Source organism: Triturus cristatus, chromosome 7, assembly GCF_964204655.1.
Source record: "Triturus cristatus chromosome 7, aTriCri1.1, whole genome shotgun sequence".
Classification (NCBI taxonomy): Eukaryota; Metazoa; Chordata; class Amphibia; order Caudata; family Salamandridae; genus Triturus; species Triturus cristatus.
In genome coordinates, this window is record NC_140590.1 from 1017137116 (window position 1) to 1017281294 (window position 144179).

Genomic DNA, 144179 nt, shown 5'->3' on the forward strand with positions numbered 1-144179 from the left:
GTACGTTCCAGTCGTACCCCCACCCCTGGACGTGTCGTACCACCGTGAACCTACACCCCAGTACGTTCCAGTCGTACCCCCACCCCAGTACGTGTCGTACCACCGTCAATGTACACCCCCCACCCCAGTACGTGTCGTACCACCGTCAATGTACACCCCCCCACCCCAGTACGTGTCGTACCACCGTCAATGTACACCCCCCACCCCTGGACGTGTCGTACCCCCCGTGTACCTACACCCCAGTACGTTCCAGTCGTACCCCCACCCCAGTACGTGTCGTACCACCGTCAATGTACACCCCCCACCCCTGGACGTGTCGTACCACCGTGAACCTACACCCCAGTACGTTCGAGTCGTACCCCCACCCCAGGACGTGTCATAGCCCCGTCTACCCACACCCCAGTACGTTCCAGTCGTACCCCCACCCCAGTACGTTCCTGGCGCACCCCCAACACAACCTCCTAAGTACGGAGCGCACCCCATGCCCCAACATCACAACCGCATGTACGAGTCTTACAAAGCCACACACAAGGACAAAATCGTACAACCAAATGGCCCATGTACACACCGTACACACGCTCAAAACGCACGTACACAACCAGGACAAAATAAAACAACACAAGAATACACCATTCGAAAGGCACACAGCCACTAAACATGGCCAACAACCACTTAAATAACACAATCACTGACCTGCAACTGCCAAAAACAAACAGAGGCCCAATACACCACCACTCCTTATAACACACCCACCCAAAATTCAAAAACTGCCACACCCACCCATGGACCAATAAAAAGGGCCCACACACACAAACCATGAGCCTTTGCAACAGACTCACTGCTGCCAGACACCACAGAACCAGACTACAAGCTACACCACACCTTACACTTGCACACCTTCACACGACCACCCTCACAAACACCCTCTCATCACATTCACACACACACACAACCATCCACACCCCCCCCAACATCCACACCCCCCCCCCACACCCACACCATCCCCACCCACACCCCTCACCATGCCCACTACCAAGAATCCAAAGTTCAGTCACCGAGAGTTGGAGGTCCTTGTTGATCAAATCCTCAGAGTCGAGCCACAGATCTTTGGAACATTGGTCAGAAGCACCAGCCAGGCAGCCAAAACAGCCATGTGGCAGACCATCGTCGATGCTGTGAATGCTGTTGCGGACACCAGGAGGACCAAGCAGGATTGCCAGAACAGGTGGTACGATCTGCGGAGGAGGGTCAGAGCCAAGAGGCAGGAGGAACACGACCAGGCCAACGCCACCGGAGGAGGGCCCTCCCGCAGAGCCGTACAGTACCATCCCTGGGAGGAGAGGGTGATGGCCATACTGCCGGTGGAGGCAGTTGAAGGAGTAGAAGGACTCCGAGACCCGGGTGAGTACACAAACAACGCACCTCACATGGGGGGAACTGCAACCACAACCAAAATTAATAACAGGCACGCAACCACCACAAGCCATCGCATTACTCAACCACACTCCATGAGCAGGCACATGCCACTGCTGCCACCATGCCCCATGCACCCAGCTGGACAATGTCAAGTCACAGGCCACAGAAGACAACAACACATGACACGGTAACCCGGATGGCGGGAGGCTGGGCACCAAGAATCACATAGTGCGACTCCAAAGCAGACAACAATGCCCTCTGCCCATATGGCCTAGGTCACAGCCAGACAAACACTGTGTCCCAACACAGGAATGACTTGCCAGCAAATGGCGGACGCCTTGCATCAACACATGGGGGTGAAGGCACTGTTTTGCACATGCCAGCAGCCAATGAACAGCCAACAGTGTGAAAGAGTGGCAGCACACACCACCACAGCAGCAGCGCACAGACACACAGCAGACAAAATGGGTGCCTGGAGATCAGAAACAAACTCACATCAACAGGCCAAGGGCCACTCAAAGATCTAACAGTGTGTGCCCAGGAAGCTGGGCCAAGGTGACAGAGGGTGACACACGGAGGGAGGGAGAGGGGGACACAGAGGGAGGGAGAGGGGGACAGAGAGGGAGGGAGAGGGGGACAGAGAGAGAGGGAGACACAGGAAGATGGACACAGGGAGGAGGCTGACACACAGAGGGAGGGAGAGGGGGACAGAGAGGGAGGGAGAGGGGGACAGAGAAGGAGGGAGACACAGGGAGAGCAAATCAGTCCTTTGGTGTGTGGGAATGTCTGCTCGTCAGCAGGTGGACTGCGTGCATGTAGACAAGGGTGGCCAGTGCCAGAACCCCCCCTCTTCATCATGGCAAAACGCAGGGCCATGTTACAACCTGTACACGAGCACAAGGACAGCCACCTGCATCATATGAGTGTGTGGATCCACTCCATGTGCACATGTACAGTGCTACAAGGAAGGCGCAAATGCATAGCTCGGCACACATGCACACTCCACTGCTGACTGCAGTCACACTTGACGCAGCAAGTAAGACTGTGCCACACATAGTTAAAGGGGCCAAATTGGTGCCCAAGGGACACACACATGCACAAGTGCACTGTGAGTGGAATGCAAGACAGATCCTAATTCCAAGAGGAAATGTGCCAACTTTGTAACGGATGAAACATGGATGTTGCATGGATCAAAATTAACATTGTCTCTCTCACACACAGGTCAACGTCGTGCTGCACCCCCCAACACTGGGGGGGAACACTCACAGGACCCGGATCTGCAGGAGACCGATCCCACCGGCAGCGACCACTCTCACCACTCTGCGGACGACCCCGACCGACCTGGCCCCTCTGGTGTCCAACCACCTGCAGCACCTGCGTCAGGTACAACCGTGCCAACCACCACCCCCACTCCTGCCACATCCCAGGAGACACCCAGGATCCCTGCCCCAACACCACAATGCAGCCAGGCTCGCCAGGAGGGACACGGTGTCCCGGGCACCCAGGAGGAGGCAGGCGACAACGCCAATGCCACCCCTCAGGGGTCCCGGAGACCCCATGTGCCCACAAGTGCAGGCCAGACGCAAGTGGGCAGGGGTGGTGGGAGTGGAGGACGGCGGAGGCGCGAGCCTGACCAGTTGGCTGGGGATCCGGTATTTTCCCATGTCCGTAACATCCTGGACTCATACCGGCAGGACACCACGGGCATGGCCCAGGTTGTGTCCGTCCTCGAGGGGATCAAGGTCCAGCAGGCCCAGCAACATGCGGAGCTAATAGCCTGTCTACAGCTACACCAACGGAGGATGGAGGACAGACAGGCTCAGCAAGTGACGGCGTCCCAGGGGATTCACGCTGAACTCCGTCGGATGGCCGACACCATGGCCGACCCTCCCTGTGCCAGAAGGCGGAGAACATCACCACCCACAGGGAGGGATCATGAGGAGGAGGAGGAAACATCCGACGGAGCATCCCAGACGTCGTCACGGCCTGCTGCTGAGGTTCCCCGCAGGAAGCCGGGTCGTCCACGGAAAGGACCGTGAGGGTGGCTGCTACATCACCATCTCCCAGGACACCTGGCCTGGCACCTGGCCCACTGGAGCAACAGCATCACAGCATCAAGAGACATTCTCTGCCACATGGCCCTGCTGGTCACTGGCTGACCAATGTTGACAAAGACTGTGGCATGGACTCTGAGGATTTCCAATGGCAAGGACACCAACTCCCCTACTGAACTTTGGATTCCAAACTCCCGGAAAGCCCCTCACTTCATCCCCCCCCCCCCCCCCCAAAATAAAAATTCACACCATGAAGAGAAGATGCCTGCTGGTTGCATTATTACCTAACATGTGTCTTGTACAGTCTAAACATGCCTGAGTCATCTGTTCACTTCAACCATCCACACCCTGGGGCCTGAGTCTGGCACAGGACACATGGGTCACAGTTTTCTAGGCAAGACAGACATGGAGCACCATACACACCCGTGATGGTCAGAACCAGCTGAGGGGGTTGCCGAACAACCGTGCTGACAGACACATTGAGTACAGCAACAGTCATGCGCAGAGGTCAGGGATCCTGGCCCGTGTCCTGGGGGGCACCCAGGTACGTGTAGACAGGTGGCAGAACCATGTCCTGCAAGCCTGAGTCCGGTGGATGGCGAGAATGGGGTCATGGACAACGTTGGATGCATGGGGATGGCACATGTCACAATACCCACACAGTCATGGACATCATGCCCATTACACAGTCTCAGCACACACACACAGCTTGCATCTTGCCACTCGACACATTGACACATAGCCACAATCAGGGAATACCATGCCAGACATGCAGGATGCACCGTGCCAACACACCAGCATTGACTGAGAAGAGGCACCTTGGAGGCATAGGGACACCTTTAATAGTCATGTGTTTGGGATTGCAGAGGCAACTTGAAGTACACATGAACACATCATGTGGAGTAACATGTGGCTCCAACACTGGCACCCCCCTTCTGCAGCACAAATGCGTGATAGCCATGGAACTGGCACACAAGTGTCGGATAACAGCTAAATACCCACAGCTGCTCACGGAGAGACTGCCATACACCATACATCCGCTGATGTGGAAGTCCCACGCCATGTCAAGACAATGTTAACCGTATGTGTCCGAGGGCAGTGTCACACACATTGATGCCTTCATCACAATCCACTATCCCATCACTGATGACTGACAACCAGGCAGCCCATCTATTCAGGTGTACCCAGCTGCATGTCGTGTCCCATGGGGATGCCACATGTCTGCAGAGGACCAAAACCCCGACCGGGGCAGTGTGCACACATCGTGAACAACTGCCACACCCAATACACCCCAGATGCATCCCTTACCCCATGGAGACTTCCAAACGTGTCCGTGCCTGTAACGCTGAGTCAGCCCACGATGCCATGTCCATGATGAATAGCAGTGCCACAACAATGCAACCAGAAGACGGCATGCGCAGGTACCTGGGGAAGAGAGACACACAAGAAGTCAGCCACAAAAAGCACAGCCACTTGCATGTGCATTTACTCGACACATGTATGTATGACAACATGCTAGGTCACAATTATGCCTGGGGAAATACTACCATCACTGCCACCATCACTCCAGTGACACACCCACACACACCTCTGACCCACGTGCCATACATGCAGGTGGAGACACACATCACAACGCATGCCACACGGGGACCAATGCGTGCACACTCAGACCCTGGTACTCACCACTAAGCAAAGAAGTCGCGTATGAGCCGAGTCCGGATGTCCTCTTGCGGCTCCACATCCTCCACATCACTAGCCCCATTGCCAAGCCCTTCGTCCTCCACGGGTGGATGGTCCTCGTCATCTTGATCCAGGATGAGGGGCACAGCTCTTTCAACTGCCATGTTGTGCAGCATGCAGCAGACCATGAAGATCTTGCAGACCTTCGCCGGGGCATATGGGAGTGCGCCTCCGGTCTTGTGGAGGCACCTGAATCGGCTCTTCAGCATGCCAAACGTCCTCTCTATCACTCGCCTTGTCCGGCCATGGGCGGTGTTGTAGCGGAGCTGGGCCGGCGTGATGGGGTTGCGGAGAGGTGTCAGCAGCCAAGGCATGTTGGGATAGCCAGCGTCCCCTAAATGGAAAGCACATGGATATCGTTAGAACTGGCGAAGCGGTAGTGCTGCTCGGCCAAACAGAATACAGGACAGACAGACTGTACCCACCAACAACACATGCCCGTTCGTTGCGCAGCTGCATCATCATATCAGGCATCCCGCTACGCCTCATGATGTAGGCATCGTGTGCTGATCCTGGAAAACGAGCACAGACATGTGAAATCACCATGTTGGACAGACACACCACAAGGGCATTGATGGAGTGGTAGTGCTTCCGATTGCGGTACGCCACCTCCCGTGCGTGTGGTGGTACCAAACCTACATGTGTCCCATCTATGGACCCAATGACATGGGGCATCCCTCCCAGGGCATAGAAACCACGCTTGACCTCAGTCATCTGTTCAGGGGTTGGGAACTTGATGAAGTCATCCAGGTGAATCAACATGGCCTCCAAGAAATCATGCAGCACACCGCTGAACATGCTCTGGGACATGCCACCAACATGAGCTATGGTATATTGGAAGGTACCCGTGGCAAGGAAATGTAGGGCAGCCATTACCTTCAGCTGGGGTGTCAGTGCCGTAGGATACCTGTGCTGCGGTTGCAGGTGTGGTGCCAGTCTCGCCGTCAGCTCCAGAATCAACGGTTGGGTGAAGCGGTAGAGCCGGATCGTGTCATTCTCCTGCATGGTGGCCAAGTCTGGAATTCTTCGGGCAACAGGAGGCGCTCTGCAGTAATTTGGAAGTGACAAGGAAGAGTGAGTGCACTACGAGAACAACTCATGTCTACTGAGCACATGTAAATCTGGCAATACACACATGCCACATAGGGAGTCAGGCATGTGCTACATGCCCAGGACACGTATGGATGCAAGGTGACACTCCTTCCAAGACCCAGCTACACACGGTGATTGAGAACCTCCCCATGCCACGCCATGAAAATAGCTGTGTCCCAGTGCAAGTGCACTGCCCGACGCAAGACAGGAGTGACATACACCCACACATCAGCAGAAGTGTGATGCTGATTGCAGAGACTGGCAGCGGAACACTTGAGCCACAGGTCACATGACATTACACTAGTCCAGCCCACACACCTTGCCATGAAGGTGCACATGTCATGACTCCCCACACATTCCTTGTGAGTTTGCTGACATGGCCTTGTCACGCTACTCCGTGTCCCTTGCATACATGTGCACCTCACATCCGGTAACACATGTGGCATGGTGTTGGGAACAGTGTGCAATGACAATCTACACACAGCCACATGTTGGTTGCTGCAACGGCTGCAGCTTTTGAGGGTGCTACAACATCAACCCGATGTAAATCCCGGACACATATATGGCATAGTCACATTGTGCACTGTGGGTAGTGATGAGTCATGTGTCATGACCCCTGTACCGGGCATCATGGGACACTTCCGTGTGTTGGTGTCCGTGCCATGCCAGTGACGCTCACCCCAAGTGCGCAGTCCCACATGCACACATGTCAAAGGAGTCAAGGGCATGCCTGGCACACATTGCACCCTCACACAGTACACATGTACACATCTCATCATACATCTGGTGCCTTCTCCACTCAGGAGGCATGTTCCACATCACAGCCTGTGACACCTGTGCCCCACACATGTGGTAATGCACAGACGATGCCTTGGTGTCCATTCCTGGACAAGTATGTCCATCCATGGACAAGTATGTCCGCCCTATTCCGACATGTGTGTCGCCTATCACCACAGTGATGTGTAAAATCCGCCGTACTGCTGCTGAGAGGGCCTGTGCATGTTCCCAAATCACTGTGGGAGTGCTGCCGTATGTGTACCCATCGTGATGGCGAGCGTAGATGCGAGTGTACGGTCCGTACCACTACGAGTACGCATACGCGTGCAGACCCATAGTGATAGAGAGCGTAGATGCGAGTGTACGGCCCTATCACTATGGGTCTGCACGCGTATGCGTACCCGTAGTGGTACGGACCGTACACTCGCATCTACGCTCACTATCACTATGGGTCTGCACGCGTATGCGTACCCGTAGTGGTACGGACCGTACACTCGCATCTACGCTCACTATCACTATGGGTCTGCACGCGTATGCGTACCCGTAGTGGTACGGACCGTACACTCGCATCTACGCTCACTATCACTATGGGTCTGCACGCGTATGCGTACCCGTAGTGATAGTGAGCGTAGATGCGAGTGTTCGGTCCGTACCACTACGGGTACGCATACGCGTGCAGAGCCATGGTGATAGTGAGCGTAGATGCGAGTGTTCGGTCCGTACCACTACGGGTACGCATACGCGTGCAGAGCCATAGTGATAGTGAGCGTAGATGCGAGTGTACGGTCCGTACCACTACGGGTACGCATACGCGTGCAGAGCCATAGTGATAGTGAGCGTAGATGCGAGTGTACGGTCCGTACCACTACGGGTACGCATACGCGTGCAGACCCATAGTGATAGTGAGCGTAGATGCGAGTGTACGGTCCGTACCACTACGGGTACGCATACGCGTGCAGACCCATAGTGATAGGGCCGTACACTCGCATCTACGCTCTCTATCACTATGGGTCTGCACGCGTATGCGTACTCGTAGTGGTACGGACCGTACACTCGCATCTACGCTCACTATCACTACGGGTACGCATACGCGTGCAGACCCGTAGTGATAGTGAGCGTAGATGCGAGTGTTCGGTCCGTACCACTACGGGTACGCATACGCGTGCAGACCAAAAGTGATGGAGAGCGTAGGCATGCATGTACGGGCCGTTGCCATGCATTTGGGGTGCCCTAGGGCCCCCACACGCACCGTACCTGTGTGTGATGCTCCAAATTACATAGGGGACAAGTATTAAGGCCTACATGCATGCTGGTTGTCATGGAGACCAAGTTCAAAATTCGAAATTGTTCTGGAAGGTGCACAGCAGAAGTCAGTTGGGATTTGTCTACTTTGTTGCAATGTGTTTGTGGGGCTGACATCATGCAGGAGAATGAAACCGATAGAGAACCCACAGACTGCTAGGTTTGAAGGGATTGGTGGAAACATAGGATGCAAATGTGAGTGACCAATCTCTCTGTACTCCTGTGCATGAGACTGGGCAGAAGGGCACATATAAGGCAGCCAGGTCCCATGAGGGAGCACTTGCCTGCACATCTTTGCATTCGTCGACCCAGCTGCTGCTACTGATTCCCTGGAACCATGTCAAGGGCTGTGGAGAGGACACAGCCATTCACCCTGGAGGAGAACATGGCTCTGCTGGATGTGATCCTCCCACAGTACTCCATGCTGTATGGGCGACCAGGTTATCAGGTGAGTGCATAGGCCACTGCCACAGACTGTCCCTATGTGGTGACTGTGACTTCTGCCATTGCGTCCAGGTGTAACACACATGCCATGTACTGTCGGGGGGGTCCCAGGGGGGGGGTGCCTGATGTCTCCCAGCAGTGCCCTGAGACAGGAGGGGTGGGTGCAGAGTCCTCCCAGCAGTGCCCTGAGACAGGAGGGGTGTGTGCAGAGTCCTCCCAGCATTGCCCTGAGACAGGAGGGGTGGGTGTGGAGTCCTCACAGCAGTGCCCTGAGCCAGGAGGGGTGGGTGTGGAGTCCTCACAGCAGTGCCCTGAGACAGGTGGGGTGGGTGCCCATCACTCCCAGCAGTGCCCTGAGACAGGAGGGGTGGGTGCAGAGTCCTCCCAGCAGTGCCCTGAGACAGGAGGGGTGTGTGCAGAGTCCTCCCAGCATTGCCCTGAGACAGGAGGGGTGGGTGTGGAGTCCTCACAGCAGTGCCCTGAGCCAGGAGGGGTGGGTGTGATGCACAGTGTGAGCCTAGATCATTGATTGTGACATTGCCATCATTCCACCTGTGTACCCACTGTGGCACGTAGTGCTTTTCCCCTCACCAGGGGATGATGTCCCTATGACAAAGGTGCAATGCGTTGGCTGCATGACATGCCTTGTTGTTACCAGCTAATTTGTACCCATATGTCTCTCTGTGACATGTGGCTGGTGTATTGATGTGGTGTCACTTGTTCCTCCTCACAGGTAGGCGCCACTGCCAAGGAGCAGATCTGGCTGACCGCCGTCAGTGCCGTGAGGGGTGTGGATGGTCGGAGGCGGCGCCTGGCCCAGGTGAGGAAACGCTGGCAGGATATCCGGTGCTGGACGCGGAGGATTGCACGGCTCCTGCTGGGGGACTCACCTGAGAGCCACAAGAACCGCGGCCGCCGCCGTCTGAGCCACCTCCACAGGCGTGTGCTGCCGGTGGTCTTTCCAGACCTTGAGAGGCGCTTACAGGCGATGCAGCAGCCGGAAGGGGGTAGGTACATGTGTGTTTGTTGTGTGTCACCGGCATTTGTAAGGGCACAGTAGCATGAATCCACTGGCAGGGTTTAAAGGTGCTGTGCAGATCCTGTTTGCCCCAGTATAGCGCTGTGCCCCTGCCACCCTTCCCCTCCTTGCAATGTGTTCCCTGGTCTGTGTGTAGTCACTCCTTCACAGGGTAATGTAGGCTGGCGCTTTGTCCACGGGAACAATGTCTGTAGCATCATGTGTGGGGGTGGTGTGTAACAGGTTGTGGGACCTTGCCTGTGCACTGTCAAGTTCACTGCATGTGGGTTCCATGTCAGTTGGCACTGATGCTGACTCCAGACATGGGAGTTGGTCTCTCATGTGTCATGCCTTACAGCGCGCATGTCCTATGTAGTGGCCTGTGACATGATGTGCATGACTGTGCGATACACATAGTGCAGGGATGGTGACGTGTGTTGCTGTCATTACCATTCAGTAGCATGTAGTTGCGTGCCCACTACTGTCCCCTGGGGCACCTTTTCCTCAGTGGTGTATGTGTCATCATGAACGTGGCCACTGTCAGTGTCTACAGCGTAAGTTGTGCTCTGTGCCATTGTCCCCTGTCACCATGTATATAGACGTGCTAATTTGTACAGGTGTCCACTGTGCAGCCTGACCTGATTGTCCTTCTTCATACTCACAGTTGCCAGTGCCTGTGTGTCTTGTTATACTCATCTGAGGATGGGCACTGGTACCTCATTATTTGTACAGGCGCACCTTGGCTGTTTGGCGTCCAATCTTGCTTTTTGCCTGCCCCTGTGTGTATCACCCAGACCATGAGATGTTGGTGCCACCTGTGTCTCCACAATTTGCCTCGTGTAGGGTCTTGTTGGGGCGGCCAATGCCTATGTGTTAAATCCTGATTACCACTTGCTGGGTCTGGGCAGTGTGTGATGTGCCTGGACACACACGCAATGTGCAGTGACCGAGTCATGTTGTGCATGTTTTCAGCATTACCTATGCAGCATGTGTCTCAAGTTCATGGATATGGTCCCTGGTCATCGGTATTTTCGCCAACGCTGTGTGGTGCAGATGCAGTGCTGGATTGTCCCCAGGACCTGGGTGCTATGTCAGACTCCTGTTCCTGTGTTTAGCTATTGTCTCATGCTCTCCATGGTATTTCAGTGGCATGGTGGCTCAACCAACTGTGTGTTTCATGCCCTACATCGGTACCCTGTTCAGTAGATGTTAGGGATCTTCCTTTTCAGGCCATGCAATGTTACCTATGTAGATTGGACTCATGTGACAGATGTGTACAGGTGTCTGAATAATTTCTGTCTCTCCACCCTGCCCACAGCATCGTCGGGGGACACAGAGGGAGACATGGACACAGACCAGGCGGAGGGACCGAGCACCAGTGCCAGCCGTGACATCGGGTCTGGCACATCGAGTGGGACAGAGGCGGAGGAGAGTGTGGCCGAGGACCTGTCGACTGGCACATCAGACTACGAAGCTGACAGGTCCGGGGACGATGTCGCCGAGTGGGCGGAGGCTGCACCAGCAGCTGACAGCGGAACAACACCTCGCACCGCCCCCTCAGTTTCCACCAGCCGCCTCCCACTTGCTCGTGTCCCTTCCCAGCGTGCCCGGTCACAGCATGTCTCCTTCCTGCCAGGCACCGCGCCCCCTGCCCCTGTCTCCACTGCTGCCGCCAATGCAGAGTCTGTGGACATCCAGCGGCAACTGCAGGTTGGTCAGGCTGCGATCCTTAATGTCCTCCATGCCCACGGCAAAACCCTCACCAACATCGAGGCTTTCTTGGAGGGCATTCATTCATCGCAGGCTGACCAACGCAACTTGCTGAGGTCCATCGACTCCACACTGACTGCAGCAGTGGGTCTCCTGCAGCGCGACCTCCCCCCACCTACCCCTGCCCCATCCACACTTCCCACTCCCATGCCTGTCACACGTACACCCAGACGTCGGCATGCACCCACATCAACGGACACGGGCACCACACCAGCAGGGAAGGTCCACCGCACTCCTCCTGACACGCACACACAGGGTGAGGTAGGCACACCCACTGGGTCGGGGGGCAAACGTGTGACACGCAGCCATAGTGGGAGTCCGCATTCCACCCAGTCCACTCCCTCCAAATCCCCTCCCCTCAGCTCTCCTGGCCACATCTCCCCCAAGGACTCCTTCATGGCCGCTCTGTCCCTGAGCCCCACAGTTACACCACCACGCAAGCGGTCACGGAGGTCCCCGGTCAGGGTGGTTGAGTCTCCCCCCCTGTCTCCACCCTCCCCCGGTGGCGCTGCGACCCATCCCTCTGACCCCCCCCCCTCCTTGGGGCCTGAGGTCCCTTCGGGTGCAGGGGACTCCCTGGAGGACCTTGCAAAGGTGTGTAGTGCCATCCTGGCCTCCGCCTTTGGCACTGACCCACCCCCTGTGGTGGACTCCTCCATCCCTGCACCCACAACGCCGCCCCTTTGCCCTGATGTCCCTGCGGTGCCTGTTGCTCCCCCCCCCCTGATGCCCTCACCAGTGTGGAAGACGATGCCATTTGACTGTGCAGGCAAGGTAGGGGACACGCATCCCACTGTGTCCCCCATCCAGCTGAGAATCATTGACTGCCCTATGGGCTTTGTGAAGATTGAACTGCCTGCGATCCACGGACATTGTGCTCCTGCTGAATAAAGCTTAATTTTGTTTTCATTATCACACTACTGCTATGCTGGTATTGGTGTTGGTGGGGCTGCTACATGGTTTTGGGTGGTGTGTAAGGGTTTGGGTGTGTGGGATATGTAGTAGTGTACTGCTCATTGGTGGGACCCTGTGATCTGTGTGCCATCACAAGGTGTTGGCTAACTTTCTTTGTTCATGTAGGCAGTTACTGCATGGTGCACTTGTCCAAGGGTGTATTCCTTCCTCTGTGTACCCAGCTTTCTTCCCTGCAGGGTGTTCCCAATGTTTAGCGCAGAGCTGTGTCTACATGAGCTGTGTGTGTGACGGAGCCCTTCTACTTTGGCCATGCATGCAGGGCCATGTCTCCACCTGCGACAATCGTGGCATCCTTGGTGATCACTGTACTTGTGTGTGGAGTCTGTTGACATGAGTTCATGGGGACATGTTCCCTTGTAGCCAGTATGCATGTGGATAATTCTGGCCTCACACACATGTGTTACACCCCTCCAGTCTCAGGGCACTGCTGGGAGGACTCCACACCCACCCCTCCTGTGTCTGGGCACTGCTGGGAGGACTCTGCACCCACCCCTCCTGTGTCTGGGCACTGCTGGGAGGACTCTGCACCCACCCCTCCTGTGTCAGGGCACTGCTGGGAGGACTCCACACCCACCCCTCCTGTCTCAGGGCACTGCTGGGAGGACTCCACACCCACCCCTCCTGTGTCTGGGCACTGCTGGGAGGACTCTGCACCCACCCCTCCTGTGTCTGGGCACTGCTGGGAGGACTCTGCACCCACCCCTCCTGTGTCAGGGCACTGCTGGGAGGACTCCACACCCACCCCTCCTGTCTCAGGGCACTGCTGGGAGGACTCCGCACACACCCCTCCTGTGTCTGGGCACTGCTGGGAGGACTCTGCACCCACCCCTCCTGTGTCTGGGCACTGCTGGGAGGACTCTGCACCCACCCCTCCTGTGTCAGGGCACTGCTGGGAGGACTCCACACCCACCCCTCCTGTCTCAGGGCACTGCTGGGAGGACTCCACACCCACCCCTCCTGTGTCTGGGCACTGCTGGGAGGACTCTGCACCCACCCCTCCTGTGTCTGGGCACTGCTGGGAGGACTCTGCACCCACCCCTCCTGTGTCAGGGCACTGCTGGGAGGACTCCACACCCACCCCTCCTGTCTCAGGGCACTGCTGGGAGGACTCCGCACACACCCCTCCTGTGTCTGGGCACTGCTGGGAGGACTCTGCACCCACCCCTCCTGTGTCTGGCCACTGCTGGGAGGACTCTGCACCCACCCCTCCTGTGTCAGGGCACTGCTGGGAGGACTCCACACCCACCCCTCCTGTCTCAGGGCACTGCTGGGAGGACTCCACACCCACCCCTCCTGTGTCTGGGCACTGCTGGGAGGACTCTGCACCCACCCCTCCTGTGTCTGGGCACTGCTGGGAGGACTCTGCACCCACCCCTCCTGTGTCTGGGCACTGCTGGGAGGACTCTGCACCCACCCCTCCTGTGTCTGGGCACTGCTGGGAGGACTCTGCACCCACCCCTCCTGTGTCAGGGCACTGCTGGGAGGACTCCACACCCACCCCTCCTGTCTCAGGGCACTGCTGGGAGGACTCTGCACACACCCCTCCTGTCTCTGGGCACTGCTGGGAGTGATAGGCACCCACCCCTCCTGTCTCAGGGCACTGCTGGGAGGACTCTGCACCCACCCCTCCTGTCTTAGGGCACTGCTGGGAGGACTCCACACCCACCACTCCTGTCTCAGGGCACTGCTGGGTGGACTCTGCACACACACCTCCGATTTCTGGATGTGTGCGCTTGGCACATACACGGTGGGGGTACGCACAATGCATTCGAGGTGAGGGTACGAGTCTACTGACACTGGTGTGGTGGGGGTACGCTCCGTACGTCCGCGGGTGTGGGTACGGGTCGTACTTACACTGTTGGGCAGGGGGGTACGCTCCTTGCATTCGCGGGTGGGGGTACGGGTCGTACTTACACTGTTGGGCTGGGGGTACGCTCCGTACGTCCACGGGTGGGGGTACGGGTCGTTCTTACACTGTTGGCATGGGGGGTACGCTCCTTGCATTCGCGGGTGGGGGTACGGGTCGTACTTACACTGTTGGGCAGGGGGGTACGCTCCTTGCATTCGCGGGTGGGGGTACGGGTCGTACTTACACTGTTGGGCAGGGGGGTACGCTCCTTGCATTCGCGGGTGGGGGTACGGGTCGTACTTACACTGTTGGGCTGGGGGGTACGCTCCTTGCATTCGTGGGTGGGGGTTCGAGTCGTACTTACACTGTCTGCATGGGGGGTACGCTCCGTACGTCCGCGGGTGGGGGTACGGGTCGTTCTTACACTGTTGGCATGGGGGGTACGCTCCATGCATACGCGTGTGGGGGTACGGGTCGTACTTACACTGTTGGGCTGGGGGGTACGCTCCTTGCATTCGTGGGTGGGGGTTCGAGTCGTACTTACACTGTTGGCATGGGGGGTACGCTCCGTACGTCCGCGGGTGGGGGTACGGGTCGTTCTTACACTGTTGGCATGGGGGGTACGCTCCTTGCATTCGCGGGTGGGGGTACGGGTCGTACTTACACTGTTGGGCTGGGGGGTACGCTCCTTGCATTAGTGGGTGGGGGTTCGAGTCGTACTTACACTGTTGGCATGGGGGGTACGCTCCGTACGTCCGCGGGTGGGGGTACGGGTCGTTCTTACACTGTTGGCATGGGGGGTACGCTCCTTGCATTCGCGGGTGGGGGTACGGGTCGTACTTACACTGTTGGGCTGGGGGGTACGCTCCTTGCATTCGTGGGTGGGGGTTCGAGTCGTACTTACACTGTTGGCATGGGGGGTACGCTCCATGCATACGCGGGTGGGGGTACGGGTCGTACTTACACTGTTGGGCTGGGGGGTACGCTCCTTGCATTCGTGGGTGGGGGTTCGAGTCGTACTTACACTGTTGGCATGGGGGGTACGCTCCGTACGTCCGCGGGTGGGGGTACGGGTCGTTCTTACACTGTTGGCATGGGGGGTACGCTCCTTGCATACGCGGGTGGGGGTACGGGTCGTACTTGCACTGTTGGGGTGGGGGGTACGCTCCTTGCATACGGGGTGGGGGTAGGGTCCGTACATATCCGTCCCCACGCTATGTGATGTTTGTGCGGCCCGTACCCAGGCCTTTGCCACGTGGGTGCGATCCGTCCCGCCATTGTTGGGGTGACGTGTGTGGGCGTGGTCCGACTCGTACCCACGCTCTTCAGGCGTGGGTACGGGACGTACCTGTCTGGTTGTGTTGCCGGTTCGCGTGGTGACGGACTTCCGTTGTGGCGGTCGCTGGCTTATCAGGACACGCCCCCACCCCCTCGTGGTGACCAGGGCATGGGAGTCAGGTATGTCCAGGCCATGTGTAGTGTGTCACTCATGTGGTTGTTTTGTGGCCTGCCCTGGTCGTGCCACCCCCACCCCACCCCACTTTCCCCCCTCCCTTAGTTATTCTGACCTTCTGCGGCGTCTGCGTCGTAACCTGTAGAGGAGGTGGACTGCTATGAGGGCAGGGATGACTCGTAGGTTCGGGTCCATGTCTGTCCGTCACGTACTGGTCCTCCTTGTTCGCGGCGTCGTCTGTCCGTCGCGTACTGGTGGTCCTTGTTCGCGTCGTCCTGATTTCCCGGCAGTTTTTGGCTGCCGCAAAATATTGACCGTGCGGGGTGACGTCGGTGCGAATCGTGATTCCTGGGTCGTGAATGGCTGGCTGCGTGCGTCCCGACGTCAGGTCGGCGCTTTCCCGGATCGCATTGGTAGGTGTTTTTTGTTCGGTCGGGCTTTTTTACGATTCGTACGGTAATGGTGTACCCGTGCGAATCGTAATTCCTTGTTTGTAAAATTTGACGACCGGGTACGCGTCGGGCGGAGATTATGCTCCGTCCGACGGTTCGTACCCGGTTTTTGCCGGATCGTGATCGGCACCTATGTCATGATTTCAAACATTTTTTCAAAATTTGCATTTGTCACCAACGTTGTCAAAGTGTTTATTTTTTTATTTTTTTTTATTTTCATTTTCCCAGACAATTGTTTGCAACTTTGAGGAAAAAATCTTTTAAACACATAACTCAAAACTCCAGCCAGCAGGCCAATACCACAGCAGAAGCCTCACCAAGGAAAAAAACCCAAAAACAAAAGGTATTTTAAATCAACACTGTTATAAATCCATCAATATATTAATCAAAGCTTTTATTTATTAATTTAAATAAGATCACAAAAAGCATAAAATATGGGTTGTAGTTGGAATAACTATTACTATTTTAACTCCAGGAAGGTGCAGCAGTAGGGAAAGTCTTGGATGGTGTAGGGGTATAATTTACTATTCTAACTCCAGGAAGGTGCAGCAGTAGGGAAAGTGTTGGATGGTGTATTGGTATAATTTACTATTCTAACTCCAGGAAGGTGCAGCAGTAGGGAAAGTGTTGGATGGTGTAGGGGTACAATTTACTATTCTAACTCCAGGAAGGTGCAGCAGTAGGGAAAGTGTTGGATGTTGTAGGGGATAAAATTTACTATTCTAACTCCAGGAAGGTGCAGCAGTAGGGAAAGTGTTGGATGGTGTAGGGGTACAATTTACTATTCTAACTCCAGGAAGGTGCAGCAGTAGGGAAAGTGTTGGATGGTGTAGAGGATAAAATTTACTATTCTAACTCCAGGAAGGTGCAGCAGTAGGGAAAGTGTTGGATGGTGTAGGGGTACAATTTACTATTCTAACTCCAGGAAGGTGCAGCAGTAGGGAAAGTTTTGGATGTTGTAGGGGATAAAATTTACTATTCTAACTCCAGGAAGGTGCAGCAGTAGGGAAAGTGTTGGATGGTGCAGGGGTACAATTTACTATTCTAACTCCAGGAAGGTGCAGCAGTAGGGAAAGTGTTGGATGGTGTAGGGGATAAAATTTACTATTCTAACTCCAGGAAGGTGCAGCAGTAGGGAAAGTGTTGGATGGTGTAGGGGATAAAATTTACAATTCTAACTCCAGGAAGGTGCAGCAGTAGGGAAAGTGTTGGATGGTGTAGGGGATAAAATTTACTATTCTAACTCCAGGAAAGTGCAGCAGTAGGGAAAGTGTTGGATGGTGTAGGGGTATAATTTACTATTCTAACTCCAGGAAGGTGCAGCAGTAGGGAAAGCGTTGGATGGTGTAGGGGTACAATTTACTATTCTAACTCCAGGTTGGTGCAGCAGTAGGGAAAGTGTTGGATGGTGTAGGGGTAAAATTTACTATTCTAACTCCAGGAAGGTGCAGCAGTAGGGAAAGTGTTGGATGGTGTAGGGGTACAATTTACTATTCTAACTCCAGGTTGGTGCAGCAGTAGGGAAAGTGTTGGATGGTGTTTGGGTATAATTTACTATTCTAACTCCAGGAAGGTGCAGCAGTAGGGAAAGTGTAGGATGGTGTAGGGGTACAATTTACTATTCTAACTCCAGGTTGGTGCAGCAGTAGGGAAAGTGTTGGATGGTGTAGGGGTATAAATTTACTATTCTAACTCCAGGAAGGAGCAGCAGTAGGGAAAGTGTTGGATGTTGTAGGGGTAACATTATAGCTAGTGTATTTATTTTTACATCCTAATTTGTTTTTCTTCTCTTCTCTTCACAGATAATGTCTACTCTTGAAGCAGCTAAATACATAAAATCGAGGAAAGGGAAAAATTTATTAAACCATGCAGGATACATATATAGTAAGGAAAGAATAAGTTTTCCTAGAAATCATTGGAGGTGTGTGCAATACTACACTACCCATTGCAGTGGCAGAGCGGTTACACTTGATAATTTAGTTGTAAAAACAACAGAACATAACCACTCTGCCTCTGCTATGGAGGTAGAAATAAGAGAAACTGTTAATGAAATGAAAGCTATTGCAAGCACCTCCAATGATTCTACAGGATCCATTTTACGAGAGGTTGCACAGCATGTCCCCAGTCATGTTGCTAGTAACATGCCTATAATTCCTAATTTGAGACGAATTATTCAAAGACAAAAGCAGGCAAGTAACATCCAATTATCTACACCACATACTTTTTCTGATTTTAGAATTCCACATGATCTTTCTATTTCTTTTTCTGATGATCCTTTCCTTCTGCATGATAACCAAAACCCTCAGAAACGAATTCTTATTTTTAGTACCCCACGTAACCTAGCAAAGTTAGAAAATAGTGAAATTTGGATGATGGATGGGACGTTTAAAAGTACACCCCATCCTTTCACTCAAATTTACAGTATACATGCAAAAATTAACAATAATGTAATCCCCTTAGTATATAGTTTGCTACCTGATAAGACTTCTGCAACATACTCTGAACTTTTATCAGTTATTAAAAGTAAAACTTCTCAAAGTCCTAGGAAAATAATAATAGATTTTGAATTGAGCATGATCAATGTGATCAATAAAACGTACACGGATACCCAAATTCAGGGATGTTTTTTCCATTTTTCCCAGGCTTTTTGGCGTAAATTACAAAAAACATCCCTAGTTGCAGAATATTCTCGTGATAGCAAACTACAGTTTGAAATAAAAAAATTAACAGCACTTTGTTTTGTTCCTCCCGATAGTGTGGACGAGTACTACACTGCTATTATAGAATCTGTTTTTTATACAAGTAATGAAGAGAAATTGGCACCCATCCTAAATTATTTCGAGGACACATGGATTGGGCACCTAAGCAGATCGGGTCGCAGGAGGAAGCCACGATTCCATGTGGAGTGGTGGAACTGCTACACGAGCTGTTTAGAGGGAGAAGCAAAAACAAATAATGCCATTGAGGGATGGCATAACTCCTTCAACCATACTATTGGCAAACCTCATCCCAATTTCTACTCTTTCTTGGAAACTTTGAAGAAGGAGCAAAGTTTTCAAGAAATGAGACTTGCCCAAACACTTGCAGGTAGTCTAAACCCACGAGTAACTGTCAAAACTAAGGAAATGTCTGAGAGACTATTGGCTATATTACAACAATTTAGGTTGTGTGTGGCTCTAGACTACCTGGAAAATCTTGCTAACATTCTTTCTTTCTAAAAATAGTTATGTACTTACTTTCCTGCTTTACTTCAAATTTAAATATCCTTTAATTACAATTGGCATACAATTATTTTTATAACATTTTTTCAAAATTACAAGTCGGGTCTCCTAATTTTTGTATTTTCTTTCCCAATCTTCATTTTTTCCCAAACAACCAATGTATCCAAAGCAACTTTTCCATAATATTCGACCAACTTTCCAAAACTCTATTGCAAGTAAATAATTGTTCGTAAACTTCCTAAGTTACTACCACCCATAAAATCCAAAAAAACTCTACCTATTTAAATTTTCAAAAGTCAATCCATTATCAGAAATGCACATTGCTGCATAAACACCAAATTAATAACAATCTTTTTTTTCACAAATTATGAATACGCAAACTTTTTTTTAATAAAAATGAAGATATAAATCATTTGTAATCGTTCCGAAGTTTTGATATAAACATTTTTAATAGTAACTTTAATTACAGTTATAGTTACTTACATTTTTTTATGAACAAATACATTTTCGCGACCCGACATAGGCATACACTAATGACATGAACGTGGACATACTTTTTTTACATTTTAAACATCAATTAGTTATTCCGCAACCTCTCCTTATTCCTTTTTTACTATATATGTATCTTGTTTTAACGTTATATCTATAAATAAATGTGAAAAAGTTTCCTACCTGGACGCAGATCAGCTTCCTGCTGCTTCCTCCTCCGATGCTCTTCAAAATGGCGCCTTACGTTTACGTTCACGTTATGACGTCATCGCGTGCATCAATGTTAAAAAAGGACTATTTTATTTACTATTTCAATAAATAAATGTTTAAAAATAGTAATAAATGATGTATATGTTTTCTAAAATATGTACATTATTTTATTAAAAACAATAAATCAAAAATGTTTTTTCTATTTTTTTTCAAATGAAATATTTAATAAACCTTATTTGTTTACTGTTATTTATTATTTAATTTGTTATTTAAACATGTTAAATTTAAATTATAATTTGTAAATTAACTAAATGTGTTCCTTACCTCGACTCTATTTTCTTTTTCCTTTCAAACTTGCTTTTTCTTCTCTTTTCGCTCCTTCTTTTCTTGTTCCGCGGGTTGTATCTTCTTAAGCTGCCAAAATAAATGAAGGACAATTTAGCACATAGACTTCAATGCAAAAGCGTGGGAATTTTTTTAAAGTAAGCTCTATTTTCTTAGTTCTATTTACTTTTTGTATAATTTCATGTTTAATTTAATTTTTAATAACTCTATTAATATAATATTTATTTATTATTTTTTTTAAACATTTTTCATATTTCATATTTTAATACTCCAAAAGTACTCTTTCTTTTTTGTAATATTTTTTTTCATAAATTACATTTCAAATTTGAAGGTTAAAAATACTCAAGTATTAATCATTCATAATACTACTCTTTTTTTTTTTTTTTTTTTATTCTATAAATACTCTTTCATAGTTAAAAAATACTCATGTATTAATCTTTTATAATACTACTCATATATTTTAATTTTTCTAAATTAATTAAATAATTTATACACAATAATTACTCTTTCATATTTTTAAAATATAGTATTTAAAATAAATAATTAAATAATAATTAATTAATTTTTAAATACTCTAAAAGTACTCTTTCTTTTTAAAATATTTTTTTTATTAATTACATTTTTAATAAGAAAGATAAAAATACTCAAGTATTAATCTCTCCTAATACTACTCATTTATTATACTTTTTTAATTTATTTAATTATACTTCAAAAATACTCTTTCATATTTTATAAATACTCAAGTATTAATCTTTTATTATACTACTCATATTTTTTAATTTTTCTTAATTATTAAAATACTCTTTCTTTTTTTTAAATATAGTATTTTATATGTATAATAAAATATTAATTAATTATTTTTTAAATACTCCAAACGTACTCTTTCTTTTTTAAAATATTTTATATTAATTACATTTTTAATAAGAAATTTAAAAATACTCAAGTATTAATCTCTCATACTACTCATTTATTATACTTTTTTAATTTATTTAATTATACTTAAAAAATACTCTTTCATATTTTATAAATTTTTCTTAAATATTAAATAATTTATACTCAATAATTACTCTTTCATATTTTTCAAATATAGTATTTAATATAAATATTAAAATATTAATTAATTAATTTTCAAACATCATTTTTCTAAAAAATAAAAAAAATTAAAAAATGCGTTGTAATGGTATATGCGTTGTAAATGTACTTACCATATAAAAGCATGCGTTGTAAATGCATGCGTTGTAAAAGCTTTTGCGTTGTAAAAAATGCGTTGTAATAGCATTGCGTTGTAAAAGTTGCGTTGTAAAGGTTGTTTCCCGTGACTACTCCACCCTTTGCGTTCCATGGGCACTGCTGGGAGGACTCTGCACACACCCCTCCTGTGTCTGGGCACTGCTGGGAGGACTCTGCACACACCCCTCCTGCCTCTGGGCACTGCTGCGAGGACTCTGCACACACCCCTCCTGTGTCTGGGCACTGCTGGGAGGACTCTGCACACACCCCTCCTGTGTCTGGGCACTGCTGGGAGGACTCTGCACACACCCCTCCTGTGTCTGGGCACTGCTGGGAGGACTCTGCACACACCCCTCCTGCCTCTGGGCACTGCTGCGAGGACTCTGCACACACCCCTCCTGCCTCTGGGCACTGCTGGGAGGACTCTGCACACACCCCTCCTGTGTCTGGGCACTGCTGGGAGGACTCTGCACCCACCCCTCCTGTCTCAGGGCACTGCTGGGAGTGATAGGCCCCCACCCCTCCTGTCTCAGGGCACTGCTGGGAGTGATAGGCCCCCACCCCTCCTGTCTCAGGGCACTGCTGGGAGGATTCTGCACCCACCCCTCCTGTCTCAGGGCACTGCTGGGAGTGATAGGCCCCCACCCCTACTGTCTCAGGGCACTGCTGGGAGTGATAGGCACCCACCCCTACTGTCTCAGGGCACTGCTGGGAGTGATATGCCCCCACCCCTACTGTCTCAGGGCACTGCTGGGAGTGATAGGCCCCCACCCCTCCTGTCTCAGGGCACTGCTGGGAGGACTCTGCACCCACCCCTCCTGCCTCTGGGCACTGCTGCGAGGACTCTGCACACACCCCTCCTGTGTCTGGGCACTGCTGGGAGGACTCTGCACACACCCCTCCTGTGTCTGGGCACTGCTGGGAGGACTCTGCACACACCCCTCCTGCCTCTGGGCACTGCTGCGAGGACTCTGCACCCACCCCTCCTGCCTCTGGGCACTGCTGGGAGGACTCTGCACACACCCCTCCTGTGTCTGGGCACTGCTGGGAGGACTCTGCACCCACCTCTCCAATTTCACAATATGTACGCTCATGACATACACGGATGTGGGTACACTCCATGCATTCGAGGTGGGGGTACGTGTCGTACTTACACTGTTGGGGTGGGGCTACGCTCCATGCATTCGAGGTGAGGGTACGTGTCTTACTTACACTGTTGGGGTGGGGGTACGCTCCATACGTACGCGGGTGGGGGTACATGTCGTACTTACACTGTTGGGGTGGTGGTACACTCCATACGTACGCGGGTGGGGGTATGGGTCGTACTTACACTGTTGGGGTGGGGGTACGCTCCATACGTACGCGGGTGGGGGTACGGGTCGTACTTACACTCTTGGGGTGGTGGTACGCTCCATACGTACGCGGGTGGGGGTACGTGTCGTACTTACACTGTTGGGGTGGGGGTACGCTCCATACGTACGCGGGTGGGGGTACGTGTCGTACTTACACTGTTGGGGTGGGGGTATGCTCCATACATACGTGGGTGTGGGTACGGGTCGTACTTACACTGTTGGGGTGGGGGTACGCTCCATACGTACACGGGTGGGGGTACGGGTCGTACTTACACTGTTGGCAGGGGGGGTATGCTCCATACGTACGCGGGTGTGGGTACGGGTCGTACTTACACTGTTGGGGTGGGGGTACGCTCCATACGTACGCGGGTGGGGGTACGTGTCGTACTTACACTGTTGGGGTGGGGGTACGCTCCATACGTACGCGGGTGTGGGTACGGGTCGTACTTACACTGTTGGGGTGGGGGTACGCTCCATACGTATGCGGGTGGGGGTACGTGTCGTACTTACACTGTTGGGGTGGAGGTACGCTCCATACGTACGCGGGTGGGGGTACGGGTCGTACTTACACTGTTGGGGTGGGGGTACGCTCCATACGTACGCGGGTGTGGGTACGGGTCGTACTTACACTGTTGGAGTGGGGGTACGCTCCATACGTACGCGGGTGGGGGTACGGGTCGTACTTACACTGTTGGGGTGGGGGTACGCTCCATACGTACGCGGGTGTGGGTACGGGTCGTACTTACACTGTTGGGGTGGGGGTACGCTCCATACGTACGCGGGTGGGGGTACGGGTCGTACTTACACTGTTGGGGTGGGGGTACGCTCCATGCATAAGGGGTGGGGGTAGGGTCCGTACATATCCGTCCCCACGCTATGTGATGCTTGTGCGGGCCGTACCCAGGCTTTTGCCACGTGGGTACGAGCCGTCCCGCCATTGTTGGGGTGACGTGGGTGTGGGCGTGGTACGACTCGTACCCACGCTCTTCAGGCGTGGGTACGGGACGTACCTGTCTGGTTGTGTTGCCGGTTCGCGTCGTGACGGACTTCCGTTGTGGCGGTCGCTGGCTTAGCTGGACACGCCCCCACCCCCTCGTAGTGACCAGGGCATGGGAGTCAGGTATGTCCAGGGCATGTGTGCTGTGTGACTTTGTTGGGGGGTTTGTGGCCTGCCCTGGTCCTGCCACCCCCACCCCACCCCACTTTCCCCCCTCCCTTAGTTGTTCTGACCTTCTGCGGCGTCTGCGTCGGAACCTGTAGAGGAGGTCGACTGCTATGAGGGCCGGGATGACACGTAGGTTCGGGTCCATGTCTGTCCGTCGCGTACGGGTCCTCCTTGTTCGCGTCGTCCTGTCTGTCCGTCGCGTACTGGTCCTCCTTGATCGCGTCGTCCTGTCTGTCCGTCGCGTACTGGTACTCCTTGATCGCGTCGTCCTGTCTGTCCGTCGCGTACTGGTACTCCTTGTTCGCGTCGTCCTGTCTGTCCGTCGCGTACTGGTACTCCTTGTTCGCGTCGTCCTGCTTTCCCGGCAGTTTTTGGCAGCCGGAAAATATTCACCGTGCGGGATGACGTCGGTGCGAATCGTAATTCCTGGTTCGTGAATGGCAGGCTGCGAGCGTCCCGACGTCAGGTCGGCGCTTTCCCGGATCGCATTTGTAGGTTTATTTTGTTCGGTCGGGGTTTTTTACGATTCGTACGGAAATGGTGTTCCCGTGCGAATCGTAATTCCATGTTTGTATATTTTGACGACCGGGTACGCGTCGGACGGAGAATATGCTCCGTCCGACGGTTCGTACCCGGTTTTTACAGGATCGTAATTGGCACCCTTGTGTTTCCAGCGTTGGTAAAAAACAGAGTCCTCTGACCTTGAAAGCAACCCTTCAAACACCTTAGAATGAAGAAATGTCAGCAACGGTGATTAATGTGAACCAGCTGGAACACTCTTCAGAGAAAGCCCGGGCCTCGGAAAGCAATTGCCTTGCTTGACAAAAAGAGTTTCATGTGAACCAACTGGAAAACTCCTCATATAAAGCCTGGGCCTCGGAAAGCAATTGCCTTGCTTGTCAAAAGAACTTCAGCAGGAAACAACAAATCCAAACCAGAAATCCAGTGGGGAATACCATCCACTTACTCGAACTCAAAAACAGGTGAGATTGTCAAGCCCCGACCCCAGGAAGGGGAGGAGCTTTATAGGTGCAGAAATCCAGGAGTCTCCTTATCCATCTACCAGCATTCCATCGCAAGGGATTCTGGGACATGTAGTCCGCTGTGCGCCATTTGCCAATAGACCTGGTAACATGCATACAAGGGAAAAGAGCCTTAACTGTAGGTGCAGGGAAACCCATCTTTCCTGATATACGCTGAAGAATCGCGTCAGAATGTACATGGGCCCAAATGAGCGTTGTGTGTATGAATGTGTAGAGCTGGTAAACTCCACTGCATCAGTTTTACTTGGTAGCAGAGGCATGGTTAGTATAGTTAGTTAGGTGAGGATTGTATTTGAAATTTTGAATTATTGATTTATGTTTTAACCAAAACCCGTTATGTATTGTTTTATGTTGTCTTGTACATTAGTGAGAATAATTGGTAGCGAGGAGTTCGTTGGTGAAAGTTTGGTATTATATCACCTAGAAAGGGTAATAATGAAGGAGTAGCAGGTTCTCTGATGCTTGTGTGAAGAGTAAGCGGAAAAGTTTTACTCATAGTGTGTGAAGAGTAAGCGGAAGGGTTTTACTCGCAGTGAAAGAAATCTTGCTATTTTTGGAATTAGTGGGTCAGACACAATAGTGAATGTTTATACGTTGTTTAATTAATGAAATATGTGTGAAATTTGTGAGAAAATAAGTTTTCGCATTACCTTGTAAAGGAGGGGTCAGTTGAGGGTGCTGCACTGACGTCACTGAGAGCTGCACTGGGATTGGTTGAAATAACGGGCGTGTAGTTGATGCGAAATTGTAAAGGAGGGGTCAGTAGTAAGGAGTGATACTGACGTCACAGAAAAGCAGTGCAAGCACTGGCTGAGCGAGCAAGCATCGTAGAAGTTGATTGGTCCTCAGACTAAACGCGCTAGTTTTGGAGAAATTTAGAACGGAAGTTTTAATGGAAGAATATTGTACAATTTAAGAACACGAATGAATGAATTAGAACCCATACCTAGATTGACACAGTATGAGGCTTTAGAAGAATGGGAATTGGAAGCCTTTGAATGTGATAGACCATGAAGTAACAGGATCTTAACTAAATATTACCCGAAATTTTCCCGAGAGATAGTCAAATGAAACAATGGAGATAGTCCATGGTGGCAAAAGGTTTATATCCTGTGTTAACATCGGAAGAGCAGACAGGAGGTAAATGAGAAAACAAAGCACTTAACCATGTTAAGTAGCGGAGAAGCAGAAGAGGGATACTTAGAAGACATATTGATGAAAAGTCCTCCACCTTATAATGATGGATTCAATAGAATGACCCCCAGTGCCCCGATGATAGGAACACCTTTGATTCCCCAGATAGTACATGACACGGCAGACAGGGTACTTCAAGAAAAGGAAAATGAAGCAATAAATAAAAATAGAGATGAATTGATTCAGAGAATAGCTCAGATAAACACACATCCGAAAGCATTGACCATACCAGTGACAATAGGTCGGGTAGTTCCGTTGTATGGAGAAAAATCAAACTGTCCCAAAGTTCCTGTAATGCCTACCCCAAGCATAGAACCTAGAAAAGAAAAAATAATAATAGATGATCAAGCAAGTGAATGTGAATCAGTAATATAATTGATGGATTTGCCTATAAGAGAGCCGATGATGGAAACCCCGAAGAGAAATTTGCCCAGTTGTTCAAAGAAAGTTAGACTAGAAACATCATCAGGAACTAGAAGTGCTGCAATAGTAACCCCAGAAGATATAGAGAGACGGTCTCAAGAAATAGAGAAGCCAAAGTCACAGCCAAAATTATTGGAAATTTTCAAATTGAGAGTAGAATTGGAAGAAATGGTTGCTGGAAATGTGGGTCTAGACAGATTAAACACATAGGGTGAGGAAGAATTGCTGTTTATTTGTAGAAGCATTACACGAAATACAAAGGTATTCCATGAAAAACTGACAAATTTGGCATCGGAAGTGGGAATCGACATAGGGAAATCAAAAGTGTTGCAGAAACCATATAGAGCAGAATTTTCTGATAAGGATTTGGAAAACATGAATGTGTCTGGAAGAAAGTTGCAGATCAGGGAATTGTTATTTAGGTTGCAAAAGTGGGGAGATCTTGAAAGATGGAAAGTTAAATGGACAAAGAAAAAGGAAGAAGCACAGGTAAATCGAACTACATCTGAATATGCCATGTGAGAAACAGAAAAAGCTGAGAGGTTGTATCCAATGAGAGAAGTACCCGGAGGGGGGTACGTACATGTGCCATGGAATAGACAGGATATTTTGTCATTTACAAATGATTTCCCAAAATTAAGAGAGAAACCAGTGGAGTGGTATAGACAAGTTGAGAGGTTTGTGAAAGTTTCAAAGGTTTTATTAAAGGATCCGGATGGTCTGTTTGACATAGTGGTGCCTGCAGATTTGTGGACAGAATGTAAAATTACTGTAGATTGGTCTAGTGAGGAGTATCCAAGAGATTCAAAGACAGGAGCCCCATCAGAAGATGTAATGAAAAAATATCACCAGGTGATCACTTTTCTGAAGAGTAAAATTCCCCCGAAGGAAACTGATTGGGTAAAAATAGATAGGACAACCCAAGAGAAAAATGAGTCTGTGCATGCCTACTATGAACGTCTTTTACAGGTGTTCAAACAGTATAATGGGTTTGACATTTTAGAAAACAAGGACATGACTCATTTTGTGTATTAATTTGTGTCTGGGCTGAGATTGGACATATCTCAAATGATTAACCAGCACATGTTGTGTTGGCAATCATAGCCCATTGACAAGATTTTAAAATATGCTAAATATTGTGGGGATGAAATTGATAACAAACGAAAAGCCTTAGAAGAAAAAGTAATGTGGGCTCAAGGAAAATTAGCTGAACAGCAAGAGCTCCAATTAAATAAACAGTCAGAAAATCGAGGAAGAGCACAAGTTCAAGGTGACAATAATGGGGGAAAGCTTCGGGGAAAATTGAATCGGCGTAGAGGCAAAGAAAACATTTCCCTGTCACGGGTGCGGGAAGTTGGGGCATTGGAAGAACGAGTGTAAAGCTATACAAGTTAATAATAGCCCGAATCAAAATTTAAATCCACAGACGCAGAATGAGGTGTTAATGAGTCATCAGCAACAGGGTGTAGATCTTCAGAGTCAATTGCCACCTGCCCCTAAGTCAAATTTTGTGACTCAAGCCAAGTACAGTGTGGACGCCGGATTTCCAGAAGGAAGTGGTAAGAACATTTTTGTAACATCAGTTTCTTTTGCAAGATCCACTAATTGATTATGATCAGGAATGACGGTGCCTGAGGGAGGAGGAACGGGAGTGCGTACTTGGCTCATCCCTACCGGTAGATCAGTCAGGTCCATACGTGGAAGGTAAAGTGGAAGGAAATGATATCACTTTCTTGTTGGATACTGGTGCTACCAGGTCTACTGTAAGAACAGCAGACATTCCTAACCTGCCCCTCTCGGGTGAAGACATCCAAGTTGTAGGTGTTTCAAATAAACGGATTAGAACCCCCGATCACAGAACCAATGGAGGTGCGAATTGGAAATTTTAAAGAAATGCATACATTTGTAGTTTGTGACTCAAGCCCTGTAAATTTGCTTGGAAGGAACTTACTGTGCAAAATGAATTGTACCATATTTTGCACACCGGATGGTGTTGCAATACAAACCCCAGATGAAAATGGAGTTTACAAGTTCATGTTAGCTAAACAGAAATAAATGAATTATATTCGATGATAACACAGAATGAATTACCTGCCGAAGTCAAACTGACTGTAAATGCAGAAATATGGGATTTTACTGGAAAAGAAATAGGATTAATGGCAAATGTAGATCCCGTAAAAGTGACCGTGAAAGAAGGTGCTGTTTATCCGAATACCCGACAATACAAAATGAGTCCAGAAGTAAAAGCAGGTGTTGCAGAAAAGATTGAGCGATTGTTCGAACAAGGCATCTTGAAAGAAATAATGAGTAGCCCTTGTAACTCACCTATAATTGGCATTAAGAAACCTAACGGAAAATATAGGATGGTTCAAGATCTTAGGAAAATTAATAAGATTGTTGTACCATGCTGCCCAGTAGTGCCTAATCCAGCTGTGATTCTTTATCAGATACCATGGAAAACAGGATGGTTCACAGTAATCGATTTATGTCATGCATTCTTTTCCATTCCATTGCATCCAGATAGCAAGTTTTTATTCTCGTTCAAATTTGAAGAGCATGTTTACGTCTGGAATCGTGTGCCTCAAGTGTACACTGAAAGTCCTTCAATCTTTAATCAAATTCTTAAAAGAAGCCTTGAATCTCTTGTATTGCTCAGAGAGTCAGTCCTGGTGCAGTATATTGACGACCTATTGGTGGCGTCAAACACACGAAATGACTGTGTTACCGATTCAATTGCATTGTTAAATCATTTGGCAAAAGATGGACATAAAGTGTCCCCCGAGAAACTTCAGTTTTGTAAGAACTCAGTCAAATATTTAGGACATCAAATAGAAAGAGGAATTAGAAGAGTGACCTCTGAAAGAAACAGAATAATAAGACAAATGCAGTTACCACAAACCCAAAAACAAATAAGAATGTTCCTTGGAGTTGTAGGGTATTGTAGGCAGTGGATTGTAGGGTTTGCTTTACTAGCCAAACCCATGATACAAATGATCGGAAAGAGAGCGAAAGATCCTATAGAATGGGATAAGGAAAGTATTGGATCTTTTAGAAAGTTGCTGGAGTGTTTGTGTGAAGCACCTGCTTTAGGTATGTCAGACTATTCAAAAGAATTTGCATTATTTTGCTATGAGCGGAGTAATTGTGCACTTTCAGTTCTGACACAGAGACATGGATTAACGAGAAGGCTAGTGGCATATTTTTCTGCTACCTTGGATCCTGTGGCCGGTGCATTAACAGGTTGCCTGAAAGCTGTTGCTGCAACTTGTGTAAGCATAGAACAGAGTGAGTCAATTGTGATGGGACACCCTGTCAAGGTATACGTTCCTCATGTAGTGGTGATTTTACTGACCGGAACCCGAACGCAGTACCTTACTCCCAGTAGGCTGACAAAATATGAAAGAATAATACTGGGGGCTGAAAATGTGACAATAGTGAGGTGTACTGTTCCTAATCCAGCCACCTTACTACCTGATCCCTACGAAGAAGAGGAAGATGAGGTTGAGCATGAATGTCTTGATGTGACTGAACTTAGCACCAAACCATGTCCTGACATACAAAAGGAACCCTTGAAAAACGCAGAGCATGAGCTGTTTGTAGACGGCTCATGCATGCTACATGAGGAGGGAGAATTGAGTGCTGCTTACGCTGTATGTACATTAACTGGAATAGTCGAAGCATCCTATTTACCAGAGGTCAGATCTGCACAAGTAGCTGAATTAATTGCTTTAATTAAAGCATGCAAAATTGGGAAAAATTGGAGAGTAACCGTATTCACTGACAGTCAATATGGTAATGGGGTTGTGCATGATTTTGGCCAACTGTGGCTGCAGAGGGATTTCCTGACTTCCTCAGGGACCCCCATTAAAAATGGAATTTTTGTGAAAGAATTACTTGAGGCAATTCAATTACCAAAAGAGGTGGCCGTGGTTAAGTGTGCTGCTCACCAATCAGGAGATGACTATATGACAGCCGGTAACCAATATACTGACCAGGTGGCCCAACACTGTGCAAGGCATAAAATTGCCTTAAACAAGCAAATCAAAACTTGTGGAATCAGCTGCCAACGTATGCTACTTGCAGGAGTGGGAACCTGGGAGGAGGTGAAAGACCTATAGGATGCAGTAGACATGAGAGAAAAGGAAGAGTGGGTGAAAATAGGATGTCAGAGAAGGGCAGAAGATGGTGTCTGGGTGTGTTATGATGGCAGACCAGTCATGCCAGACAGCATGCTTGCACCGATGGCTAGAATGTACCATGGAGACACATGTGGGCAGAGATGGAATGATTCGACTTTTCAGACAAGATTGGTTTAACGCAAAGTTTAGGAATGTAGCAGAGAGCCTTTGCCAAAGATGTTTAATATGTCAACAAATGAACCCTGGCAGGAAAACTGTGGTCTGTATGCGAAAGATCGGAAAGGCACAGGGTCCTTTTGTAAGACTTCAATTAGATTTCATTCAACTGCCTGCTTGTCGAGGGCTGAAATATGTACTTGTAATAGTTTGTTTGTTTTCAAAGTGGGTGGAAGCATACCCGACCCGAAGAAATGACAGCTTGACAGTGCCAAACTTTTATTAAGAGAACTCATCCCTAGATTTTGTTTTCCAGTAACGATTGAATCAGATAAAGGGTCTCATTTTAATAATGAAATAATTCGACTAATTTGTGAAGCATTCAAAGTCGGAAAAAAATTGCACTACGCTTACCATCCTGATGCTTCTGGGGTGGTAGAACAATTAAATCGCACGATCAAGTCAAGACTCGGAAAGGTGTGTGCATCCACCCCACCGGAATGGCCTGATGCTTTGCCTCTTGTTCTGATGGGACTCAGAAGTATTCCAGACACAAATACTGGATTGAGTCTCCATGAAATATTCATGGGAAGAGCAATGAGACAAGCATGTGTACCAGGACACAAGCTGTTGAATATAACTAATGACCTGATTTTGGAATATTGCAAAGAGTTGGCTGACAGAGTGCGTTCTATCTCTCACCAGGTTGGGGAAGACGCTTTCAACAGACAGCTGAGCCACTCGCATGATCTGAATCCCGGTGACTGGGTAGTTGTGAAGAATCACACTAGAGAATCGTGCCTAGCACCAAGGTGGGACAAACCACATCTAGTTATATTGACTACTTCAACAGCTGTAAAGTGCGCAGGATTGCCTAATTGGATCCATGCGAGTCATACCAAAAGGGTACCAGCTCCTGAAGAAGAAGAATTTCAATTGAAACAAGAAATTGATGGTGCTGAAGGTTGTGCAGCTGAAGAACTTCCTGTAGAAGATCCTGAGGTAGCTTCCCAAGAACAACCGAGCACTTATCAGGACGACTGGATCCCAGTGGTGGACATACCTGAAGTACTTATAACAACTAGGAGTCAAACACAGTTAGATAGACAGGAAAAACGTGAGGACCAGACAGGAATAGAAGAACTCGCTCAGGAAAGTAGGGAAACGACTGTTAGGGAGCCTGAGCAGGAACAGTTAAGGAGGGAACAATATACTCAGACAGAATAAACCCAAAGCCCCATTCCTGAGTCTGAGGAGGGACAGCTAGGTTTTAGAGAAAACGTTCAGGCAGAAGAAGGTAAAGAAGTAAAAAGACCTGAACAGGACCAGCTAGGCATAGAAACGCAAGTTCAGGATACAGAAGAAAAACCAGACATCACTAATCCTGAACAGGGTCAGATTGAGGTAGATGAACCCATCCAGGCAGAACAGGCAAAAACAATAAGCCCTGGACAAGATCAGATAGAGAAGAAATCTGAAGACGAAGCTGATCAAATTGTGCCAAAATCTAAAGAAAATAAAAGGAGTCTTGAAGAACCTGGCAGTGCAGTGAAATTTAAGAAAAGTCGAAAAGGTGATAATTGGCCAAGAATTATCAAGACACTGAAATATCATCTTAAAACAATCAGAGAAGAACCTGATCAAGTAAATGAAGTAACTAGTCAATCTGGACCTTCCACAGCAACGCCAAAAAGAAGGAGTCAAAGATTGAAGACATTGAATAACCAGTTCAAGGGTCCTGAGTGGACATATGTTATTCTTGAAGACTTTGAAAATCTCGACTTAAATGAAGAAAGTGATGAAGAGCTGAATGTTGAACAAATCGAGAAAGAAGTGAGACCGACTTGAAAGAGAGAAGACGCTTAAGGTGTTATCTCATACCAGGTTCTGAAATAAAGAAGAGGAAAATCTTCTTGTTTAAAAAAAAGTCTGATAATAAAGTTGCTGGAAAACCAAAACAAAGCTCTATAAAGAAGTGTTGTAGGATCTGTATATGTAGTTTAATAATAGTCCTCATAGTATGGGTGATAGTAGCAATAGCTATTCCCTACCTGATGGTTACTGAGAAACAGAATAGTACTAATGCACATACAGAAGTTGCAAACATTAAGGACGATAGAGTAGACTTAGAAACACCAGATGAGCTAGATTTACACCACACTGTAGGTAAGAATGAAACTGATTTAAATGTATTTGCAAATCTCTTAGTACATTATGTAGAAACTATGAAAGTTAATGATTGTTATGTTTGCATGAAATTGCCAAATTCCGTAGCTGAAGGGGTAACTTATCATCATTTACCCTTGACATATGGTATTTCATGTAGTGTATTAGCTAGTTTATTCTATAGAACTGGCAAACTACAGTATTATTATTCAAATGTAGATGTAATATTTTCAGAAGTTCCCATGCGAAAGAGCATGAACCCTGTCCTCAGTACTAGAGACTCACAATTCATGGGTGAATATTTCCTCACAATGAAGACAATAGATAAAACTTACGCACATACGTGCAACCTAACATGTAATTTACATGAAAAAGAAAAGATATTTTTGAATTTAGTAGAAAACAGGAGACTGGATTTCCAAAGAAGGGCCTCTGTACCAAAACCTCAGATACCTAAATGGGCTGAAAGGGAAGACCTTTTAGTAATTGGCAAGACTCATGCTGCTATGTGTCTGGACTTTTAAAAGAAAGGGAAAATCTGTCTCCATAGACTTAAAACAGAATATAAAAACGTATTTATTGGTTCCAGTGAATATAAAGATAATTTCTTAGTAATTGGGGGTTAGGATCTAAAAGGAGGAACTGATCCAGTATTTCCTGGAATTTATTATATTTGTGGAAACAAAGCCTATTTTCGGTTGCCTGATCACTGGTATGGGAGTTGCTATTTTGGAATAGTATTCCCTAAAGTATATCATGTTAAAAGAATCACTGGAAGCAATAATGACAGTAGTGGACTAACCAGATATAAGAGAGCTAGTTTTTCAGAAATAGTAGGTGATATAGTTGGTGCATTGATACCTTCAGTGGGAGTTCTGCTGAATTGTCGCAAAATCTGTCAATTGTCAACAGTAGTTGATCGGTTATCTACTGACACTGCTGGAGGATTTTTACTGATCAACAGAGTTAGTTGCTGTTAGATCTATGGTTTTGCAAAATCGACTTGCCCTTGATATCTTAATGGCAAAAGAGGGTGGAGTCTGTAAAATGTTGAAAGCGCAACATTGTTGCACGTATATACCTGACAAAAGTGTAGAGATTGGAAAGTATATAAAAAATATTACACATTTGGAAGAAGAAATGAAACCACTGGAGGTTGACAGTGTATGGAAGAAAATAGCGAACAGCTTTTCCACTATCAATAGTTGGTTTTCTAATATAGGTAAGAGTATCTTAGGTCAAATATTATTGCCAATTATGGGCATAACCTTATTAGTTTTGATGATAATGTGTTGTCACAAATGTAGTGGGAAAAGAAAGTGGTACGAAGTGAATGAGAAGGGTAAGAAAAGAAAATTAGAAGAAATACGACTTGAAGAGTTGAAGGGAAATATCTACAAAAGAATGAAAGGATCACAAATTAAGAAAGATACAGGAAGGAATAAAAGATTTGAAGACATCGAAATGGTAGAATGCTAAAGTTGGCATCTGATTTAATAGAAGTTAGTGATGGCATAAAATGCCATCAGAGAGGGGATTGATGGAGCAAGGTTTCGTATAAAAGAAACTTGCTCGTATGCAAACCTCTCGAATAACCTTTAACGTTGTAACCAATCTGTTTGTGAATACTAATTCTGCACCACATTTTACACATTGTATCTAGGGGAAGCTTTTCTATGTGCTTCACTAATGAATAACTCAAGTGTCCTAAAATGGCCACCAAAAACGCGGGAACTCTTCTGCGCATGCGTCTACTACATCTACATAGTATGATGCTTTCTGTCGCGTGGGGGGAAAACTTTGCAGCTGCGCAATAGCTTTTAATATGGCTGCTCGAAACCACCGCAATAATGCACATGCTGTGCTGAAACTAGCCTATGCAAGTTTTACTAAACTATTAATGCAAAAGATTTATTAAGTAAATGTGGTCAGCGTAGAAATAAGTGGTATACAGTGAATTCATTTAAGTCTGTATTCTAACGTGTTCTTCTTTGACTTTATTAATAGTTCATATTTGGGCCTTGGAGGGTGACCGCGTCTCTGTTTCCTTGGGGCTTATACACATGCGCAACGTCTGCTTGTCCTGAAGCAAATGAGGTTATTAACTGGCTGCCAAACCCTAAGCCCAGCAAGGACATGGGAAGAACAACTCTTGACCCTACGAGAGGAAGAAGACGCAACATTGTATTACAGACTTATCGATCCACATATGAAATGCTTGTGGGAATAAAGCTTGTGGGTATTAAAATTAAGGGGCGGGGTCTAGACAATAAAACGAAAGAAATTATTGCACTTAGTATGGTGTGATGTCCTCATTCCACTGATTGGCCCAATCAAATTGTGGGTGAACATGGAATTGAAACATTTGGGGGTGGATCATACATTTGAATTGGTATAACAGAGGTAAGTTCTAGATAGTTAGACACACTTGACCTACGAGATGCTGATGCTATGCTGAGATGCTGCCCGAGTTTGACGCAATCTGACTGAAGAATCCAACACTAGGGAAATTTGCGGAACAACCGAGGAGGCACAGCTTGGAAGGGGTCCGGACGAGCCCGAGCCAGAGAGTGTAGCACCAGAGAGGGGTGTAACGCTGGCGTTACACTAGAAGAGGTCACCTTCCCAGACCTGAACCAGTCTTGAATCCTTGACACTCTGATGTCGGGGTCCTCACATCATTCTAGGTAAATATAACGGTGGGGTTAAATGCTCGGTATTTGCTCTCTATTCTTTCTCTCCTCAGGTGCTGTCATTGCAAGAATTTAAGAAATGCAAAATTGATTATAAACTAACTGTCCTCTTTTTCCTGATGGAGAATTCTGGTATATCTATGTGTATTCTGATTTGACTCACAAAATTATTAATTCAGATAAACATTTAAAACTCCTTCTGAGTCTGTGATTCTTTAATAAAGGTTAAAATGTATTATTGTATTTCCTCCCTATTCTAATCTACTATTAGATCTTTCAAATGTTCATTTACTCAGGAGACAGGAATGGTAAGAATACCGGGGTAAAGGTTTCCTAGGGTAAAATAAAATTGATGACCAGCGGATATTTGCTAGCTCATTGAGTGTATGAATGTATATGGGCCCAAATGAGTGTTGTGTGTATGAATGTGTAGAGCTGGTAAACTCCGCTGCATCAGGAGCGAGCAGTGGCGCACAGGGCGGCAGCTGCAGTGCCTCCTTGTCTCCGTGTGCCCGCCACCGCCACTCCTCTTTTTTCTTGTCTTTTATGGCACTCCTTTGTGCTCAAGCATTTTTCATGCATGTTATGTGTGCAGCTCTCCCTTTTACCTACTCCTCCTCCTAGTTTAAGTCCTTCTCCCCACACTGCATACCAGTGCATGTGCTTTTATAGCGCTAACTCGACCGAAGTATTGAGGCGCTTTATATGAGCACAAGTTGCACGGCAGCCTCCCACCGAGACTCAAAGTCTTCAAAATCGGTGCTCTAGTTTCATTTAATTTCCACCACAACTAAAGCCTGGGAAATAAATATTACTTTCATTTTGGTTAAAGACAGCGAGGCATTTGTTTCTGTGAATCAAGCAGTCCACATAGTACAAAACAGAGAGCCCTGCTAGCTCCCTGAAGCCCAGAGTTAATTGTAATGTGAGGTCTTTGCGGCCCTTTTAAGGTCTCGCTCTCTTATGTTTACTGCTAGTTGTTTGGTCCTTCTTTTAAAAGCATTTTTTCACAAGAGAAAGAGAGTTCGGTGAACTTGTTATGAAGAAAAACCCATGATCAGCTTCGGTTATCATAAGGCTCTATTTTAGGTCCTCACATGCCCCACTCCCGTGCTCAGTCGTCCCCAGTATCTACCACAAAACCGCATTTGTCAGGCAAGTGAGGAAATAACTCCAGCTGGTCACATCTGTTGCGAGCTGTTCAAAGCCTCCGTGGAGATCAGAGGTGGATTTGCCCAGCCTGCCAATGTCTCTAGAAGATATATTGTTTTTAAACTGTGACGTAGTTGAGTAGTTTGCTCTTTAACCCCTTGGCTGTGGCAGGCATTCCGCCGCAGCGCTGGGGGGGGTTTGGGGGCAGCGCGGTGGCGCTGTGCTCATGACGGAGCCACTCCGTCATGAGTCACGGTTGAGCTGTGCTCATGACGGAGTGGTTCCGTCACAACTCCGCCCACTGCGCTAATCGCCCGCACAGGCGGGGAATTAGCGCCGCGTGGACGGAGCAGAACCACTCCGTCATGAGCACACGGCACCCGTGGCTCATGACGGAGTGGTTCCGGCATGAGCGGGGAAGGGGTTAAGACACGGTTTGCTGGAGGTTGGTGTTTTACTGCCCCGAGCTCAAGTGACGCCTCTTTGTTGACATAAACCCACTGTAAATTATGAGTGTACTAACACACTGAATGTAAGTGCCGAGTGAGGAGTGACTCCAGGTGCTAGCGAGGCGAGTGCTCATATAAAAGAATTGTTTGTGTCACGGTGATACCTTTACCTGCTCTTTTCTGCTGCTTTAATTTCATTCATGGCTTCAGTTTGTTTCCCACCATGACTGCTGCGCTGACCTGTCTAGATTTTTGTCGCTGCTATATTTAAACCCTGGCCTTGCTGTGTGTGAGTCCCAGCCCAAGATTACATCTGTACTCTCGATTTCATCCCTTGCAAGGAGGGCTCGGCCTGGGGGCCTTCAATGCTGCTAAATGCAGATTTATTTCCACTTGACCCCTTAATTTGAACCCGGGCAGCCGATGCCATCGAAGCCCTTCCTGCTGTGTGTGATGCCCACTGCCCAGTGACCCATGCACCCTCCATGGATGGTGCTGCGCACATAAGTCGAAATGTAGGTACAAAGCATTCGACGATGACAGGAGGACTGGGGTGAAAGTTTTGGAAAGACGAGTACCCGTCTCCATGGCTTCTCTTTGCTCAGCTTCTCTGGGTGTTTTTCTGCAGACAGCCGTCACAGGAGGGATGGTCACCTTTAGTTATACATGTTCATCTCCTGCAGCGCCCCACATAGTATCGCCATTGGCACCCCTCAGTCCCCCCGGCCGGAGTCCCTGCCCCCCGGGAGGGGGGGGGCGGGGAGGGGTGACCGGTGCCCAGGCGACACTAGGGCGCCGACCGCTCTAGTGGCCCCCTGCGGGGGCCGCGGTCAGCGGCATAGTATCGCCATTGGCACCCCTCAGTCCCCCCTCCAACAAATTACGTTACCCAATAATAACACACACTCAGACTGTTTGATTGGGAACAAAATGCTGCAGGTTTATTACATACACGTTATGTAATAAGTGGGTTATCTTACGGGCGATCCAAGGGCAGGCACCCAACTGGGCCGCCTGCCCGCCTGATGAGCCGGGCAGCACTGGGGCGAACCCCGTCTTGCCGCCGTCCTAGTGATTCTCTTCCAGGATCACGTGACCGTTGCTACCTTCTACTCACGCCCCTTCCTGGGGCGGAGCGTAGCATAGCAAACCCCCGGTTGTTCAGGACCACAACCGCCCGAAGGACTAGCGGGGCGCCGACACGGCTTCCGGGACCCTCCCCTGAGGCTCCTCGGATTTGGCTCTGGCACCCCCTATGGTGCCGCGCAGAGGTACCCTTGGTACCGGCCTGCTTCCAGATCGCCCTGTAACTCCGCCTGCAACGAAAAAAGGAAATATTAGAATCTTCTCACCCCCACCTGCCAACCACGCCGGGTAAGCGGTAGGGAGGGATGAGGCGTGCGAGGCGACAAGAGGACGCCAGCATGGTGGTGGAGGGCTATATAGCCTCCCCCCACGCCCAGAGGAGCCCCGGAAGTGACGCCCCTCGCATCCCTTCCGGGCAGGAAAGAGGAGGGGGACACCGGCCGGAGTCCCTGCCCCCCGGGAGGGGGGGGTGGGGAGGGGTGACCGGTGCCCAGGTGACACTAGGGCGCCGACCGCTCTAGTGGCCCCCTGCGGGGGCTGCGGTCAGCGGCATAGTATTGCCATTGGCACCCCTCAGTCCCCCCTCCAACAAATTACGTTACCCAATAATAACACACACTCAGACTGTTTGGTTGGGTACAAAATGCTGCAAGTTTATTACATACACGTTATGTAATAGGTGGGTTATCTTACGGGCGATCCAAGGGCAGGCAACCAACTGGGCCGTTTGCCCGCCTGATGAGCCGGGCAGCACTGGGGCGAACCCCGCCTTGCTGCCGTCCAAGTGATTCTCTTCCAGGATCACGTGACCGTTGGTACCTTCTACTCACGCCCCTTCCTGGGGTGGAGCGTAGCATAGCAAACCCCCGGTTGTTCAGGCCCACAACCGCCCGAAGGACTAGCGGGGCGCCGACACGGCTTCCAGGACCCTCCCCTGAGGCTCCTCGGATTTGGCTCTGGCACCCCCTATGGTGCCGCGCAGAGGTACCCTTGGTACCGGCCTGCTTCCAGATCGCCCTGTAACTCCGCCACAGCTCTGGAGGCGGCCACCGTCGCCGCCAGAGCCCCCACCAAAGCAGCTATAGTCTTACCTGCCTCTCTCCTGTCTGGAGCTTCCTGCAATCTAGATGAAAAAGAACCATCCCTCTGGTTATAGATGGCCCCATCTATATCCCAAAGCCCTTGACGCTAGCCTGGGTCAGATAGTGTCTGATGAAACAAAAGACCAGTTAGGCCTGGGAAGTTGTGCCAAGAACTATCCACCCCCATGAGGGAAAGTTCCACTGCTTGAGTTGCCTCAGCCCCGAGCCAAGTCTGGGCGGGGGCGATGCCGACCCTAGGCTCACAAAGCCCCATCTATTTGCTGCTCTCACCTAGCTGACGTCCTACTAGCGCAGAGTGTGTCTGAACACCAGCGTGCCCATCTAAGGGACAGCACCCACTCGCTAGGTGACTACTCCCGGACCCGCCTGCCTACTCTGGCTATTCAGGCAAGGAGGATTATACTTAACTTTGAACGGTCCCTGTGCATGCCCAATGAAGGCGCACAGGAATGACAATGACTAGGCGTCCTGCGACAATGAGCCAGGCTGCCCCCAGCACTTGCCCTGCAACCCTTCTCCCTGCAGGGAATTTCGCCCGCTCAACTCCCTCTGGTGGAGCCCCCTAGGCATACCCGCATGGAGACTGTCTGATTCAATACAGGGCGCACTGTCTGTACTATGGTGCCTAACCTTTGCTGCAGGCGATGCCACGCACCGCCTAGGTCATGGGAACCTTAGGGAGCCCCGCATTCCCCCCAGGCGTAACCTCTACATGGGCCTGGCTCCCCCCAGATGAAGTGCTCCTACTGGGCTGTGTAATTGCGGCCCAGGATGACATTAAACCATCAGCTCAGTGTGCTACCACAAACCTTCTTGGTCATGAGAACCTCGAGAAGCACACCGTATTCACCTGTGCGTACCCCCTGGTACCCGACTGGTTGCCTCTCTGTGGTGATGAAGCCAGCCGGTGTCTGTTAACCGCCTTGCTGTTACTTATCTATCGCCAACTGCCCTTACTTGGATTGGCGGAATGCTAGGTGCTTTCTAAGGACTGAGTATTTAAAGCTCCAACCTAGTTTGACCCCCAAAATTTATGGAAAACCAAAGTAGTAAACATGCACTTCATGGTATATCTACCCCTGCGTTGACTATCCCTGTGTTAGTGATACGGTGACAGGAGGTGCCCCTTCCAATCTTCAGCCCCTAGTAGGAGAACCCAGGGGGGGCAGGCGAGCCTGTGGGAGACAGACGGGGAACCTTCTGTGCAACTACTTGCCCTTTTTCCGGAATAAAGGTAATGCCAGGACATTCGTACCCCGTTGCCACTAGACTCTAACGCAGTGTATACTGAAATGAAATGAAAATAATTTTTATAGAGCGCGAACAGCTGCCCTGAGGCGTCCAGGCGCTAGTGCATAGAGTGAACCGTCTGCTGAGGTAGATCATTGAGGGGGTGGGTATTTTAGTTAAAAAGGAAGGTTTTTAATTGTTTGCGAAAGGTTAGTAGGTTGGGATTGGACCTTATGTGAAGGGGGAGGGAGTTCCACAGTTTGGCTGAATTGTAGGAGACCGATCAGCCTCCTGCTTTAGATCTTCGTATCTGTGGAACAACAGCTAGGAAGGCGTTGGAGGATCGAAGCTCTTTTTTGGGGTGATAAGGAGTGACCAAAGAATGGTTGATCACAGGGTCGGCTGTCCAGAAGGCTTGGTGGGTGATGCACATGGCCTTGAACTTAATTCTTTCTCTCACAGGAAGCCAGTGCAGAGTTTTCAAGCCGGGCCCTATGGAGTTTCTGTGGGGGATTCCAAGGAGGAGTTTTGGATCCACTGAAGTTTGTTTAAGCAGTATTCAGGTGCACCTAAATACAGGGCGTTACTGTAGTCAATACGGGACTGAATTAGGCCCTGGATGACTACCTGTTTTGCCTCGAAAGGGAGAAGTGGGAGGATTTTTTTCATCATCCTGATTAGCCCAAAGCATGATGCTGACAGTTTGGTGACTTGTGTGTTAAATGTCAGGGATTTGTCTAACCAGATTCCGAGGCTTTTTATGTTATCTCTAGGTACTGGGGGCGTACCTAAGCTGTTAGACCACAGGAGTTCTATGCTGGAGGGGGTCAGGGGGCCGAGGAGCATAACCTCGGTTTTATCTCCATTAAGCTTTAAGCATGACTTCGTCATCCAGCTCTTTACCTGTTCCAGGCAGGGAGTCAGGCTGGTTTGTACTTGCTGACTGTTTTTGTGCGCAAGGGAGACCACTAGCTGGGTGTCGTCCGCATAGGTGATGATCTTAATACCATGCGGACGGACAATCTCTGCCAGTGGTCTCATGTATGCGTTGAGGAGTGTGGGGCTTAGTGAAGAGCCCTGCGGCACGCCACACCCCAGAGGCTTGCTTGAGGATACTGAGGCGCCTTCGAAGACTCGGAAAGTACGGTCTTTTAGGAAGGACTTAAGCCAGGCTAGGGCTTCTCCTGATATTCCCAGGCTCAGGAGACGGTGAAGGAGGATTTTGTGGTTCACCGTGTCAAAGGCGGCGCTCAGGTCAAGGAGGATCATTGCCACTGATCCTCCCTGATCTAGGATCCGCCTAGCTTCCTCTGTGACTGCCACCAAAGCCGTTTCCGTACCATGCTTGGGACGGAAGCCCGTTTGGGTGATGTCAAGCAGGTGGTTACTCTCGAAAAATCTGGTTAGGGAGGTGTTAATATGTTTTTCGAGGAGTTTGCTTGCCCAAGGGAGCAGTGAGATAGGGTGATAGTTGTTGAGGTTGCCAGGATCGAGATTAGGTTTTTTCAAGAGTGCTCGGACCTTGGCATGTTTCCATGTTAATGGAACTGTGCTGGTTGCTATCGAGGAGTTCAACAACTTCATTAGTGTGGGGGCAATCACCTGGCTAACCGAGAGCAGTGTATTCGGTGGGGCAGGGTCAAATGGAGAGCCAGATTTTATTTGGCGCATTAGAGACTCGAGTGTTACTGGGTCTAGCTGTGGAAGTTGGGCTAGGGTGTTGTGAGACGCCTCCTCTGCTTCAGCTGCTGGGAAAGGTCCTTGGGGGGGTAGGTCTGAGTCAGTGTCCGGGAAAGATGTGTAGATCTTATTGACTTTAAGGAAAAAGAAATCGGCCAGATCATCACAACGGGGGGGGCTCCTTGGGGTTGGTGGTCGGCGGGGGGCGGAAGCGTAGTTAGGCTTTTTACCGTTTGGTACATTTCTTTAGGTCTGCATTTGGCCGACATTATCTTGTCCTCGTAGTATATCGATTGTGTCAGTTTTATCGCTGATTTATAGGCTCTAATGGCCTCTCTGTAAGTGGCTTTGTCCGTGGTAGCATAGCTCAGGCGCCACTTTCTTTCCAGCCTCTTACAAGTGCGTTTTTTTCCTCTAAGTTCTTCAGAGTACCAGGGCGCTGTTTTATGGTACCTTTTTGAGCTAGTGGTGCGGAGGGGTAATATGGAGTCTAAGGAGTTCGTGATCCAATTGTGGTAGTCATGGTTGTCTTTATAGGGGTCGCCATTTAGTACAGGCCTATTTTTGGTAAGGGCGTTGGTCCAGTCATCTAGGCAGAGTTTGGACAAGTTCCTCGTTCTGCGGCGAATGTGGGAGGGCAGGGCGTATTTGCACGTGGTCCAAGTGATAAGGATCAAGAAGTGGTCAGTCCATGGCTAACGGCTGAGGGTTCCGATTGTGAGCTGTGTACAGTTACTAAATACAGGGTCCAATAAGTGGCCTTTTGTGTGCGTGGGGGAGGAGACACGCTGCTCTAGTTCGACTGCCGCTAGACTGGCCGTCAACTCTGTGGCTACATGGTCCTGTGTGCTGTCGAAGTGTATGTTAAGGTCGCCCAACACTGTGAAATTTTCCGGTGAGGTAATTAGTTCGGCCACGGCAGTAGGTAGCGCTGTCTGGAACTGTTTGAGTGCTGACTTTTATACGCCGCAGCACCCCTGTTAGATGTCACGACCACCACCCGCCTGCTGTCCTGGCTAAAGCGCGGGTAATTATGTCTTACGGGGGCGACCCAAACCTACCCCTGGTTGCAGAGGGATGCCCCACCCAAGTGCATGGTATTCGTCCATTTGGTGCCAGCCGATGTTAGAATAAGGCCCTCGGGCCGGCTGCCGCTTAGCGTTTCGTAGCGCCTCTCTTTGGGTTGTAACTACCAGGGTGAGAGTGCAATTATACCTCCCACTGAAGGGCTGTTAACCAGTGGCAATGCAGGCAGGCCCTGGGCATGAAAACTGATCTTGAGTACGTCCCTTACCCAGCCTATGTGCCCCATAACCCTTTTGCTTCAGTATCCCAACATGCCAAGAAGTTAGCCCGTACTTGGATGAGAGGACAGGGAGTAACATACTCGGCACTTGTTCTGAAATAGAGAAGCTAACCTCCTAGCCTGGCGAATGACAGCACCCATGCATAAAAGCTCCTGTGCTAGTGGGAACAAAACCTTCACTTTTCCACTTCTGACTAATTGAATACCTTTCCCCGGTGGTATCTGGAGCTGACTAACATAAGGTGCTTTCTTTACCTGCCTTCGCATAATCTGCGGTCATGTGACCTGGCTGGTGGAGAGCTATCTCTGAACCTAACAGAAATTGAAAACCCCTGGAGCTGCAGCCATGAAAGCTTATTAACCGAAGACCAGTGGACCGGGGCAGCTCCGGGAGTTCGTACTCGCAAAGCTGGGTCCTGGGAACACCGACGCCTTTAGGGTATCGGGGATGTTCAAATTGGTCCCTTAATATCCTTCTTGAATGCCTTAAACCTATGATGCCCGGGTCTGCATGGACCACCCTTTGAATTACCCCCCTCGTGGATGGCCCCCTAATTGTATGTAGCAACCCGCTGGTTAGCCAACTCCTATTGCTCGCAAAGGACGCCGTCCTTTATCCGCTGGTGCTGACCAAGAACTGGTTTCAGTTTGATTCTTTCACCTGTGGGAGCAAACGAACGTCAATGGTCACAATACCGACCCACAGCGCTTCACTTAACGACCCTGGTATGCCTACCTGCACAGCTTCCCCCTGCGTTGCTTGGCCATGTGTTCCACACTTACCATCACTAGCTGGTTTCACTGGTAAAACAGAACCTCCTGTATGCTAAGTGGGAGGGTACCTGTTAGTTCTGTACTAATAGTGAGCTGCTGCTGTGTAACCATGTTGAAAACGCGCCACCACCCTGAATGTTGCATGCAAACTCATTTTTAGAAATTGGAAGGGTGTGCCCGTGTACTGGCAGTACCTTCCCTCGAGTGGGCATAAAAAGGAGGTGCTGGGCTTTATCAAAACCAACGCTGCTCCCAAACAGGGGCCCTCAATTAAGTGTTTACCAAGGGCAGCTGCTAATACTACCGCCTGTGCTGTAGTACGCAAGTAGGCATTCCTCCTCTAACCTTAAAATGCCATGGTAAGCGCACCTGAGCCAAAGTAGCTGCTTTTAGTCCTCCTTTGCGACTGGCCAGTGCAAAATTGCAGCATGCGTTAGGGTCCCTGACAAGAACCATAAAAGCCCCTGCATTTTATTGGTAGCATGTATCCACTGTGTGCTGGCACTGCCTTTTCTGTGGGCAGCTGAGTCACTAGATCTTAGTATGCCCGCAGGGCTGGACTACGACTATTTATTTAAATTCTTTATAGAATTTTTATATGGCGCGAGCTGCGACCCGAGACGTCGGGTCACCGAGCACTTTACATGAGCACCAATTCCGTAACCTGGGGACCCTACATATTGTAAGGCACAGGGATGTTAAGTAATTTGCCCCGGATTCCAGGCTGTTGGGAATCGTTGCAGAGACTACAACAATGTAGCGATGCCCTTGAGTGGGCTGGAGCGCAACAGCGCAACATGGCTGTCCCGCAGTTGGCTCCATGCCTACATGGAAGCATGTAAATAGATTCAACATAAACCTAGGACCTCCAGCGCTGCCAAGCATCGGGGCAGCCATGGAAAGTATTAATTGGGCAATGTGCAAATAGCCGGCAGCCGAGGAAGACGGAACCAGGGCGTAAGGTCCCAGTTTCCTAGAGCCGAACCATTATCCTATGCCCTATCAGGGATAGGCCCCGGAATACCTCAGGTACGCTTCAATTCTGGAATGACGGGCTGGGCAAAAACTGTGTTAAGTCTTCGCCTGCCTGAGTCAACCAACCAGCCAGTTGGCCCTGACTAACCTGGTGTCATGGTGCCCGGATGCAAAGCGTGTCCCCTGTTCTGACAACACCCGAGGTGTTCTGCGCTCACTCTTCCGTGGACATACAAGTTGCACAACGTAACTGCACACACCCGACCTACGCCCCTTTTTAAAATTAACATTTGCCCAACTAGTGCCAATGGTCATGGCTGTAGGCCCATAAGACCTGGCCGCGACTGGGAGATGGGGCTACCTCACTGTGAGGGCCTTGCTACCGGAGAGGTTGGACACATGGCCTGCCGCCAGGGGGGGTTCTGAGCTTAAACAGCTGGCCATTGGTCCCTAAGGAATTGCCCCTGGGTTCTGCCATTCTGCTGGCCCTAATTCCGACCTAGCCTAAATCTTAAACCAATTGGTCAGAGACCCCCACGCATCCAGAAGGATGCAGCACTTTACCGTTGCCTGATATTTGCCGCATTGTTAGATGCATCCCAACATATGTTACCAAAGGAGCACTGCACCAACGCAATCCCTTCTATTGGCTTTGTCAATGCTTGTAGTTGCATATGATACTGGGCAGCACTTATGGCTGTGGTGCATTGTATATAGAAAGTGCATCCATTTGGAAAGGTGAAACTGGCGCATATGCTTTAGTAACCTTTGGGACCCTACTAAACACATACAGCGGGGTGCCTGTCCTAATTACCACCTGCCCCACGTGGACATGGGGGAGGGGGACATGACATGCAAAGCGTGGTCGACCTCGCCCTCCAGTGCCCCCGCAGTGCTGTGCAAGTGACCACACTGTGGGCATAGTGCTGGAGACTACCTACCCGAATGCTGGGACCGCCAAGAGCGTCAAATAAGAGGAGACTCTCTTTCTGCGCTCAACCATGCCCTACCTTTGCTCTAGCAAACAACTCAATTGGCGACCGTGGATTGTGCTTGGGCCGCCAATCGTGCGGTGTCCTTTTCCTGGACTAGGCACCTTAACTGCCCCGGCTAAAAGCACCTGGCGTGCCGGCGCTTTGTCTTTCAAAGAAAGAAAACCTCGAAACCGCAGGTGCACACAAGTTGTCCAATTGTCTCCCCCACCGCGCGACTCCTAGTAGCCCCGGACGCCTATTTATATAGCACGAGCTCAAACCGAAGGTAGTGGCGTGCTTATCGTGGGCACCGTATTTGCATTCACATTCCAAAAGGGGGGACTAAGTGAACCCGGAGGGATGAAATGACCCGTGCAATTCGCCAAAGCAAGATTTTTTTTTTTTGCTGCATATTTATATAGCGCGACTCGAACCGCAGGTATTGGAAATGCCTACAACACCTGGTATTCCCAGGTGGTCTCCCATCCAAGAACTAACCAGGCCCGACCCTGCTTAGCTTCGGAGATCGGACGAGATCGGGTGCATTCAGGGTGGCATGTCCGGGCGAACCGAAGGCTCCAAAGCGAAATCAGCCAGACCGCAAATGTCCTCCACATTTATACAGCGCGGTCTCGACCCACTGCACTGGAGCGCCAGCCTGAGCACCGTGCCTGCATTCACAAAAAGGGGGGTGACCAGGAAATCGATGGGATGAAATGAGCCCCGCAACAGCAAGACTCCTTAATTGTTGCATCCTTCATAGCGCGAACTCGAACCGAAGGCCCCCGCAGCGGCAACAAACCCGACCGCAAATGCCCTGCACACTTATACAGCGCGGTCTCGATCCGAAGGACCGGAACGTTCAACATAAGCACCGCGCCACACTCGCACTCGGGTAAACACGGAGAGGACCAAATGACCCGCCCAGAATCACTGGACGTGGACGCGACCCCGAGGCTCGCACCCTGGTTCCCAGCACCAAAGCCGGCAGTCCAAACCGACGGAGCGCAACCTCTCCCTCCTTCGAGACAAACAGTCTTTGGAGGTGACAGGACTCGAACTCCGGCTCAGCCCAACCACTCTACATTCCAGCGAGGAGCGCTTAACGCGCTGGGCCATTGGTTCCTAGCACCGTAACTTAGACGGGGGAGGGGGGGGTTGTGGTCCCGACGCGCTGCTACGCTGGCCTGGAGCCGCCACGGTGCTCGGGCCTGCTCCATGTTCGGGTGGGGCGGGGGGGGGGTGGGGGCTCTTTGACCGGACATCGGCCTTCATCCCACCGAGCCCACAGCGCGCAGGCGACAACCCCTTGCAGGCAAAACCCCGTGTTGACCCCACAGTGCCCCCCCGCTTCGAACTGCACGCGCCACGCACCTAGCCAGCCGACGCCGCACCAAGCCCGTGCTACCATGTCCCTGGACAAAATTACGCTACTATTACACTACACAACTGCCTATTACACTGCCCCTGGGCACTTTAGAGGGGCACCGCGCTCGAACCGCCAACCCCAGTAGGGCCGGTTCTCCCCTAAGTCACCCGTGCAAACATGGGTGTGCCCAGCATTTTAACTTGCGCCCTCTCACAACCCCCCGAGTGGCCGCAACGAATCGATGAAGAGTGCCGCCCCAGCATACCTAATCACTGGGGCGACGGCGGCCTCTCTCAGAGTCGGGGGGGGGGGGCGCACACTCATGCATGATAATGATGACCCCCAGCGGCCCCACAATCTTATATACCACCCCCTACATGCCCGACCACCGGGCGGAAGCGGCAAAACTACGCCCTGCAGTTGCCGGAGCCCCCCAGGGAGGCCTTTTCAGCAGGCCGAAGGAAGTATTCAACTGGTGAGCAGAGAAATTTGCACTCATGTGCGAGATTGGAGGCAGACAATGTGTGCAGGAGCTGTGTGGATTAACCGCACCCCACAGAAGTACAGCCCTGACCTCCACTCTCATACGATCAGTGTGAGCTGCACCCTCTGAGCCCAAACTGTGCTAATTAAATCGGGTGCATCCTGCCTGATGCGTGGCCCGCGTGAGGCCTCCCAAGAGGTAAATTCCCGTATACACATATGGTAGAACGAAAGAGAGCAAGTCTTAGAGATCACGCATGTATCTATTTATTTTGAAAATTTGGACATCACGGGGTGCAAATTGCCCACAGCGACGGTGCCCAGACATTTTGCTTGCAGGATTCCCCGCGCTGTGATACCCACCCAGGCCCCGAGCCTATGCGCCCAGCGAGTCCAGAGCCCAAGGTGGACTCACGCTCAGACAGCCACTGTGCCGCACACGACAAGACCCCTGAGGGGGAACCGGAGAGTGCCGGGGACAAGGGACTCTAGATAGCTAAAGGTCCATGCACCCCCAAACCAGAGGGCCAGGCCGCAGCTTGCTAGCTGGCCGGCAATCCAGAGCACGCGCCCCCCTGGGCAGCCCAGAGAAAGCACCTGTGTCACCCGCGACCACTCAGGTGGGGTGGGTGGCGGAGGCATGTGGGTAGGAGGGGGGCATGAACGACTCACCGGTAACCTACCTCTGTGCTCCCGCAGTCCAGGGGCAACGCGAGCACGACACAAGATGACAAGTACAGACGACGAGTTGAGACGGCGTGTCCGGCAGGAAGAGAGGCAAACCCCTAAAGCCGTGCGAGGCGACAAGAGGACGCCAGCATGGTGGTGGAGGGCTATATAGCCTCCCCCCACGCCCAGAGGAGCCCCGGAAGTGACGCCCCTCGTGTCACTTCCGGGCAGGAAAGAGGAGGGGGACACCGGCCGGAGTCCCTGCCCCCCGGGAGTGGGGGGGGGGGGCGGGGAGGGGTGACCGGTGCCCAGGCGACACTAGGGCGCCGACCGCTCTAGTGACCCCCTGCGGGGGCCGCGGTCAGCGGCATTTACATGTTTATGCCATGAAAGCTTGGTTATCTCTGCCCCCGCAGCTGGCGGCGGGTATGTGGCCACAGCATGCAACCTTTCCCAGAATCCTTTGGACGCGCACAACAGGCTCATTAAAGTGTCCATGTGTCCTTGTGTAACGTAACTGGTGCTCATGTAAAACGCTCCAAAACCTTCGGGTTGAGTTTGCGCTATATAAATCTGCAACCCAAAAAATGTGAAATGGCCTGCCCCTGTTCCAATGCAGGGAGAGGCATACTGTAAACAGCGCTGCAGGTGGGGCCTGCAGCTTTGTGGCGCTTCGAAGCACAGCCCTGTGACCGCACCGCACCTAATGCTCCGAATTCCGCGCAGGGTGTGCACCAGGTAAGGTTTGTAAAGGTAGAGTGGGTTGGGGGTTGGGGGGGGGGGGTTGGGAGGGCAGTTTCATGATCGGGGAAGATGGAGCCTGACTATAGTAGAGAGGGGTAAAGTGCAGGTGCACAGCGGCTCAACTGCTCTGCGATGTAAAACACATTGACAAAGCCAATAGATTTGGCATAGGTGAAACCTTCTGGCTTTGCCAATGCTTGCTATTGTTTGGTGGTGTCATTTCCTGGTTGCAGCTCCCTTCTTCTGCACCTGGCCTGAACTCTGCTTGTGGCCCCGGGGCCCTGCTTGCTTTCAGCCTCAGTCCCCAGAGGAAGGTTCCTGTTGGGGCGGTTTTCTAGCCGGGCTTCATTCAACAGAGAGCACTTCTGCCCCCACACACGTGCCATGCAAATAAAGCTTATCTCTAACCTGTAGTAAACACGTGTATTCAAATAACTCCTGCAGCTCTCCCGGTGTAAGATTTCTTGTTCCCCCTCCTCCCCGCTGCCACCTTTCCCAGAAAAAGAACAGGGCATCTGTTCACCTTTTAAGACTCTGCAAAGGCATACTGCCTAGTCTTGATTACACATTATAGCCTTGTTCTTCCACTACCTTCCACTTCTGGAGTCTCCTGCCTGAATTGTGTCTGTTAGCATGTTTGTAATTCTTGATTGCTCTCTTGCAATAATACAGCCTGTGGCATATGGTATGACTCTTCTTGAAGTTTCTCATTGCTGAGATGGGGTAATTGCTTATATTTATATGTTTCCCTCGTCTTTATTGCTTGCTTTTGTTTTCCAGAAAGTGTCACTCATAGTGGTTGAAATGTGACTCATATTTACACTGAAATTATGACAATGTCACACATAGTAATCCGAAACCTTGGCAGCTATGGTATCAGTTCAGGCTTGTCACCTCGGGACTGCCACTACCTGGCAGGTTAGCATCCAGGATAATATGCTGCATGTCTAAACACTTGTAAGGTCCAAGAGGCGAGACCTATTGGCTATGCCAATGCTTGTTAGGTTTTGGAACTCTTGAAGACAGTTGCAAAGGAATCCTACGCTTGAAAGGGCATGTCCTACGACTCGGCAACAAACATTTGTATACTTATGTAGCATTGTAAAATTAATAGTAAAAGAACATAACTTCCATCCAGAAACCACGATTTTTCCCCTACTTGGTAGCAATTATATTTTAAATAAAAGTTATATAGAAACATAGATATATAAGTATTTGGTTAAACTATATTATAGGGTAAGATATTAGCTCGGATGTATAACAAATTATTACAATTGAATGAAATATGCCTTTACTTCTCTCCGTTACAAGATGGCCTCCTCATTATTGAGCAATTTGACACTGTATGGACCGGAAGTTGTAGTATTTACCCGGATGTCAATGGGCTGTGGTGTCCGCTTTGACCGACCTTTCCAGTAGCTTCGGCAGGAAGCAGCTAGCGCAACTGCGGTCCGCGAGTGTAGAGTGCAGGTAAGGCTTGGCAAAGTAAAGATGATTTTGTGTCGTGATAGATTCAACTCATTGGATCCCTGTGTTGGAGTCTGCTGCTGCAGAGGTGTAAGCTTGCCAAAATGGTTCATGCTGTGCTTGCCACTTTCAGTTCAGTCACCTCTGGCTTCTTAAATCAACATGGCTTTTCATGGCGGGCTTTTTGAGATCGTACTTAAACTGTTAAAAAGCTAAACTTCCGCAGTGTAATGTGCTGCTGTCTAAAAAGCCTGTGTACAAACCGGTCATATTTGCTGTGGCCACCCCGTTACTGTATTTGTGCCACACTCTGTTATGATTTCTGATGTGGGGCTGCTTTTCTTCTTTGGGATCGCTGCCTGAACTGAGACTACACCCACCCTTATTCGGTCTCTGGTCGGAAGTCTAGCTCTCCCTTGCTTAGAGTCTGTCTTTCCCCCTTTCGGTCTCTCGGCTGAAAGACTATTCCGCTTCCTCTGCTTTCTTCTGATGGGAGGAGGCTCACTCATCTTGGTGCCTTAGTTTCTAAGCAGCTTGTTCCTTGGCTTGGCTTATTTGATGGGAATCTGCCTGTCAGTTTAACTTCTCTTATGTCACTGTGTCGGCAGGAAGTTTGTGCCTTCCATTTGCGACAGTACTGGAATACCCTATCCCCCACCCCATCACCAAAGCAGTTATCGGGATGGAAGCCTCCAAACTCTCCTCCAAACTCTCCTATCTCCTTTTGCTCTTAGGATTCCTTCCTTATGCTATGTTATTTCAGTCTGTACCCTCCATTGAACGGCTGCCAACACCCAGTTCTTTCAAGATGGATCTGATTGACTCGCATGTTTTCTCCTGCGGAGTACAACAGTGGGCACTTCAAAGTGATATACCGGTAATCATACGAGCTCAGCAGCATTGTTTCGTATCCGCCCCCACAGCGGTAATGTGGGTGACGCAGCCGTGCACTTTATACAGGTAACCATGGCAGATGATCTGATTGTTGACAAGGAGTAGCCCACTCATCTGCGCACAGGGGTGATACAGTCCTAGTAAATGTCCTTTCGTCACTACTCATGTAACAGACATGTGAGCTGCTCTACTAGTAACAGGCATCTAGAGTAAACCTTATCGTGTCCACCAAGGAGGGAGAAGAGAGTAATCTATCAGCAGGTTATATGCAACCTTAATTAATGCCCTATAGCAAAGATACAACAGTCCGCTTGCATCCCTCCTGATCTTCATATGCGGCCCCCTGGTGAACAGCAGCCCTGGGCTGCTGCTTACATGACAGAGCACGAACAGTCACAAAGATGTTAAATGCACATATAAGCATTTATTTTCTAGCTCTTCTCCAATCTTTTACTGTCCTGAAAAAGGTTGGAAATGTATGGCTGGAAAGGGTGGAAATAAAACAATTTCTATGGTTGGGGAAAAAAGTGGTTGGAGGGAAAGTGAACTTGTAAACACTCAATCGATTTTCGCATGAGCAAAACTACACATGCACGTTTGCTCATGCTGAAATGCTGTTCACAAATATTTTCTAGGGGTATGATTTCCAAGCCTACTTATGTTAATTATTGTGAATTAATGAAAGAAGTAAATCTGCACTACTGCAAGGACATACACCATGACCTCACGTTTGTGACTCACTTTAAGAACTGGGCCCCAAATTACGTCTTAAGTTAACCAAGACCTTTTGTTTTTATTAAAATTCCGTCCCTCTCGATCTATCTGTAGGTTGGCTTTACTGTGAGTGAGATAATTCTGTTCTTTTACAAGGATCGTATCTGGCCCAAAATAGTTTTGTTCAGTGCCTGGGACTACTGTGGCAATGTGTGCTTTTTGAGACCAAAAAATATTATTGCCTTTTGTTAGTGTTTGTTATAATGTTGAGGCCCTGGCAGCTCGTACAACAATAAAGCTTTACAAAACCCATGTCAAAACAGGACACGGGTTGAAAAAACAAAAGACTAACCAACAATGTCATACCTATTGGCTTTGCCTATTATTATTTTCATGTTTCCCGTAATCTTTTTGAAACCGGTCGCACTGATTTTCCATTCTGAATATTTTTGGGAAATACTAGCATGCAGCAACACATTTAGCTTAATGGTACTTCAAAGAAATGGTACCTAAAATTTCACAGTAGTTTAGCAGAACATTTTTTTCCTAGTTTCATTTTTTTATCAATATTTTATTTTTAAAGCAAAGAATCATACATTTTGCTTTCAAGCTTTTGCATATAATTGCATCTAATCGGAGAGCATCCTGGAATCATTATACATAGCCTTATATTGTTAAACTTTGCAAATGTGTGTACAGATTTTCATGTTAGAACCAGTCAGTAGTGCAGTCTGAACTTACATTTCCGTAGGGCGCTCACCCTAATAATAAAGGCTTTCTATTAATCAGACCCTCCAGCATTTCGCTATTCACGAAAGAACCGCAAAATCAGCTGACATGCTCGATGGCTGTGATATTTACTATTTCGACCGCAAAAAAAACAAGCATTGGCATATCCAATAGGTCTTGCCTTTGGGACCTTATAAGTGTTTAGCTATGCAACAGTTGATGTTGTTGCACCAAGGATATTGTGCTGCATAACTAAATACTTATAAGGTCCCAAAAGCGAGACCTATTGGCTATGCCAATGCTTGCTCTTCTTTGGATTGGGTTGTTGATTTTCCATATCATTTCTATATATACATCCCGTCTCCCAGTAGGAAACAGTGATGTGAGCATGAGGGTGTGCTACAAGTATGCCGAAGTTATCAGGATTTCTAGGGTGTACGTTGATGTGGTGCATGGCACTGCTGTTGGTTTGACAACTTTTTGCCTGCTGCGGATTTGGTGACTTGTGGTGTGCTTGAGGGTGTAAGGGCTCTGTCTAGCAAACACTGTCTGAGGATGTCCATTTGTCTGCGTCTTGAGTAGGATGGTGTGTGTGTATTTTTGAGTGAAGCATGCTGATAGATATCAGATAAAAATCCGAGTATGTAATATCGGAATTCTGCTTGGTGCACAAGGCAGGGTCTGTCTGCAATGTACTGACTGGGAGGATGTGTGGTGCGTCTTGGGTTTGGGTCGTAGTGGTGCGTCTTGGGTTTGGATGGTAGGCGCATCCAAAACGTTTGTTTTTCTCCACTCCAGAGCTGTTGTATGTGTGTGAGTATCACCTGAAGGGTGATAGCCAATACTGTACCATTAGGTAAATAGATTAATTACAAACTTGAGATGTAAAGGAGTTGAAACAAATTGAAGATGATGTGACATTGGTCTAATGAGCAATGTTAGTGTGATGTGGATGTTCCCTAAGATCTGTTGAGATAAGACCCGCCCTGTGGGAAAAAAGCACAGAGAGAGTCCATGCAGGCTCTTCAGTCATAGACAAACAGCAACCCTTTCGCTAGGCTCAAAATATTAACAAATATCATATACGTGAATAGCATTATACTAGTGGCCCTCTCCATTACTGTTGTTCACCAGAGTACAGGATCAGCATATCAGGGTACCTGAATGCTTGAGACGCCTTTCCTCTACCTCGTAGATGCCTGAAAACAGCAATAAATGGGTACATTTAAGGGAACATGTACTACACAATGCCTTGAACACCCGTGCGTATTTCTTGTAGCCTTTCCTTGCGATCCCTTTAGCTACCAGCTGCTGGTGATCATTCTATTGGCAAACATGGCAGATCCATAATTAATATGGGTATATTCAATCAAAACTCATACAATGCAGTGCGGCGACCAAGGTTGATGCATTGTGAGAGGGAGAGAGGAGGACAGCACCAGACCCTTCCAGTGCAAAATACTATGCCTAGACAAACTTTAAAACTTTTCTCACTTTGGAAGTGTGTTGTCCAGTGCAGCACACATGTAAAATCTGGGAAGTCTGAAGAAATAAAAACATCTCTCCTTTTTAACGAATGCCTCAAGGAAAACTTTACTTTGTGGCACAAAGCCATATATACCATAGTTAGAACGTAGTGCTCTGCATCAAAAACCAAGGGTGGTTGCATGGGAATGCCCAAGTACCACCCATGGCACATGCCCTTGACGCTAAGCAATACAAAGCAGCACTATCAATACTTTGCATTACTTTGCGTTACTTTAGGGCTACTTTTCCAGCACAAAACTTTATTTGCCCTGGAAGAGTCCCAAATTAACATTTTGCACTGGTTTGCATCACTTTTGTGATGAAAACCTGATGAAAAATGTTACTAAAGCCACCTTGCGATTTGTTGCTACTTTGCACGATCACTTTTTTTCAGCAAGCTAAATGCAATGAACTATATATTAGAATTGAAAAAACCTGGACTGTGGAGTGGGAACCCCTCACTGAACTCACAAATGGCTCCTTCCCGGGGCTTCATCAAGAAAAACTTTGCAATCTAGGTATTTACTATAAGCTTCAGTCCACGTCCCTCCTCAATCTGTTGGATAAACCGAGTCATAAAAAACACAATTTTAAAACTGTTCATTGAAAAACTCCTACCCTCTCAATTTAAGTAAAACTCTTATCTTTTACCTCCACCTGGGCTCTCTGGTAGTTGATCTACTGCAATTTCCTGTACCGGGGCTTCCTGAAGTGATGTCAGAAACTTCACTTCAGTGCTTCTGTTTAGTCATCACTGCACCAAACTTGTCATCCTCGCCCATAGAGCCCCTCACATGCAGCAGAGAATCAGGTTCAATCCTGCATGCCCCACAAAGTCCTGTGCATTTATTAGCATCAGTGCCATCTGCTTTGTTATAGCAGGGGGGTAGGAAAAGCGAGCATTAAAGATCTTCACAAAGAATATCAAATAAAGTCAAAGGATTCTTTTTGTTTACTTACAAGTAACAGCGCAGTCAAATGTCTAAGACTAAAGGATATTCCAGAAAAGCAAAGAGGAGCGTGGGGGAAGAGGGTATAGAAGGGAAGTTCAATGAGGTCAAGGAGCTGGCCTGGTGTAGATTTAGGAAAATACGTTCAACTGAGGAGAAAGATTGTTGAGCGGAATTGAGTGTGGACTGCCCACATCTCTTCCAGAGGGCTAAAACTGAAAATTCTCCAGTGATCACTTTAACCACCTCCCCACTTGTACCACCACTGACTTTCACTTCTGATTGACCGGATCCGCCAGTAAGGCATGGGAGTATTTTAGTCACTAATTCCTGGAGTATGGGAGTAAAATGGCCTTTTGTGGTAATAAAAGGTATTTATATTCTTGACAGGTGTATTGTGAGGTGTTTAATTATTAAGTATGTTAAATATGTGAGCAGAAAGGGTGAAAGGCTGTGCAGTTTTATTCTCAGTACCATCTTTTGTTAGAAATAGTTTGAGACTAGAGCTTTAAGCTCCCCACTGTTCAATTCTTATCTTCTTTCACCTTGCATCAAATATGCAATGCTGGAGACAGACTCCTTATCCACTCAGCACTGCACAATGTATTACTGCATTCTGATATAAAATGTGAAAGGTACTTCAAACAGGCACTTGTTGTGAAGGGTGCGGACTCAAGCCCACTCTGTGGATTTAGGGTGTTGATACCATAAGCTCTTGTAGACAGATAAAGTAGTCTGGAGTTACACCTACAATATGATTTTTCTGGTGTGATACATCATTTGCTTATGGCATCTAATTAAAAAAATCAGATAATTCCTCTTTGTGTTAAAAAGTCCTCTTCGGAGCCGTGACGCAGATGCCACAGATCTTATCATTGCAGTAGAGCAATCATTATAAAAGCTGGGGACATGGACTTGGGATAGATCACTTTTCTGCTTGCTGGGAGTTTGCTAAGAAACAGGCTGGTAAACTCCATGTTTAAATCCTTGAGCTGACCATTGTTAGGCATGCCCCATTTCCAGTTTTCCAATCCTGGAGGGACTGCAACACGTGGATTGGAAAACAAAATGTGTACTGTGGCTCGTGTTCAGGGATGTGGTCTTTTTACCATACTGCTTACGTTTTGTAAGGATATAAGCAAAGGAAAATGAAATGGGTCCATTCCGTGCCCTGTAGTCATGTTCTTAACTTTTCAGCCAAAAGCACTCTCTGGCTTCTGAATGGTGAGTGTAGAAGCGTTGGAGTAACTATGTTTTCCTGCTTACATTTCACATCCTTTACTTAATTTTGCATTCCCTATGAGTGTTTGCTTTATCCAGGATGTTGTTACTTTTTTTTTTATAGGCAGCATATTGCTCTTGTTTAGTGCGTAATTTAAATTGAGCAGCATCCAGGTGTTTATAGCGGGGCACAATTGGGTTGTGGTTGAAGGCAGTGCTAGTTTCTCTCAGTGTGGGAGAGGATGTAACACCATGGTCAGAGCTACCGAATTTGGAACTGGGGAACCAGGTTCAGCCTTTATGATCAGTCCACCAAATTACTCTCCAGAGGCAGCACATTCCCATGCTAGACCTTAGAAGCCCTTGAGTCTTAGCACCAGCAAGTCGACCCTAGCGGTGGCAAGTGTGGGTTAACCTTGAAGGCTTGTCCACCACAATCCATACTATAGTTCACCTCCAGTCCTGCCTGCAGGCCTATGAAGCAGCGCACCCTAGAGCAACAGTGACTCTGCCACTGAGGTCACAGGAGAAGGGCTGGCTCTCGGGCGGTGTGACCACTGTGACCGCACTGGGCGCTGACTTTGGGTGGGGACATCGTGTTTGCAAGTATATTAGAGTTTTAAAAGCACTTGCTGCCTCCTTCCTGGCCTACAGCAATTTTCAGCAAAAATAAAAATGTCAACTCCAGTGATTAATGTTCTTCCTAGAGAGAGATGGGAGTTTTGTCTAGTGGAAGTTTTGACTCATGGAAAGGTAGCACAGAAGGTTAATGTGCCTGCTGCAAAGAACATGTACCATGCATATCACAATGCATCTTACATGCAGGAGACTCCCTCCTTTCCTTTCGAAACCCACACCGACCACCTGCAGAGTCCCCCAAGGATCCTCCATCAGCCCCACCCTATTTAACTTCTACATGGCCCTGCTCACATCTATCGTCGGATCACACGGACTCAACATCTTATCGTGCGCAGGCTCAAATCATCCTCTCCCTATCCAACAAGCCCAACATCTCCAAACACAACTTTCAAGAAGGAGTGGAAGCAGTTGCCAGGTGCATGAAGAACAGCTGCCTACAACTCATCTCGGACAAAACCGAAGTACTCCTCATGGGACAAAACTGAAGTACCCATCATGGGCCTGACACCTGAAACGACACCTGGTGGCCACCCACCCTCGGGGAACCCTCCTGCCCCCACAAACCACGCACGCAACCTCTGAATCACCCTGGACTCCGAACTCAAAATGGACCACCACATCAACGCTGTCAACTCTTCCTGCTATCACACCCTCCGCTTACTCCGAAGACCTTTAACTGGATTTCCCTCAAACACAGGAAAACTGTCACCCAGACCCTCATTAGCAGCAGACTGGACTACGGCAATGCACTTTGTCGGGATCAACAAAAACCTTGCCTGCAAACTCCAGAACGCTGCAGCCAGACTAGTCATTAACCTACTGTGCCACTGCCACATCAGCCAACACCTATGGTCACTACACTGTCTCCCCGTCCAAAAGAGTCACCTTCAAGCTCCTCACCCATGCCCACAAGGCCCTTCACAACACTGCACCCGCCTACATGAACCACTGCCTCTCGTTCCACGCACCCCAAAGAATCCTCCGCTCAGCCCAGCTCTCCCTTGCGATGGTACCACACATCAAGCAGACCAGAACAGGAGGACTCTACTTCCCCCTCCTTGCGGCCAATGCATGGAAATCCCTCACCACCTCCGACAGACAACTACACTCCCCAAGTTCTTAAACGACCTCAAGACTTGGCTCTTTGACGAAGCACTGTGAACACCCAGGAGCTGGGCACTAACATTGTTGCTCAGGGAACCGCCAATGCTAAAGCTGGCCCTACCCTTGAGGCCAGTCCACCTCACCCTTGGTACCTTCATTGGCTTTGTTTCAGCAGTAGTAGCTGCAACTCACCAGTGATCGGCAGTGATTAGTAGATTGGAGCTGTGCTTCCGCAGAGCTGCAGAAACTTTAAACATGCCTATTTCAAAGTGAAATACTCTGCTAAAATAGGTTCCATTGATTTAGGTCTGAAAAGGAATGATTACAAGTAAAATAAAGTGCACGATTTTCATTTTTGTGCTGCAAAATTTGCAATCTATCCCGCAATATCCTGAAGGGTCTGATTAATGAGCCATAAATACAAGTTTGAACTGCATTAAAATATGGGCACAAATATTACCTTCACTGCAGACAATGCCCTTCCCTGATCCGTAATGTGGTAGTGTTTTCTAGCAACCAAAGGGTTTGTTCTGCAGGGCGTTGGGCCTATTTGTCCCACAGACAAAATAAACATGAAAACGACTTGTCCTTGACCCCAAACAATATGTTCTTGGCGTCGGACTATAGGAATTCCACAGCCCTCTAACTGATTGGTGCTGAAACTACATGTTTCAGTCTGCATGTCAGAATGTTTTACTGAAATGAATGAGAAATACATTTGAGAATTCATGGGAAATGTGTCCTCATTTTAGCTTTCTAGGGCACTGACCATAATTTCGATGACAAAATGAACCCCCTCGATTTTGTTAATTTCTTAAGGAATTGCTTCAGGTTTTACAGCTTTGAATACATCAAGATGACTTTTGGTGTGCCACACGTGTCCTAAATATAGGATGTTAGCCCTCTAGTTGTTCATTAGACCATTGTAGGAGGCTGCAGAATAAATAATGTAGGGGTGTCCCACTTAAAAGCGGTTTATCTAATTCTTATGTTGGAAGTATGGTTTTGTATGATGCTGTGCCCATCTCATGGTGTGTTGTGTATTTTAATAAACTATGAAGCATTGTTCATAGCGCCTAACAGGTTTCTTTACAGTGGTAAATATATACCTGTCAGCTTCTTGACTTAAAATTGCAGGTCATGTGAAGTTTTTAAACGGTAATCTCATTACGGTGGTTAGAACATTGTCCACAGGTGTAGTGTGTCGAATTACTTCGAGTCCGCTAGCCCTATAGGACTGTGGGGACGGAAACATCCTCTGCATTGCAAAACACATTTACCCCACCCCGAGTGCCCAATTCCACTGTTGTCTGGATTCCTAGTGCAAATTTTTTGTTGTTGTCATAGGCAAACCCGTATCAAGCATGTGCGCTATGGCATAGGCCTGTCTTATGGATCGCTGTCTAGTTGTACCGGTAGGGGCACCCAACGTACTACCCTCCTACTAGTGGAAGGCTACCAGCTTCAACAGGAGTTAAGCAGCACAAGCGCGGTGGTGAAAGCATACCGTGTAGCGATCAGTAGTTGTGAACAGGATCTTTTTTACCCTGTGTCACTAGAGTGAGACCTACAAGCTCAGTCATGTCTTAAAAGTTCAGCGACACAGTGCCTAACTCGCCCTTGGTCTACATCAAGTAGATTTGGAGTGCTGCGCACCACGGGATTAGTGACTCTGCGTTTGGTGTATGCGTGCTTCGGAAGGGTACAGTACAGAATCTGGAGCAATGCATGTGTGGTTAGTACATGTACTGGGTGTATGTATGCCTGAGAGGAATACATTACATGAGACCTGTAGTGCTGTGCAGTGCGTATGAAGGGAAAGCATGTGCTAGTGTATATGTGCTTGTGTGGAGTACTGTACATGAAGGGTGGAATGTGGTGAGTGTGTACTCTGTATGTGTGTTTGTAAAGAGCACATCCTGCTTAAATATTAAAAATCTTTAGCACTGACTGGTGTATGCATGCCAAGTGTGTGCCGAATGCATCTGTAAATGTAAGGGTATCTGCATGGAGGAACAGTGCTGAACAGCAATTGTGCTGTGGATGTACATGTAGGACCCTGGGTTCCATTTTTGGAAGCTCAGGCCTGCCTGGTGAAGGCATGAGGAGGAGAGGGATCCCCCACCCAAGACAGATTTGTGTATTGCTGCATTCCTGTGAGCTGGGTGGGCATGCACTGGAGGGAAAAGGAAGAGACCCCCATTACACTTCAAAAGACTGTACTTTGATTCAGTGATAGATCACAAGGATGGGGCCTGGACACCTCGATATTGGAGATGGGTCTGATGTGGAATCATAAAGAGTAGGGCTGGGGGTCTTGGATTAACCTTTTGATTCACATATCACTGTGGCTGACATCCAGGTGTGAACTCTGGTCACTCCAATGAATTGTGCTGTTGAAAGTTAGCTTCGGAGACGTGCCTTTTGTTACAGACATCTTTCATGAAGAAAGAGAAAAAGGGGAAGTGTCCTCTTCAAAAGCAGCAGAATCCCAACATAAAAGTTCAGACTCATTCCCTAAATCACAATTGGTGTCTGGAAAAGGACTATAAGAAGGGGAGGTTGAGTCCCCCAAAAATGTCCCTCTACCAATCAGCCAGATAGGCTGTGTGAGGAGGACACGCTCTGCAAGATGTCTGCCTGTGACCAAGACTGGGGGGCCAGGCCTGCTAGCCTCCCTGTTGGTTGAGGGGACATCACCCAGGGAAACCCTGCCCATGTGCATGTAGCACCAGCCCGCTTACCAAAACCAGTGTGTCATGTGAGGAAGAGGAGAGCATTGGAGGGAGCAAAGTTCAGTGGAGGAGCCCTACTGTGAGTACTCTGTGTGTGAAATTTGAGGATTCCGCTGTGCACCCGTTGAGCTGTAGCCCGTGTGCAGGACAGTTTTCGGCGATCCCTGTGTGCTAGGAGAGGGCCGCCATAGACTTAGCCAAGTATCAAGCACTGTACGGAGGACACCAAGCCCACACAGCCTTGTTTTTGTGACACTAAGCCAGAGGGTGCCACCGTAGATGTAGTTGTGTGCATAGCATGCCCGGACTTGTGAACGCCTGAGCTACGACCGCGTATGCCAGGATCGATCCCAGTGGTGTTCACGCTTTCATGTTAGGAGTCTATATTGTTTCCGAAAGGTACCACAGCAACCCCGTATATCTGGAGTGGATGCCGGGACCAAATCACCTGGGACTGGAGTGAGGCTGTGACCAGCAGGTCTAGCCATACTGTAAGATCTGCCCTGGCTGACCCCCGAGCACCAGAAGAACGTTGAGGAGGGTGGCGCGCCCCCGCAGTATTCCAGTCGGGAACTAAAGGAATGCATTCTTGCTGCTTGGAAGAACTTGGCTTACCCCATCTCTGTGAATTGAAAACTGCCCTGAATGTTAGGGAAAGCCGGCTTGCTCCACTCTGACCTGGCGCATGAACCACGAGCAGCTTGACTTCTCAAAGCAGTATGTGATCTGACAAGTGTCCAAGCTTGAGGCAACCGCTGTATCACCGAGCGCATCCGTGCTGCAGGAGTGGGTAAGACTTGAACTCGTCCTGTGGGCCCCGTGGATGTGCTGCTGAAGGTGCTGTGGCACCATAGACACTTTTGATAAAAATCATGAAGAGTCAAAGGGAACTCATGAGTATGGATAATAATATGCGTTTCCTGGATGTAGCCACCAGGGAATGAGGATTCGCCCCGGAAATGTTACATGGAGGAGGGTGGAACAGGGATTTGCATGGCAACTACTAGTGCTCCGACCTCCAGGGGGATGTGTTGTTGCTTCTGAATGTCGCATTTCTTTGCACGTATAGAGATAGAAATACAACTTTTTCTTATGAAAGCAAGTATTTGGCTGGACTCTGACTTATTGTTTGTACTATTTGCACTTTGAGTTATGAGTTGTGTTCACTTACCTGTATCTCCATCCCCTGTGAGGGAGCCTTAACTGCTCGACCACAGCTACAGCTGAGAGGCAAGTGCAGAAGTGATACTTAGCCGAGTTGAGCGGGATCCATAGTAGGTCAGGCCCTGAGACATCCAGATAAAAATGCCTCAGCCGCTATTGTTGTGACCAGTAACCCCTGCGTGACCCGTGGCCCTATGAAAGAAGTTGTAACAAGGATGGTGTCATTTAACATGTCATGACAGATGTAACATCTGAGGTCAAGAGCAGTGCATGGAGGGCGGGAGTGTAAGTTATAGTTGGCGCACTAAAATATAACTGGTGAATTTGGGAGGTTTTTGGGGTTTGGAATATTAGTTTTTACCTTTTTTTCAACACCACTCAACTACAACATCACTTTAACCTTGGTTTTTTTCGGAGAATGTATAATACATGCCATAGCAAATAGCTTGTGTAATATGGTCTAGGGCTACCATCAAGAGGTTCTGGTGACCTATACCACAAAGCTGAAGGTGTAGTGGTTTGAAAAATATTACCAGAACTCAGAGCGGCAATATTGGATCATATTGTACATTATCCATTATGTTCTTTTATTTTACATGTTTATTTTTAGGTGATGTTTGAGTAGTTGACTAAAAAAAAATGGACAGTGGTGAGCACCATTGAATTTATGTAATTTTGTGACTGAAGGCTTTACAACATGACTGGGGACATTTGATATTTAATTGGCAGATTTCACACAAAACAAATTGTAGTTCAGACAGATGAAAACAATATTGCAGAGAATGTGCTGCATAATTTGCCTTTTATGCTGCATAATTTAGGTAACGCTGCCTCATAACACAAATAACCTTTCCACATAATCCTAGTGGCTCTGACAATGGTAAAGCTCCGCAGAATGTTAGGAAGCTTTTATTATGATGATAAAACCAATATTTCACTGGGAGCTGTGAAATATTTCCCATATTTCGACCTAACTGTAATGCACTTGATCCATAAACTTGTCCAAATTCTGTGATCCTATGCAAATATTGTATTTCATCAAGTCATCCTTTTCTTCATTATTAAATATGAGAGCACCTTCAAATACATGAGCTCATCATGTCTGCTATACATAAACTTTTATGTTTGATTTAATAGACTAAACCTTTGCTCCATGTATGATATAAATCTAGCCCACATAAAAGGAAAACATGAACCCTCACTTGTCTCTTGGTTCATCAAGAACTGTCATCAGTGCAGGGACAGGAATGTTTGAGTTCATGTTTTAAAACTCTTGCTTTTAATAGATTTATTACCAAAGTTTGATGTGGTAGTGCACTGTTATTTACAGACAGCAGATTTCCATCGAAATGGCCATAAACATTCCCACTGACATGTAGTTTTACAGATAAAATGTTATAGCACGTAAGCAATGTTTGGAAATTGGGTTTCCGCTAAAATATTTACCATTTGCACATCACCGAGTACAGTATTAAGATTTGTTACATCCTATGAAAATCTTAGAATTACAAAAATTTGCCTTCATAACTAATGAACTATAATTTGAAATGTAAGTACAGTTCACTTATTCGATATATATATATTAAAAAAAAAAAGCCGGTCATCTTACAACCTTTCATTTCACATGCTTTGCACCATGCAATTTAAACATAGTTCGCTTTACGAAATCTTCTAACTTCACAGTCAGAGAAAGAAAAGTAAATGTAGGAAGACCAACTGACTTTTGGCCTATGTCTCTTAATGGAGAGAAAATGTGACGAAATAAACAAGATTGAAAGACATCTTTATTGCTCATTCACTTTGTGAGTGAACAAAACACCTGTTAATTGTCAGCTCGCTAGAAGGTGCGAATAGGTCCTAAAACTAGTTCGCCCTGATAAAATCTTGCTCGACATAGTGAGTGGGTAAGTAGATTTCTCAAGGCCTGCTTGTCGATTGTGTGTTGCCCTTGGGATCCAGTGGGTTTATCATGGCCCATGGCTAGCTGGTGGGCTTTGTAGGATGCCTGGCGATAGTGCAGGGTCAGTCTGAGGTTGAGCCACAGGACCGTATACAGCCACCTGTGGTAATGGGCATGCCTGTCGCAGGGGGTCCAACGGCCTGCTTGCTCCTCCCATTCAGGATGGGCAACACATGCAGCTGGGGCCTGTTTGTGGATGTGTCTGAGCAGTGGGGCATCCAGCATGTCAGTGGTGAGGGTCACCCAGGGCTCCGCAACTGCCACAGAGTCTTGCCAGGGGTGCAGCAGTCCATCTCCAAGGTGCCCCAGGGTAGCCCAGAGAGCCGGAAGGGAGACGAGCGAACCCAAGTCAGGTGTAGGTGAGGCCTTGCACTCCTTCTAGGCTCCCGCTACACCGGTCATGAAGGGGGTCTAGTGCCTGCCACTTCAGCCATGTTCCTGTGGTGTAGATGAGGGGCTAGGCTTTCCGAGATGGAAGGATCAGGTGGGCCTCACACTTGCTGGAGGATGGGCGCTGTGTAGCTCCAGCTCCCCCTTTTTAGGTCTCTCCTACGCAGTGTGCATGCACTGCATAGGAGACCTTTACCCGTCGTACAGCTCTTTTTCAAAGCACATACTCATGCTTGTGGCGGCATACGCCTTTCAGGAGTGCGCTGCGGCGCGCCAGAAGCACGAGTATGTGCTTTGAAAAAGAGCACACTGCGCGCGCACGCATACACCTTGGTTTTTAGGTCTCGCCTGACCCAGCGCATGCGAGACTTTTTGTGAGCGCTCAAAAAAATGCTACCATGGCCCGCCTAGAGCTACAGTGCATGTGCGCGGGCGTGCCCTTAGGAGCAGAGGCTGGCTAACCTCGTCATGCTCATTAAGTGCACGCGATCACTTTCATTTTCGCCCGCGAATACTTTCGCGGCGCCCCTTTGATGTTCGCATCCAAAGAACATCAAACATCATAGAACATGTTGTTGTGTTAATGCTTCGCTGTGCCCGTTTGACTTACAATGTGCTTTCTCTTTGTGTCAACGTTTTTACCTGTAACTTCTTCTAATTATGACAGCTCTTTGAAAGATATATATAACGTTAAATCCGCTGGACCTTCCTGGTTGTGGGGATATATAGGACTTGTAGGTTCACCAAGAACCCGACGAACCCAGAGTCAAAAACTGAGCAGCAATTTGCAATGGTTTTTTATTATGTTCCGGGTATATAGCAATTATTGTGGGAAAATGTATACATGGAAAAATCGGTATGAAAGACACCTATGTATTTCTGAAATGGGAACAATTTATAGAGTTTAGAAACAGTACATATTTCCACATTTTTTAAATTGGGAATACTCATACTAGCATGAGAATTATCGGTCATTTTTCAAAATGACTTCTTTTTTTACACAAAGTCTTTAATTTGGAATGCAGAAATGCATCAAAAATTAATAGGTAATAACAGTTGCTTTACAAATCTGAATTACCCCAAGTCTCCCAATAAAAATGGTACCTCACTTGTGTGGGTAGGCATAGTGCCCACGACAGGAAATGGCTCAAAACCCAACGTGAACACACCACATTTTCACAATGAAAATTTACCCTTTTTAGGTCACGGCTGCGAAGGCTGCGCTTGCGCAGTCTCGCTCCGAGATTTAATGACTTTGAGAAGAGGGGCTTGCACCCGCCCCTCTTCTCTCCTGTTCTCCATTGGCTGGCCTCTTAAATGCTGGCCAGCCACTGGAGAAGAGGTCCAGTCACTTCGTTGAAGCCCCGTCCTTTTCGGATTTGGGGGCGTGTTTTTTGCGAGAAGTCTCAGGGAGGAGACAACAGCAAAACACGCCCCCAAATCCGAAAAGGACGTGGCGTTTCTCCGAGGCATTTTCTGCTGTGCCTCGGAGAAAGGCGGTGGTGTCCCGGCGTTGCTCCCTCACCTGATCTCCTTCGTCATCAACGATTACCAGCCCGGAGGCTGCATCGTCTCGCACCTGGACCCCATCCACATTTTCGAAAGGCCCATCGTTTCAGTGTCTGTCTTCAGCGACTCGGCGCTGTGCTTCGGCTGCAAGTTCCAGTTCAAGCCGATCCGGGTGTCCGAGCCAGTGGTGTTTTTGCCTGTGCGGAGGGGTAGCGTCACCATCCTCAGGTAAGGAAAGTTGGGGCTACTGCCATGCTGGGGGAGGGAAGATACCCCCGTGTAGGGCTACAGTGATAGGTAATGTCATTTTAAGTGCAAAAAGGCTAAGCATCTTGTCCGGCAGCGAGGCCCCATGCACTCCGCCATGTTGAAGCTTTCCAGTCGCTATTGAGCTGAGGGGCCTGTCTCTGGACCCTGCCATGGCTGGGGAGCAGCATCTGCAGGAACCAGTGAGTACGGGCCTGGCTTTCCTTTAGCAGTGGCGAGCGGGCCTCGAGACGTTCGCTTGCACCCAGGGACATTTTAAATTTTCGGGGGTCCTGGGCCACTCGTATTTTGTGAGGCCTCGTTTGTAAGTTTTGAAACGTATGATATAATTTCAGCACTTTAATGCCGTCCTTGGCCATGTTACTCACAGTGCACAGGCACACCTCGAAATTCAAAATGTATTTACATCTAATATTCATGAACAGTGACGTGTGCTTTCAGGATTATAGTTCAGCAGCAGTTCACTAACATGATTGTTTATAATCTGTGAGACCTCCTGCGATTGCTGATATGTGAGGTCCTGTTTTGGTCTAAAAGAAACTGGTTTTATGGCTGTCACATGGGGTTGAAAAACAAACACTTTTGTGCCATGTCTGCAACAGACTCCAATACATCACCCACGCTAAAAATAAATTAAAGAAAACTTATTTTAAAAAATGGATTAAGAATTATTTAGGGTCTTCAGAGCAAAAGCAAAGCTGGCTCTATCAGGGAAAATATACAATGACTAATGCTTTACAGGTAATTCCATTTGTGTCTGCCACCCTGCAGGGTGGAGGGTGACGCCACACCACATTTGAAGCAGTCCCTGCTCGCTGGCCGCGTGTGCACGCTCACGTGACCGTTGTGCCCAAAACCTGACAGGCCCGGGTGAGTACGGGCACTCTCCTCAGGCCTGGAGAAGTTCCGGTACTCAGAAAAACAAGCATTTACAATGCAATGGTCTCGGCATTGGTAAAGTTAGAGCTATTGGCATTGCTCATGACAATGCCGTTTCTTTACATGTTTTAAAAACAAAAACATAAACAAAAAGAATGTCATGAGCAATGCCAATAGCTCTAACTTTACCAATGCCGAGACCATTGCATTGTAAATGCTTGTTTTACGAAGTGTCTAGCTGTTGTTTTTGAACACTAGCTCTGCCGGCACCTAGTGAAATGTTGCAAAGCTATACATTTTTGAAAACTAGACACCCAGGGGAATCCAGGATGGGGTGACTTGACTGCCTCACACCAGTATCTGTTAACCAGAATCCCTTGCAGACCTAAAATATTGTCAAAACATATTTTCTCCACATTTCTGTGGTGGAAAGTTCCGGAATCTGCGTGGATCCACAGAATTCGCACCCACCCCGCGTTCCCCAAAGTCTAACGAGAAAAACGGTACCTCACTTGTGCGGGTCGGCCTAGTGTTCGCGACAGGAAACGGCGCAAAACGCAACGTGGTCACACCTCAATTTCGCAGTGAAAAATGACCCTTTTGTGGCAAAGTGCCTAGCTGTAGTTTTTGAACCCTAGCTCTGCGGGCACCTTGGGAAACCTAGCAAACCTATACATTTTTGAAAACTAGACACCCGTGGGCTTCCTGGGAGGTATGGCTTGCGTGGATCCCCCAACGTGTTCTTGCCCAGAAACCCCTGCAAACCTCAATTTTAGCTGAAAAAAATCACTTTTTTCACACATTTTGGTGTGGGAAAGGTGTGGCATCACCGGGCTCACTCAAATTTCCCACCACCCAGCGTTCCCCCGGGTCTCCCGGTAAAAATGGTGCCTCACTTGTGTAGGTGGCCCAAGTACTCGCGACAGGCAAGGGCCCCAAACCTAGTGAGGCGACATCAAAATTGCCCATCTCAAAACCACCTGGTTTTGCAAGGGGGGGTCACCTGGGTTTTTGACCCGGTGCTCTGCGGCCATCTAGGGAAACCTACCAAACCCACACATTTCTAAAAACTAGACACTCGGGGGCTTCCAGGGAGGTATGGCTTGCGTGGATCCCCCCAACGCTTCCTTACCCAGAAACCCCTGCAAACCTCAATTTTAGCTGAAAAAATCACTTTTTTCACACATTTTGGTGTTGTAAAGCTGTGGCATCACCGGGCTCACACAAATTTACCACCACCCAGCGTTCCCCCGGGTCTCCAGGGAAAAATGGTGCCTCACTTGTGTGGGAGGCCCAAGTACCCGTGACAGGCAAGGGCCCAAAACGTAATGAGGCGAAATCAACATTGCCTATCAAAAAATGTTTTGGGCTCTTGCCTGTCGCGGGTACTTGGGCCTCCCACACAAGTGAGGCACCATTTTTACCGGGGGAACGCTGGAATTTGGTACATTTGTGTGAGCCCGGTGATGCCACAACATTCCCACAAAAATGTGTGAAGAAAAAAGTGATTTTTTTTCAGCTAAAATTGAGGTTTGCTGGGGATTCTGGGTAAGGAAACGTTGGGGTATCCAAGCAAGCCATACCTCCCTGGAAGCCCCCGGGTGTCTAGTTTTCAGAAATGTATGGGTTTGGTAGGTTTCCCTGAATGGCTGCCGGGCACCGGGCCAAAAACCCAGATGACCCCCCTTGCAAAACCAGATCTTTTTGACATAATTAGTTGTTTGTTTCTACAGCGTGAGAATTTCGGCACAATTTTGCAAAGAAAATGTGACGGACATTTTGAGGTTTGCAGACATTTTGAGATTTACATTGTGGATAAAATAACGTTTTGGAATTCACAAGAGAGACATCACCATGACCTCCCATGGGTTTACGACAATATCTACAGTTGGTGGGTTATTCTTACACGGGAAGTACACCTTGGCAGAGAAACTAAAAAGACCAAGATTCCTGCACAGCCACCTGTTCCTCAAACACACACACATACTGGTTGGATTTGGCACGAGGGCGAGTGATGGTTCAGTATATTGAATTTTATTAACGAGATTTCACAAAAATGAAATGCACTGTCAAAAATTAAATGGACAAAAAACCGAACCAATGACTCGCAGTTCGTGAGCTGTAAAGCCACGGCAAGGCACCATTCACACACCTTTCATACGTGATACACACAAGACCATTCACACCACCAGGCACAAAAACAACACATTACAACATTCACAAAAAGGGACAAGGTACACCCTGCTTCAGAAAGACAAATATTACTGCACAGCCTTCGAATCCTCAAGCACACACACATACTGGTTGGATTTGGCACGAGGGTGAGTGGTTCAGTATATACAATTGTATAAGCAAGTGATTTCACAAAAATGAAATGCACTGTTAGTAATTGAAAGGGCGAGAAACTGAACCATTGACTCGCAGCTCGTGAGCTGTAAAGCCATGACAAGGCACCAACCTCTTTACAGGCCATTCATACACCTTTCATACGTGTGACACATACAAAACCATTCACACCGACAGCCGCGGGCCCATCACATTATAACACTCACACCAGCAGACAGCGCCATTCAAGGGCCCATCACTTTCACACGCCCACATTCCTGACACAGCAACCACACAAGCTGATGGATTGCGTGGAGTGGCACTCAGCTAGCAGTGTGTGTAGTTACCAGCAGCAAGTCACTACTCACACACCGCCTGCCGAGTGCCAGTCCAGGCACACCGCCAGCCGAGCGCCAGTCCAGGCACACCTCCAGTCAAGCGCCAGTCCAGGCACACCTCCAGTCAAGCGCCAGTCCAGGCACACCTCCAGTCAAGCGCCAGTCCAGGCACACTGCCAGCCAAGCAACAGTCCATGCACACCGCCAGCCAAGCACCAGCCTACACACACCGCCATCACATCTAGGGTTGTTTTAGACAAAAATAAAAACACAAACAAATTGCAAATAGATACAAATCTACTAACACAAAATCAGAAACCGAATCAAATTTTTTAAAGAATACAGACCAGGCAGTTCACTTTACCACTCATGGATGCTCCCAAAAATTATTTTGCGTGTGGTACACTCTAAAACAAGCAGGGACACACAGCCCAGGGTTAGAAGGACACTCTGGGCAGTACATACGAGTCTCCTTCCGCGTACCTCTTCGCCAACAGACTCTACATCTCCTACTGGGAAAGTCTTTTGAGGGTGTGGGAGGAATGTGATCAGGAAAGTGGCGATCTTTCAATCTAGCAACATTCTCCACCACTCCAACTCTAGGAACACTTGCCTGTTCCGCTAAAACAAGGCTGCCTATTACAGACTCCTGAAACTTAGCAAAAGTCATCTTTGACTCAGGACAAGAATCCTGGCACACAACAAAAGCATTAAAGGTTGCCAAGTGGAAAAGATGGATAGCCAACTTCTTGTACCAAATGTAAGCCTTACGAAGAGCAGCGTAAGGTTCCAACCTCTGATCTACTCTGTTAACACCACCCATGTCCCTATTATAGTCTAAAATGCACACAGGTTTGTGCGCTTCAGCAACCTGACCCCAAACAGTCACAGGTGCAGTGCTTTCATCATGGATGGTAGTCAGCATGTAGACATCTATCCTGTCTTAAAACTTCACAGCTAGAAGCTCCTCGCAACGCACTGCACTGTCCCCGCACAAGCTTTTGACAAACAAGTTCTTTTGGGAAACCTTTATGGTTAGAGTGGATTGTGCCACAAGCAACAGTGTCCACTTTGGCCAATTCCCTGAACAACCGCACACCAGTGTAGAAGTTATCTACATATAAATGGTGGCCTTTGTTAAAAAATCCTCTACCAAGTTCCCAAACAATTTTCTCAGTCACTCCAAAAGTGGATGGACAACCAGGGGGGTTAATCCTGGATTCCTTACCGGTGTACACCCTGAAATTAGAGACCTATCCAGTCCTACTGTCACACAGCATATACAGCTTAATTCCATAGTGTGCCCTCTTACTAGGAATGTATTACCTAAAAACCAAGCGGCCCTTGAACAACATCAAAGACTCATCCACTGCAATTTCTTTCCCAGGAGCATAGATCTCAGAAAATCGATCAACAAAGTGATCAAGGACAGGCCTAATCTTAAAAAGACGGTCACACTCAGGGTGATCTCGTGGCAACGCTAAACCATTATCGACAAAATGCATCATCCGAAGCAGAAGCAAATACCTGTCACGACTCATGACTGCTGGAAAAATAGCAGTTGCCATCAAGGGACTAGTAGACCAATATGTAGACATTGATGGCTTCCTCAGCAAGCCCATCAAAAAAGTTAAACCCAAGAACTCCGTCTCTTCAAGATTTGTGGGAGTCCACCGGGTAGCTCTAGAGTGTGGCTTAAGACTGGCACTGTTGTCCCTCAAAAACTGTTCGGCATACAAATTAGTCTGCTCAACAATCTCTGCCAAAAACACATCGTCCATAAACAACTGAAAAAATGTATCGGCAAAAAGTTTTCAGTATTCACTCTACACCCTGGAACACCAGTAAAGTCTGGCAATGCCGGCTGCACCATGCCAGGGGCAACCCAGAGGTCATCACTTTCAAAGGGAAGCCTTGCAACCCCAGCCTGCAGCCCAGATGCCTCTTGCCGCACTACACCAATGGGAAGCCTTGCAGCCGCAGGCTGCAGCCCAGATGCATCTTGCCGCACTACACCAACGGGAAGCCTTGCCGCCCCAGGCTGCAGCCCAGATGCCTCTTGCCGCACTATCGGCACATCAATCTCCTCCTCTAACACAGGCACTTCATCCGCACTAAGAATATCTTCATCATCCGATGATTCCATATGAAGAGAAAACTCACTGCCAGAATCGTCCCCTGCCTCCTCTGCCTCAGATGCAGAGTCAGTCTCTGAACCCTGGTCAGAGGAAGACTCAAAAAGCAAACCATCAACCTGCTGAGCAGTAATCCTGTGGCTAGCCATTATCCTTACTAAGAAAGGAGACTGCACAAACAAGTCAACAACAACCAACACTGTGCAAAACAAGTAAGTAAAGAAATGTGTACCTTTAACACAAAGATCTATATACTCAAACTATACAATTCACTTACAAGAGACAGCTACACTCACCAGCACCTACTCTGCAGAGACACAGCAAAAACCAACGATATCCCACTAGAAAGAACAAAAAAAAGAAATTACTCACAAGACAACAAAATACACATAGAGCACAAATGCAAAACGTTTTTGACACTCAAAAAACAAACATACTGCTATTATTACACCATTTGCAAAAAACAATTCATGCAGAGAAATTAAACTCATTTACATTGTACAAAAAAAAGTCTCTTACCAAACACATGCAACTACACAAACAGCAGAACCACCAGTAACAAAGCCGCAAACTGGAAGAGTCAAGAGCAAAAGCCTTCACCTAGAACAAAAAAGAAAAAAAAAAGCATTGCAATTCACAAAAAATCAAGCAATTAACATTATAACACGCTATGTTACTACCCAAATGGTCAATCGGGTTGTCTGCCGGGTGGGGCAGAAAACAGCAGACAGAAATTTGCCCCCTTGCAAAAGTAATAAATCCCTAGTGCCTAGTAGGGTTTTCTGCCTCCCCCTCCCGCCTAGGGCAGAAAGGCCAAAAAAGGGGCAGATCTGTCCCCAGGAAGCAACCACGTTGCTTCCATTACTCACAAAAGAAAATCCCTGGAGCCTAGTGGGGTTTTCTGCCCCTCCGGGGACAGAAAGGGCACCAAAATAGGCTGATCTGCCAGAGGGGCCAGAATACACATATAAAACAAATCTGCCCCCTGGAAGTGACCCTTGGCCAAGGGGTTGCTTCCGTTTTAATTTAAAAGAAGTCCCTGGTGTCTAGTGGGGTTTTCAGACCCCCCCCCCCCCCCCCCCCCGGCAGAAAGGCAAAAAAAAACCAGGCTAATCTGTCCCGGGGGTGGGGGGGCTGAAAACACATACAAGACATCAGGGGAGAGGAAATACTCTTTCCTCTCCCCCGATGCCTCATGGTATCGTAAAATAGCCCCCCCCCCCCCCGGAGGCAAAACACCTGCCTCTTTGCTGGACACGCTGGAAAGAAATGATTTCCAGGTCTTCCTGATGACGTTGGCGCGCGCTGTGCGCGCTGACGTCATGGGGAAGCGTGGGGGGGCTCGGGGTCGCAGCGGAAACTCTTCCGCTGCCAACCCCCCAATTGGATTAAAAATCGAGCCCCCAGGGCCAGCGCTTCCCCAAGGGGCTGTGCTTATGACTGAGCGGTTCCGTCATAAGCACAGCCCAACCGATGCTCATGACGGAACCGCTCCATCATGAGCATCGAAGGGGTTAAACAAAATGCATCATAATTCAATAACTGGCATGAGGAGAGAGAGAGAGAGATAAAAAAATAGATTGCAATTTCAGTATGCAATTCGAGGTTTCATATGAACCTAAGAACAATGAGCTAATGCACAGCGTGCTATAGTCTGAATAACCAACCCTTCAGCCGCAAAGGTATAGCTTGTCCAACATCACCAGCAGATGAAGTGCAAAGGAAATTCAGAAAAGTTCAGTTCAGAAAGTTCAGACTGACAGCATGTCATGCTTAAGTAGTCCGCACTAGATGTGCAGGAGGAGCAGGAGCACAAGCACACTACCTTTTTCCCACGGGGTTGTTATACCTCCGAATGTTCACAATGCCAGACCCCAAATGTTGCTTATTCACACTTTTACACGATTCCACTTGTTGGGGTCCATGGTGTGATTATGGTATGATCATTCTCCAGTCCCAATCCATCCAGAACTCTAACGTAATTCTTTTTGTTCATTCGTACATTATCGAATCACCGCGGAAATTGGAAGCACATTGCAACTTTTCATGACTATGCGCTCGCTTCCATGTTTGCTTTCACAAAGTTGATACAACTTTTCATAGAAAGAATACTTTAACCGTAGGAAGGAAACTAGTGATAAACTGAAGCAAACAAATCACCTTTTTATAAACAACGATGGACAAAGTACATTTTTCTGAGGCCAAGGTTAGGAAAAGAAATAATACACTAACAGGTTTTGAGGCTTACATAGAATACCACAAAATCCTCACTTTCTAGTGAGTAAAGCACACTATTATTCAAAACGTGTGAGAAAATAGAGAATGCATAAGAAACTATATATAAATATAATTTCAATTAAACTTATAATCATAGTCTGAATTAGGCCTGGGCGAAAATTCCGTTCCGCTCGCGGAAATTATGATAATTTGAAATTTTCGCGTTCCGCAGAGAGCGAGAAAATGTCAACATTTCCGCAATCCACATCTTACCGGAAATTTTTTTTTCTTGCTCGTGCTGTAAAAAAAATACATTCTCACGTGCGCGCGATCGCCTTACCTAAATCCCCGTGTTTGCCGACAAGTTTTCCCGATCCGGTCGCGTTCTCCATGAGATGTTGGATTGTTGGTAGCCATTTGCGACAGTTCGCGCCCGCATTAACATCATTCGTCGCGCGATCACGTCTTTCTTCTCGCGATCATGCACCGCAAGAGTATGAGATGATTGAGATCTCGAACACGTCATTCTCCACCGAGAGCGTGAGGACGCGGGCACGTCCTATCGAACGAGAGCGGGCGGGACAAGTGAAAACAAGATGGCCGCGCCCGTGAGCAACCGCATGGGTAAGTTGGCAAGCCGCGATCACGCAGAAAATACCGCGAATGGGCGGGAAAAAAAACTTCTGCGTCTTCGCGATATTACTGCATGTTTGCGGAGATTTTTAACATTTTCGGGATATTTTGCGAAAGTGAATTTCGCAAATTCCGCCCACCCCTAGTCTGAATACGATTTTTCTAAAAATATAAGCAATCTGTTTTTCTATTTGGATTTTTATGTTAAAAAGTAAAAACCCATAAGCAGAAATCATTATTACTACTTGCAATTTTACTTTCATTCTATATTTCTTAGTACATTTTAATAGGATTCTTTCTCATAACATAAATGATTTCTCATTACTCCAGTTTGCAAGCCTCTGCGTACTTGTGCGATGCAGTTTAAAAACTCTCCCGTGTTATGAAAAGACCACACTATTAGTCGCACTTTGTTAAATAAATATTAGTTCACACTTAATGAGCAGACTTAATCGAGCAAAACTATTCTCAAATAATCATGCTCCATCAAAGCATACCAAGGATGCAGTGTTTGCCACTGCGTATGAGGTCTGCTTGTTAATGAGCGCCTCCCTGGCTCCTCTGCTATGGCGTCGGTGTGGCGATCGATTTTCTCTAACCAGAAGGGGTTATGGTGGTGTCTAGCTTCAATGGTGCGGTTTGCATCAGGTTAGCGTGTAAAGGACAACGTTGTCTTCCATTGAAGGACAGTCCCCTCGCAGCAGTTTGTGGGGGTAGGTTGACCCTTTTTTAACCATCTAGTTTCTCTTCCGATTATTCTGAATGAACTGAAAATTAAGTCGGTGAGACTGGTTTCATGTCCACTTCTGAACCAAATGTAGTTTTTTTTTATTCATTGAAAAGGCTACTTACCCAGTGAATCCTCTTGAAAATCTGCCTCTTCTATGCCTGCTTTACCTTGGTATGTTGAATCCTTTCGGAAGAAGCTGGGTGCTTTCGGAGGGGGCTGGAGGTAGGTAACTTTTGCACGTGCAAAATCAGGAACCGCACTGGCCACATGGCACAAGTATATGGTGTTCGCCACCACAGCCTAAATGTTTCTGGGAGAAAATGTCTCCTTGACTCCTCAGCTGTAGCGTGTGTACGGTGGTGGCTTTCCTTTTCCCTGGTGCGATGCAGTCTCACTTAAACTGCTGCTGCTTGCTTTGGGGCAGCCCTGGTGGGGCAGTATTCTTTTTCCTCGGAGGAGGCAAGGGTTGGCCCTTACGGGGTTGTGGGGGAAAGAAATGCATGTGTTGGGTCTTGGCAGGAAAGCCCTGCACACAAAGTCATGACTCTGCCAGCGTCTTTTTGTTTTCACCCAGCATCACTCCATATCGGGGTTATTCCAGAGTAAAACATTCTAAAATGGCCACCTCTGTGCAGTGGACTGGAACTCTAGAAGAATCCATGGTAGCCATCCCACTTTCTTTGACACGTTTCGCTTTTTGTTTCCTGTCATCACAGGAGGTCACTGATCAGCAACAGTCAGCATCGCAACGCGGTTAAATCCTTTTTTCAACTAGTTCTTTGCTCCTTATGATCTTGGTTCCTTTTTAGGTCGAGGACTACCGGTCTGCCGAAGGCAGAACCGGAAGTCGGAGATTTAATGTTTCCTAGAGTGGCTATTTAGCCCGCCTCTCTTTTTGCTTCTCCTCCATTGGCTGGCTTCCTAAACGGAGGCCAGCCATTGGAGGAGAGAGCCGTCCCTCCAAATAGGCTCCGTCTTTTTCAGATTCGGGGGCGTGTTCTTGCCGTTCTTTATACTTTTTAGCCACGCCCTTTCTCAGGCGTGTTTTTCTCTCCTCCAGCCAATGGCAAGAGGAGAGAAAAAGAAACACGCCCCCGAATCTGAAACCGCCGCTGCCTTTCTCCGAGGCCTTTCTTCTTCGCCTCGGAGAAAGGCGGCGGTGTTCATGGCGTCCTCTCCCCCTAGCTAGGACAGTAGTACCTGCGTTTTACCGGTTTATTAAGTCCTCTCATGTTGAGCGTACAAAACTTTAAGTGGCTTGACCTGCTTTCGGAGTAACCAGGTAGGTGTTTGTTATGGGATGCAGCCTCATGTCGAGCCTGAAGTTATCGCTAAATTGTATGGAGCTCTCCTACAAATCCCTGCCTGTTTTCCGTTGTGTGGCAGGCGACATCTGCCTCCAGCGCGAGGCGCTTCAGCTTACAGCGAGCGAGTGATAAGGCGCAACATAACGTCAAGTCGGGCCCGCCTTGGAAAAGGGGGTCTGTGATACGACACAGCACCACCATCCGAGTGTAGGTTGCCCAGCGTGGTTACATGCAGTTTGCACACTAAAATAAACTGTGCGCAGTGTCGAAATGGGATGCCTGTCAAATGAAAACACCGCAAGGTCTTTGGGTCCGTGTATAAAAGTAGGTTCTCCAAAGAGGGTATGAACTTTCGGCCAGCGACTCCCTTTCCGAGAGATTGTCCTGCGTACCCCGCCGCAGACCGCAGTGCGATGTTATTATCTGGGAACAGACCCGCCGGGCAGAGGCCTGCAGAGAACTGCTCCGTCCACGAACTCCGGCTTTGCTTGTGTCTGCGCTGTTCTTGGCTCGTCGTGTGTTTTCCTTCATGTTTCGGTGCTGCTGCTTTCACTGTTTCAGAAGTGATAGCTACGAACTCCAGTCCCCCTATAGAGTAATGTACCTAGCTGCAAGCGAGAGCAGGGGTGATGAGCAATAAAACAATGCTCGGACAATCGATATATATTCAGCGAAGGCTGCTGCAGAAATTCGGTAGTCATGAGAGCTATGCGTTATTTCTTTTTACAAACTCCCTCCTCAGAGAAATTGGCAGCAGGGAAAAGTTGGATAGTAAATTTTATTTCTTCTGGCTTACTTTAGTCACAGGCAGGCTCTGTTTTACACTAGGTTACGGGGTAAGGCACCTGTTGCAACGATCGGTGCGTATCCAGGACATGTTGGGTGGAAGACAGTGACTGTGGTGTTAAATGCATTTGCAGGAGTGACCTGCGTGGGCTTTCATCTCATGTTTAGCTCTTACAATAACACAGCAGGTTAATGTTGCTGCTTCACAGCATCGCCTATAAATGTCGGTTACAGATGTGTTTTATGTAAGACAGCTGAGCTCAGTGGGTTAATGTCTTTGTTGCATAGATTCGTATGATACGTGCAGGCAGTGCAGGAAGTGAGGGGGTCAAGCTAGATCAGGGAACCAGCAGCTGTTATGGAGCCTGCTCTGGTTCTGCTGGCCTGATGGAGTATGCTGAATTTGCCTAATGTAATTTGCCAACACCGGGATGCATTCTATATGTGCTTGTAGCATGGTATGCTTTCCGTAGAGAGCAGCAGCCTGCAGGTGATGAGGTGTCTTTCCCACTTTCACTTACAACTGGGTCCAAACACACAGGCCTCACTTAAAGAGCCATCAGTCTCACTTGTGTTCCAGTATCATCCTGGCTGGAAGCTATCTTGATCGTAGCATCTAAATGCCAATGCAATGGAGGGAAACAAAGGCTCTTAGGTTATCACTTCATAAATTCTTAAAAGAAACTGTGATTTGGAGACATGTTTTTGACTTTGTGTGTAAGAGATATGCATTCACTGTAAGAATATCAGATATATCTGTCTGTATGAATACCAACACAAATAACAAGTTAAATGCACTAATTTATGTTTAATTTAATTCTTTAATACCTCTCGCATCCCAATATGGGGCATCTGAGCACTTTAGAGCATACGCATACATTAGAAAGAGACAATAAATCATACAAGTGTGCAAATCAATGTTTTGTTAAAGCCCTGTTTTGCTCCAGACTGAAACACACGCCATGCCACCATCTGTGCGGCATTAGCTTTGCTGCTTCGCCCGCTGCCAGGGTGAATGGCTGCGCGCGCTGCCACGTAAATCTCCACAGAAGTGGGGCTGCCCCGCCCGCCTGTAATCCACAGCTGAAAGGACGCGAACGAGGCTCTGTTAAAAGGCCGTGCCACGAGTCTCTGTCAGTCAGCCCGGGTCTATTTTCTGTCCCAGCCTGAATCTGACCCTGCAACATCGACGCCCTAATTGTTCGCGTCTCGGTAGGTTTGAGGCGCTATGTAAACGCACTTACAAAAGCCATGCAGCCCACCACCACCTTAGGCACGCCCCCGCCCACACGGGAGCACCCCCACTGTATCCCTAGTGACCCCCACCAATTTACCTCACAGTGAGCTGCTATTGACCGCCCACTGTCCCTACTGGGAAGTAATCGGCGCCATCTGGATGTAAACAAAGCCCGGACCCCCTGGAAAAGGGGCTTTGACATTCAAGAGATGCCCCATCCCGGAAGGGCATCTTCGCACATTCCAACACAACGCCCTGGTCTTGCTGAGTCCTCGCCGGGGTTATTCTGAAAACCGAGGCGTGTGTTGAATGAGTCTGTGCCAGTCTACCCAAAGTACTACAGAGTGGGCACATTTTACCAATACAACAAACATGCAAATCCTAGCGCTTTATTATGAACATGGGGCGTCTTTAAAATCGGTACTTGTGTACCACGAGTCCCACCGCGTGGGTAAAGTTAACAATATACCACTCTCATCACATTACACCGGAGCAGCGAGGTGCATGTATACAGCCCACGTAAATACCACAAGTGCACACTTTCAAACAAAATGACAAATAAATACTCCATATGGCATTCAAATGGAAAATTAAGATTTGCGAAAGTAACTGTTAGTTTACAAGAAATATTCATTATATCACAAAAACGACATTTTGACTAAAAATTGAGCTGTGGTCAGTTTGCGTCAGTCATACTAACAAGTGATGCGCCGTCGACACAGTTTATATCGGTGTTTAACGAGACTGAGCACTGAGGTTGTAGTGTCCCCGTGACCATTACAGAGGGGCTTTCCCTAATGGTTAGTTTCCATAAACTCCTCTAGCGCGTGAAACCTAAGAACTGACGTGCACGTTGTGCAGTTATCAGAGTAGTTTAAGTGCGGACGAGCGGCGCTTCTATGTCCAGTGTGTGTGAACCAGCAGTCAATGCCCGCTTGAGTCTGTTTCAGGCAATACCTAATTTCTGATGTTGACCATGAATTTTGAGGTGAGTTCAGGCCACGCATGCGTTACAGACAGTACTGAGAAAGCTACTAATCTCGTCGCCACAATGTCCCCCTGAGGACTGAGCTCTGTTGACACAACTGTCTATCTCCCTCCTCAAAGGAGCACGGAGTGCGCAGTTTCCTTAGTCGGACCGCGCCTTCGTGCCGGATGCGGATATCGAGGCTTGCCCCCTGACTGAGCGGGGTTCACAGTGTTGTTATTGTAGTCAGTGTGTCATGGGTCCTAGAGCAAGGAAGGACATGCCTCCCCGGCTGCTGTTTGAAGTGTGAAATACAATAATATTCAAGGCTCAGTGTGTCCCTGGTGCCACTGCACCTGCTGCACCAATGGAAGCTTCACCCCTGGGGGGTCCTTTGCAGGGACGCCTGAGTGAAGTCTGTGAGGTTACAGCAAATGGCGGCAGATAGGACTTACTTGCTCGCACGAAAATCACGGCTTAGGAGGGAACTCTGCCTTCTTTGGCCTGCAAGGCAGACAGCCCTGGGCAAGTTTTTGGGGCACACGCTCTTCTTGTCAGTGGTTATTGGTCAATGCTTCTTGTGAAATACAGGACTCGATTATTTGCAGTCCGCCTCGCATAATGCACAGGGGGTAGCTTCTTCAGGAAGATTGGTGGGGGGGGAGGGTATATACGTCAGATTTCCCAACAATCACGTAGGTTAAAATACATTATATGCACTCTCTCTCTATCTCACTACCTCACTCTCTATCACTACATCACTATCTATTTCTATCTCACTCTCACTACCTCACTATATCACAACACACTCTCTCAAAACTTCACTACATCACTCTCTCACTACCTCGCAAATTCACTCTCTTTCTAACTCACTAATTCACTCTCTCTATCTCACTACCTCACTCTCTCTCTCAAATACACTGTCACTTACACTCTCTTTCACTACCTCACTACATCACTCTCTGTTTCTATCTTAATACCTCACAACATCCCTCACTACCTCGCTCTCTTTCACTACCTCAATCTTTCTCTATCTCACAACATCACTCACTGTTTCTATCTCACTACGTCAGAAAATACCTCACTCACTAACTCACTCTTTCACTACCTCACTCTCTACCTCACTCTCTCACTACCTCACTCTCTATTTCAATACCTCTCTCTCTCTCTCTATCTCACTACCTCACTCTCTCTCTGCTAATGCAATAGGTATCACATATGCAAAAAAAAAAAACTAATGCCAATAGAAATGACACTGCCATGTATTTAGGGATACAAAAATGATAAAAAAATAATGAGCAATACCAATAGTTCTACCTATAATATTGACGAGACCATTGCATTGTAAATGCTTGTTCCCTTTCTTGCCTCAACTCTAGTTTTCTGGTTCACTGGTTCAGCTCAGATTGTATGGTGGCAGTGTTGGTCTGTGCTCACCTCACCCTGAGTCTTCAGTCTCTGGTGTGATCCTGGACCTTCTTAGACTCCTTTTTAACTAATCTACAGCTAGCCATTGGAGGTTTTTAAGTCTTGCCTGCCACAGCCCATGCGCTCTTGCTTTCAAGAGATGTTGTATAAACAAAAGGTGCTTTCATTCCAGCACTCCCATTTCCTCGTTTATCATTGGTAAATGTATGGGTGCTTCACTTCCTTTTTGTGCATTTCTCGCTTTGCTAGAGCATGAACGAAGTATGGATTAATTAAATTTCCTTCCGCTCGAGGTACTTCCCCGCCACCCTCCCCCCTCCTTCATTGCTGCTTCCTCCTGCCCTCCCCGTCACTTCTTGCCCATCCCCACAAACCACCTCCCTCGTCACTGCTGCTTACCCAGTTCCTCTCCCCGTATGCATATCTAGCCAAGCAATCAATACTTGATTATTTATTTTTGGTCGCGCTCAGCAGCTCGGATGCGAGGCATGCTGTATCTCCTCTGGAACATTGATCAAGCCTCTCGCTTCCCATTGGTGCTTTTGTATGCTCTTCCAAATTCCCTTCTTTTCAATGGCTAATATTCACGTTTGTCCTGCCTTTCGGTGGGTGGTTCCCGTCCCTGGCCCTATTACCTGCATTATTGCCTTTCTGTTTATTTCATTGTTTTATTGCAGTTCCTTTTTTCGTTTCTTTTGGTTCGTGTATTGTGCTTGTTGTGTGTTTGTGTTCTTTTACAAAACACGCTAAATCGGATGCAATTTGGTCCGCGGTGCGCCGAATTAGACAATATTGCGTCTGAGTCTTCGCTGCGCCTGTTGTTGCTTCCCACCTCGCGCCAACCCCGAGCTTATGGCATTATGGTGTGTGGCATTGTCAGTGCACTGAAAGTTAATGAAACTCTAGATACACTACTGATTTGAATGCATCTCCCATGTTTTACCGCTGAAAGGATTTCAGTCTCTTGCTGACAAATATGCGCCTCTGACTGCATGCAGCCGTCGGTGTTCAGCTGACAACGTACGCCTCACTTTAATTTGTTGCTTTGAAAGTGTAAGCATCCCTCAGTGTGTCCCACTGACAGTGTTCCCAGCCCTCCGAGAGCACCACTGAGAGTGCTCTGAGCCCTCCGTGTGCATAACGGCTGACAGTGCAGGCAGCCGTAAGTGCACGGCGCAACAGTTCTGAGAGCGCACTCGGCCCCCAGTACAGAACTACACATGACCACGCCATCTGTGAGTGCCTCTGACAGTCTGCACTGCCCTTAGTGAACACGGGCAGGCGGTGCAGAGAGCCCGCACAGTGCAGCACTACAGAAGATGACACGCACATTCATATGGAGTAAACCGGCCTAAGAGTGCACATCTCACAAGGGCAGCTGCAAAAACACACACAGGCCTCTGTGTACAGCTGCCTGCAATACACATATCCTTTACTTGACAAAACGTGACAGTGTACCCAGTCCTGCGTGTACAGCAGAGCAGTCCAACATCGGTACAACACAGCAGAAAACTTGAGAGTGCAACACATCACTGAGCATACAAAGGAGCCTGGGAGTTCACGCAGCCCTAGTGTGCAAGAGAATGCCTGACAATGCATGTCACATTAAGTGTGCAACTCTCTACACGCAACAATCCGAACTCCCAGTGAACGCTCGCTCACAGCCCTAGTAAGCTGCATATAAAGCAGAATTTCCAGTGCTACTACTCCCATTGTTCCAGGCCTTCCAGACTTTTGTACACAGTAACATAGGCTATCCTCCTTTTTGGGGAAGGCCATCATCGCATCTATGTTGTTGTGGTAGCATTTATTTTACACGCTTACATTGTGTGTTGTTTGAAACTTTATAAACTTATTGTTTTGCTTTAAAATCAAAGAGCGCTCAGGAAACGGAATGCTTTAACAGAAACAAAAAAAGTAATATAAAAACATTGCTTCAATCAATGTGCGTAATATTGAGTAGAAGCGTTCCTTTGCTTATGCAATTTTTATATTTCCAGCCGAAATACATTACTCACTTTTAATAATTTTGTTTCCTGAAGCATTTGTTTGTACTTATTTTATATTGGAAATGTTGCGGATATCTCGGCTTTCTCGCAAAACTTTCTGCTTTATAGTCTATTTAAAAAAAATAACATTAGTAGACCCGAAAAAACGCACACAACTAACTGGTGATGTTTTTAAAATTCACAAGTCAAAATTAGTATTTCGTTTTTCAATTAGCGTGTAAACACCTTTCATTTAGAGGCTTTTCTATTTTAATATTTTCGAAAATATAGTACATCTTTTTTGGGTTCTTCCACCGACCCCAATATTAAATAGTTTTCTGTTAACAAATAAAAATACTAGGAACACATTACATTAATATTATATATTTTTTTAACAAAACACAACCCCTTTGTTGTTACATTTGGTGTAGATGGGTGGACCATAAGATTCCAGTAGGTCGTTCTATGTCTGTAAGCTGTTTTGGGGTTTATTCTCACCTTACTTTAATGTAAATTGTTCGCACCTCTTCGGCATTTTATAGTGAGTGCTTCAGGATGGAGACCTCCCTCTTGAGAGGAGACGGATCAATCAAAGGGTGTGTCTGGGTAGTAGGCTGCTTTGGCATGTGGGTCACTAATTACTTCAATTTCACTGGGAAATGTGAAAAGGAATATCGCAGCCTCAATAGTCTTAACTTATGTTAACTCTATATGTTTCACATTGTAAACTCTTGTTTGACATTCAGAAGCATCTGCATTACTTTTAGCTAACTCCCTTTAGCTGGCAGCACATAGCACCTTTTGCCTACTCTTAAAAAAAAAAAAAAAGAAGTGTGCTTCACGAAAGATATGTATTTTATGGATGCTGCTCCACCCCACATGCTATGATAATCATTCCAACTGGTGGAGTTAACTTTTCTAAACTATGCGCTGACGCTCCCCTTACAGCCTTTCAGGCACAGTAATATAACTTTTTTGTTTCATAAACGGCACCACATTTTACATGTTTAGAGCTCGTCTGAGCTTGTTTTAGCAAAAGGAGTATGTAATGACTGCGCAAGCGCCAAATAAAAGATAGTCTTTTATTGATTACATCCAGAACCCCGCAGACAGAGTTGGCGTCAAGCAGCGAGTGGTCACGGAGAGCAGTCACCCAAGCATCAACCACGGAGCGCTCGCGACCACCCCCCGACGCAGAACACTGCCCGCGCGTGAACTACCACGCGGGCAGATACTGCAGAGTAGATCTTATGTTCCTGTGCTGGAAGGGCTGGCATGCTGTTATCAGACAGCATTTATTTGCGTTTTAGTAAATTGTATACTTTACTCATGTTTTTTAAAGGCTCGTATGCTTATGGCATTTTACTACACATAAAGAAATACTTGCTGTGCCACTGACGTTGTCCCATCCCTTCCATCTTTTCACATGTAATAACATGGTATTTCCTCCTTTTGCTGAAGGGCTGTTTGATACTCTTTTATTTTAAATGTGTTTGTGAACATGCTTAACATGCTTAACTGACAGGTTTGTGGTTTTTACATGTATTAATATTTTAGTACAACACAGCCCAACCATTGGAATATTTATATGAGAAACTGTTTACATAACTAAATGCGCACTGCTGATTGCATTTACAATGTATTTCTAATATGCAATTGTGACTGCTGAGCTGGCAGGATCGTGTGATAGGAATTTATGTATAATTAAGAATAAAACTGGCTTAGGCAATGGAATATTTACAGGAGAAATTCAGTTTTTATTAGGATTATTTGTTTATTGAATTGGGACTTGCTGGGCTACTGACAGTGTCTCAGCCCTTACAGCCTTTTAGGATCATATACATTGGCTAAACCAATAACTCTAGCTAAAAACCTACAAGGCCCCAAAGACGAGACCAATTGAATTTTGCTAATGCGTTTTTTTTTGTTTTTGTTCCACTTGATTGTTGCTGCCTCCTGTCTTCCCCTGTCATTGCTTGCCCTTCGCCTCACCCCCTCCCGCTTTGCTGCTTGAGCCGTTCGCTTTCGTGCGCTACTGGGCACATTTTTGTCCTTGTGTAAGGAAACTGGTGCTCATGTAAAGCGCTCTGATACCCGATATGTTTGGGTCTGGTTCGCACTATATAAAACTTTAAATAATAATTTGTTCTGGAGCGCCCACAGGCAAACTTGACCGCCGTACATTGCAGCAGCATTTGTATTTAGTTATTTGCTGCTCCTGCTGAGCGCTGTTAATTAGCGGGCCCGGCAGCTCTCCTAGTCATTTACTCTGTGTGCTAGTGACTGCTTTATTCAGTGTGGTTTAATATGCTTGTACCCCTTTAAGCCAACATCGTCCCTATATTTAACATGTGAAATGTCGAAAGGCATGTGTTAAACTTGTTTGAGTAAATCTATGCACAATAACCCGGGCGACCTCAGGGGAGGTCTGAATCGAAGATAGCAGCATTTCCAGCCCCCGAAATGCACCAATTTTTAATTGCTCCACTTGCCTTTCAACCTGTACCCCTGTCTAAAAATCCTTATACTCACCAACCCTTATTCACCTACTTTTCATTCAAGAGACGCATCTAACCAGTCCCAGTGGGGTGCCTTTCCTCAGGATCTCAGTTTCATTAATTGGGGAAAAATGCAGAATATATTTTGAGTTTGCTTCCGAAGGACCAATTAATTTCTGTTCCCTAGTCCTTCACAGCAAATCTTTGCTAGCATTTACACATCTGTGATAGAAGTGTCTTCAAACTCCGAGATGAAAGGTTACAAGTCCTACCCTTACTTAAAACCACTGCCATGTCAGTTGCTCAGGGATTCACAGCAACACATTCTTGGCTCTTGAGTTATATCTTGCTCAGGATATAAATGTGCTTGAGCAACGACGAACCATATTATGCAGTTACATACCATACTATACCATACACCATCAGTACAAATAATAGACAAAGCCAGTAGATCTCACATTGGCTTCCTTTTAGGCCTTTTCATCTTGCACAGACTAGTGCCTACCAAGTGGTATCTTAATAACCTCAGAAAAGCCAAATGCAAATCTAAAGAGCTGCCACTGAGTCCACACATTGACAGTATCTTGCCTTTGTGCGTTGAACGTTTAAGAGCTCCATTTGTTTTTTATTTTGGTAATGTATATTCCCAGGTGTCAGGTGGCTAGAGTGGTCCCTTACCCATTCTGCTTTGAGGAGTCTGGGGGTGAGTGTTTGCAATGTTCAACACTCCGTCCATCATCCCCTTTGGTTTTGCTTTGAGGAGTCTAAGGCGCCTATCATAACCCCTATTTGGGAATGTCTGAGTGAACTGCTACTGAGGGTATAGCGATCTTGTGGATTCTTGTGAGAAAAGTTTTGATAAAGTATTTGACCTATACCCATATTTGACCTGTTCAGGTTTGCTCCTAATTCCATAGTGCTTAATTTTTAGACCCTGCCCAGAAACCGTTTTAGCTGTCTTGCAAGTTTAATGAAATAAAATAATGAATACAAAATGTCTACATCTCCGTATTAGGGGTGGGTACCAGTACATTACTTTGCCAATGCTTTTATGTTTTCGTACTTTAATTTAAAAAATCTTTTTTTTTTTAGACTCCTTGTGTGTTTAAACTGTGTTCAGGTTGGAGTAATTCAAAACGAATTGTCTCCTTTTTGAGCCAACAATCATCATATTTGACAATAATTAAAGCTGAAAAGAGCCCTTATATATGCTATTAGCACACTTGTCTGTTCAATTAAAATTATGTGCGTTTTTATTTTTTATAATTTTTTATTGCAAGCATAAGGGCACCACGTTTAGGCTACATGTTTTACTTTTTTTTTTAACAAAAAAAGAAGTTAAGACCTATTGATTTTGCCAATGCACTCTAATGGCCCATCAGTCATCCAGGAATGTTCTACAACATACAATTGCTGACTGCCAGGGTATTCTCCCATAACTGAAGCCACAGTGCTTCCGTAATGTTCTAATGTACTTTGGCTAGAAGGCGAGGTCACATTAGTTACTGATATGTAAAGTTCAAGTTTGGCTAAATGTCTGCCATGTCAGCACTTTAGAAATTGAAGGCAAATGACAACTTGTGATGTGCGTCTGGGCACGTTCATTTCATGAGTTTCTAAGCGAATACTGTAGATTGTGTGTATATAATGTGAGTGAGGTATTCCTTTTTAAAAACGATTCTATGTTCTGTTGCTTGCTAGATCATTTGTCACTTTAAAAAACAAGGGGCTTAGCACCTGCCTATTACTTACCATTCGTTGCCTTTAATGTGACTCATTTCCTTGCTTCTTATTGGTCAGTGTGTGTCGGATTCATTTTCTTCTTCTGGTGTTTGGGTCTTGGATGAAGTATTTACCAGGTAATAAATAATTAGGGCTCCCGGTTTTATGGTATTTATTTTTTTGACATTTCCGTCTGTATTTATCCATATTTATTTTTTGTCAACTTTATCTGTATTTATCCATATTTTTTATGGTTATTGTGAGAAAAAAATAAAGCTGAAACAGGTATATTTCCACATTTAATTAACCAATAAATATTCAGTCACGCTTGAATGCCTGCCAGGTTTCAGTGATATGGACACCTGCAGAAGATAAATCAATGCACTTATATGAAAATATGCACATTTCAGTATCAGCCTTGTGCATATCTACTGCTTAAGCCTCTTAACTATTCATTTTTTTTAACCCCCTCGCCAGCAATCCACACAGTTATTGGCCTGGCAGTCATGGCAAAGTGTATTTAGAATCACTCAAAAAGCACCCAATTTCCCTTCGTTCTCACATTGGAGCCACTGGCCTACTGGATCCAGAGAGATCCCATGATATGGGGTATTGCGGTGCTGGGGGGATGGGAAGAGCGTATCTCTCTACGCTGACGAGTGTCCTATTCCTTGCGTAACCATACTTCTCAATAGCGTGAATACTGCATATCTTCGAACTATTTGGTAGCTACTCTTGATATAATATTAACTGGTGGAAGTCATTGAATTTTCGACTGTCGGGTCCCCCTCCCAAGATTCCGATGCGGTGTTCAGCCCCAGTGGTATCGGAGGGCTTTAAATAATTAGGCGTTGACGTCACGCGAGACAGGAAGGTGTTCCTAGATAGAAATTTTGAACCCCAAATGAGTTGCCTGGAAGCGGATGTGAGTCATTGGTGTACCCTCCCACTCTCCCTCATAGGTAGGGCGGCCTTATTTAAAATCATGACACTATCGAGGCTCCTCTACATTCTACAGAATACTCTGTACCCTGTCCGCCCGAATGTGTTCAAACGCATAGCACAGGCGGTTAGAACTTTGCTGTGGGCGGGAGGATCCCCGAGAATTGCACTCCACAAGTTGCAAAAGGGGGTGTATGATGGAGGCCTGGCTGTTCCAGACATCAGGCTATATTACTGGGCCTCGCAGCTTCAGGTTATAAATGATTGGGTCTACGTAAATGTTGATGAACCAGCCTACAGAGTAGACAGAATGGTTATGCTGAGTGGAAACTGAATCCCTCCTATATGCTCGGAGGTCACGCTCGGAGTGGCCTGACCACACTAAGGTGGTGCTGCAGTTCTGGCGAGAGGCTAATAAACTTCTAGGGTGGGCCGGGAAACTGACCGGTAGAACCCCACTGTGGATGGGCGATCAGTTGCGCGAAGTGGCCGCCCTGACTGGTTTCAAGGGGTGGAAACTTATAGGGACAGAATATTTAGGAGACGTGTGGAAATGTGATTCCCCCCTCATGTTCGCAGATCTCCAGAGGGAATACAACCTGCATCAGTCACAGGGTTATCATCATATCAGACTCCTGCATGCTCTGCGTTCACACATACATAGTGGTGCATCCATTCCGGAGTATTCCCCGTTGGAGGATAGGTTGCTACTCGACCCCATCACTGAGAAACCGACATCCAAGATATATTGTAAACTGGTAAATAATGTGCCGGATCCCCTGACTGCCCTTCGAGACGCCTGGGCTAAAGACCTGGATGCCATAGTCGACGAGGAATGGCAGGAGGCACTGCAGAGCCTTAGGGAGATCGCAATCCGTTCTAGATTTAGATTAGTACACCCGAAGATTCTACATCTCGCCTACTATCCTCGCATGCACCTATACACATGGGGCAAGATTCCGTCATTGCTGTGTGTTAGGAGATGTCAGCAAGAGGGGACCTTCCTACATATCCAATGATAGTGCCCCGAGATAGTTCGCTTTTGGATGAATGTTACGGATATCATGTCTAGGGTAGTGGGGAGATGGTACTGATGGAACCGAAGTGGCGTCTGCTGATGATCCGAGGTGAATCTGATTTACCCAGATGTACGGGGATATGGCTGGCCCTGGCTGCGGGAATTGCGTAGCGCAACATTGCAGGGGGTGGGGGGTGCCGACGCCTCTGCTGCTGGAGTAATGGAAACGTGACCTTGACTGGTGCCAACCGGCCGAAGAAACTGTATAAAAGTAGGGGATGTGCTAAAAAATGGGAGAGTGTGTGGGCGCCCTGGCGAAAATATAGAGAATTTGGGGTGGATACATAGATGCTTGTTGAATGGGTAATTTTCCACTTTCTTTACTGTTCCCTCATGAATACTTTTATATTGAATTCTGTGGTCCTTCCATGTATTGATTTATGGAACTGTCTTGTACTGCATGGTCTCTTGAGCATTGTTAATAAAAAGAATGTAAAAAAAAAAAAGCACCAAATTTCCGTTTTTATCCATATTTAAAAATAAATACAGACAAGAAAATAAATGGTTTTCTGTCTGTATTTATCTGTAAAAATCAGTAAAAACAGAAACAGGGAGCCTTAGTAACAATTAATTGCTTTGTCAAGATCTTTCCGCTGCTCACCTCTGATTAGAGTACATTTTTTTTTCCCTTTGCTTCCGCCGTTGTTTCCTCAGTCATTGCTTGCCGGTTGCTGCTTGCACTTGTTCACTCTACCAGCTCTGCATCAGGCATTAGACGAACGCATTTCAGTTCGGTGGTCTGCATCACAGCACTGAAATGCAAAGTCATGCATATTAGGCATAGAGCCTACCTTGGCTGTCAAGCCGTAGTAGAGCTGATAATGCTTACTATACTAAAGGAGTGGAAGCACGCCAGGTGTCTTGCATTCTGCTCCTGGCAGGCTTGGGGGGTGAGGCTGGCTGAGCTAGTAGCTGCTAACTGACTTGGCTCCTACAATTTATTAATAAAAGGATAAGATTTCCGTCGCAGCATTCATTATAACTGATGTCATGAGGCAGTGCCTAATATGTGCGCACCGCAAGATGTCACACCCTGCCGCGGTTAGACTTGTGGGTGGCCGGCTAGGCTATGAGTGCGGTAAATCATGGCAGCGCCGGTGCGGCTTGGCGGTAAATTCAAATCCATGACCCCACAACCGCTGGACCCAACCTCACGGACCCCGGCAGCCGCTGGAGCCCACACTGTGCAGCTTTCTGCTGCTGAACCTGAGTGAGTCTGATGGCCGGGAAACTTGGCGCACGTTTGCCGAGGGAGTGACGGGCCAGGACTCTAAGCAGACCCTTCAGCATTTCGCGATTAGCGACAAAATCGCGAAACCACCTGGCAAGCACGATGGCCGCGATATTTACCTAACTGGTCGCAAAAGTCTCCCTGCAGGCATAAAAAAATGCCATTTTATTGGCTGTACGTGCACACGTCCCCATGTGAACTGTGCTGTACAGCCGTATTAGCTGCCTGCTTCCTCCATTACAATATTGATAAGAGGAGCGAGAAAAGGAAAGTATCGCTTCTCTGCTCTCCATCTTGCAGGCTCGACTGCTGTTAATATAATTGCAGGAAAGAATGTCAAAAATTAGGATCCCTGCACTGGGACGGGCGGGCAGAGAAGGAAAAGAACTCTTTTTCCTTCTTGAGCAGAGAATACGATGACAGTGTCTGCTCTGCCGCTTCAGCTGACACCCCACCTTCTTATTCCCTCTTTGTCTAGCAGCTCCTCCTCTCTTACTAAAAACCCTGACTTCAGAAATGGTTCTCACCCTCGCTTTCCTTCTTTCTTTGATTTGTTCCCCTGTGAAATGGATCCAAAAAAGAAAAACACTAGAAATTTTTCTTTTTCTGACATTTTTCTATACCAAAGATGTGCTTGAAATGGACAAATAGAAGTGCAGGTGCTCTGTACCAGAGTACCTGCTTGTTTCTGAGAAGCGCTGGTACTCTCCAATTAAAGGTATTTCATTTCTCTTGAGAAGTGCCATTACTCTCACACTCTCTCAAAATAAACAAGCATTGAAATTGTAATAGGTCTTGCCTTTAAGTTAAAGCCATTTGCTTGGGAATCAAGATTGATTCAGAACTTTCTTTGAGTCACCAAGTCTCCTCAGTGGTGGGCATTTGCACCGGCGTCCTGAGACTACTGAGGAAACTGGTTCCCCTCCTATCAGTTTCCTCTATGAAATCCATAGTCTCGGCTACCATTTTATCGCGCCTTGACTATGGGAATGCACTCTATCTTGGACTCCCTCTGAAACTCACAAACCGACTCCAAGTTGTACAGAATGACGCCGCTAGGCTGGTCTGTAGCCTTCCTAGGAGGACTCACGCTTCACCCCTGTTGCTTAAGCTACACTGGCTGCCCGTTAGACAGCGCGCAACATTCAAGGGCCTATGTATTGCTCATAAAACCCTTTATGGTCACGCCCCTAGCTATATTAGGGAACGCCTGGTCAAGTATGTTCCAGGACGTTTACTCTGTTCTGCAGACGCCTTTCAGCTAGTCTGCCCTCGGAGCAATTTGGCTACCAAGGGTGGACGAGCTATTTCTGTTATTCTGCCACGACTTTGGAACCAATTGCCGGATGCTTTACGAAAAGAACCAGGTCTGCTCCCCTTTCGGAAGCTGCTTAAAACTTTGCTGTTCAAAGACATATTCTAACTTCTCCGTCACCAGGAGTGACCGCACTGGGTTGAATGCTAATCTCCTTTTGTCAGCGCTAAGAGACCTGTTGGTATACACGCGCTATATAAATCAACTTACAAATAATGGTATTGTATAGCAAAGCAAATGGCTTCAACTTAATGAAAGGCAAGACCTATTGCATTTGTAATGCTTTTTGGTTTTTTTTGCAAGTTGTTCCAACTACATGCGTGGTACCTGCCAAACCCGGCCGTATTCTTCAGAGAGATGGTGAAACAGCTGTCGTCATTCCTTCTTATGAGAGAAGGGGAAAATAATCTGTCAAATTATGTGCCCTGTTGTGTAAGATTTTTACCCCAGAGATGTTTTTTTTACAAGTATGCCATTACAGTGCAGCGCCAAGCACTGATGGAGCGCACAGAGATTTTGAAGAGTGCTTCACGTTTGCAGTTAACCTCGAGGCAAACATTTTCGAGGAATACGAACCGCTGCAGTGCTGGGGAAAAGATGCCCTCTGTTAGTCTCGGTCGGGGGCACACACAAGCGCACCATTAAAGACCCAGGCAGTGGGGTAGCAGGGGGGGCAGCATGCAGCTGAAGTGCTCCCTGGAGTCAAAGTGCAGCAGCAGTAACCTGGAAAGTGCGAGGAAGAGCGGCTACTTGCGCAGGCACAAAAGGTTTTTTGTGCAGCTGGGGCCGGAAGAGACGCCTGAGGAGCCAGGCCCAAGTACTAGGAGATTGAAAAGATGTGGCACAGCAGGCCGCCCATGCGCAGCGTTTTGCTCGACGACTAAGTAACAAGATGAAAACAAATGTAAAACCATGATGGAGTAGCGTTTATTGCAGTTTTATATAGCGCGGACTCCACACAAAGATATTGGATCACTGTGCATGAGCACCGGTTAAATTACACAAGATCACATTCATGTTTTGAGGCACAGGGAGAAGTGATGTGCCCAGAATCACAGGATTTTGAGCACGCCGAGATTCAATCGTGGTTCTCAAATTCCAAATTATGCAGTTCTGGTGGTAACGCCAGTCAACCCTGCAGCTGGACCGACATGGAGATTAAGACGCACAGCGCCATTAAACAATGCCTCGCTGGTGGTCGTGTACAACAACTTGTATTTTGCTGCTTCTGTCATTGCATACAGATATATAATACTGATGAGGCAAGTAACATTACACCTACAAGTCAGGGCTTTTGGCTGTGCCAATGGATGTTGTTTGTGTAAGATAAATCGGCAACAACTACAGCTTCCTTGTATATAACATTGAAAATGCTTCCGTTCTGAAAGGATGAGACTAAAAGAACTATAACCAGCCTCCTTGAAGTTACCTCAAAAGCAGTGACGAGTGGCACGGATAACCGGTGGGCTGGAAATCCATGCCTCTCAGGAATGTAGCTCTGCCCTGTCACTGCTGCTTCCTTGTATGGAAAAGCACTTCAAAGGCCGGGGACTCTTCAAACGCACATTCCTCCTCTCAGCTGAGCCTGGACTGCCTTAGTCCTAGACTATATTCTCACCCCCCCCCCCCCCCCCCCCCCCCAATAACACAAGCGCGGTCCCAAAAGTGAAAGAGGACCATGCTGCAGCCGGAGCATGGGGATCTCTTGTCTTTATGGAGCCATGTGTTTCTAATTAGAAACACATGGTCCCATAAAGATAAGAAAGCAGGCCACCGATTCCGGATCGGAGGCGAAAGGGCGTGAACCCAAAACGCTCATTTCCAATGGCAGGCCACCGTTCAGCATAAACGGTGACGCCAGCCAATGGAAATGAGGGGCGGGGCTTCAAGCCATCTTCTGAAAGTCCTCCTTAACAATAAATCTCGCCGAGTGAGCAGCGCATGCGCTGCCACACTAGGAAAGACCTAAAAAGTACAGTTACTCCGTACCGGAAAGTCCCGGACCATTTAAAGCACTGTTCAAAGCTCAGCTGCGGGAATAAAAGGTTCAAAATATGAAGAATAACTAAATAAAGCCAGACGGTGTGGAAGCAAAGTGGCCAGATTGATTTTATTCACACCCAAACACATTTGCCCCACTCTACAGAGTTTGCCAGTGAAGCACTACTTTTGTTTACTTGTCTTCCTTTGAATAGCGTTGTTTTCCCCCAGGCAGGGATCGAGTGCACCAATCCTGGAGTACTGCAACACGTGAATTGGAAAACAAAATGTGTACTGTGGCTCGTGTTCATGGAAGTGGTCTTTTTACCATACTACTTTCATTCCGTAAGGATTTAAGCAATGGACATTGAAATGGGTCAATTCCCTGACATGTAGTCATGTCCTTAGCTTTTCAGGTAAAAGCACTCACTGATTTCTTAATAGTGAGTGTGAACGATTTAACTATGTTGTTCCAGCTTACATTCACATGCTTTACTTAATTTTGCCTTCCCTACGAGTGTTTGCTTTTTTCAGGATGTTGCATATTGCTCTTGTCTAGTGCGCTAAATTTCAGTTTTTGTGCTGCAAAATTTGCAAAGCTATACCGCACTATCCTGGGGGGTCTGTCTAAAGAGGCTGACAGCCGGCCCGTAAACTCAAATTTCCGTTGTACGGAAGTAAGTGTCTGTGAGACAGTGTCTGAGCGTTTAAGTGTCAATCTAATTTGCTTTTAAATTAATCTCATAGCGCGCTATCCGCTGCCTGCTGGTTAGTGTAGTTCTGCCCTTGTCACTGATGCTGCCGGCGGGCAGCTGTAACTTTTAAGTGTGTGCCTCAGCTGCCTGTCAGGCTGTCTTGCCCAAATTCCATGCCCGGGTACGTGCTGTCTGCCGCCTCTATCTTGCATCATGGACAATCAGTTCACACTGAGTGTGTCCCTTTCTCCACAAGGTAAATTGGCTCCCACTCATCACCATCTATAATGCTTGTTTTGTATTTTATTCTACTAGTGGGATGTACTGTTTAAAAATTCCAATATTGGTATTTTGCAAACTAAAATGCCTTTTTAATCAAGTGCAAATTATAGAGTTGTGAAGTATCTAACACAGATCTAACCGGTCACTGGAAACGGCCATAAAACTCTGTAGTTAGCCAGCCAGCCTCCTTTTTAGGTCTCGCCTGACCCAGCGCTTGCGCTGGTCTGGCGAGACTTTAAGTAAGGGCTTCAAAAAATGCTACTGCCGGCTACAGCTTGCAGTGCGGGCGCGCGCTTGAGCGGAGGCGCCATATGGCATTCCTCATGCTCATTACGCGCATCGCTCGCAGCGCGCTTGATCGCGATCACTTTCACTTTCGCATCGTTGTTATTTGTTGCAAAACGGCCTTAGTATTATGAAGCCTAATCCTGTGGGTTTCTGCAATCTGGCAGAGGAGATATGTGGTTAACAGACACTGCTTCACACCGAAATCTTTAATGCGTTGACTTTGCAACAAAAGCCAACCTTGTGTCTCGTGTTCCTTGTGGGAGTGAAGGCATAATAAAGGAAGAAGGCACAACGTCAAACATCTAGCGCCTGGAAAACCTTACCCATAAGGCCTCCAATTGCCAGAGATGTGAGGAAATAGCCTATCAGAAACCATTAATGCTTAGCAAGAGCACATATGCCCGTCATGTACATATACTAAGGTGTCGGTGTCCTATTTGTCTATGAATCCAATGAGTAACTGTAATCCATTGCCATGTACACTGAACATTACCTTTAAAGTCACCTCAAACATTATTTGTCTTAATATTTCATGTACACGCTGCCCAGATACTGCTGTGATGAATGTTTTAAAAATAGGTTAAATCTCTTATCTGAGTGATGCAGTGTCACCTAGCGATGATCAGATTGTCCAGTTATGTTTCTGAAAAGAATATTGTAAAATTCATATGTACCAGAGCATATTTAAGCTGACGTATGTGAGAAGTTGGCCTGATGTATGATGTCACTAGTTATAGTGTACACCTTATATCAGTCCAAATACCCTTATGGTGATTGGTTGTAAAGTCAACCTTATAGACCAGCTATCCTAGTGGTAGCATGGACAAGAGCAGTCTTAGGCTAAACTCTGAATGGCATGTGAAGCCAGCTGTGATACCATATATAATCCCTTGAATACCAAATGAAAGGACACCACAACAGATATATATATAAAATAAAGTGTATTTATTCTAAGCAAACCCTCAGCACTCTTTATGAGTTTAGAGGTAAGTACAACACAGTCTTATTAATGCATACAGTAAGTCACACAGGTAAGTAATACAGTTAGGCCCTAGGGGCCACGCAAACCATATACTAAATAAGTGGTATAAGAACCACTGTCACGGAAATAGAATAGGCCTAGGCCTAGGGAATCGCTGGGGCTACACTACACTAGCGTTAGTTAGGAAGTGGGAGGCCCACGGGATTCGTGTGCAGAGTGGAAACACTCACGCGTAATGCGTAAAAGTCAATAGCAATGTTACAGTTTAGAAATAGATAGATTTAGGACACTTCCGGAGTAGCTAGGAAGTTGAGACTTGAAAACTAGACACTAGGATAGTCACTATCCTGATGAGCACCGGAGTACCCAAGTTACCTAGCCCACAGGCTGCGGGTGCATAGGGGTGAAGATGCGTCGTTTTCGTCGTCGACTCCTATGGATGCCTGAAGAAAGATGCTGACAGGCAGTCAGTGAAGAGTGTCCGGTGGATCCCAAGGCTGGGATCAAGAAGAGAAGAAACCTGCAAGCAGAGGGGACAGAGTCAAGGTCACTAGCCAGTGACCACGTGGAACCAGGAAGGAACCAGGCGATGTCGTGAAGAGTTGCAGGTGAAGGTGAAGCTTGTCGCTGCAGCCAGGAGGACCAGGAAGCGTCGAGGACGACCAGGACCAGGAGGCGAGCTGTCCCACGAAGGCTCTTGCTGTCGGCGGCGTCGAAGTTGGACTAGGACTCACCAAGCCTTGGCAAGCGGAACCCACGAAGAACCAGGGACTTGCTTCTGGTGCAGACCAGGAAGGTCTGGGGTGCTTCTTCTTTGCAGAGGAGCGGGAGCCAGTCTGGAGGAGCCAAACCAGCGCAGAAGATTTCAGGGAGCGTCGTCACAGAGGCCACTAGCCAGCGGGCAAGCAACCGGACAGACGCGGCAAGCAGGAAAATGCTGAAGGGCCCCACGCAGGACTCGTGGAGTGTGGGGGGCTGATCTTCGGTGCAGATGGTGCTTGGGGTTGGGGCTTCTCAATCCCCGGTGCACAACTTCGAGGGTACCTCAGAAGCTGCGCTGTAAGTTACTAGCCACTTTTCCCAGGTAGCCGGTCCCACGTCGCTCGTCGCCTCCACGGATCTCAGCTCTGCTGCAGATGTGGATGAGGGTCGGAGAAGTCTGGAAATCAAGGCTCTGGTCGGGCTCTGCAATCGGTTCCTCGTCGAACGTTTCACAAAGCAAAGGGTAGTCACTTGATGGTGCCTGTTTGCACAGGGTAGCCACTCCTTGGCTACAAGGGAGATTCTTCAGTCTTCTTCTTTCGTCGAATGTCGAAGGTCCAGAGTTTCTGTTCAGTTTTGCAGGTTCAGGATAATCTAATCTCTTGAGGCCCAACTCCCACTCTTATACTAATCCGGGGGGCTGGGATACCTGCTAGGTCACGCCTTATGGGTGGGACCTGGGAGGGGGTGGTTACACCCACTTCCCTTTGTCCAGTTTCGCGCCAGAGCTGGGGCTGGAGTGCCCCAGCGCCGGTTTGAACTGGACTATGCAAGGAACACCTTGTGTGCCCCAGGCATGTCTCATTCCTTTCAGCCCACCCTGCCCCAATACACTAAAGGCTGTCTGGGGAGGTGCTAGCACCTCCCCAAGCAGGAAACCTATTGTCCAGGCCTCCCTGGCTGGGATCACTCCCAGCTGCAGGAGGTCAGACTTGTGTCTGTGGCAGCAGCATCCATTTTGTGATGCTGAGGCTTTGGTCAGAGGTTACACAGCAAAGTAGGATTTTAACATGTCTCTCCCTCTAGAAGGGAGGAATAATATCCTCATCACCAGAAATGGTATGGGGGTATTATTCCAAAGTGTTAGACACCTTACACGACATGTTTTGATACAGCCCAACCATAGTTACCATAACCGTTTAAGATTATAAGGCACTTTAAGAGTATATGGTAGGCTATATCATAGAACAGCTATAAGGACATGGTTCCGAAAGCTGCAGACAGGCTCAGCTCATGCTAGAGCACCATCTCACATGTTACCAAGCACTCTGCCTCCAGGATTGTTAAGGCCTGCCATAGGAGTGACTGATAGGTACACATGTGTCTATATATAAGGCAGATATAGGCATACTATATCTAAGCAAGGGGTGATTACACGACCTTGCCCCAGCTGAGTGATCAGCCAGTTGTGTCTGATTGGAAGGCCAGACCAGGGGTGGCATAATACATGCTGCAGCCCCTGGGAGGCCTAGGGTACACCTATGCCCTGGGTACCTAGGGTACACTGTACAGGGTCCAATAAGGTGATCCTTACCAATTGGTTATGTACCTAGGGTACATGGAGTCCATTTTACAGAGAGAGCAGACAGCCTGAGACCCTGAATGGCAGGATCTCAGGCCAACTAAGTCGAAAAACCAGCTAGACACTAGGCAAAAAGTTGGGGGTAACCATAGTCAGATATCCACCTTCCTACAACGTATGCCCTAGTTACAGTTCAGCATCTACAGCTCCACAATATATCTTCAAGCCTGTTGGTGCGTCAGATGATCCCATTATGGTTGAACTTATCGGAGTGGTCACATTGCTGCTCCATAATTGTTCAACCTTGCTCCAACTGTCTGATCAGTGCATGGGATTTGACGCCTATTTACAATTAGGTTCACATATGATTTTGACTTCAGCAAATCCTTTCCTCGCCGGCGAAGGTTGCCTTGGATAATAGAGCAATTTGGTTTATCGACAGGCACTACCGTTCAATAAAACATGCATTATTCAACATTGTGAACACTCCAGCAAAATCATGTAAAAGTGTGATAGCAATAAATTGCCTGTTTGTAAGTCCAACTATGGAGCCTTTGGGGGCAACCAAGTATTCTATAGTTGTTCCTGTCTTCTTAAGTCATTAGTATTAGCTGATGGAAACACTGGCATCCAAGTGCTGTAACTACTGATGGTATATATTGCCATTTTAGTGCATAGCCAATAGGTCTCGCTTTTGGGACTTTATATAAGTGTTTAGCCTTGCAACAGTGGATGTTGTTGCACCAAGGATATTGTGCTGCATAAATAAATACTGATAAGGTCCCAAAGGCGAGACCTATTTGCTATGCCAATGCTTGTTCTCTTTTCCCCCACCCCAAGCTATCGGGGGTTACAAGAACCCAAGTTTCCCCACCTCACGCACACTCTTTACTTTCCTCTCCACGCCATGGATGTTCTGCAGGAGCTCGAGGTTCTGCTAGCTTAGACTGATCACAGCACTGTCATAATTCCTATAACCCTGCTCTCCCACTCCTCGACTATGGTCTTTCGTGTCTGATGGTAGTGTTTAAAAGCAGGCACTCTAGGTCATATGCATTGTCCATGCTGCTCAGTCTTTCCACCAGGGAGGTGAATGGTTCTTTCTCACTGAGCATACCCCTGCCACCACTTTACTTTCTAAGTGCCCTTCCATTTCTGGTGCTTTGTAGCAGTTTTAAGATCTTCTTACAGTTTCTCAATTGGGTGTAATTTCTGATATGTTTCCCCTTATTCATGCTTGATTTTGCTCGACAGAGTGTCACTCAGTAGTTCATATGTCACTCATAATTACACTGATATTATGAAAATGTCACACATCGAAATCTGAAACCTTGGCAGCTATTCTCCACTTATGCTTTTCCATGGAATGTTTTAAATGTAAAACCTAGTCTTGTACCAACGTTATTAACTAGTTGACCAAATGCGGCATTTTAAGTAAGGGACGTTTTTTGTAAGTGGATTTGAGACAGAAAGCAAGTCTGTACGTGCTAAAGTTCCTCTATAGCATTAGAGTGCGATAGGAGGTGGTGAATTTTAGCCTTATTCGGATTGGTTTGGAATGCATGCTGTTTTAAAAGGTTTACAAGCTGACCTTTACATGTGTAAAATTTGACTCGCTTTGGTCTGAAAATCTAAACTAGTAGCAGTTTTGTTGTTTGTGCTCTGTACTACAGATTGCATGGAAAAGGGCAGCAATCCTTGGTAACAGCCCGCTTCTGCCTGCTGGCACCAACTGGCATTTTTGCTTAGAATGGATTTTTCAGCATAGCGTTAAAACCAGAGATTTACTGTTTTTTTGCAGATCAAGTTAGTGAAAGATGCCGAGGCACCGCTTCCCGTACAGCATGCACACTAGCCCCACATCGGAACAAGTGCTGCTCACGCATTCTACAAGGGGCGTTTAACATCACTTTTACATAACCCGGTTGACTAAACGCTCACAGAGTTACTTATCTTTCCATTTTGTGACCTGTGTATTCCAGAGCCCAGTGAACACACACTGCTGTCAAACAGCCTGCATTGACCTTTCAGCCACCAGTGAGCTCTAATCAGTTTTAGTGATTGTGATACAGGACTAGTCTAACTCGTGGTAACCTCTTGCGAGAGTCTGAAGACTAGGTATTGGTTTAACAGCAAGTGAGATTACCAGGGCTCCAGTTAACAAGCATTGGCAAGCCAATAGGCCTCGCCCAAGTGAAATCTATTGGCTTTGCCAATATGTTTTGGCCATGTTGTACAGCAGGGCATCTGCTGTACAGCGTGGTTGAAGGTAAATTAAATGCTATCACGCATTAAACTTCTATTGGGGGGGGGGGGGGGGTTGCTAAAAACATTGACAAAGCAAATAGATCTCTCATGGCCAAATCCTAATTGGCTTTGCCGATACTAGTTTCTGTTTCAAGATGGAACCATCATGTCAGAGGTGACTCTGATGTTTGTATAAACGCCATGTACTTTGGTTTAACTAGGGCTAAATCCCATCTGTGCAAACTAAGCCTTTGTTTCTCTGTGTTTACAAAGAGACTAACTATGATTGAATGAGAACCTTAACTTATAGAGAAATGGTTCCTCACGATAGGACGTGCTCTGCGGTTTCACCAGACAGTCTATGATGGGAGAAGTGTTGTCACCATTATTCTGTTTCTTTGGTAAGCTAGAACATATTCCGAGAGGAGTTTTCAGTTTTTGTTCTGTTCTTCCCTGTATGCTAGCCTAGGTTTTGTATGATCAATAATGTTCATTTCGAATCTTAATTAGAGAGCCCCATATATCTTCCAGAAATTGCGGATTGAGTTTTAAAAGATGGCGACGTGGTTGATTAAGCTCTTGGGCAGAGGACAGAAGTTAAAATGTCAGAAATCCTCATAAAGGCCTACAAATGTATCCATGTTTTCTTTATTTGACAGCCTAAGACCGACAATGGGGCGCCACTTTGGTGATCTGGCGAAGATGCGACATATTATCACCTACACTTTGTCTCCATTTGAGCAGAAGGCTTTTCCACACTATTTCTCCAAAGGCATTCCGAACACATGGAGGCGATTCAGAAGCCAGGCCTTAATATTAGGTCCTCGTAAGTAACAACCTAAATTTGGTTTGATGTTTGTATTGTTTACCCATTGGTACACTTGCGTCTAGTGAAGCTGAAGAGTGCTAGGGATGATCAGACTGAATATAAAATTCTAGCAGATGGCGAAATTTCATATTATTCACCCTAAGAAATATAGTGCAACCCGATATTCTATATGGAAACCGGATATACATTAAAGAATGCCATTTTTTTCGATGAAGCCATTTTTATATTATTTTCTTATGTCATATTACACTAAACGTGTATCAGTAATAGTACAACAAATGTCTTGGAAGGCCTTTGTTGGTTAACAGTAGCTGATTTTATTGATCAAGGGCTAGTGTTTCTTGTATGTGAAAGTATAATTTACCATCCTTGTCTTCAAGGGAATAGTGAATTTTTGTTGTTGTTGATATTTAGCGAGTGAGGCTCACTGATCCTGTGGGTAATACAACAAACGGGTAACGGAATACAATAAAACATACTATCTACTTTATAGTGACAGAATGTTTCTTTTCATCATATAGAACATTTGCTGTCAAGCAATCCGTGGTGTTGATACTTTGACATGCGACCATCACCAACATCCAATTGTTTGACTTGTTTAAAACGTCTGGTGTCTGTTTGTTGTGACAGAGCTCTCCATGCCAGAGCAAATCCCACCACCGTTCCAGCCTGTGACCAGCATCTGCTTGTGGAATGGCTCACCAGTCCGAGTCAGAGCCATTCCTCGTTCACATGAGCTACCTTGACTCAGTCTTTGGAGACGTCTTACTTTTGAAAAGTTCAGCTTCCCCTAATTAGCCATGCCTGGCCAGAAGGGTGCTCCTCATCCTCCACCAGTACATTGTTAAACACTTGACTTGCTACTGACAGGGTCCTGTGTACCAAATCGGGTCAGAAGCATAGAAGATAAAAGAGCTTAACCCAGCTTCGTTCCCTCTCTCCCCCTCCAAACAAGGCCTAACACTGTGAAAGCCTTTAGAGTCACATTGTTGCTTGACCTGCAGAAAGAAGAAAAACCAGCCTGCATACAAGATGAGCTGGACTGCCTCTTTCAGAAGAATTTCACTATATGCAAGGAAAGGGAGCTCAAGCCTATCTAATTGGAAGGTCCTGTGTGGTAGGACACCTCCAAGTGGAGTGTTTAGTAGCAACAAGGTTCGTTCCAGCTCAGCTCAGCAAGATGAGCAAGACACACACTGTTCGTAGAGCTGCTGCATCACAAGTTGAAAAGGGTGCATCTGCTTTGACCCTCTATGTGAGGTGCCTAAACCTACTTGCTTTATCGTTCATCTGGGTCCTCAAGTCTCAGTGACTAGAAGAGGTTCACCCAGAATCAATTAAACAATCATCCTAGCCCTTATTGTTTTGGAAATATTAGCAGTTACCATTTTCAGTCACCTTTCTCTGTTTGTAGCAGTGTCTAGTTGCCACCAGTGCCACCATGACTCCCGTTGGATTCCCTGCTGCTGGAAAAACTCTTATGACTGGTAGATTTTGAGTTACAGGACCCTGCAATAGAAAAATCCTTATTTTGGAACATACCATGTGCATTGGTTTGCTAGTCATCCAGTGGGCTACGCCTAGTGGTAACCAGTGATCTGTCAATTGGTCGCTAGGAGTTAGAGAGGCCCGAGAATTCCCATGAGTAGGCATCCTGTTGTTTGGGTGCTATGCCATTTAAGAACGCTACAGGTTGGACTCTATTATACGTGTGCTTTCTTTTAATAATTAAAACTTTGGGCATGCTACTACATCAAAGTAATGCCTAGGTACAAGTATTCCTGCCTATAATCCCATCACTCAAATCTTCATGTTCTTTAGGTGGAGCCTACCGGACAGTGCAAGCTGGCTTCTTATTCCATTTTTTGCCTTCCTCGTCTTGTGTTTTTCCCTTCCCTGGAGCATTGCCTCGTAAAGATCCTTATGATTGGCTCATTTTTATCCTTCCACTTCCACTGCTGCATTGAAGGAACTACATTTTTATTTTTCATTCAGCACTCCATGAGATTGCATGTGATTTCTAACTCTCTTCCCCTTGTGCTGTTTCACCCCTAAACCTACTTTTGGTATTTCTGGTCTGGCACCTCAAGTCTGAATGACTCGTTATCTGTTTAAGCAGATGCTCAAATTGGTAAGCATACATAAAAACAGAACAACCCAATAGCATCCTTAAGGATATCTCCCCCCCCCCCCCCCGTCCCCTCCCCCCCCCCCCCCCCCCCCTCCATCCTTTCTCCCAGCTTGTCTGTAAAAGCACAGTAAGCGGCATATTTTTACAGGGTTATGGCTGAAAAGCGCCCTTCAATTGTTGTTTTTGTTTTATCTCCTGCATTTCACACACTGCATGAAAGTGCAAACATTGGTACATACGCTTCCCATGTTGCTGGGGTGTGGGGGGGTGGGGTGGACATCTGCTGCATTTACTCAGGGCATCAGAGTCAGAATGTATACTTAGCAGTATGTTTCTCCTGGAGGACCATGAATTTGTTTCCTATGTAGAGGAGCAAACGGCGGAATCCTGTGGAAAGTAAGCTAGGCATTGGAAAGTGTTTCCCCTTACATTCTGGCCCTCCCTTATTCTTTTTAAACTCTGTTCAGAATTGAGATATAAGAATGTCTTTGTTTTTACTCCAGTATTTTAAAATGTTTTTTTTTTTTTACACAATGCTTTGCCAAATCTAGCAGTTTGGCAATTGCATTATAAAGGCATGACCGATTGACTTTGCCAATGCTTTTTCAGAGAGGAGACCCGGGCGCTTCCAAACTTTACAGAGACGGCCTGAAGCATCCCCAAAAGAATAGCTGTGGTATAGGGCAACTTGTTTCTGGGAGTTCGGGTTGCTTCTGTCGTCATCCAAGAAAATGTGACAAAACAGTGTACTTTTCAAAACCATTCCCATGGAGGTGGTTCAAAATCTTGATATGCAATTCTCTCATTCCAATACTTTTCAAAACTCAAATGTTGTCTTTCTTCACACTTATATTCTACTCCCCAGTAGTTATGATCCCAACATAGATCCTATAATTTCAGGCTGCAGTCCTAAGAGCAAGATAGATCTTATAGTCTCATACAGCTGTGCTACCGCTCAGTATGCATCCGCACACTGTGATACTGATGTAACCTGCCTAAGCCTAGTAGGTTTCACCTTCAGGAACAGGCAGGTTACACTAGCATTAGTCACAGGCCTCAAAGAAGCATTAAAATGTCACAAAAGGATTCATCAGTGTAGATAATAAAATTAATCCACAGGGGTCATGATGCAAAAGTCATAACAAGCGGCTCTTGACTGCAAGAAATGTTCTGTAATAAGCCTCGGGACCTCAGCTTGAACTATCGTTGAGTGTTTCTCTTGAGATACACACATATATATATATATATATATATATATATATATATATATATATATATATATATATATATATATATATATATATATATATATATACACACACACACACACTTCCCCCCCCCCCCCACACACACACACACACACACACACACACTCCCACACACACTCCAACACACACACACACTCTCCCACACACTCCCACACATCAACTTGTTTGTTTACGTTTCATACATTTTGCTATCCATTGCGGATCATTCTTTGTTGCCCTCCTTTTCTATGGCATTCGGGCGTCATGCCCACTTCTTGTGTTTGGCCCTCCCGTTGCGCATGGACCAAGTACATGTCTCCTTACACTGCTCCTAGTTTGCGCAGCTATTTTTTTCTTTGTTTGCAAGCACTCCATAGGAGTACTTGCGTTTTCAGGTCGTCTCCCTTATGCACATATACATGTACCTCGAAACGGCTCTGCTTAACATCCTGTGATTCTGGGCTTTCAGTAACTTGCAGCCATGTGCTGCTAGACAACATGGCTAAAAGACATTCACATTGACAAGGCTAATAGCTCGGGCTCTGCCGAGACCTATGGCTTTGCCAATGCTTGTTATTTTTTTGTTTTGCTCTGAAGCGATATTTACTCCATCTGATTCGTTTTATGATGGAAACTGAAATCCCCAAGCCTCCCATTGTGTCAGTGTTGCTGAGCTGATTGTGATCCTGCATTATTGGGTGTTCTCTAGCCCCTTTAAGTTTCACAGGCTGGAATTTATGTAAACGTTGTGCCCCAAGCAAATCAATGTATTTATTGCTTCAACTCGCCCTTTGGTCTCAGTATGGCGACCTCCTTTCAATGACTATTTACACTGCATAATGCTTAAGCTTCCCTATCTGTACTTTTTGTGGCTGCCTAATTTCTCTTACTAGCCTCGAGGGCTGTCTTTGCTCTCAAGCTAGGATTACGCCACTATGATGAGTTAATGTGCTCTGTGAGAGCCCCAAGCTCCTTTATGTGAATCTTATGGAGCTCTGAGACTACAACTTTGAATACTCTTGTTACTCTCACAGCACGAGCGAGTACTTAACCAGGACGATAGACCAGGTTGCCCCTTTAAAAGAGATTAGGAAAAGAGGCAGACCCTCAGCTCCATGGTACACGGAGACATTAAGGGATCTTGAGCTGGTCTGTAAAATGGCAGAAAGACAGTGGAGAAAGGATTACGCGTAAAACGATAAAGCTAGCTGGAGGATTACTTTAATAAAATACAAAAGTGAAATAGCAACCGCTAAAGCAGAATACTTCGCCTCCACTATTCTCAAATCTTCCAATAAATCTAGGGACATCTGCAGGATAGTTAGAGACTTGACCCATCCTGACTGTATAAACAGTAAAATCCAACCCACCCAGGAGCTGTGCTCTCCAACCAAGAAAAAACTACTAAGATCGTGGAAGGCCTGAAAGATGTGACCCTATCAGGTCCTTTATCCAGAAATAAGGGGAAAGTAGAGGTAAAAGTTAGGTTCACCCTCCACAAATATATCTATCAAAAAAACTACCTGAACGAGTCAGGTAGACAGGAACCTAACCGGGAGAAACAGAAGGTGTAGGAAACAATTTGATCCTTAAAGACACCGTTATCAGAAAGAAAGGGAAGTATTATCTCTTTCTATAGTCCCCTCACTCACCAGGGTTTCCCCACGGTGACATGCTTCATCATAGTTACGTTAGCACACTGATCTGTAAAGTACAAAATCACAGTTAATTGCGAGGAAAAAAAAAAATATATATATATGCATAGTGTAATACGTAATTGTCGCTAAAGTTGTGAGCACACTACACACAGGTGGATGCACACTTCCATGACTGACGTGCCGCTAAGTGAAAGACAGAAGAGATGCAATTATTCAATCCATGCCGGCGTGGTGATGGAAAGGTGTGCTGAAATTAAATAAATTATTAGGTCTGACTACATACGTACCTCTCGGACCGCATTCTGGCGTGTCCTCGTAGCCGCAATGTTTTTATGTGCTGGCGGCCGAGAGGTTTGGCTTCCAGTAGGTGTCAGAAGCATGCGGGGTTCAACGTACAAGTAAGTGCTGCCATTCTCAACTCCCGGACGAAGCGAGGAGACCCTTCTCCTTCTCCCTCACACCATGCTGGGCGATCAGTCATTACGGAACACGCCTCTTTCCCTAACGATCTCGATACCTATCCTCCATTAGATGTACGAGATCTCCGCATCCCCTCCAGTGACCATGAGGCACAGTGTTGCTTTTTCTTAAGTATGTTACATGTTTTATGTTGTATGTTATTGTGTGTATGTAGTCAGACCTAATAATTTATTTAATTTCAGCACACCTTTCCATCACCACGCCGGCATGGAGTGAATAATTGCATCTCTTCTGTCTTTCACTTAGCGGCACGTCAGTCATGGAAGTGTGCATCCACCTGTGTGTAGTGTGCTCACAACTTTAGCGACAATTACGTATTACACTATGCATATATATATTTTTTTTTTTTTCCTCGCAATTAACTGTGATTTTGTACTTTACAGATCAGTGTGCTAACGTACATTACGTATGTATATTTTTTTAAAAACGCATGCCTTACTATTGTGGCATCACACTTATTTCACCCTATTAAGGTTGACTAGGAGTGGCAAGTTTCTCGACACTGGGCTGGTCCCAGTGTAGTCCTGACGAAGAGCTGGGGAGCTCGAAACTAGTTGACTTCAAGATATGCTAGGCACACCTTTCCATTATAGTTAGGGTCCCTTGTCATATTACCCCGTTTTTAATTTTTTCAGCTTAGAGCACCAATAAAGTTTATTTTGTAGCCCACTAGCTGATTATTTTAATTTTCCCACTCCACCACTACTTCACTTGCACTACACATAGTTTACAAAATTTCTAGTGCTCCTACGTAACACCACAAGTCGTAGCACGCCTCAGTCCGTAGAGGACTGGGAGGACCCCTATGATGAAGCATGTCACCGTGGGGAAACCCTGGTGAGTGAGGGGACTATAGAAAGAGATAATACTTCCCTTTCTTTCTGATAACGGTGTCTTTAAGGATCAAATTGTTTCCTACACCTTCTGTTTCTCCCGGTTAGGTTCCTGTCTACCTGACTCGTTCAGGTAGTTTTTTTGATACCCTATCAGGTCCCTCAGACCAGGAAAAGGGGGAAACATCTAAGAGTAATCTTAACCGGGATAACAATTTTAACCCAGCTATCTCCAAGCCTACCTTGGATGTATTTCAGATGCCCTCGGAAGAGGAGTTTTCACGAGTGGCCCTAGGAATTTCCTCAGGATCACCCTTGGATCCTATTCCTCATAAGATAGTGAAAGAACTCGGAACAGAGATCTTTCCTGTCCTACGTCAGCTGTGCTGCCAGTCCCTCAATTGCTGAGAGGTGCCACCCAGCTGGAAGTAGGCTATCATTACTCCGCTCCTGAAAAAACCCACACTGGACCCAGGTTGCCAAAAGAACTATAGGCCAATCTCCCTCTTACCATATCCAGTTAAGATCTTGGAATGTTTGGTAAGTAGGGCACTGTCCCTCTTTCTGGAGACAAACCATAAACTGGAAGATGAGCAATTTGGTTTCAGGCCTGGTCATGGAACGTAGACAGCCTTAGATAATCTCCTGAATGCGGGTGGACAGGGGACAATCGGCAACCTTAATACTGCTAGACCTGTCCGCCGCATTCAATACAGTCAATCATGCTCAATCAATCAATCAATCACGACATTTGTATAGCGCGCTACTCACCCGGAAGGGTCTCAAGGTGCTGGGGGGAGAGGGGTACGTTACTGCTCGAACAGCCAGGTCTTGAGCTGCTTCCTGAAGGAGAGATGGTCTTGGGTTAGCCGAAGGTGGATGGGGAGGGAGTTCCAAGTCTTGGCTGCCAGGTAGGAGAAGGATCTTCCTCCGGCGGTGGCTCTGCGGATGCGTGGTACGGTGGCGAGGGCGTGGCTGGTCGATCGTAGCTGGCGGGTGGGCGTGTAGAAGGTCATGCGGTCGTTGAGGTACTTGGGGCCCAGGTCGTGGAGAGCCTTGTGTGTGTGGGTGAGGAGTCTGAACGTGATTCTCTTGCTGACGGGGAGGCAGTGCAGGTCTCTCAGGTGTCCGGTGATGTGGCTTTGTCGGGGGATGTCCAGGATGAGTCGTGCGGAGGCGTTCTGGATGCGTTGGAGTCTTTTTTGAAGTTTGGCTTTGGTTCCGGCGTAGAGGGTGTTCCCGTAGTCCAGTCGGCTGGTGACGAGTGCCTGGGAAACGGTCTTCCTGGTTTCTGTGGGGATCCATCTGAAGATCTTGCGGAGCATGCGCAGGGTGTTGAAGCATGATGAGGAGACGGCGTTGACTTGTCTGGTCATCGAGAGGGAGGAGTCCAGGATGAAGCCCAGGTTGCGCGCGTGGTCCGTTGGTTTGGGAGTGGTGCCCAGGGCAGGGGGCCACCAGGAATCGTCCCAGGCGGAGGGGGATGATCCCAGGATGAGGACTTCCGTCTTGTCTGAGTTCAGTTTCAGGCGGCTGTTCTTCATCCACTCGGCGACGTCTTTCATCCCTTCGTGTAGCCTGGCACTGGCGGTGGCGGGGTCGTTGGTGAGGGAGAGGATCAGTTGGGTGTCGTCGGCGTAGGAGATGATGTTGAGGTTGTGTTGGCGTGCGATGGCTGCAAGGGGGCTCATGTAGACGTTGAAGAGGGTTGGGCTGAGTGATGATCCTTGTGGTACGCCGCAAATGACTTCGGTGGCCTGGGATCTGAACGGGGGAGGCGGACTCTCTGGGTTCTTCCGGAGAGGAACAAGATGATCCACTCCAGTGCCTTCTCTTGGATTCCGATGTTGCTGAGGCGCTGCACTAGGGTGCGGTGGCAGACAGTGTTGAACGCAGCAGAGAGGTCCAGGAGGATGAGGGCCGCTGTTTCCCCATTGTCGATCAGGGATCTGATGTCTTCGGTGGCTGCGATCAGGGCGGTCTCGGTGCTGTGGTTGGCCCGAAACCCGGACTGCGAGGGGTCGAGGGATCCGTTCGTCTCGAGGAAGGCGGCCAGCTGTTTGTTGACGGTCTTCTCGATGACTTTGGCAGGAAAAGGAAGGAGCGAGATGGGACGGTAGTTCTTGAGGTCAGTGGGGTCCGCCGTTGGTTTCTTATGGAGGGCGCTAAGCTCGGCGTGCTTCCAGCTCTCCGGGAAGGTGGCGGTGTGGAAGGAGGTGTTGATGATGTCCCGGAGATGGGGTGCGATGATGGCGTCGGCCTTGTTGAAGACGTGGTGGGGGCAGGGGTCGGTGGGGGATCCGGAGTGGATGGTGTTCATCGTGTGGGTGGTGCCTTCGGTGCTGATCGGGGTCCAGTTGCCGAGGGTGGTGGTGGCGTGCGTTGGTTCGGTGGTAGGGTGCGTGGTCTGTGCGTCGAAGCTGTTATGTATGTCGGCGGCAATCTTGCGGTGGAAGAACGAGGCGAGTGAGTTGCAGAGGTCTTGCGAGGGGGTGATGTCGTTGTTTCCGGCGCTGGGGTTGGAGAACTCTTTGACGATGCTGAAGAGTTCCTTGCTGTCGTGGGCGTTGTTGTCCAGTCGTTCTTTGAGTGCTGTCTTCTTGGTGGCGCGGATCAGCTGATTGTGCTTGCGGGTGGCGTGCTTGAGGGCGGTCCTGTTGTCTGTGGTCTGGTCGAGCCGCCAGGCTTTCTCGAGGGTGCGGCAGTTCTTCTTGGAGTCCTTGAGTTCGTCGGTGAACCAGGGGGTTTTCTTGCTACCGGGTCTGCTGGGAGGGTTCTTTAGTGGTGCGAGGTCATCGGCGCAGGCGGTCAGCCACTTGGTGAGGTTGCTGGCTGCTTCGTTGGGGTCTGTTGTGCTGGTGGGAGGGTTCTGGCTGAGGGAGGCGGTGAGCTGCTCGGCGGTGATCTTGCTCCGGCGAGGAGCCTGTTGCGGATGGTGGTGGTTCGTGGTTCTTCTGAAGCTGAAGTGGACGCAGCTGTGGTCAGTCCAGTGGAGTCCGGTGGAGTGGCTGAAGGAGATGTGCTTGCTGGATGAGAAGACGGGGTCAAGCGTCTCTCGAGGCTGGAAACCCTGGGAATGAAAGGTGTGGCATTGAGATGGATGCACTCTTACCTATCTGATAGATGGCAAGCAGTAGCACTTCCACCGTATCAATCGGAGTTTGTAAAAAATGAACATGGGGTACCTCAGGGGTCCTCAATCAGCCCCATTCTGTTCAATGCATATATGCGCCCACTGCTGGAGATTGTAAAAATGCATAACATCAGTGTGGTCAACTATGCCGATGACACCCAGCTTATGGTGTCTCTGGACGGCGACCACACGGACTCCCAGAAAAGTTTTCACGCATGTATGTTTGAAATGGTGAAATGGCTGAGGGACAATTCACTTCAATTCAATAGCGAGAAAACAGAGATTCTACACTGTAAGGTGGGTGGGATCCCTCGAGGATTACCAGATGATTTTTGGCCAATAACCTCAGATGGCCCTCTGACACCAGTGAGCACAGTACGCAATCTCTGGGTCAGTTTTAATGAAAAGTTGACTCTGGAGTCCCATGTTAATAAATTGGTAGGAGGTTGTTCTACTCTTATCCGAGGACTCCGGAAAGTGCTACCATTCTTGCCAGTTCAGGCAAGAGCTACGGTGGTAAGGAGCATTATACTGAGCCGCCTGGACTACTGTAATGCCCTGCTCTTAGAGTCCCCAGGTTATCTGATTACTAGACTCCAGAGTATCCAGGCGGCAGCAGCAAAGCTTGCTCTGACTCGAGCACGCCGCAAAGAGCGTTGGCAGAGCTGCACTGGCTTCCAGTGACTCAAAGGATTCTGTTCAAATCCTTATGTATTGTGTTCAAGGCACTTCATGGACAAGGGCCTAAATTAGTCCAGGACAGATTTAAATGGTATGAACATATACGCAACCTTCGCTCATCCTCTACTAGTCTTGCTAAGATTCCTAGGATAAAGAAAGTAACCCTGGGGGGGGGAAGAGCTTTTGGCGTAGCTGCTTGCCCGCCTTTGGAACCGTCTTTCTCTGGAAATTAGGAGTATACAGAACCTAATGCTGTTTCGTAAGAGAGTCAAGACGTGGCTCTCCCCCAAAGTATGATCCTTTGATCTAGCCATGTAACCCTTTACATCAGCTCTGTCTCTTTGTCTCAGCGCCAGGATGCCCGCAGGGTTGCAGTGCGCTCTATAAATGTTAAAAATAAATATTTCACTCTCAAAAGTTTATATGTTGGGGGGGCCCCTCCAGTTTCCGGCTGCAACTTGTGTGGTGCATTGTTCCATGCCCTTATATTCTGAGATCCCTCAGCTGCTCAGGCCGTGTGTTGTTGCGCTCTCATAGATGCATTTGTTGTTTTGTGTGCTGTCTGAGATCCATGACAAAACTTTCCATGGACGCTGATGCAACGCAACAGCTGATCCCATCCAGTCTTTTTTTCTTAGTGTAAATCCCATGAAATGAGCTCTATGCTCTCCGAGATTCCCATGCATTCCGTCGCTTAGCTGGCTGTTGGTGTTGACAAGAGACTACGCTCGGTTTCCAGCTCTGTTTTGCTCTAGTGCTGCAATTACTATGATGAGTTTCATGTTGTTGCTCGGTGACCTCCAACTTCACCGTTTTTTATGACTGATTAGCTGATTAGGAGTTCTGAGAGCTGTCATCGGACCCTGTTCAATTTTCAGCTGTCTTTACTATCATGCTTTGATTCCTCCCCCTTGTGAAGACCAGCATTGTGTGCTGTACGAGAACCCCCGGCCGCAGCTTTTGTGGATTTTGTTGGGCTTTGGCAGTTGACATTATATTCTGTTTAGTCTCCAGCTTTGCATTTAGTCTCATGCTGGGATTATTTCTGTGTAACTAGTTTCATGTTGTACTCTGGTGAGATTACAAGGCCTCCCTCTGTGTGGATGGTGGTGCGCTCAGGCAGCTGTAGGGCTCCCACGTTCTCTTTCCAAGAGTACTTGGCCCACCGGCGCCTCTTCCTCAATGTGAAGTTTCTGCTTCACCTCACTGGCCCTTCTTTTCTGTCTTACTATGTATATGGGTACCATGACGATGAAGTGCTTTTCTGTTGCCCCCTAAGTAATGAACTTCTCACTCTATTTACACTTGGATTCTGGCTCTAATTTGGCAACTAACAGAAAAGTGCCTGTGATGCTTCATAAGATTCTTGCTACTGCTATGGGGTAGTGCACACTCCACATAGAATGAGGGTACTGAGTCTCTGCCGAGTGGTGGAGGTGAGGTGGGACATGGGGTAAGCTTAGTTTAGATGTGCAGGTGATGTGCTGCAGTAGAACCTCCAGCCCTTACCATGTCCAAGCACAGCTGCTGCTCTTCATGTATTTTACTGAGCAACGAGGCTGGGAAGTTGTCCCATGATCCTCATTCATGGCGAGGAGTCACATGCAGGTCTGACCTCACATTTATGATTGTTAGGAATAAAAAAAAATCAAGAGTAAAACCTGCCGGAGTCACAGTTAGTAAGCGTAATCCTAGAAATCTTTGTGCATTCCAATTTTACCTGAGCGAACCTACGTGTATATCTGCTCATCCAAAATATGTACTGAGCAAGTGAATGTGGCACATAACATTTTGGCTCTGACAAGACATTGCAGAGTTCATCTAGTTGTAAAATGTAACTGTCGAGTCATTGATGTTCAGATGGTGATGCTTATGTTTTAGTAGGGTCATAATTGGAGCACTGACGTATCCAGATCTCGGCTGCAATTAGAGCTCGAAGCATGGTGAATGTGCGGATGTATTCATTGTCCTACTGTGCTCATAAAGATGCATCAAATGGAACCAATACATAAACATGACCTCTTCAAAGAAAGTGTAAATAAACAAAAGTGTTGGCATAAACATAACCGTTTTATGTTTAGTGTCGGATATAATCCAAGAAGTGGCATAATCCGAGCCTAGGTAGAATCCAGGCCTACCTTTAATATAGGAGCGGTCCTATAAAAGATGTGATTTAATGACAATGCTGATATAATTTGCAACCTCGCTGATTAGCCATAAACTAGATTTCTGAAGCATCTAGCCCCCTGGACCATTTGATGTTTCATAAAATTCCACACGTCTCATCTGATCGATTGTACAGAGTTGTTAACAGTGCCATTTTAAACTCCAAAGGACAATAATCTAAATGTGACGTGGGTTCATCTTTCAAGCTAGGACAGCAGAGAACTCTTCTATGGGGGTGGAGAACACCGCGCCCATAAAATAACATGAACACCACTTAGCATGTAATAACTACTAAATTGAGGTGGATGATGCATCCGCTCCATAATGTCTTCGATGATTTGTATTTTCCTATTGTACATAAAAAGCTAATTAGCAGTTGACATGCAACGAAATAAAGGAAAACAAAGAGGGGAGTAGAGAGGTACCACTCAGCGAGTGGTGGAGGTGGATACTTCCTCCCGGTCAATAGTACATAAACAAAGGGATCCACCCACGAGTACAAGAGATCACTCGATTACTCAATGTGTATCCCACGGTCGTGGAGAATACACATTATTTGTTTAAATACCCCTCACACACCAAAAGGGCCCTTGGTGTCATGCTTCATCATAGGGGTCTTCCTGCCCCTCTACGGGACAGGGCGTGCTACGACCTACGAATACGCGGGAGCACTGTTGTTAATGAGACAGCTATGTGTGATGCGGGGGTGTGAGAGGAAGGGTCAGGAGTGAATAAAGAGTGAGTTAAAAAATACCTGGCTCTCAGGTCTAGGAAAATTTATTCTGCCGGTCGAGCTGGTATTATTAAAAGGTGGGGTGAGGAGGGTATAAGCCTCAATGAGCTATAACTCCCAGTGGTGTCGACATGTTTCGAAGCTTCCCCAAGCTTCTTCGTCAGGACCTTAAGGATCCCTTCCTGTCACTAACTGTGTTGTGTTTATAAAAAAGATGAAAAAATTAAATGATATGTAAAAGGAAGTAAATAACCTCCACGGAATAAATGCCTTAATAGGTCTTACATAGTCCTATTAACTTGCTAGCAGAAGATAAGTAACCTCATGAGCTCGTAAACCGAGTGGTGGGCGTGCCAAATAGGCCACGACTCCAGGGATCAGTGTCCCGCCAGATCAACCACCCCGGTCGGCCCCACCTTTTAATAATACCAGCTCGACCGGCAGAATAAATTTTCCTAGACCTGAGAGCCAGGTATTTTTTAACTCACTCTTTATTCACTCCTGACCCTTCCTCTCACACCCCCGCATCACACATAGCTGTCTCATTAACAACAGTGCTCCCGCGTATTCGTAGGTCGTAGCACGCCCTGTCCCGTAGAGGGGCAGGAAGACCCCTATGATGAAGCATGACACCAAGGGCCCTTTTGGTGTGTGAGGGGTATTTAAACAAATAATGTGTATTCTCCACGACCGTGGGATACACATTGAGTAATCGAGTGATCTCTTGTACTCGTGGGTGGATCCCTTTGTTTATGTGACATGCAACGAAAACCTGTTTTATACCCGTGGCAGTTTCTCACTAGAGAACAGCTCAGTTGCCATTCGTGAGAAAATATTGTGAGGACATGAACTGTCTTCGAATGAAGCACTGTTCCGTTTAAAGGTGTTTTCCAGTGGATTGTGACCTCTATTAGCTGTGTTTCCTCTCTGGGCAATCAACCACTCCCAAGCTGTCCTTAAGTACATACTGCAAGCTAGAAGGTTTCTTCTGTAGCATTTTCTGCAAGATGTATAAAGCTTTAGCCTAAAATACAGGTCATTATATATTCTTATGATAATTACCCTTGGACTAATCTTGTAATAGGCTGATGTGTTCAAAAATGTTAAGGTAGAAGCTCGCATTTTAGTTTCTGGGCCATCAGGCGTTTGTGATTTTGCTCACGTGAGACACTCAGTATTTTTAAAACTGACACACACTATGCTGTCAACCGTTGATTTTGACCTGGCGTCGTATTGCTAGTCAATTAACTCATGTCTTGTACCGTTTTTCTCAGCTTTTGTCCTGATGTACCTCGTCTACTCCTGGGGGTCGCAGGAATACGCAAAAAGTAGGAGGAAGGACCTGTCCCTGTATGAAAAAGACGAGTAAGAAAGACGACTAAATGCAGCCGAGCTGAAGTCCAGCATCTTACAGTTGTCTTTTCCATGTATTTATTTTGTCTCTTTGAAGAGGTGTATTCAATAAAGCGAGCAGTCACATCTTACAGATTCCTGTGAATTTGTCTAGCTGGCTATATATCGTAAATACCAGTAATTTATTGACAAATTTTCTTCTTCATAAATACTGGCACTTAATGAAATATTTGGCTCGGACTGTACAGCAAAGGCTACCAGTAGGGATCAGACATATGAAAGTGGAACGTGTTACATCATGTTGATTGGTGTGTGGATGTGATCAGTTTTCCGGTAGAGTTTGTCAAGATAGAAATGCAGGATTCTGGAGAAATCAAACTACCCTCTCCTCCAGAGTGGGGACACATTTATGTACTTTTGGTGCATGACTTGGGCATCATTTCCTTCAAGCATCCGCTGTAAGAACTCTTACAGTTGGTTATCACCAGAGTGCTTGGCTGGAAATGGTGCTAATAGTTCACAGTGACCTGGTCTACCCAAGCCAGCCAATCAGGCTATTGCCCAGTGAATGTCCCAAGGAACCGTCTTAACTTGGACAAGTTGTCAATATTACAGACATACTCTGGTCCGTTTAATTTGGTTCTTTAGAAAATGGCTGTTAATTGTGTATCACTTTATGGTTATGTGCCAGCCCGTCCTCTGGTAAATCGAAATTTGCCATCAACATCTGCTTGTTGGCGCAAGCTCAAAGCTATACATATTAAGTATCGAAGACTGCAGACTACCAGCGAATGAAACCCCTGACAACTGTTCCAGCCCTGCCAAAGGAACCAGGTTTGAATGTCTCAGCGCGGACAGTGACATTGGTAAACATCTTCTCATTTATTTCTCTGGTGATCTCTAAACTGCCTGTAAAGTACTGTATACTTAACACAAAAAACGTTGGTGCATTACCTCATGCTAGAGCTCAAGGCACCAAATGTGTACAATGACATTAAATGTCCGCTTTGCTGGATGTTACCCACTTCTTTCGAAACGGGGGTTATTTTCTGGTATCGATCGCCATAAGAGGACCTGTTTGTTTCTCTTCTTTGAGGTAGTTGGACAGTTAGCAGACCTTGTGTCTCTGTTTAGAGTCAAATTGCAAGACTATTAACCAAGTGGCGACCCATTCCTAAACGACTGCTTGGTGAAGGTGAACTTTCCAGTAATGTCAGAGCAGCACAAACCGCACCATCTTATCTTCTGGTTCTGTTTTAGCATTGGTCAACTTGCAGGATTCCTATCCAGGGCTCACTGAAAAAAGAAACATTCTAAAGTTTGATAACGAAGCTAAAAGGGGTGTAGAATTTCAAGTTGGAATTCTGGCATTTCAGAATGGGTTTACATTCCCGGCGCTCATGGTCCTAACATTGAGAATAGTGGTTTAAAACTGTTGGGAACCATACTCCATTTACCTTGTTTCACCCGTCCTGTGTCGAGATATGCCATGATTATAGAAAAAGGCTCAACAAGTAGTAGTTACAAGGTTTGTGGGACTTATAGGATCTGGTGCTTTTAATACATAAGGTAAAGAACAGCCTACAGTGGTAGATAAGAACAGAACACATATATAGGCAACTTATACATGGGTTCCTTCCTCATGGGACACATAGCACACATGTAGGATCTCGCAATGAAAAAACAGAGGCAAGCGCGTGGCACCTTACATAAGTGTCCTAAGGTACCTGACAGTGGACTTAAGCTTGAAAGCCTTTAACTCTGGCACAAGGCAAAGTTGTGCAGTGGGCACCATGGTGGTGTTTTACTGCGACAAACAGTAGGGAGAGAAGGTAAATCCCCTTTTCACCTTCATGTACAGATGATGCCAAACAATATGACTTTATCCTCATTGCAAGTTCTCGGAGAGCTGAATCTTCTGTCTGGCCCATTCAGCCACGAAGACAAAGAAATTCACGAAGAGGGAACTAGGATAGATCTTTCAGCATCTCGACAACTTGGTTTCCTGCAAATAGAGTCGTTTTTAACAAGTGCAACCCACAAAATGTCTATTTGACACATGCAGGTACCCACAGTCAGGATCATAGGCAATTGCCGTAGGGGTTAACTGATACATAAGACAATCTGATACCACAAGTAGTGAAGGAGCCACCTTTGATGTCAGGTGCTTCAGTGTACATTGGTAGAAAAGAGTCTGACACTTCAGGTAGTGTTTAGCAGATGTGTAATGCATACTGTATATTTGTAGATGAAAGCTGAAAATGGTGTCTTGTCTTCACCCACAGCATGTAGTAAATCCATTACATATTGCAGAGTAGAAGCTAAAGCGAGAACCTCAACTTCCAGTTGCAAGTATAGCCAGACGCGTTTCAAGCAGTAACCCCTTCATATATATATATATATATATATATATATATATATATATATATATATATATATATATATATATTTGCTGCAACTCTCCTTCTCACAACCACCATCCAAAAGAGAAAGACAGCACTCGCGGGGGCCGTTTCCAAAATTTATTAAGTGGAAACTTTCACGAAAATAAACAGACGCGTTTCGGTAACAACCTTCTTCTATGTTTACCGAAGCGCTCGCCCGCCATGTTTTTAAATCAACGAAATGTACATTAACACAAATGAAGGACCAACATCACTATTCTGGTCTCTAACATTCCTACCCCACTATCGGCGCCATCTTGTAATGTATGATAGCCCACATGCCAGAATGGCAAACTCTACTCGCAAACGCGATAGGGATGGGGGGAGAATCGAAAATTTAACCGTAAATCAAGCCCTGGATGGGCATACATATGGAGACATACTCCAACAGAAATAAAACATGGCTAGGGCTGCCTACTGCTACGATATTCTACAAATGCAAAATATTTTTATAATAAAACACAGAGTGGGAGAGCAAACCACTTTGCCTATACATCTAAAGATACTATATACAATATAATACAATTTACCATAAATGATGTTTATACAGGAAGCAACATATGCGGGTGGGATTCACACGTGCATAATTGATGTATATAATTGTTGTATATACATGTATAATTGGGTGTGTGCATATATTGGCGGGCATTCTGAATTGCATTTGAACCCGAGCAAGGATCCGTTGCGTTACCTTGGTTGCTTCCTGTATAAACATCATTTATGGTAAATTGTATTATATTGTATATAGTATCTTTAGATGTATAGGCAAAGTGGTTTGCTCTCCCACTCTGTGTTTTATTATAAAAATATTTTGCATTTGTAGAATATCGTAGCAGTAGGCAGCCCTAGCCATGTTTTATTTCTGTTGGAGTATGTCTCCATATGTATGCCCATCCAGGGCTTGATTTACGTGATTTACGGTTAAATTTTCGATTCTCCCCCCATCGCGTTTGCGAGTAGAGTTTGCCATTCTGGCATGTGGGCTATCATACATTACAAGATGGCGCCGATAGTGGGGTAGGAATGTTAGAGACCAGAATAGTGATGTTGGTCCTTCATTTGTGTTAATGTACATTTCGTTGATTTAAAAACATGGCGGGCGAGCGCTTCGGTAAACATAGAAGAAGGTTGTTACCGAAACGCGTCTGTTTATTTTCGTGAAAGTTTCCACTTAATAAATTTTGGAAACGGCCCCCGCGAGTGCTGTCTTTCTCTTTTGGATGGTGGTTGTGAGAAGGAGAGTTGCAGCAAATATTAATTGCGGGTACACCCCCGCATGAAGAAGCACCCGCCTGAGAGTGCACCGGATTGGTGTTTTGTAGCAGTGATATATATATATATATATATATATATATATATATTAGAATACTTCTAACTGTAGATTACTCACCCTAGAAAACTCCTAAGGTGCCAGACTGTTTCTAAAGACGTATCTTCAGCAGTGCTCCTGCGGTCCGGTAGTTGGTGCTATATGGCTCCATTCCGCCCTTTAAGTGACGAGTGAAGCCGCATATAATCACCACCCCTGCACGCTAGCATCGGTTCCTTCCGACAGGAATCCAGAGCTCCATTGCCACTTTTCCCACAACTTCTAAAACTAATTCCAGTGTGCCCTGGAATAATGTCCCCATCCAAAACTACAGGCTTCAAACTATGCCGAGACTTTAGAAAACACATGTTGGTCATGGACATGCTGAAGGTGTAGTTTTTGGTGTCTGGGCTTAGGTCACAGGACTGGGATTCGAATCTGTATCTCACCAAACGAACAAAGAAGTTGGGACCTTCGTGTAAGTTCTCTTGCAAGTCACAGGACCGCAGACTGAGTCCCATTCCGAGACTATTACTGCGAGCAATCACATTTGCACTCAAAGTCCTCCAGTAAATCAATAATCGAAGTCCCAGGTGCAAACAAAAAAAAGCGGTGCTTAACTATTCCCCTCCGTCTGCCACTTACTTCACCCCCACCAATCCCTCCTGCTACCACTACCCTTCACCCCTCCACTCTGCACCTAAATAAAAAAAAGGTCAAGGGCATCACATTGTTGGTTGTTCACCTTCAAATTCTCGGTTTGTGGAGCCGATTCTTCAACTGATCCTGATGTGCCATCTGTGACACCACATACGGTTGAAGCCTTCAAGAAGGAAATGCTGCTGATTTTTGATGTGCTTCCGGTTTACACTCAAGCATGCCTCCAAGCCTCAAGTAACACAGCGAACGCCATTCAGGTTACTGCCTGCTGTTCCATCCTCTGTGCTTTCTGATGACTAGGGACCTATTACAGTCCCTGTACTACACATTGGTCCCGACTTCCAATCTTGCTCAGAGATCTGCACCGGTCCCTTCCACCTTGGCGCCAGAAAAGGACATTTTACTGATACAGATGTTGGACACTAAACCAACTTCTGCTCCTTGTCTGCTGATACCTCACTACAAAGTCACAAAAGCACACACGGATTCTGTCCCGTTGCCTTTGCCAGGGCATGCAGGCTAGCAGAGGCTCCATTAATTTTTTGGCTCTGACACAGAACTAGGAAACTCAAGATGTGGATGATTATGCTGGGCATGGGAGTGGTTCACTCTCCCCGCACTATACAGATAATGCTTTCTACATAGATTTGCAAGAGGTGAGTGGGCTTGACATTTCTCCTGAGGTAGGGCTCGATTTGCTTCTTGGCCACCCATGGACGAAAATGTGTCCTTTTATAGTGGTGTTCTGCAGAGCAGATGAGGTTCCTAATTTACATCTGCTTTCAGTTGAGACCAAAATTAATGGCCTGACAAACGTTGCAGCCTGGGTCAGTTACTCTGGAGCCCTGGTTCCCTTTTAATGAGGCCCTCACTGATACCTTGGTGGTCAGTTAGACAAAGGCCTGTTCCTGCCTACCTGTAAATAGGAAGGTAACCAGACGTCACAGACCGAATCCTAGTGACAATGATTTTCTTACCAAGCATCATAATCCTGAGAGCCTTGTGGCTCAGGTCTCAACCAGTACAGTTCATTCCAACTCCATAGCAACCACTCCTCCGGATAGAAAATCCAAGCATATGTTTTTCTCCTCATTGCAGTCGACATATGGGACATTACCAACAAGATGTTCCTGCCAGTGCCAGAAAACCTTTGGGCCTCTTGCTCAGACAATCCATGATGGACAAAGACAAGGCCACTATGTCAGCCACGCTGGTCTAGCTGCTACTGTTTGCCTGGGGAGGGCCGTCTGCACTAGTGATGTACTTTGCTGACACTTGTGAATGTGTTCCACAGGAACTTTCTGGCGATGTCCAGGCCTTCCTTACGCATATATTCTTTAATGGCTCATCCTTTTTCAGTGAGAAGGTTGATTTATAGCACTTTTTTTTTTAAATTCTTTTTATTGGCATTTTTAAAAAGAAAAAACACAGTAAACAAGTAGCCAGTAGTCTCTCATTACATAATCAAAGCCAAAACTGCATCACCAACACAGTACATGTTTTATATCGCCTGTACCCTGCACCACCAACATAGTACAGATGTTACATCGCTTGTACTCAACTCACTGATAAAACAGATAAGCGATTGGACACCAGATGGGGAATCCAAGCTGGATTAGAACATGCTACATCGTGATCTTAAAAACCAGGACTCCACATACAGTATGTATAACAGGTAGAGCTGCTATAAAAAAGTACAAAACCATCCCCCCTCCCAGTGCACCCCGCCACCCCCTATGCGGCCGCCATGTTCTCTTTTGTCACCTCTCTCTCCCGGGCCCAAGCGATAAATGGTTCCCAAATGTCTCGGGGTCTGGAGTTAGTAGGCATTAGTTCCCAGAAGGTGGTCAGCTGGGAGTGTCCATACGAGACTTCCCTGATCCACTCCTTGATGGAAGGCACCCTCTTACTTCCCCAATGAACAGCGAGTTGGCGTTTAGTGAAAAGGAGAAGTAATGCATGTAGTTTACGAACTTTAACAGGGGTATCTTTAACATAGCACAATAGGCCCAGTACGGGAGTGGGAGTCGCAGGCGCGCAAGTAATATGGTGCATCATTGTAAACACTGTGGACCAGAATACCGACCGATTCGGGCAATCCCATGCCATATGAAGAAATGTTACTGGAATAAATCACACTGCCAACAGCCCTCATCGTTCCACAATCCTATGCGATACAAGCCTATAGGGGTTCTGTAAAAGTGATGGAGGAACTTGAAGTGTATAAGGCGGAGTTTATAATTGAGGGATAGCTCAGTGAGCTGGCGGCAGCAATACGACCACTGTTATTTGGTGAGCGGGACCTGGAGTTAGTTATTCCACGCCTGAAGTGCCCTTGGCTTTGCTAGAGGCGCCATGTTTTGCATGTGTGTGTAGCGTTGTGTGACGAGTTTACGGGGCGAAGGTGACTTTAACAATTTTTCCCAATGCTGCCATGGGTGGTGGGGAGCCCGGAAAACTTTCATGTAACAAGCGGCAGGCGGCCCTAAGCTTATAGTAGAGAACTAGTTCAGCAAAGGGCACTGTTTGTCCCTCTTCTGCGACCGGATGAGAGCGGAATGAGTTACCAGGGTATAGATTGGCAAAAGTACGGAGATTCATCAGCTTTTGTGCCACAGACCTACTGATACCATCTCCTATATGGGGCAACAATGGGTTGTGTGCTAGTGGTATAGATGGGGCATATAATATGGGAGCGCCCGCTCTCTTCTGCAGTTCGTTCCATGCCCAACGCAGGGTCTCCACAGTGTCCACGCCATCTCTAGAATGTCAATAGGGCTGATAGAGAGCCACACGGAGGGGGACAGACGCTGCAACGTCAGTCTCCACAGCCACATGGGGTTGAAAAGGAGTCGGATGGACCCAGTAGTGGAGGAACTCAGCCTGTGAACACCAGACATACAGTTGCATATCCGGGGCCCCCAAGCCGCCTTCACATAGCGGAAGCGTCAGAAGATCCCAGGACACCGAGCCTGCCCACTCGCCCACACCGAGATCAGCAACGTCTTGAGGGTACGAAAGAAGGCGTGCGTTAGAGGAATCGGGGATATTATCAAATAAATAAATTTATTTATAAAGTTTTATATAGCGCAAACTTGACCCAAGAGGGTATCGGAGCCCTTTACATTTAGGATCATTGCGTTAAAAGTTGCATCAGATACAAGAGCATAGTAAGGTGCAGTACATAAATACAATGTTTCAAGAATTCGTAGGAGGGAGGGGAGGAAGGAGTAATAGCGGGGAAACGAGGAACTCTGCCCAATGTCCGGCTGGGTAGGTGACGGTCAAGGGGGAAACCAGGGCCAATGTCCTCATTACCTGACTAGCAGCTCCACCGGTCATCAGCCATGTTGCTCAGGTCTCACCGTTCAGGAAATCCAGTTTTTAGTTTATTTGATTTGCGAAGGTTATATAGCGCTGTCTAGACCTGGAGGTATCAGAGCGCTTAACCAGAGGATCGTTGCATTACAAGGTACATCAAAAGGATTATATAGTGCTGGCTAGACCCGGTGGTATCAGAGCGCTATAACAGAGGAACATTGCGTTACAAATTACATCAGCTACAATAACGTAGTAAGGTACAGTAAACAAACAACGAGGTTGAGAGAATTTGTAGGAAAGGAGGGGAGGAAGGAGCCATAGCAGGTAGACTAGGAAGAACTGTGTCCAATGTCCGGCTGGGTAGGTGATGGTCGCGGGGGAAACCAGGGCCAATCTCCTCATTAGTTGTCTAGCAACTCCACCGGGCATCAGCCACTTTGCTCAGGTCTCAACGGTTTGGGAAAAACAGTTTTGAATAGATACATAGGCTACGAGGATAGAGGTAAAAGGAGGTGGGGGGAGGGGGAGTGAAAACAAGCCAGCGAGGGAGCTGGGGCTACCATATAGGCAGTTGGGGGGGGGGGGGGGTGATCAAGGTCTGGTCGGAGTCCGGTGGTAGGGAAAACTGTGGCAGCCATCTTGGGGTCAGGTAAGGGATTCTGACCTTGGTGTTAGATACATCCGGTAACTCTCCCAAGTGCAGGGGTGCCCCCTGCCACCATTTGAATCCTCATGGGCCGATTTAAAGCCCCCTTCCCGCTCACCGGTCATTAGGAAGGTGATGTCCCTCATGGAGGGCCTCCGCCACTGTCCAGTCACAGTACACTCAGACCAACGCGACTTGCTGCGCTCCAGTCACCAGTGCTGTGCGCTTGTAAGGGAGGGGGTGGCCTCCCCTGATCCGCTCAGACCAAGCGGAGTTGTCATCCGTTGCTTAATGGCCCCTCACCTCTATTTGAATGATGGCTGCCATTTTGCACTGCTCCTCCGCAGTGCTCCCGAACCTCGGCACAGCCCACCGGGGCGTCCGTTCCATGCCGCAACACGCCCGTTCTCGCTCTACTTGCTCCGGAGTTTCATGTGCTCTATTTGGAAAAGTTTAGTGCGCTTAAGAGCGCGGGAGTGTTGCGCGGACCGGGATCCAAGGCAAAAACCCAGCCATCTTGCTGAGTTATGAGGCTGGTTGTGGGTTGAGGCTGGTTGTAGACTGCGCGGTACCCCAGCGCCGAATCTGCCCGAAGACGGCGAGGCAGAAGAGATGAGACTCCCTGCAGGTCTCACAACACAATCGGAAGTCAGCAATCGGTAGTCGCTGGAGTCCGCACGAAACAGGGTGAAGCCACAAACCTCACCGGGGCTCTGAAGAAATGTTGGCAGTACTATAATTTTAGCGAGGGCAATTATCCCCACCAGGGAGAGTGGGAGTCTGGCCCACAGTGTGACCTTCTCCTCTAGCCAGGTGATGGCACGCCCATAGTTTAAGTTCCACACCTGTAGATTTCTACTAAGCCAGATGCCCAAGTACTTTACTGTGTCATCCGCCCATTCAAGAGGGAATTCAAAGACGACTGGGGCAGTGGTATCTGTCAAGGGAAAAATGACTGGCTTAGCCCAGTACTATGCAAGTCAAAATGCCCTTACGGATACCTATTCCCCTTCCTGTCCACTAGCTGAAAGCTGAAATACAATTGCTGAGTAGGGAAAAATGACTGACTTAGCCCAGTACTAGCAATGCAAGTCAAAAATGCCCTTACGGATACCTATTCCCCTTCCTGTCCACTAGCTGAAATACAATTGCCGAGTAGTCTTGTGACTCTTCATTTATGGGAATTTATTAGGGAAAAATCAGATAACAGTCATGCATTTTATTTTCCCTTTTCTGGTTACCAAGTGCTGAGTCAGACGATAGACTGCCGCTGGCAGGCCAGCCCCAGCCACAAGCAGTCTTCGTGCATGCAAAGCAGAAGGTAAGATATGCATTCTCAGAGTTGGCAGTTAACCTGCTTTCTGTCAGCAAACAGATTAGTGGAACCAATGAGACATAGGTTAATGCAGATGAGTGAAGGAGGTGTATTGACCGACGATGTATAGTCTAGAACAGGAAACTGTTATCTGTAGGGAGATGTCCCGCGTTAACCTATTCAACTATCTTACTGGGCAAGAATTAGTAACCTACGGGTTACATCTGGAGCTCTGCATCAATCACAATAACGTCCTGAGCTTTTGTAGTGGGTTTGAATCTGCGACCTTCAGTTTGCATGCCTATCTCTGCAGCAGGCGCATTAACACATATACACATTCACTGAGTTCGCTGCTATGGAACCATAATTTGACCAGCATGGAAAACGCGTCTCATTAAAAAGATACTAGTCTGCATTTATTTGCTTGACAGAAGCTGAAAGAGATACTTGGCTAAGTAACCAGATGGCCAGCTAAAGTAGTGTTTGAAATCTCTTACATTAATGATTAATCATTAGGTGCAGCTAAATATCTCTGAACCAGGTGCCAAATTCAAGGTGGGGGACGCGAGAACATTACTCTTGTTATTTTATGGGGGTTTGTTATGTAAAGCTGGAGGGACGAAAAACAATGTTTATATAGGTACACACCCTGGCGCCGATACTAATCAAGGGGCATGCAACTGTTTTAACAGTGTTGGCTTCTGTCGATTTTAAAACTTTTTTTGAAAAGCAACATTTCTATTTTGTGAATATGTTTGTACAGCGTTTTCAGATTTTCCACATGCTGCTTAAAATTAATACAATGTAAAATAAAGCCACCCTGGGGACGTGGTCTCGCTGGGAATGCAGTGAGACACACGCCGCGGGAGCTCCGGCCTCACGCTGCTTTTTAAAGCATTTACAGCGGAGCTGGGGGATTGCCGGCGCCGCTCCTGGGGGTGCTTACTTGGCGGAGGGTGAGAGGCACCTGCCGACGAGAGGAGAGCTGCTTGGAGGCGGCGGAGGAAGGGCTGCTACACCTTGGCCTCTGGACCAGGACGCCTGCCATTTTGAGGCAGCCGGGGCTTTCTTGGCAGATGACGGGAGTTGTTCTGAGGCTGTACGGACCCTCCTAGTCCCGCGTGCCTTTGGGACCAGCGGTAGAGCAGCTGGGGCGCCTCCGTTGGGGGTGGACGGTGCCCGGAACCAGTCCGGAGCGGGAGAGTGGATTCCTGGCCCTCCCTGGTTGGACCTGGGCTACCATCTTGAGTGTTGTGCCCTAGACACCCTCCGGTGTCGTGCGCTGCAGATCACCTCCCCCAGACCGGCAGACGAATCACCGGAGCAGCAGAGTGAATGCAATGCCTGGATTTGTGTGGGGGGGGCGACTGAAATAGACTCAGCGGAGAGCGTGGACTCCTTACTCTTGGGGGCTAAAAACGGCGGCGGCCGCCATCTTGTCAGCGGCGGTCCCGGGTCGCCCAGTGCTGTGGGTGACTGCTTGCTAAGGACGGCAGATCGCGAGCCCTGAGAAACGTTGGGGGCCCTGTGGGGGGCTCCCTGTGTTGACGCCACAGCTGACTTGCGAGTCATCATGACGCCCTGGGCTGATCGTATTAGGCCTCATCCCCCTCCCTAGTACTAACATGAGGTGGGGTGCGGTAAGCACGGACTCCTGTCCTGCATTGGTTTACTAGGAGTCCATGCAAGGCTGGGGCACGTCTGATGAGCGTGGGTGCCTGGAGGACTTGGCGGTGATCTGGTGGTGAGCAGGCCCAGCAGTGACAACTCCCTGGACTGGTGGGCCCATGGATCGGTGTGAGCCTCTGCCCCTCTTTGCCTGGATCGCCCTGCCCGGACGCTGGACCCTGGCAGCACTGCTACACGGCGCAGGTGAGGTGTAGGGGGTGGGGATGCTCCTTGCTGAATCGCCTTTCCACGTCTCCCCCCTTGGCACCTGCACCCCGCCGCCCCACGCAGCCCCACTGCCCTGCGACTACTTGAGGCATACCCTGCCGAACTGCCCTCTAGGCAACTGAGAGCTCGATCGACCTGAAGGCGGGGGGCCCTTTGCGCCTGGCTTCCCTGCCACTGGTGGCTCCCCTGCGAGAGCTGGTGAGGTTGGTCTCCACGGCCCCACCCGGGATGCCTGCATGACCCGCGGACTCCGTCCATTCTCTTCTTGACCCTTGAGGACAAGCGCATCCAGGACAACACACTCTACGCCATCCTCCGAACGCGGGTGCAGGGCCTGCGAACATTGGGGCTTCTTCCCGCCTAACCCCTGTTGACGGACTCCCCTGCTTGGGCACTGAGAGCACTACGCAACCTGCCAGCATCTTGACGGCGCAACATAAGCCCACTAGCGGACCAGCAGAGGCGGCTGTTGGTCTTTGGCAGGCTGGGTGTGTTCACGTGGTTCCCGGCTTCTGGTTGGCGGCCTTGCAGGCGTGCGACTGTGGGCGATCTTACACTTCTCTCTGCCCTAGGCGCCCTGCTGGCTTCCTGGACAGCGCACCTCCTAAGCAGGTGGGGAGCGGAGGCGAGAACGTCCATGTGTACGGAGATCCTGCCTACCTTACCTGGCACACTTCGCACTGTTAACTGCTGAGCCCGGTGTGACGCATTCTGACCTCCGCCAACTGAGACGAAGCAAGTGCACTTGGCACCCAAACATACTCTCTAACGGCCCCTCAACCACTTACTAACTCCTACACCTGGCGCTGCTGAGAGACAGTCACGCTCAAGAGATGACACACACCAAAGTAGGGAAGGACTCAGCGGCACCCCCAAAAGACAACCCTGTCGCCGCACAGTCTGGCAAGGCGGGCGCACTGACCTCTGGGGAGGCGGCCTCAAAGACTGGAGGCGACTCTCCACCTGTCACACAGGCTTTTATGGCTACCTTTATGACAGAGCTTAAAACTGAGATGGGCTCCCTGCGTACTGAGGTCCACTCATGTGTCCGGGAGCTTAAGAAGGAGGTCACGGACCTTGGGGAAAGAGTGGATGGTCTGGAGAAGACTGTGGATGCCCTAACCGAGGACCAAGAACAACTCTGGCAGCGCCTGGCCGCCATGGAGGAACAACACATCGAGCTGCAACTGAAACAGGAAGATTTGGAAAATCTGAGTCGCCAGAACAACCTCCGCATCTTGGGGGTTCCCTCTCGGGGCAGAGGGGAGCGACATCGTGACCTACGTGGCGCAACTCCTGCACGAGGTCTGGGGAGATGATGATGATGCCTCTCCACCGGCCCTGGACCGGGCCCATCGGGTTTCTGGCCCTGCTGGCAGACCGGGTGTTCTCCCGGACATCCTGACCCGGGTCCACTTCTTTACTGAAAAAGAGGCTATTCTTAGGGCAGTGCGCGCCATACCGGACCTCGCCTACAACGGGGCCAAGATTCAGATATATCAAGATCTCGCACCTACTGCCCTCCGGAGACGTCGATTTTAGATCTTCGACGGACAAACTGCAAAGCCTGAATATTCCATACCAGTGGGGCCACCCATTCGCTCTCATTTTTCAATGGGAGTCCAAGCGCCGGATGGTAAGGTCTTTTAAAGAAGCGGCGCAGCTTCTCTACCTCTCTTCAACACAGTCTCCCAGTCCTACACGTCTCCGCCCCTCGCGCCCCAAGCCATCATGGTCTACCGTGCGCCGCCACCAGCGCTCGCCTCACCCGGACGAGCAATCCTCCTCACAAGCCAAGAATGACATTATCCAACATATCCGGTCCCTGGAGGGGGAAAGGTCTGCAGCAAACTCCCGACCTCCATCCCCTTGACTGACTGAAAACTCACCTCCGCAAATGGATGAGTACGCTGACCTCGGAAATGGTCTCAGACCCCAACGGGGTTGGCACTCAACCTCTGGACTCGACCACACCCCAGCTCCATACTTGCAGTGTTGATGGTACTGGACTATCCATCCAGACGACCCCGTGAGCAGCTGAAGACCTGCCCCCTACCTGTTCTTGAGAGAGTGACATCTCTGGTATCACCCGAGCCTTAAGGTCTAGGCTGACCCGCAGCTGGAACAGGACATTGTGGCCCGGTTGGCCAATGTTGGTTATTCACTCTTTGCTTATACATATCTGTACTCTTTTTTTCCTTTTCTTCCTACTTTTTCTATATCTTTCGCTATGGTGGGCGGGGAACCCTCTCCAGACGGTGCCCTCCCCTTGACAAGGGTGACAAATCCCTGCACCTTCCCCCCACTATCCCAACTTGCTTTCTACAGTGGCATGACGGACTACCCCAGGACTTGACACAACTATGGCTGCACCCTGTCCACTGAAGATTCTACTCCTTAATGTTAAGGGACTTAACTCCCCCAACAAACGACATCAAACATGGCGCTACCTTCTGCAACATAACTCTGACATTATCCTCCTTCAGGAAACTCACCTTTTAAAAGCTGATACCTCTCGCATGGCCCTTCCTAGATACCCCCTTCAATTCTGGGCTTCGGCGCCCACTAAAACGGCTGGGGTGGCAATCTTTGCAGAGCTGGCATCCGGCAGGGGGAATCTAGGGTCTTCTGTAGTTCGGATGGCCGCTTCATAAGGGCTGGGGTCCGGATTGGACAACGCCTTTTTACACAGTGCAATGTGTATGCGCCCAACCAGACGCAGGACTCCTATCTCCGGACGATCTTGCGGGAACATGTCCCACAGGACGGTCCCTCGCTAATCTTGGGGGGAGACTTCAATATGGCATGGGACCCTAAAATGGACCGCAGTGAGGCCTCCTCGCATGGGACGGGTGCTATGTCCTCGGTCCTCCGGAGACAAATAACGGACCTTGGATTACTGGACTCCTGGCTTTACCACTCCCCTGAGACATGCGACTTTTCGTATTACTCACACGTACATCGTTCGTATTCGCGCATAGATTATATTTTTATCTCTCACACTGATCAGCGATACACTCTCAGCCTCCATGTCTGTTATCTCGCTCTCCGATCACGCACATGTCGAAATCCTCCTGCAAGACCCGGCAGCTTACTCCTCCCATACCCCACGATGGCGTCTACCACCGCATATTCTGCGGGACCCAGTAGATGTGGAGAGCATACGGACTGCTATTGACACTTACTTTGCGATCAATGATATCCCTGAAGCTCCCTTCCCTGTAGTTTGGGATGCATTCAAGGCCACGATCCGCAGTCACATCACATCTCTGGCAATTGCAGGGGCGAGTGAGGCCCGCCTCCTGGAGGATAACCTCTCCAAATATATTAAGGACTTGGAGAGACAGGACCAGAAACACCCCACACTCACACATAAACGCCGCCTCGCTAATCTTAAGGGGCAACTCCGCTCTCTCCGAACCAACAAGGCTGAGAGAGCCCTACTAGCGTTGAAACAGCGACACTTTGAGGGGGGGACAAGGTGGGTAAGATATTGGTGGGAAGCCTGCGAGCGCACACTGCAAAGGCACACATAGCTAACATCCAGCTCGCTGATGGCGAGAGGGCCACCACAGCGCGGGCTAAACGTGAGGCCTTCCAGGCATATTACTCAGCCCTATACACAGAGGACGAGCCGTCCCCGGATCGGGTCAAAGATATCCTAGATCAATGCCCCTGGACTCCACTTAGTCCCCATCATGTTAAGCAGTTGGAGGAACCCCTCACAGAAGAGGAGCTGGCGAGTGCGCTGAAGGACCTCCCCCTCGGGAAATCACCGGCCCCGGATGGCCTTCCATTGGCCTTCTATCGCCTGCTACTACCGCAACTCCAACCCTACCTCCTACAGCTGTTCAATTCCTTCTCCGACAAGGAGGGGCCGTCGTCCTCTATGGGAATGGCAGAAATAGCCCTCATCCTCAAGCCGGGGAAGGACCCCACCCTGTGCTCACCCTTCCATCCCATAGCCCTCTTGAACACAGACCTTAAAGTCTATACCAAAATGCTGGCCAAGCGCCTTGATCCACACATGCCCGGCCTCGGCTTTATCCGGAATCGCCAAGGAGCAGACAATGTACGCAGAATTGCCCATCTTGTGGGGAAGGCACAACATTGGAACATCCCGGCATGCCTTCTATCGCTTGACGCGGAGAAGACGTTTGATTGGGTCGACTGGAACTTTCTTCGAGCGGTGCTGATGAAAATTGGACTAGGCCAGAACATGATAGCTAGGATCATGGCCCCCTACCTCTCCCTGCAGGCTCAGTTGCGAGTCAATGGCCAACTCACAAACCCTATCTCTATACACAGGGGCACGCGGCAGGGCTGCCCCCTGTCACCTCTGTTGTTTTCCCTTGTGGTGGAGCTTTTGGCTATGATGATTAGGCAGGCCACGGACATACATGGCCTTTTCCACGTGGGTCAGTAGAACAAAGTGTCGCTCTTTGCTGATGATCTTATCCTCACGTTATCTCGCCCACATATCTCCCTTCCGGGCCTACACTCTTTGCTGCAATCCTTTGAGCTGGCCTCTGGTCTTAAAATCAACCATGGGAAGTCCTGGGCCTTGAACCTTACGATCCCTGAGAAGGAGATACCGACCCTGCAAACGCTCGTCCCCTACCAGTGGGCCACTAGCTCCATTCGATATTTAGGGCTTCAGTTGACCCCCTCTCTTGCCACATGGACCCAAACGAATTGGTTGGAGTGTAGGAAAACCATCTTGCAAGACCTGAGGGGTTTGAAGTCCCTGACCCTCTCCTGGCTGGGCCGTCTGAACGCTATCAAAATGTCGGTGCTCCCAAAAATTCTGTACCTGTTCCAATGCCTTCCCATCACCAGATCCAGAGCCTTCAGCGAGATATCACCGGCTTCATCTGGGGCGGGTGTAGACCTCGTTTCTCCAACAAAGTTCTCATGTTTCCGTGGGATAGGGGAGGATTAGCGTGCCCCAACCTACTAGAATACTACTGGGCCTCCCACCTTTGTATCATTGGACAGCGATTGAGAGTAAGAAGGTCTGGTTCCATGTGGGCAGGGCGTTAACCAAACGAACCATTTGGGATCTTTCCTGGCTCCATCGGACTGCACGCTCCCGCAGCACCTATACTGCCGTGCCCACCAAGACGGTGCTGGACATATGGGACAAAATAGCTGTACACAAGGGGCTCACGACCTTCCCCCTCCCCCATGCCCCTATTGCAGGTAACCAGTTATTCCCACCGGCCCTTACTCCACAAGCGTTCTCAAAATGGCCGGACGCTGGATGCAGAGCGATCTGAGATCTGTACGCCGGGGACACACTCAAAACCTTTGCCCAATGCAAGGAGGAGTTTCAAATCCTGGAGGGAGCTAGGCTCCACTACGCGCAGCTGCGGCACTGGCTGTCCGCGTCCGAGATGCAAGAAGCTGCCACCCGCCCATTCACCCCCTTTGAGCGACTGGCATGCTCCTTTGATGAGTCAAATGGTCTTATCTCTCAGACTTACCAGATCCTGCAGCACCCCCCGCTGGTAACCACTCACCCGTACCAACGTCAATGGCAATCAACGTCCCCTACTGAAATTACGCCTGCTTAGTGGAGCCGCCTGTGGCGGGACATACTGAAGGTCTATCGCAGCCTATCACAACGAGAAACTGCGTACAAGCGGTACTACACACCCTCTCGATTGCACAGGATGTTCCCCACATCCTCCCGCTGTGCTGGAGATGTTCGAACGCTTCTGGGGACTTCATTCACATTTGGTGGGCGTGCCCTCTCCTTGCCCTGTTCTGGAAGGAGGTTCTTAGTCATATTAGGGAGGTACTTGGCTTCCCTCTGCCTGAATCCACAGCCATGGTTCTTCTAGGCCTTAAGCCCGACAACTTAAGAGCGCTCACCTGTAGTGACTGGCACATTGCTCTCCATATGCTAGGGGCAGCTAAACAACTCATACCGCTAATATGGAAAAAAACAGAGATCCCTTCCATTGCTGCTTGGTTCGTGTGTCTATGGCACGTAGTGACTATGGAACTCTTCACAGCGCGCCTACAGTCCCGCGACACCCGCTTCACCAAAATTTGGCAACCATTAGTTACATATCTCTGTAAAATAGAACATGTGCGTCTCCTGCCCCTGAAACTCCGGGCCCTACGCCTCTTTGAAGATGCTGTAACCCCACCTGACCCCGACAGACTGCTTGTACGACCATAATGGCCTTGCCCATTGCTCCACATGACGCATGCACCGGTCCACGGCCTGATTCATGTACAATGTTGGTACCCCTTGCTCCCGTCCCCCCCCCCCCTTTGCCGGCCAGTATTTTGCTCATCATCACCGTCTTAACATAGCTCCCTTGTTGTAGGGTCCTTTCTTTTCCTTGATCTTCTCACTCCTTTGCCGCTCTCTATCTGTTCACTGTTTACTGTCTCCTTTCTGTAGGCCTCTTGCCTACACCTTCTTCCCTTTTTCTCGTTATGACACTGTACATGTTAACCATGGGTCTTGAAATTCTCCCACGAATGCAATCCAATGTTATGACACATGCATCACGCGGCCGGCTCAACAAGGGTTGTAGGCGACATGCTGTGTACAATCTACATCGGTAGACTAATCTGTAATCACCCGTGCTTCCTCTAAATTGTGTGGCCGGCCCTACATAGGGTGTGGACCCTGTGCTGTGTATACCTAGACCCTCTCTTTGTTCTTCGTACGATAAATAAAACAAATTTATACAAAAAAATAAAGCCACCCTCTTTTGTCTTACCTTCTAAAGACGTGGGTAGGCACGTCTGTGGCAGATGTATAAACCTGAGTGCCTCCAAAAACATTTAATATGTAAATGGTTCAAACCTAGAAGAATCCAGAAAAACCAAATCATTTTGCTGCTTTTTGCCTTCTATGGGCTTTTCGCCCTGGTAAAATAAATGTGTTCCCAAAGAAGCCATTTATCAAATATTGATTTAAGGAAGCAATTTGGCTTATGTTTCTCCCATTTCATAATGATGATGAGGTTATACCTCTTCAATGCCATGTGGTGAATCATTCTATCCTCATTTTGTGTGGTAATCCATAGTGTTTTATTTAGTGGACAGCTGTCTGACTATTATGAAGTTCAAACAAGGCCCAGAATACACAATCCCTTAAGGCTTACAATAACAAGTTTCAAGTTGGTACATAGTAGGAAGATTTGTCATGTGATAAAGCAGCGTTTCAGACTTTTTTTTATTTACTTTTTATTAAATTGCATCTATCTGAGCTAGCTGCAAGTTCGCAAACTGGATCCAGCAACTTTCTTTCCATGATTAAATTGTCAAAAAATGAAGTTCCTCAATGAAGGCGCAGGTTTGTGCCCAGGGATAGCTTTTACCTTCAGTTTTAAACATTTTGATGTTAGTACGAACGCATTTAATGAGGTTATGGGCATGAGCATGCATTGTCATTTGAAAATAAAATAATGCACATAGTGAAACTAGAGTTGCCACCTTTCCAAAAACCAGACATTTGTTGTTGTTTTAATAGTCTGCAAGGCCCGGACATGAAAGAAAATCATATGTATTCATTTTGTAGCATACCTTTTCTCCCTTTGTTTATTTATTAATGAAGAAAGGAGAGGCATTTTGTTGCAGCATTTTTATAGCGCTTACTAACCCAATGTATGACACTGAAGTACTTGTACATGGTGAGCAAGCTATGGCATGTGTAAGGTGGGTGGTTGGAAGTGCTTTCTTTCGTTTTTGATCCTTTGTGGGAAGTGTTTCCATGTCTTGCCTGATGAACACCAAGGTGCGGTTATCATGTTATAGGACGCAGCGCGTAGCAGTGTGGTGGGTGATGAGGTGTGAGACAGTCTTAAAGTCAATGAAGCTCGGCGTGGGGGGTCTCTCGGAAACAAATTGCGAGTTGTTTAACCTTTTAGTAGCTCACTACAGTTTTCACTGATCAGAAGTAGCTCTCACTACAGAAAAGGTTGGAGACCGCTGGACTAAACAATAGAAGCTCGAGGGAGTCAAGGAAGGATTGCATTCCTTCAGGGCATGTTGTTTGAGTGGCGGTGTAGAGATTAGAGTAGAACGAAGAGAATTTGTCAAGAATAGCTGGCTGTCCTCTAATAACCGTGCTATGCCTGCTAGTCAATTCAGGGATATAAGCAGTGGAGCTTGGGGCACGAATCATCGCGCCAGAGTCCTCCCTGGCCTGTCACCCTCTCCGTATCTCCGAGCCTCAGCATATTTACCCAAGAACTTGATCTCGCTTTGCGCTTCCTCCTCAAAGTCAAGTAATCTGGTATTTAAAAGGGCCAGCATGTCTGGGTCGTCGTAAGAGTAATATTGTGTTTCTAAACCCCTGATTTGTTTCTCTAGGGTAGCAAGTGAACCCCGAATAGCTTTCAACACCCCAGCCTGGCGAGCAATGCATTGACCCCTAATAACCACCTTAAATGCCTCCCAGAGGGACTCCTCCGTATCCACCGAGCCTGAGTTGAGGGTAAAATATTCAGTAATATCTGTTTTGATTTCTACTTTAAATGCTTCATCTAAAAGCGCATGCGGTGGTAACCGCCATGTGAACAGGCGTGGGGTAGAATCAGGAATTACTAATCGCAGAAGGCACGGGCGTGATCGAACAAGGATCTGGGGAGGTGTGACACCTTAGTCCAGATAGCAACATCGCGCGACACTAACCAGAAGTCCAACCATGACCAGGCGCCATGATATTCAGATATACAAGTGCCCTCCCGAGTCGTTGGGTGTCTGCATCTCCAAATGTCAACCAAATTGCCATCCGAAATTATGGCGTTCAAAGCTGCACTGGCAGCGGGGTGTTAAGTTCGGGAGGCCCCTTTTCTGTCTAGTTCATCATTTAAGATTGCATTAAAGTCGCCCCCCCAGATGATAGTGTCGCTGTCTGTCGCTTTAACTCTAGCCCAGATGTCCTGAGAAAAGCTTGGAGAATCCACATTGGGACTGTACAGTGCAACTATCGCGACCGGGGTACCCCTCAGTGTGCCCAATATAATAATGAATTGTCCCTCTGGGTCAGTGTGGAGCTCCCTTTCCCTCCAGTCCAAGCCTCGTCTTATCAGAACAGCAACCCCACGGGAGAAATTGGAGTATATGGAGGAGTATACCTGACCCCAACGGCTATGTCTCAACTTGGGGGTGGGTACGGCATTGAGATGTGTCTCCTGCAGCACGCACACAAAGATATTATGCCTCAACAAGTAGGCATGCACAGGCCTGGACTTTCTACCATCATTTAATCCCCGAGTGTTACATGTTAGAAAACTTAGACTGGCTGCGTGGTGTCTGATTGTGTACATGTTAACAAGGCAGAGGAGTGAGTGCAGTGCAGTACAACCTTAATTATTCGGGTGCAAACAATCAAACAGCAAAGTGACTTACTGGATGAAAACATAACAAACCCCACCCCCAACCCACCACCCACTCCAACCCCCCAATCAGGTTGTAGAGAACCCACCCACAAAAACAGGAATAAACAGTTAGCAAGAGGGAGCTCTCCCATGGGGGCGCAGGACCGCCAGCGTACTCCCCTGTTGAAACAGGGTGGCCGAGAAACTGCAGAGAGCTTAATCAAAGGCATAAAAAAAATCCCCCAAATCGTCCACAGATCATCATGGCATTATATGGGCATAGGTAGGCCACAGGGCACAGTTGGACCCAAAGTGGTTCAGCCCACTGTGTTATGCCGAAGCGCCCACCCAGCTCCCCACACAGTCCCCCACTTAATTGTGCTACACAATAAGGCCCAAGGGGATTAAGCCAAAAGAAAGAGAGGTGAGAAAAGCCCTTTCGGTGCTGTGATCCGATTTAGCAAGTAGAGGGTCGTACCAAAGTCTACCACCTTTGCACAACATGCAGTGCAACTAGTACATAGGATATGGCATGACTGGGAGGCGATCAATCATTGTCACTGAACCGGGCCTCCGCTGCATCCGTCATCCTGGAGCCATTTTTCGATTGATTGCCGCGCGCATGTTTTGCAAATTTAAGGGCGGATTTGGCATCCGTGAAGAAGTGTGGAGATCCATCATGAGTGACCTTAAGTTTTGCTGGGTAGAGCAGAGAGTATGGGATTTGAGCCAGCCGTAGAAGTCTCTTGGCAGGCAGAAACTCACGTCATCTGCACATCGGGCGTAAAGTCCGGATAAAATGAAATTAGGTTGCTCTTGTGGGTGATTTTCACTTTCTCTCGTGCTAGACGCAGAATCAGGTTGCGGTCTTGATAATTGAGAAGCCGAGCCAGGATGGGTCTTGGCGGAGCTCCGACCGGTGGTTTAGGGCCCAAAGCATGGTGCGCCCTTTCAACCGCAAAGACAGCGGAAAGTTGAGCATCGAAGAGCTCCCGCAGAAAATCAGCCACGTAAGACTCCATCTTGACAATAGCTGTGGTCTCCGGTATGCCCGTGATGCGCAGGTTGTTGCGTCGCAACCTAGCCTCCAGATCGTCGTTTTTGGTGCGGATCACACCCAACACTTTGTCCATCTGCAGGAGTTGTTCCTTCATTTCCACCTGGAACTCGTGAAAATTGGAAAAAAAAATTCAAGTACATCAAGTCTGGTCTCATGGGTACCCACTTAGATTTTAACGGCATCTAGTTGGGTAGTGAGCGCATCAAGCTTGGTGTCGATGTTACGCAGGCTAGAGCGCATCTCAAGCATCAAAGTGCGTAGATCCTCAAACCCCCCCCCCCATCCTCCAACTGCAGCTCTGTAGGTCTCTCTGCACAGGCTTCAGGCTCCGATTCCATAAGCCTCGTGGTCCTCCGCTGGTCGAAGGTCAACTTTGGCTGCTTTGCGTCCTGCTTACCCATATCGTGTACAGGTTGCACCAGCCTCCTCGGGATGGCCCACCGGCCGACCATGGCGCAGGCGGCACACCCGTGGCCCTCACACTACTACGAACCACTTACCGGTGAGTCGCAAGTCCATGGGGGAAACGCAGAGCTTCAGCTTAAATGGATTGTTAGGTGGCCCACCCATCCCGCCGCCAGCCAGTGGATGCCCACCGCAGGGCTTAACACACACTCCAGATGGTCCCTGCACACTCAGAGGTCTGCAATCTGTCTGGGGTATCGCAGCTTCTGTTCAGTGTTCAGGAATTGTCCCACCAGCGCAGTCCACACACACGTGGTAGCTCAGTTAGGCAGCCCACCACCAGGCCGTCTGCACCAAAATGGCCGCTATGGCGAACTCAGGCCCACAGGTTTAGAGTGGTGTACGGAGCGCAATCAGTCCCAGTCTCTACCCAGGTACAAAGTCACTGTGGGTATAAGGAGCTCTGACCTCTCGTGGCTAGTCTGAGTCAAGGCGCTGGCCCGATGTGCGTTGTCTGAAACTCGCAGGGAGGTCTTGCACCCAGTCAGGTTACAAAATGGCGCCGTCGCCGCCCTCGTCCTCCCACCGCCATGACTCTCCGTCCCTGCCTGGACAGCACAGACCGAGGCTCTCAGGCAGATACGCTCAGCGCCACAGCAGGGGCTAGTTTTGTCTCCAGGGCTGCCGATGCAGCCGAGTCATGCAGCACTTGCTCCGGTCGAGGCCCACACCGCTCCGGCCACCGCGGGCTCAATTTTCGAGGTCTGCCCTCCCTCGCAGCCACAGGAGGAGCGCGCGCCTTCGGCTCGCTCCCAGCGGGGCACCACTCTCAGCACAGGAATAAAGCTCAGGTATGTGGGTGCCAGGGATCGATGCCTCACATCTACTTCCTGTGGGGAAGTTATAACTCCGCTGTAGCTCCCAAAATGTAAGGATTATAGTCAAATGATTTCTCAGCCGGCGGAGCTCACTCACAGAGCGGCCATCTCGCAGCTCAGCAGGCCATGCCCCCCTGCTTTATAGCACTTTAATGAAAGTAGAGCTATGGCAGGTTCCTTGTGTTCGGTGAACCTGCAAAGAGGTTTCAACACCAGTTCAGAGGCTGTACCAAGTGGCTGATGTATAGGCAAAACAGTCTTCCCAGCCAGTATATCAGTCACACCAATACTTTCCCAGGTTATGGAGATGGGTCGGGCAGACACTGCACAGGCCAGGAGTGTCATCCGTCCTCCCATTAGTCATCTACTGCTGCAACAGCCACAAAACCACTGTAGTTTAACCTCAGTGGTGCATGCTCATCCAGTGGGGGGCAGAAACCATCATTGATTCCCAGGGTGGAGATTAATTTTTGTTTGACTCAGTTTATTGTGATTTTACATTTTCGTACAATACAGTAGCAGGGCAAGAACTGTAATTATGTCATACAGTGCAATAAGGTACAATAATTTTGTAGTACCAAAGTGGCATGACACCCTACAGGCAGAAAATGCGTGGTTGAGTGGCTAATGTGAAGACATGCACACAGATCAACCGTTTATGATAGAAGGTTTGGTTGAAGCCACTGAGGCAGACCCTATCATTCTATCTGATGTCACTACTCTTACCAAATCCGTGGGGTGGAGCTAGGTGAGGGAGGTGGACCAATGAGGCAAACTATTGGTAGGAACCTCGTCATGACCCAATAGTCAGGTGTAGACTTTGGTAATCCTTCGACCCCTGCTCATTTTGCTCAGCGTGAAAGAGAGGTTGAGACCGGGCCAATAGTAAACGCTGAAACTGCAGTCAAACTGTTCTGTTGGGTGGCCTAACACATGATTCGATGAATAAGGACGCGGTTACCTTTCGCCTAATGCCTTTGTTTGTTCTGTACAAACATTTTGAGATATACTTGTTTAATATTTTCTTTAGTGATCGTTGTGAAACTGTTTAACAAGGGAGGTTAAAGAATGGGAAATCCGAATAATCATTTTGGTCAATCCTGGGGACCCTACAGTGTGAATGCTTATATTTTGGGCCATAATATATTGGTCTTGGTGCCTTGTGTACCAATAACACTTGATATGGCTGCATGTTGAAATAAAACCCCTATCCTATTAGTGGAAAGTGCTATTTTGTGTATTGCTCTATTTTGCATTACTGTACCATGTACTGTCATTTAAGAATTTTAAATAAGTGTGAGGTACGAGAGATTACAATTCTAATAAAGTTGGGGGCTTATTTATGAGCCCCTTGCGACCCTTTTGCACCACCGCTGCAGCACTTTTCGTGACGCAGCAGAGGCGTAAACAATGCGCCATATTCACAAGGTGATCCTTCTAGGCAGATGCATCACCTTGAAACACCCAGCGTCACATTATACGTGCGTCCGGTATAATGTAGACAGGGTGGGCGTTCCCATGCAACAAAGCTCTGTAGGCGTGGCCCATGAAATCTTTTAGATTTTACTGCACCACTTCTAAGACGCCACTGTGACAAAACCTTACGCCTAATTCATAGCAGTCGTAAGGGTGACACAGTGCTATGTGTATAGGCCTGCCTCATTCATTGCTGGAGTTGTATCATGCTTGCGACACAACTCCAGCAATGCGTGACTTTTGCGCCAACAGATACGTCAGGATTCCTGATGCATCTGTCATGCCTTGCGACATGGAGCGGCGTACAGTAAATACGGCGCATCCATGGTGTCGCAGAGCAGTGAAAAGTGTTGCATCGCTGTTTTATCGCAGCGATGGAACACTTTTCATGAATGAGGCCCTTAATGTTTATAAATGTGTAGTGCTTGTATTGAATGTTCTCTTGTGGGTCAAATCTCGCATTGATGCATGCAGTGCGTTCCTTGTATGCATTGATGAGAGAGATGGATGACAAAACATCTGCACATGCTTTTTGTGCTGGGCAACAGGTTTACTAACAACCTTTCCTGCAGGCAGATGCTGACCCTCTCCTTGCTGGAGTAATGTGTGACTAAAGCATCCAGTTCACCATGAGATTTTTGTGCACAGTGCAGTTAATGCACTGATGGTCCTCTGTGTAGGCTTCAGTATACTAAAGTTTTTGGCCCCTCATGCTCTCTTCTTGGTCCTTTGTTTTGTATATTTAATTTCCCTATATTCCTCATTGTAGTTGACTCGCTTATGGTGTTTTTAGTTAAGTTAGTTTTCATGTATTTAGAATATATCTGCATCTACACAGACTGATTCATGCAGCCTGATCTTACAACTACACCCAACATTCCTCCTTTCCTGACTGGCTCAAATGAAGATGACCTCCCTAGCTGCAAGTCTGGCGCGAATTTAGTAATTGTCACCTGTTATGTACCGCTAGATGTGTAATGCACAATGCTGATGCCTTCCGCTACTGTGAGTGTAGGCAGGGACATAGGCACCCAGGGGTATATGTGTGGTCAGTCAGCCTACTAGCATGTAAGTAATTCACCACAAGGACAGAAGATGCAGGTGGGTGCTTTCTCAATGGGGCACATATGTTTGTTCTTGGAGGAGGTGTCCCATGCGGGCAGCTTACACTCACCCTGGCTGGCCCATCAGCACAGAGTGGGTTGCATCCAGCGCAGCCCATGTATGCCGGGTTGGGAGGGGATTACAACAGATGACCAGGGAATATGTATTATTTATTTAATTTTCCCTCGTGGTTATCTCTCGAACGCTCCCATCACCCCCCCCCCAGACGGTCCATTGAAGCAACTTACATCAATTGTCACAAGGTTTGCAGGCCTAACAAAAGCAAAATGATGCTACTATGCAGTAAATTATGCAATCCTTTCTATTGCCCTCCAATGAGTCTACGGATGGCCTGAGCTCGACTAGGGCCACGTTCTGACTCTGGGGCTCACTGGGAGAGCACCTTTGCCAAGACTCATCACTATTTCACTTCTGGTTCTAAGCTAGTGACTCGCCCTCCTCTGCTATTTTTGCTAAGCTGTCAGACGTTTGACACTAGGGCCAAATTTATCAACGGGCTGTGCAGGTGCAAAGCCACCAAAAGTGACGCAAACTGCTCAAAGTACTGGTTTGGAAATTATTTTGCAGCGTAAAACCTTTCAAGCATTGAAAAGTTGCCTAAAGTAAGGCAAAGTAGTACTTTTGCTGCTGTTGTCGGATAAATATTCAAATACAATATTTTGGATGAAATGAAACATAATTGCTGTGGTTCTATAAAAAAGGATTAAATCAACATATCATTGGGTATATCGAGTACAAAGGACACCTTCCTGCACATAAACCATCATTAATGGTGTTTTGCTCTGTCTATGTATGCTGCAGAATGAAGCACACATAGAAAAAGCGAAAGCAAGGAGAAATAAAAAGTATTTCTCCTCGTTACGCCATACTAATGCCCGCTATTGCATGACGTTAGTTTTTTTGGCGCTGCCTGATTTACAGATCCTTGTAAATCTGGGGCAGCGTCAAAAAGCAATAGGTGTTGCTGTGGAACGACAACAGCAACACCCATTGCATGACCCTTTCACACAGAAAACTGTGTGAAAGGGTACCATATTTACAAAGCGGCGTTAAGCCACAAAAATTGGCTTAACGCCACTTTGTAAATATGGGGCAGGACATTGC

At 47.6% G+C, this 144179-nt stretch overlaps 1 protein-coding gene and 1 pseudogene across 1 annotated transcript; one reads left to right on the forward strand and one right to left on the reverse strand.

Moving 5' to 3' along the window:
• Positions 1–47346: 47346 nt before the first annotated feature.
• LOC146811020 (5S ribosomal RNA) lies at positions 47347–47463 on the reverse strand (annotated as a pseudogene).
• Positions 47464–51497: 4034 nt separating this feature from the next.
• Positions 51498–117321, forward strand: UQCRQ (ubiquinol-cytochrome c reductase complex III subunit VII). Its single transcript, XM_085618065.1, has 3 exons — positions 51498–51632; positions 102606–102772; positions 117112–117321. Exons 2-3 carry the CDS (start codon positions 102619–102621, stop codon positions 117204–117206), a joined length of 249 nt encoding a protein of 82 aa, XP_085474191.1. The 5' UTR covers positions 51498–51632; positions 102606–102618; the 3' UTR covers positions 117207–117321.
• Positions 117322–144179: the final 26858 nt, after the last annotated feature.

Coding starts and splice junctions, on each gene's coding strand:
- UQCRQ (XM_085618065.1), top strand. CDS start 102,619: ATGGGGCGCCACTTTGGTGATCTGGCGAAGATGCGACATATTATCACC. Junction 102,773..117,111: donor GGCCTTAATATTAGGTCCTC/GTAAGTAACAAC, acceptor CGTTTTTCTCAG/CTTTTGTCCTGATGTACCTC.